At 40.5% G+C, this 130,473-nt stretch overlaps 2 protein-coding genes, 2 non-coding genes and 1 pseudogene across 6 annotated transcripts in view; 1 reads left to right on the top strand and 4 right to left on the bottom strand.

Moving 5' to 3' along the window:
• Positions 1–9,762: 9,762 nt before the first annotated feature.
• On the bottom strand, positions 9,763–89,553 carry OSBPL11 (oxysterol binding protein like 11). The gene is made up of 13 exons (XM_006092837.3): positions 88,631–89,553; positions 67,764–67,832; positions 60,709–60,884; positions 59,559–59,638; positions 56,846–57,022; positions 47,902–48,103; positions 42,765–42,910; positions 36,348–36,488; positions 29,938–30,436; positions 25,387–25,573; positions 19,303–19,485; positions 16,419–16,572; positions 9,763–11,392 (listed from the first exon to the last, which is right to left on the bottom strand). The coding sequence occupies exons 1-13, from the start codon at positions 88,852–88,854 to the stop codon at positions 11,327–11,329; spliced, it is 2,304 nt and encodes a 767-aa protein (XP_006092899.1). The 5' UTR covers positions 88,855–89,553; the 3' UTR covers positions 9,763–11,326.
• Positions 64,442–64,632, bottom strand: LOC111826846. Its single transcript, XR_002830278.1, has one exon. It is a non-coding gene; the product is annotated as a U2 spliceosomal RNA (small nuclear RNA).
• On the top strand, positions 68,006–79,848 carry LOC106697827 (annotated as a pseudogene).
• Positions 89,554–102,543: 12,990 nt separating the features above from the next.
• On the bottom strand, positions 102,544–102,650 carry LOC111826842. The gene has a single exon (XR_002830274.1). It is a non-coding gene; the product is annotated as a U6 spliceosomal RNA (small nuclear RNA).
• Positions 102,651–127,215: 24,565 nt separating this feature from the next.
• The window catches only part of LMLN (leishmanolysin like peptidase), a 62,081-nt gene continuing 58,823 nt past the window's right edge, over positions 127,216–130,473 (bottom strand). For 2 of the 3 annotated variants that reach the window (XM_006092835.3, XM_006092836.3), the window contains one exon: positions 127,216–130,473. This exon is cut by the window's right edge and continues 379 nt beyond it. The gene's annotated coding sequence lies outside the window, so the exon portion shown is untranslated. The other variant, XR_002830264.1, reaches the window with a different exon arrangement.

The following is a 130,473-nucleotide window of genomic DNA, read 5'->3' as shown; positions in this document are numbered from 1 at the left end:
CTGCATTTCGGTCATGGAAAATTTCAACAAAAGAGTGTGTATGTGCCAGAAAAGCCGTGGAGGCCATTTACCCGATATGCTATTCCATACGTAACCCTATACTGTATATTTTATGAATCAATAAAAAATTTACAATTTTTAATTATAAACCTGTGTTTTCTATCAAAATTACTTTTTGCGTGAATTTTGGGACACCCTTTATTATTTTAGTTATTTATGTATCTGTCTGCCCAACTAGAGTTTGGACTTCTTTAATACAATGACACCCCCCCACCCCAACCACACCCCCGCTGCTGTTGCTCAGTGGTTGAGCCTCAACCTATGAACCAGGTCATGGTTCAATTCCCGGTCAGGGCACATGCCCTGGTTCCGGGCTCCATCCCCAATGTGGGGCATGCAGGAGGCAGCCAATCAATTATTCTCTCTTCATTGATGTTTCTTTCTCTCTTCCTCTCCCTTCCTCTCTGAAAGAAATAAAAATACATTTAAAAAGAAGAAGAAGAAGAAGAAGAAGAAGAAGAAGAAGAAGAAGAAGAAGAAGAAAAAGAAAGAAAGAAAGAAAGAAAGAAAAAAAGAAAGAAAGAAAGAAAGAAAGAAAGAAAGAAAGAAAGAAAGAAAGAGAGAAAGAAAGAAAGAAACAGCCCTAACCGGTTTGGCTCAGTGGATAGAGCGTTGGCCTGTGGACGGCTGATCAGTGTTTCTCTCTCATCGATGTATCTAACTCTCTATTCTCTCCCTTCCTCTCAGTAAAAAAATCAATAAAATATATTTTTAAAATAAATATATAAATAAATAAAAGGCTAAGTGACCTACCATACATTCATCTGACCATATGACTGTCTGGTACATATGACGCGCACTAGCAATCCTATATAATCCTATATAATAAAAGCCTAATGTGCTAAGTGTCCGACCATTCGCGTTCAACCAGTTGCTATGACGCACACTGACCACCAGGGGGCAGAAGCTCCAACCAGTAGGTTAGCTTCCTGCTGGGGTCCAGACAATTGGGACTGGACGAGACAGGCCGGACGTGCCCTGGAGCCCTCCCTCGGTCCCTCCCCAGCCCCAATCATGCACTGGTGGGGTCCCTCAGCCTGGCCTGCACCCTCTTGCAATCTGGGAACCCTTGGAGATGTTGGAGAGCCAGTTTCGGCCCAATCCCCACAAGCCAGGCCGAGGGACCCCACTGGTGCACAAATCTGTGCACTGGGCCTCTAGTTTAAAAATAAACCTTGACTCGTGCATGCGCAATACATATAAAGCTCTCGCTGGTGCCAATCACACGCATGTATTTTGATCTGTCATTGTCGATCCTGAATTTGGTTGTTTTTGTTGACATTCTGAAGCTGAAAGAAAGCGGCATCATAGACAGAATATGTCTGAAGACCAACTATTGGCACAATGTACCTCTGTTGTTATAGCATGTTGTTATTGTATATTTATGAATGAATTTATATCTTATTTTCATATACATTTTACTAATTTTCTTTCTTCTCTGACACTTCTATTATAGAGAAAGGGCAAATAGCGATATTAAAGAATTTCTTCTAATTAATTTTTTTTCAATGTGCACGAATCCATGCACCAGGCCACTAGTTGTAAAATAATATAACTGGTTTATTGCAAAATAATGTAATTCTCAAAATTGATATTTGTACCAACTAGATAATGTCTTACCCTTGGGGCTACCTACAAGCTAATAAATTTGTTTTGAGAGAGAGACAATAACTAATGTTTATTTGTAAGACACCACTGCACTCGGACCAGCCAACAATAACTAATGTTTATTTAAAAAGCCTGAGTTCATCTGGCCGGCATGGCTCAGTGGTTGAGTGTCGACCTATGAACCTGGAAGTCACAGGTTCAATTCCTGGTCAGGGCATATGCCCGGGTTGCAGGCTCCATCCTCAGTGTGGGGTGTGCAGGAGGCAGCTGATCAGTTATTCTCTCTCATCATTGATGTTTCTCTCTCTCTCTCCCTCTCCCTTCATGTCTGAAATAAACTCAAAAAAAATATTAAAAAATAAATAAATATAATAAAATAAAAATAAAAAGCCTGAGTTAGAGAGAAGACATGGTATTTTGAAAATTTTAATGGAGCCATCTTTTGGATGCCCCACCCTGTGTTTTGTATGTACTTGTCACTTTATCTACATTTTCATGACATGCCCCTGCAAAACAGGCATTATTTTTCCCTTTTCAGAGGAAGAAGCAGGTTAGGGTAATATTTGACAAGGTTACACAGTCAGCAAATAAGAACAAGACCTTATATTTAAACCCAGATTTATAGGATACTCAGAATCCAAGCTCTTGGGCTGTGCTGCTCTGTATGAAGGAGAGGGAAAAAGAGAGATTCTTCTGGAAAAGGAGGCAAATAATTGACGGAAATCAAGGGTTGGTTTCTCACCTGAACACCCAGAGAGAGAAGCACATTTCCGTAGAATACGCTGGCAAAGTCACTCAAGTCTGGCTACAGCATGGGAGCAACCAAGGCTAATTCCATGGAGATTCCGGGTACAAGTGCTCCCCATTTTTCTGATTCAGACAGGGGAAGGATACCCGTGCTCCCGCATCTCTCTGGGGTAGGGATTGAGGTTAGCTGCTCTGGAATAAGTGGGAAAAGTCTCAGGAGCAAGGATGACTAACCAGGCTGGCTCTAAGGATGAGTCACTTTCTGTGGGGAAACACTCCCCACCTCATCCAGCCAGAGGAACTTCAGTCTCATATCTGAATAGCATGATTTAGGTTTCTTTTTAAAATATAATATACTAGTGGCCCGGTGCACAAAATTTGTACACCGGGGAGGGGGGGTGTCCCTCAGCCAGGCCTGAAACCTCTCCAATCTGGGACCCCTCGGGGTATGTCCTTCTCACAATCCAGGACCGCTGGCTCCTAACTGCTCGCCTGCCTGCCTGCCTGCCTGATCAGCCTCTAACTGCTTCTGCCTGCCAGCCTGATTGCCCTCTAACTGCTCCGCTGCTGGCCCAATTGACGCCTAACTGCTCCCCTGCCGGCCCTATCGCCCCCAATTGCCCTCCCCTGCAGCGACCTGCCTCCTCTGCTGGGACCGGCCTCCTCCACGCCGCATGAAGCTGTGGGACCCCCAGGTCTCACTGCACGGAGTGGCCGCCAGGCCCTGCCTCCACTGTGCACATGGCCATCTTGTGGTGGCCATCTTGTGACGATGTCGCACACGAGGGCCACCTAGGCTTTTATTAGTATAGATATTTTTATTGATTTCAGAGAGGAAGGGAGAGGGAGAGATAGGAACATCAATGATGAAAGAGAATCATTGATTGGCTGCCTCTTGCATGCCTCCCACTGGGGATCGAGCCCCCAACCTGGGTATGCCCCAACTGGGAATCAAACCTTGACCTCCTGGTTCATAGGTCGACACTCAACCACTGAGCCACACGGGCCAAACTAGGTTTTCATTTTGTCATTAATTTAACAAATAATTGAGCTCCTGGGCTAGCCCAGGAGCACCATGAAACCCCTATTCTCTGTTCCTCACCATTCTGGTTCTGTTCTCCCCTCCCCAGGATTCTCCTCCTGCCGTCTGGCTGCCCACCCAGGCTCTGTGAAGTCGTGTTCTCCTTCTGTGTGTGCCTTCTATTGCACCCTCCAATCACAACTGAAGAATTTAAATCCTGCCCTACCTGGTTTGGCTCGGTGGATAGAGCATCAGTCTGAGGACTGAAGGGTCCCAGGTTCGATTCCAGTCAAGGGCACATGCCCGGGTTGCAGGCTCCATCCCCAGTGTGGGGCATGCAGGAGGCAGCCAATCAATGATTCTCTCTCATCATTGATGTTTCTATCTCTCTCCCTCTTCCTCTCTCTCTGAAATCAATAAAATATATATATATATGTGAAAAAAGAATTCAAATCCTTCTTTTACTACCTCTAGGCAAATTATTTCCACTCAGCCACTCAGACCCTGAAACTCCCAGGACTTTGAATCTTGGGTGAGAGGGGATGCCGGTGATTGGAGCCATCATTGGGCCAATGGTGGTGCTAGGGCCAGATGTTTCTAAGTCATGAATTCCTGTGGGTTCTATGCCAAGTCTCCATAACTACCTTGATTCTGTGACTTTCTACTCTCCAAAAATCAGATCCTTAATTTCAGGAGCTCCTGATACTCTTTCAGGATTTCTCTATTGATTGGCTTCATATGGCTAGAGTTGGTTCTGTTCTATGCAGCACAGAGCTGCATCTGAAGCTCCCATCTATTCAACTAAACATGCAACAAATATTTATTAAACACCTGTCCTATCTCAGGCAGTCTCATTGTCTGCCAAAGTGGTTATCCAAACTGATTCATGGCTGTATGCCCTGGAGAAGTCTGAACCATAGAAGTCCAAAATCAGCAGAACCATACCCTAAAACCCTATTGCTTGAGAAACTTCCCCAAAGTCCTACAACCAAGCCAGCAACTGGAATCTGCAGCAGCTAAAAACCATGAAAGCCACCACAAGATAGAAATATTTCCCCCCTCCCAGATGACTTAAATATACTTTGATAGAAGTCTTCTGAAACAAATAGTTTTTTTTACTCTATACTAGGAAACAAACCAGATAGGTTGGGAAGAAGCACTGTGGCCAGGGTATTTTGGGACAAGTGAGTCTGTGGCACTTCTCAAATAACATCGTACATATGAGTAATAGCTTACCTGTAGGGTTACTTTGCAAACAATGCTTGGCAATTGAGTTTCTAGAAATGGAGAATTTTCTTTGATATTCATAAGCTGTCAGACTACCTGATCTTTGTTTGAAAACTAGGACTGTCTAAAAGTTACTGAGGATTTATTACATAACTAGAGGCCCGGTGCATGAAAATTCATGCACTAGAGGGGGGGGTCCCTCAGCTAGGCCTGCCCCCCTCACAGTCCGGGAGCCCTCAGGGGTGGGAGGTGACTCGGCGATCAGGGGAAGGTGACGCCCCATCACACCTCTGCTGCTGCCACTGCTGGCAGCGCAAGCCTCGGCCGGCCCTGGTTACCTGAGCCTCAGGCGGCCCTGGGCGGCTGGGGGGCTGAGGGGACTGGGGGTCTCCGGAGGCAGGCATGCAGAGCAGCCAGGCCTGCCTAGGGGTGGGCCTGGCCTTACCGCGCACCTGCCACCCTGCGGGGCTGAGGGGACTGGGCACTGCCATCTTGTGGCTGTGGGTGCCACCATCTTTGAGGGCATGGCAGTCAATTAGCATATTCCCTCCTTATTGGCTGTGGGTGTCACCATCGTAGAGGGCAGGGCAGTCAATTAGCATATTCTCTCCTTATTGGCTGTGGGTGCTGCCATCTTTAAGGGCAGGGCAGTCAATTCGCATATTCCTTCCTTATTGGCTGTGGGTGCTGCCGTCTTTGTGATGGCATGAGGGTCAATTAGCATATTCCCTCTTTATTAGATAGGATTCTGGTTGGGGGGAGTTGAGAGTTTGAGGTCTGGATTGATTGTAATGTGGGTTTTTTTGTTTTGTTGTTTTTCTTTCTTCTCCAAAATTGTATTAAACACGTTTGGGTGTTTCTTTTTGGGAGGTTTTTTTTTTTTAGGAGTTCAAAGTCAGGTCATACTATTCCTCTCCTCTCCCTACCCCAAACAAATATGTAAAGAATGCTCTGAGAGGAATAAAATAGATCCCAATTTGTGGAAACACTATAGATTATATTTTTGCTGCCAGAACAAAATCACATTCAAATGTATGTTTATGCTGAATGAAGTTAGTAGTAGATCTGGGCACATCACATATATTCACTGTTTTAAGGGTACTCAGGATTTGTTTCCATCAGGAATGGTAAGACACACAGTCACAGAAATGGCTGTTATGAAGGAAGAAGATCCCTAGAAGCAGGAGGCACAGAGTGTCATGAGTGGGGAACACACAGGGAAGCAGAGTGAAAGGGGAAATCATGGGCACAAGCCTTTAGTGTGGTTTCAGTGGGAAGAATGGGTGAGGCAGGGAAAACAGATTTAAGATTGGTTAGTTTGAATGATCTCAGCAACTCTGGTGTATGGGCTGTCCCTAGCTGTCTGGTAGCTGGCCATAGGGTAGTTAGGGAAAGGGAATTTTGGCCCAGAGAGTAAGAGCTCATAAAAGAGGTGGTTGAGAGTTTGGAGTCTGGATTGGTTGGTTTACATATGAAAGGTGCCCATGTAGGCAGTCATTTACTATCTCTAAGAATTGACTAGCTCTGAGAGGGCTAGTGTGTTCAGCAGGCAGCCAATTGATGATTCTCTCTTGACAGAAGCCAATTCCAGCATGTCAGCAGGGCTGAATCATCTGGAGATGGCTGAGGGCATTTCCCCAAACCTTTCTGAAAAGGATGCATAAAATGATTGCTTGCTGCCAGACAGCTAAGGGCATCTTAATTTACATGTTATTGCCTCCTACTGGCCAAATACCTGAACATCTGTAGGCAAATTCCCCAATCTGACAATGGATTGTGTATACAAAACCCTACCCTTTGATGTGTATATCTCCACCTTGCCTTAGGACAAATTGTGTTAATAAAAAGCAAGGGATCCTGAGACAAGAACTTAGTTCCTTTAGCTAAGTCTTCTCTGACTCCCCATAATTACGTTTGGGCTTGGTTGGTTGGAGTATCATCCCTTACACCAAAAAGATTACAGGTTCGATTCCTGGTCAGGGCACATAAATAGGTTGTGGGTTTGATCCCCAATTGGGGTGCTTAAGGAGGCAACTAATCTTTCTCTCTAAAATCAATAAACATATCCTCAGCTGAGAATCTATACATATAAAAGCCTAAGCGACCATTACAACTGAACGACCGGAACGACCGGTTGACCAGTTGCTATAAGGCTCACTGACCACCAGGGGGCAGACGCTCAATGCAGGAGCTGCCCCCTGGTGGTCAGTGTGCTCCCACAGCGGGAGCACCGCTCAGCCAGAAGCCAGGCTCATGGCTGGCGAGTGCAGTGGTGGTGGTGGGAGCCTCTCCCGCCTCCACGGCAGCACTAAGGAGCACCATGTGGCGCCGAGTGATGAGTGGCGAGCATCAAGTGCCCACACCGGGCCCAGCTCAGGCTCCTCCCTTGCCGGCTGCTGCTTTGCGCACTGTGGGAATCAGGCCAAAACTGGCAGTCCGACATCCCCCGAGGGGTCCTGGATTGTGAGAGGGCACAGTCCAGGCTGAGGGACCCCAACAGGTGCACGAATCCGTGCACTTGGCCTCTAGTTAAAATATAATAAACAAATTTATTGAGACCTGTTTTATGGCCCAGCAAGTGACTAAGTTGGTGAATATATCATGCATACTTGAAAAGACTGTATTCTGTAGTTATAGGATACTAGAGGCCCGGTGCATGAAAATTCATGCACTGGAGGGGGGTCCCTCAGCCCGGCCTGCCGCCTCTTACAGTCCAGGAGCCCTCAGGGGCAGGAGGCGACCCGGCGATCAGGGGAAGGCGACGCCCCCATCACACCTCTGCTGCTGCCACTGCCGGCAGCGCAAGCCTCGGCCGGCCCTGGTTACCTGAGCCTCGGGCGGCCCTGGTCACCTGGGCAGCCGCCATCTGAGGCTTGCCTGCGTCTTGGGCTGGCCCTGGGCAGCTGGGGGGCTGAGGGGACTGGGCGCCGCCATCTTGTGGCTGTGGGCACCGCCATCTTTGAGGGCGTAGCAGCCAATTAGCATATTCCCTCCTTATTGGCTGTGGGTGCCTCCATCTTTGTGATGGCGTGAGAGTAAATTAGCATATTCCCTCTTTATGAGATAGTGTTCTATAAATAAGAATTAGGTCAAGGTGATTGATAGTGTTGTTCAGATCATGTGGCTTTGCTGACTTTTTTGTCTAGTTGTCCAATCAGCTACTGTGAGAAGGGTGTTAAATTCCCAACTATAATTGTGGAATTATCTATTTCTCCTTTTAATTATGTCAATCAAAAGCCATAAGGTTGCTTCATGTATTTTGAAGCTTTATATTAGGTACATACACATTTATGATTGTTGTCTTTCTTTTTTTGGCTTTAAATTTTTATTTTTAATTGAATTAGGGTGATATTAATAAAATTATATGGGTTTCAGGTGTACAATTCTATAATACCTCATCTGTATATTATATTGTGTTCACTACCCCAAGTCAAGTCTCTTTCCATCACCATTTATTTCCCATGCCCTCTTCTACCTCCCCTACTCCTGTTTTGTTATGTCTTTCTAATGTAATCAACATTTTTATCATTATGAAGTGTTTATGTCTGCTAATACTCTTTATCTTCACAACTATTTTGCCTGATATTAATATGGCCACACCAGGTATAAATTGGTGTGATGATGACTTTTCTAACTATTTTATCTTTTCATTGACATCTATAGAACAGAGGACTTTCTAAATACTAGAAATAATTTTAAGTAAATAAATTTATATTGAATCTTCTTTGCACCGTGTTTATACTAGTTCTGTTTTCCCGACTTGGGTTTTTCCATGACCTCCTTCCCATACTCTCATTAACCCCCTTCATTGAAGGCTGACTTTTCTCTGTTCTGGCAATTCTCACCTTGGTTACTAACTATGCATCTTTCCTCTTCTAGGCCACTGAACTCAGAGCAGAGTTCGTGACTTAGTCTTTTGTGGCCCCAGTGCTTGGCATATATAGGTGGTCAGCACAGGTCTGCTGACTTAATGATTAGGGGGATGTGGCAAAACAAGCAAACAAATAATAACAAACTGCATTTTTATTTCTTGAAGCCAGTCAGGTGAGAGGCTCCTGGCCTTCTGTCCACTGTAGCTCTTACTAGACCAACCAGGCCAAAGGAAAGCCTTTGCCCCTCCATGCTCTGCAGGTATCTTCTCCTATTTGAACTCTCCCCAGCTGCAGAGCGTAGGGAAGAATGGTTATTCGGGATAGTGGCCAGGGCTGCCTCCTCTGCACTCCTTCCCCAGTCCCAGGATGGGGCCTCCTCCTCTAGCCCCTTTCCTGTGGGCGTGGTCCTGTGAGGAGCCAGCTTGGTTCCTATGTGAACATCAATTCCTCAAGACAAAGGAGGCAGCACCCTTGGGAGAGGCAAGCAGCAGTCACCAAGTCCTTCTCTGCAGAGAGGCTCCTGCTCATCAGTCAGAGCTGGTCTCTCTCCAGGACAGGGATAGCTCTAAGCAGCCCTCAGATAGGAAAAGTGCTGAAGCTGTCTTGGACTTCTTAACATACAATTCCTAGTAGCCAGAAGGAAAGCATACATTTAAAACGTTAGCCCAGAGTTAATGGGGGGGAAAGGAGGACCTATGTAATACTTTCAACAACAAAGATTAAAAGAAAAAAAAAAAAAAAACTTTAGCCCAGCCCTAGCCAGTGTGGCTCAGTTGGTTGGGCGTTGTCCTGTGCACCAAATGGGGGCAGGTTCAATTCCCATCAGAGCACATACCCAGGTTGCAGGTTTGGTACTCCATCCATGTTTCCCGCTATTTCTCTCTCTCTCTCTTCCTTCCTCTTTCTGGAGATACAAATATGTAGCAATTGCTACAAAGACTCATTTCCCTAGCCAAATATTAAAAAGGTGTAGCTAAAAATAAAATAAATAAACAAATAAATAAACAGAAAAAGCCCTAGCTCTTGTCAGGTGGACAAATAACATGGGGAGATTTCACTAATAAATGTACTGTTTTTCAGAAGAATTTTAAACTCATTAAATTTACTCCTTTAAGAGATTCCTGAAGATTTAAAGAGAAAAATTAATGTCTTTCAAATGAACATGGCAATAACTCCACTAAAATATGAAATTCCTATTTCTTTCCATTCATAAAACAGACAAAGGCATTATTGTTCTCTAGTTTTATTATTTTTCAATCTGCCCAACACATGAACTATAACTCGGTTTGAGATTTTTTCAGTGCATTTCACAGCAAAAATGAACAAGGGAATCATTAAAATGGTTGTACATAAACCAATTATTTACAATTTGTTGAAAAAATTATTTTGCTGTTTTTCTCCTATTAACCCCTTCAATAAAACACAATTTATCAGAGCACAAAGCTTAAATTTCTAATGATGATGCAACAGATACAGCCACCTTCAATGGCTGGTGAATAACAGGTATATATTACACACACTGATTGGAAGACCACATCAGAAGAAACAGAATAAGGCACCACTCTTGGAAAATTAAGGTAGCTTGCAGTAACAAGTATTGAGCACCATAAGTAGGTACTCAATAAATACTTGAATGAATGATGAGAGCTATAATTAGCACTATCCTTTTAGTTGCCAGAAATTCTTTAACCTCAATAAAACACTTATTTAAAAAGATTTGTACCTGGATATAATTTCCTGATATCTTTTAATTTCATGCTCTTTCTTCAGCATTTGAGTTTCCTTGAAAAGAAAATAAAACCATACTGTACACGCTCTTAGTCACATATATAACTTCTGAATTACGACAAATAGGAACAGTTGTTTTAAATTTTGAGTGAACAGAGTTAAGATAAAGCATACTCATCCAGAGGGTAACACATAATACTGTATATTAACCTACAAGTGGAAAAAGGTAACAGTTTTATTTCTTAATATCTGCTATGTTCTTTAATGCCTCAGTTCTTGAGAAAGACCAAAATCTCATCATATTGACATGAACACATTTAAAAAATTGTCTCAAGTGAAATATTTAATAAAACTAGGTATTGAAAAATGTTCTGAAATTTTTCAAGTCAATGTTGTTTTCAAGTATATTAAAATGCTCAGAAGAAAAAGTTCTCCATGGTTATAATTTGAATCAAAAGAGAGTTCCGACAGAGGTGGATAATGCATAAGATCCTGACACAAGCACACAGTCTCTTTGAAGGAATAGAATGCCTTGTTAGTACGACCTGGTTGATTTTTTTTTTTTTTAACACTGATTTCAGGCACAATGGCTGAATCCACTTCTGGGTCGTCTTTCTCCTCCTCTTGGTTTATGGGTAGTGAATACTTAAGTTATTGACAGAAAGCAAAGCATAGACTCTGAAAGAGACTTCACTTTTCACTATAAAGAAATGAAAGTCATTGAGTTTTTCATTGTTGTGTTTATCTGCTGCCCCCATGCAAAAACAGGGGATTCAAATTTAGCTTTAGGAACAGGAACTAGATAAAGATCAATCATCTAACAAGTCAGGTGAAAGGTTTTCAGATGATATTGCTCACGTCACATGGACAGGTTGGTGAGAGGTCCATAGTGCTTCTTCAACACTTTGGTCTCGCTGTAGTTCTATGGTGCCCTAATAGATACATTCATGTTTAGCTAGTTTCAGTCTGCAATCAGGAAGTAGGTCACTCAGTGCAATAACTCCATTCTGGGAGGGTTTGGGTAAACAGAGAAGAATTTCATTTGGTCGAGTCTTAGTGTGTGTCACTCTGCTGGTTGTGTTGTTGGAATTATTTTCCAAAGGGGTTTGTGATAAACCCAGCCATCTCCCTGAAACAAGTAGAAGAATAAGTTAAAGAACGATTCCTCTAATATTTTCAGAAGCAGTAACCAGAATTAGAAGCAACACCTTCATTGAAATGGCATTCTGTTCTCACATTTAAAAACTAGTTTCTGTAAAGAAAAAAAACCCCTCTGTGGTTAATTATGACATAAAGCAATGACTGTGGCTTAGCTAGAATTGGGTGAGCATTCTGGTTTAGGGGGATCTAGTTTGTGCCCTACGAACACTTTCTTTTGCAGAAGTCATCTGTAGTAATTCTGCCAATTTTGCCAAAATGTTGCAGACTGAGGCTCACCCAGAGTGATAGACAGCAGGCGGAACATGAATAAATAGTCCTGAAAGTACTACCTGTTCTCTCCATCTCAACTGGCATCTCTAGTATCTAAGTATTGTTTCCTAGTTCTTTCCTGACTCAACCCCATTAGTTTTCCCTTGTTCCTTTGTGAATAGAAGGATACCACAAGGAGATAAAGTCAGAGACTGAACTAAAGACCAAGTGAGGAAAAGAGAGCTGCAGCAAATGCACAATACTAGGGTGGGAGCTTGGCAGAATTGAGGTCCCAAAAGCTATGACTGGAGTTCCGTGTTTATGGGAGTAGGAGAAGTCAGCAGGATCTGAAACTCTGTCCTTAACCCCAACATCTCTTTCAATTTATTTATATTTTAAAAATATTTTTTATATATTTATTCTACCTTATTCCAAAAATGATTTAAGGCCACCAATTATTTGGCTCGTAGTGACAAAGACTCTCTCCTTGACTAAGCCTTATCTTGGCCTGCTGAGCCCAGTTTTAGCAAAAGCACATCCTGATAAACCAGTTTATCAAGAATCACCTCATTCTTAATAGCTAATCAAACTTCTCTCATCCTTAATATCTAATCAAGTGCCTCTTTTCCCTCCCCCCCATCCATGATACCCAAACAAGTTCCTCTTAGTAATTTTCCATCCACTTCCTCACCCTGCCCATTGGCTATAAATTCCCACTTGTTCTATATTCAGAGTTGAGTTCAATCTCTCTATTCTATTGCAATAGTCTTGAGTAAAGTCTTCCTTGCCATTTTTAATGTATCAGAATAATTTTTCTTTAACAACAGCAGCCATTAGGTTGTTTATTACAGCAAATCACCTGGTTGTTAATTCTCAGCACCTATACTTGTCTTTGAAAAAGATGTGGCTACCTAACTACATTACAGAAGGCTGGCTTAGAAATTAAGACATGCCATCTGAACATCCATCTCATTTTACAGATGAAGAAACTGAGGCTCTGAGGAGTGAAACGAGTTGCCCGACTTTACTAAGGAAGGAGCGGAGTACTTTTTAGTGCACCTTCCATATATTTATCCACATTTTACAATGAGGAAACTGCAGTTCTAAGCGTAAATAAACTATCCAAGGTGAGAGCTGGGCTCACACTCAGTCCATCTGACTCCAATATGGTTTACTGTACTATAAAAGCCGTCCTGCTTACATTATATACCACTTAAGAAATGTTAAACATTCACTTAAGAGGACACAAGTAATAGATCCTGCTGGGCATGTATAATAAAAGGGAGTGGAAGACGTCATACATTAAATGTCAGAGAGAAATAGTCAGGAAAAGAAGGTGGGTATAATTAAATGATTCTAGAACCACTTTAAGTTCCTCTATACTCTATCTTCCTCTTATACCAACTGACTCTATTCTTTACTCCTCCACCTAACTAAGATCAACTCCTCCCTGGTCTGTAAGCATGAAGGTACAAAACAAGTGGAAAAGCCTTTGCTTTCAGGCTTTAGAAACGTCTAAATGGTGTGCCTTTTTCCATTTAGGACCACAGGGGAGACAAAATCAACTTTCAATAACATATGATACTTCTTAGCAAAGGGCCATGCACAATGACAATAGCTCCAAATCTGCTATGAACTGTGTGGTACCAACCAACATCAGCTAGTTGCCATCCTCATCAGCCTCATTTATACTCCACAGTGCTGTTCAGATGTGATTGCACACATGGTCCAGCTGCACATAGGATGCAACCTGGCTGCTCCGTGGACTTAGGGAATTAACATATGACACAAATCTAACCTTTCTGCTGAATACTGTGCCATGGCACATCATTTAGGAAGCCCTGCTAATACCATAGTACCCAAGGGGCCCAAACCTGAGTCAGCATCTCTAATCTACAGCAATTTTCAACCTTTTTCATCTCATGGCACACACAAGCGAATTACTAAAATTCTGCAGCACCAAAAATATATTTCTTTGCCGATCTGACAAAAAACAAAACAAAAAACAGTTATAATTTTGATTGATTTACAATGATAATAATAGTAACTACCTACCCTTTTTTGCTCCAAAGTGACTTTTTAAAAAATCAGGTGTCTATGCTTGTATATAAATAGGATTTCTGGTACTAAGAATTAACCAATCAGAGACAACCTTATTATGTGACATAACCAATAAGATGCAACTCTGTTATATGACCTATATATTTATGTTTCAAGACACTGTTTGTGTTGGCTATTGTCATTTTTTTAATTGACAATCTAAAGGAAAAGAGGTCAGCGTTCCTGACTAAATAGGCAGGTACTACATGTTTTAAAAATTCTTGCAGCACACCAATTGAAAATCACTGTCCATACTATCAGGTAGTAACTTATGATTGAAAGAAATTTACTATTTTATTGGATAATCACCATATCTTGCCATCACTTTCTTTTTTTAAAAAAAATATTTTATTGATTTTTTACAGAGAGGAAGGGAGAGGGATAGAGAGTTAGAAACATCGATGAGAAACATGGATCAGCTGCCTCTTGCACACCTCCTACTGGGGATGTGCCCGCAACCAAGGTACATGCCCTTGACCGGAATTGAACCTGGGACAGTCCGCAGGCCAATGCTCTATCCACTGAGCCAAACTGGTTAGGGCTTGCCATCGCTTTCTACATTTGTCTATCCAACACAGCAAAATGTAATAAAAGATTAAGTGGTAGGCTCTTAATTACATCTGTCAAATAAAGAATTGAGCTCTGGCCAATTTGGTACAGTGGTTAGAGTGTTGGCCCATGATCAAGGGCACATACCTTGGTTGCAGGTTCCCCCGTCCCTGCGGGGGTGTTTGCAGGAAGCAACCAACTGATTTGTCTCTCTCACGTCAATGGTTTTCTCTCTTTCCCCCTCCTCCCTCTCTCCGACTCTCTCTGGAAATCAATGGAAAGGATATCCAGAGGATTAAAAAAATTTTTTAAAAGAATTATTTTTTTAAAAAAATATATTTTATTGATTTTTTACAGAGAGGAAGGGAGAGGGATAGAGAGTTAGAAACATCGATGAGAGAGAAACATCGATCAGCTGCCTCCGGCACATCCCCCACTGGGGATGTGCCTGCAACCGAGGTACATGCCCTTGACCGGAATCGAACCCAGGACCCTTGAGTCCGCAGGCTGACGCTCTATCCACTGAGCCAAACTGGTCAGGGCTAAAAGAATTATTGAGAAGAAGCAAGTATACATGCAAGAAACAGGGTGTCTATCTTTTAAAATCCCATTTGTTGTATCTTTCTTTTTAGCCCCAGAGTTCATTCTTAATGATTTACAGAAGTCCTGCCTTATAAATTTTTCTTTCTAGAACCTATTTCTGGTACATCTGCTTTCTTAATGAGCTTGAAATGAAAAAAAAAAAAAACAAAACCCAAAAAACCAAGGTTACCAGACTAGAATTTGAATAGTAATTAAAAGACTTATTCTTTTATATAAAAATGCAGAGATTTATATTAGATATCCAAAGATTAGAAAATGAAAGTAATGAAACTACTATAACAAACTATAAGATTTTAAGACCAATAACTATGTAAAAATCACATTCAAATTACTTTTTCCAGATTCTATCCTGATGGACCAACATTAAAATTCAATGTGTGTCCTTAGACTTGGCTATAGACAAAAAAACTTCTCTTGATATCAGATCTGGTTCATTATACACCTTTCTGAGTCCTACCAGAAAGTAATAAACAAAACAAAACAAAATCTTTAAATTTAGAAAAGACTTCAGAAATCATTTAGTCTAACTGTAAATAGTGCATTATACTCTTCTCTTGTATAGGTCTGGGGGTGGAGATCACATTACCATAAAATCTCCTCTGCTATTACTGTATTTTTTTTTATTGTTATATAATGTCTTATGTTAAACTCAAAATGTGCTTCTTGGTAGTTTGGGCTTAGCTCAAGTCTGCTGTTAGAATTGATTAAAAAGTTCTATGTGAGACCAGCCAAGGTGGTTCAGTGGCTCAGCATCGACCTATGAACCAGGAGGTCACTGGTTCGATTCCTGGTGAGGGCACATGCCTAGGTTGTGGGCTCAATCCCCAGTAGGGGGCGTACAGGAGGCAGCTGATCAATGATTCTCATCATTGATGTTTCTGACTCTCTCCCTCTCCCTTCCTCTATGAAATCAATAAAAATATATTTAAAAAAAAGTTCTATGTGATATATTTGAAGATGATAATGAATATATTTGAAGATGATAATAAATAGCCCTTATTTTCTATTTTTTAGGCTAAATACGCCACTTCATTATTTTTTCCTTAAATGCTGCAAAAATTCTAGTCACTTCACTATCCTTTGTGTAGCCAATTAAGTTTCTCATGTCTCCCTTAAAATGTGATCTCTGAACCCTAGCCGGATTGGCATAGTTGGTTGGGAGTCGTCCGTGCACGAAGGGGTTGCCAGTTCGATCCCAGGTAGGAGGTGTGCTGGAGTCAACACTTTGATGTTTCTCTCTCTCAATCTCTCTCTCTCTCTCCCCCCTTTATACCCCTCCCCCCCCTTTCCTCTCTAGGATCAATTAAAAGAAATAATCTAAATCATTTGAACTGCTGGTTAATTATTTTAACAAATTGTGAGAAGCTCATAAAACAGCTCATGCTTAAGCTGGGCTATTTTCAGAAATGGAGGTGTGTAATGACAAGAAAGCTTAGTAAGCTAAAGTGCCCACTAAGCAGGCGAGTTTTGGTCAGAAGACAGGGAGAACATACCTCTTTAATAAAGTACTTGGTTTTCCAGGGTGTGCCCGTTTCAATGCGATGCCTTTCTTCAGCCCTCTGGCGTTCTTCCAGGGTGCGTTTATGCTCTGTGGCCTTATCAATTTCAGATTCCCTCAGAGAGTCAGTCACATTTTTCCACAATCGCCTGAAATCAGAAAACCACACATTTCACAAACATTCTTTTTTTTTTTTTAATATATTTTATTGATTTTTTACAGAGAGGAAGGGAAATAGATAGAGAGTTAGAAACATGGATGAGAGCCCTAACTGGTTTGGCTCAGTGGATAGAGCATCAGCCTGCAGACTGAAAGGTCCCAGGTTCGATTCCAGTCAAGGGCATGTACCTTGGTTGCGGGCACATCCCCAGTAGGAGGTATGCAGGAGGCAGCTGATCAATGTTTCTCTCTAATCGATGTTTCTCTCTATCCCTCTCCCTTCCTCTCTGTAAAAAATCAATAAAAAAATAAAAAAAAGAAACATGGATGAGAGAGAAACATGGATCAGCTGCCTCCTGCACACCCCCTACTGGGGATGTGCCCGCAACCAAGGTACATGCCCTTGACCGGAATCGAACCTGGGACCCTTCAGTCCGCAGGCCAACGCTCTATCCACTGAGCCAAACCAGTCAGGGCTTCACAAACATTCTTAAACAAAGATAGTAAATAGAACTGATACCCTCAAAATTAACAGCAATTTTTAAAAATTACATTTCCTAAATCACATCTGTAATTTCATGCCTATGAGTTATAAGAACACTGGTATCACATTGCTGATGTTAATGTCCTGTTATCAATTTTTTGCAGAATATCCATACTATTTTCCATGCTGCCTGAACTAATTTATATTCTTACCAACGGTGCAGTGTTCCCCCTCCCCCCCTTGGATTCCACATACAATTGACATCATACAGTGTCTGTCTTTGTCTGGCTTATTTCACGTAGCATAATGCCCTCAAGGTCCATCCATGTTGTTATGTCTGAATACTATTTCCTTATATATGTGTATGTACACACACACACACACACACACACACACACACACACACACACAACTTCTTTATTTATCCATCGATGAACACTTAGGATTTTTCCATTTAAATTTTACTATTTGCAACAAATAGTCTCAATTTTTTTCTTTGAAGTGCTATGTTCGCATTCTTAATTTGTAAGAAAAATCTAATAGTGAAATTAGAACAGCTACAGTTTGTAAATCATTCCTTTAAGAAAAATTGGTGTTTCATAAGGAGTAACTTGCTGGTAACTAAGACAACTGCACAAATGCTTTCCCTCCAGATAACCAACCACCGTGCTTCAGGATTTAGCACAAGTGCTTTATGCCTACTCCCAATGTGTCATGCAAAATATTAAAAAGATTTATTTTGTAAGAAACTGGCATTGTACAAATTGCAAGTACACAGTAGTGAAGACTACAATGACTACTTGGTGTCCAATTTGGTGCCATTGCCTTGATTAGTGTTAAGGCCCAGCAGTGCTACCTACCATTGCTTTGGCACCACCAAAGCAAGGGGCAGCAGAGTGAAATAGGTAAATAACATCTTAGCATTATTATGGAAAAAAAAGAAAAAAGAAAAAAAAAAGAAAGAAAGAAATTGGAGATACTCTGAAAAGATCTCAAGGATACCAAGGATCTGCAGACCAAACCTGGAGAATCTCTTCTTTCAGATAAATACCTAGAAAAAATTTTTACTTCAATCACTACTGTTTTATTTTTTGACCCAACCCCAGTCTTTGGTTAATGGGTATTTAATCCCTTTACTCATCTAAATTGTATGGTTCCATTTATGTGATTTAACTTAATATATTTAACTAGAGGCCAAATGCACGAAATTCATGCAAGGGGATTGGCCCTTACAGCCCCAGCTTTGTCTGGAAGGTCGTTCGGCTGTCCGGTCTAATTAGCATATTATGCTTTTATTATTATAGTGCTTTTCTGTATTTTCTTTATTCCATTTAAAATTGATACAGTAATACTTCCACATGATACAAAATGCAAGCAAGGGTGATCTCTTTCCTATCTCAGATCCCTGTACTCCTTTCCAGAAGTAACCACTGTCAATACATTTTGGAGGCTGTACCTTAAAACATTTAGATCCATTTCACTTACTTTTAAAGGCCTATGACATATATTGCCAAAATACTCTACAGGAAGGCTGTTCTAATTTACCTTCTAACCTGCTGTATGAAAATATCTATTTGCTCACTTTTCCCTCAAAAGGGCATTATTTTAAAAATTTGTCTTATTGTTTAATTCATATTTCTTTGAATTCTCATTACACTGAACATTTTTTTCATTTTCTTAATGGGCATTTTCCTCACTATTTTTGTGAGCTACCTCTTACCTCTTTCTGTCCTTTGCCCGTTTTTCTACTGGGGGTGGTGGTGGTATCTGTCTTTTTATTAATAACTAGAGGTCCGATGTACGAAATTTATGCAGGAGTAGGCCTCCCTTCCCCCGGCTGCTGGTACCGGCTTCCCTCTGGCACCTGGGACCCGGGCTTCCCTCGTAGCCCTGGCTTCATCTGGAAGGACGTCCAGTCTAATTAGCATATTACGCTTTTATTATTATAGATGGGTAAGAGTTTCTATGGTAAGGATAGTAGTAATACTTTCTGTTAAATGTTAATATTTTGCCCAGTTTAGCAATGTTTGACTTTTACTAAAATGTGACTGTGTATCATATAATGCCATAGCTGGTAAGGGGTTTAAGAGCATCCGATCAGACCAAACTCTTTGAATTTACAGATGAGGAAACTGATGCAAACTAGTGAAGTGACTTGTCCAAGATTCTAAGTAAAAAGGCTTAGATTAAGATCCAGAGTTTCTGACTTTCCTGGGTGGATGCACAGATGACATACCTGGATTCAAATGGGTCCTGCTGTTCCAGAGGTCTTACTCTTTTCTTCGTCACTGCCAATTTAGTCAAGTCCACATTCTTTGTCTCTCCATTGCTGTAAGTGAACTCAAGAACACTATTCCATTCCCCTTGCACTTTGCACACCACAGTGTTGCTACCATTGTGCTTTACTTCACCAGTAACCCTAGAAGCAGGCAGAAAAAAAGATTTGCTATAATAAATTGATATTGTGCTTTTTCTTCAGATTCTGAAACCCAAGAACATACTCTGGGAATTCTTTAAATTAATTAGTTATACAGGTCACTTCAATGTCAGTGCCAAAGTCACTCTGTAAATCCATGTTAGCTTCATAGTAATTTTTTCAAATAACATCAACTTTAATCTTTAGATAGAACACTGGGAATCTTTGAGACTTAATTGTCATAAATAATCACCAAGTGTGATCTTTAAAAATGCTTGCTACAAACAAAACTATTATAATATTAAAACTAAATAGGAATATGAAAAATATTAACATTTATTTTTTATCACAGTTGGAAAATGTTATAATAAATAACCTATTTAACTTTTTAAAAACTAGTCCTATTTATGTAAAAGTTTAGAGTCTCTATTTTGAAGTGCTGGCTACATCAATTCTGTATAAAATCACATAAGCCTAATTTTAAATTAAGTATAGAAACCAGAAAAATCAGTAAGAGGTAGAAAAACAGCCCTAGGCGGTGTGGCTCAGTGGACAGAGTGTCAGCCTGTGGACTGAAGGGCCCCGGGTTCGATTACAGTCAAGGGCATATGCCCAGGTTATGGGCTCGATCCCCAGTAGGGGGTGTGCAGGAGGCAGCCAATCAATGATTCTCTCTCATCATTGATGTTTCTAGCTCTTTTTCCCTCTCCCTTCCTCTCTGAAATCAATAAAAATTTATTTTTAAAAAAGAGGTAGAAAAACAGAAGAGTTATATTAAAATTTAAAAATTCTCTTGACAAACAAAATAGAAAAATTAAAAGAGCACTAGTATACAAAAACTATTATCAACACAGAACTCAGAATTCAAACACTAAAATTGTTGAAAGATTAATAAAGATTTAGTTATCTGGCTGGTTTATCAACAGATAGGATGCAGTACAAATGAAGGAATAGGAACAGGTCTAATTATTTTTACTGAAGTATTTTATGTGCACCAATGGACACAAATAACAACAGGGTCAGGTTAGATAGACATTCAGAACTCAGAGAACAGTGGTAGTTTAGGGTCTAATCAGTGTGACAGATTATGGTTTATCTGAATTCACAAGGAATCCAAAAGGCCAAAGCCTGAAGGTGAAGCTCAAGAATCCTAAGTAGCCTTTTTCAGTTACAAGCCAAGGGCCAAGGCATCAGAAGGGCATGTTGGATTCAGAGAGTCCATAGTTCTTTATCAAGAGAAGTAAAGAGTCTACAAACTCAGAGCTCAAGGCAGGGGTGTAGGAGACAATAAGCAAATGATCAGTGAATCAGATTTTAAAGATCAAGGTATACACAGGTTTGGAATCCAAGAGGAAACCAAACATTCAAAATCAAAGTAGGCATAACTATAGCTCAGAGGACACAAAGAACACTATGACTATAAGTCATCTGATTACAGCAGGGGTGGGAACTCTGGGTTATACTTCAAAGCATCTGAACATAAGTAATTACATTGCTAGGGGTTTTGCCTGACTGAATGTTTCTTGTGATATCCATATTTCCTCTTTGATCCCACTTGCCAACATTGTTCCCACCCTTGAAAATTTATCTCTAACCAAACAGAACATGAGTCGATGACATTGAATACTTTATCTCTTCCCTTCTCCGTCCACACATACCCAGAACTATATTCTGAGAACCGAAGAACAATAATCCATTCCTCACTTGATCTCTCTTTTACTGCCACAGCACAATTTCTCAAGTTATCTTATCTCCCTCACAAGCCTTTCCACTTGACAAATAACAAGCCCTAGGTTCCTGTTCATGCATGCTGGGTTACATGGGATCCTTGCTGCTTAGTACAGCTCCACAGCAAGGGCAGCATGAAGAGAACTGGGGAAGGGAAGAAGAATCACACATATTGCCCGGCCAGCGTGGTTCAGTGTCAATCTATGAACCAGGAGGTCATGGTTCGATTCCTGGTCAGGGCACATGTCTGGGTTGTGGGGTCAATCCCCAGTGTGGGCTATGTAGGAAGTAGCCAATCAATGATTCTATCATTGATGTTTCTATCTCTCTTTGTCTCTCCCTTCCTCTCTGAAATCAATAAAAATATATATAAATAAAATACTATCTCTGTAATCAACTGGAAGAGCCTTTAGCTGGAGCTCTGTCCTTCCTCAGTGTACACAAGACAAGACAACTCATATTGGGGAAAAATCCTATACACACAATAAATGCGGAAAAGTCTTTCACAGGAGAAAATCTCTTGTTGAGTACCAGAGAATTCACACAGCAGACATAAGATTAAATGAAATAAATATGGGAAACCCTTTACTCACTGAGCCACACTTACATAATCTGAGAATTCACACTGGAGAACACTTTGAATAAAATGAAAGAAGGAAGTCTTCAGTAACTATTCATTAAAGATCTTAACTAAGATCTCTTCCTGGCCCTAGCTGGTTTGGCTCAGTGGATAGAGTGTTGGCCTGCAGACCAAAGGGTCCCGGGTTTGATTCCGGTCAAGGGCATGTACCTTGGTTGGAGGCTCCTCCCCAGCCTGGGCCCTGGTTGGGGTGCGTGAAGGAGGCAACCAATCGATGTGTTTCTCTCATATAGATGTTTCTCTCTGTCTTCTACTCTCTCCAAAAGATCAATGGAAAAATATCCCCGGGTGAAGATTAACAAAAAAACAAAACAAAAAAAAGGAAAACAGATAAAAAAATAAAAAGATCTCTCCCTGGAGAGATTTCTAGTCACAGAACCAATGTAGAAAAGCTTGTAAATGGAACTCTCAGTTTATTTAACACGAAGAAAGCTTAAACAGCTATTTTCAAACCTCTGAATGGTTATCCTAAAGGAGAAAGGGGATATCACTTGTATGAAGCTCCAAAAAAATCTAATCCAAGGTTTCATATCTAAGTAGTAACCAGTGGTAGGTCAAAGGATCATCGAGAAAGCTATAATTTGATACAGTAGACTGACTCTATCTCAAAGAAGAAACTCACACTTAACCATCTTTCCCAAGAAAAACACACAAATCACATGCTACAATGCCTAGTGGTTCTGTTTGGGTTATCTGTATTTTTTTTTTTTTTAATCTCTGCTTCAGTGTTTTGGAATCCATAAATTAAAGGCTTATTCAATGCCTGGGAGCTAATTAGTCTTTCTTTCCACTTCTAAGATTGTTGAATACTACTCATCCAATGAAAAAGAAGTAAAATAGCTATATGGACCTAAAAGTCTCATATAGTTTGAATCCTGTATAGATGCAATCCTGTATAGATGCAATGAAAGCACTGTACAGATCCCAAACAGTACCAGTCTGTCAAAAGCTTACAGCCACATTGTGGAAAATAATACAAAACAATCAACAGAATAAGTTTGTATATAAATAACATTTAAAAAAATGTTTTTATAGGTAAATCCTGTGGGATTTCAATCTCCATCTCTCTCTTCTCTCCTTCTCTCTCCCTGATTTAATTCCCGGTCAAGGGCACATACCTCGGTTAGGGCAAGTGTGGTAGGGAACCAATCAATATGTCTCTCTCACATTGATGTGGTTTTTATTTTCTCTCTCTCTCCCTCCCCCCTTCCATTCTCTCTAAAAAAAAAAAAAAAAAAAGAAAGAAAAAGAAAGAAAGAAAAAAAACCAATGGAAAATATGTCCTCGGGTGAGAATTAACAAAACAAAACAAAGTGCTGGGTTTGGAAAATTTATCCCTGTATTTGTTTTCCCCTAAGCATTTTATTCAATTCTATACTTTGGAAAATGGTTTCACCAGTGCTAAGCATGTTACAGAGATGTAGATTTCAGCTCTAACTTCATATAAGTAAAGGGAGTCTGAAATGGCATGGGCTGCCCACTGACTTCTGTGCTGATAATGTTCCAACACATACTGAACAATCAGTTGTTAGGCGTGTCGCAAAGGGATTTATGTGCCTAGTAAATGTCAGTCCAGTGACTTCCAAAGTCCCTTCTAATTTTAAGGTTTGAATCCTGTGATTACTATAGAGCCTAAGTAGAAGTACATATAACAAAGTGTGAACCAATTTCTGTAAGGGTTCTGACAATGCCTAGTGGGTCTGTTTGGGTTATCTGTATTTTTTTTTTTAATCTCTGCTTCAGTGTTTTGGAATCCATAAATTAAAGGCTTATTCAATGCCTGGGAGCTAATTAGTCTTTCTTTCCACTTCTAAGATTGTTGAATACTACTCATCCAATGAAAAAGAAGTAAAATAGCTATATGGACCTAAAAGTCTCATATAGGATTGAAGGGAGAGTATTTTGGTATACCCACTTAAGAAAAACTGGCAGTGCCCGGCTGGTGTGGCTCAGTGGTTGAGCACTGACTCATAAACCAGGAGGTGATGGTTGGATTCCCTATAGGGTACATACCCAGGTTGCTGGCTCAATCCCCAGGAGGGGGCATGCAGGAGGCAGCCAACCAATGATTCTCTCTCATCATTGATGTTTCTATCTTACTCTCCCCCTCCCTCTCTCTGAAATCAATAAAAAAAGAAACTGGCAATATCTAATGAAGTTCAACTTCATATCCTACAACCAGAAATTTCACTCCTACATATCTACCTCAGAAATTCATATATATGTTCACCAAACACTGACCTAGCAGCACTATAAATTGTGGCAGTCATACAATAGAAAAAAGGCAGTAAGGAGAATAAACTACGACTTTACATGGATGAATCTCAAAAACATAATATGAGCAAAATGAGTCAGGTATGAAAAAGCACAGAGTATATGATTTAATTTATACAGACTTCAAAAACAGGCAAACTCATCTACAGTGTTAGAAATCAGATAGTGGCTACCTTAAGTGGGAAGAATGTAAGTAGTTAACTTAAGAGTGTGTGAAAAAGAAAAAAAAAGAGTGTGTGTGTGTATGTGTATATCTGTGTAACTGTAACAGGGCAGGAGGAAGGACTCTGGAATGCCAGTAATGTTCCATGTCTAAATCAAAGTGCTCAAATACTCACAAAGTCAAATTAACTTGTATACGTACTTTTGTATATGTGTTATTCTTCAATAAAAACTTTGTTGAAAAAGAGAACTATCCCTTCTTCAGGAATACCTCATAATAGACATCAAAAGCTTAAGGAAAGCCCTAGTCGGTTTGGCTCAGTGGATAGAGCATCAGTGGATAGGCCGGCGGACTGAAGGGTCTTGGGTTCGATTCTGGTCAAGGGCATATGCCCGGGTTGCGGGCTTGACCCCTAGTGGGGTGCATGCAGGGGACAGCCGAAAAATAATTCTCTCTCATTACTGATGTTTCTATCTCTCACTTCCTCTCTGAAATCAATAAAAATATTTTAGAAAAAAAAAAGCTTAAGGAAAGAGTCAGTCTCCTTTTGAGGATCCTATTAGAAGGCTTGTCCTCATATAGTTTGGGTGATCTGGACTAGTGCTAAAGAGACCAACGAGCCATGAAAAAAATATACATAATTGGCCAATTCCTGGATGGAATTAAAGATACAATTCAATACTGGTGCTTAAAGACACTGGCTTCCTTCATTGTACTTCTTGAACCATTTCTAATGGCTAGATGCATTTTTACACTAACCTGTAGCAATAGCTGCCTCCACGGAGATCTGGATCCAAGTTTAAATCCCTTTTAAAGGCAGAAATTGGGCCAGAAGTTGCATATTCATGTTATGAATTCTATTCTACATCTTGTTAGCTATTTAACCAGGAAAATTTTACAAGAGTAGATAGATCTGTCACTATTTGTTAAACCAGGTCATGATTTCCAGAATGCCTTAAAAGATGAAATATATTAAAAAATAAATATGAATAAAAATCCAACCCCATTTCACATAAAACAAAGCAGAAAAACAGTAAGGAGTTATAATAAAAGATCAAACTGATAGAATAAGAGCTAAATATCATTACAATGTTCTTACCGGTGCAGTTTGCCACCATAAAATGGCTTAGTATGAAAAGTGATGCTGGCTGAATAACCAGTTTTTGCACAGTTGACACTGACTTTGCCACCCAGTTCCACCCAAGGAACAGTTAAAATTGACCGGGCATATGCACAAGGTAGAGAAAATGTATATTCTTCTCCATGCTCCAATAGACAAAGGATACCTGAATGTAAAAACATGAAGGTTATTAATATAGTAAAAAAAACAGCTATGAAAAATCCATATTATGTTTTCTCCTGTTTAGTAAATAAACATAATTTTGCTTAATTTTCATTTAGCTTTGGATGAAACTGGCTTCATTTACAATTGTATTTGACACCAATTCCTGCTAATAGTGAATCAAGGTTACTTCCACTATGACCTGTTTCGGTGGGGTCATAAAATCAGAAAATGTTCAGTGGAAATAGTACAAGAGTTCCCTCTAACGATCCTAAAAATAAAAACCCTTAAGTCAGAGTTTAAGGCCATGCTATACTGCATTATACTAAGATCTGATCATTACTAATTACATAAAGTACTTAGTATTAACAACTTTTTCAGCAGTTTGGAAATAACTTAGTTTAATGTCATGGAGTCATAGACCTTAATCTTAGATGGTATGATGAAAAGTGTTCTTCATTCTATTTTATGTATATTAAGAAAAAAATAAAATTTTATGACAAAACTATGGTCACCAAAATTCTGTTTGCCAAATTCTGAAGTATTTATGGTAAAGTTACAAGAGACAGAAGTGGTAGTTTTCAAAAAAATTACTCTAAATGGGCTTTTTACATATTAACTGATGCCATATTGAAGATAGTTTTAAAAAAACATATAAAGAGGGAATTAAATTAATGACTAATCAATCTATCTATATATATAAAAGGACCAGTAGCTATGATGTGCAATGACCACCAGGGGGCAGACACTCAACGCAGGAGCTGCTGAGCTGTGGTGACTTGGCAGCAGTCGTTCTCGGGTGACACACCCCAGAACCAGAGAGGAAGGAGCCTGATTCTGGGGTGCGTCGTCTGAGAACTGCCCTCTTGCAATCCGGGACCCCTCGGGGGATGATGGAGAGCCGGTTTCGGCTGATCCCTGCAAGCCAGGCCGAGGGACCCCACCTGCCAGAGGGACCCCGCTCACTCCGCAGATGCCCTTTGAGCCCCAGCGCCGCCCCAGGTACGGCCGGCTGGGGAGGAACTGAGGGAGGTTGGCTCCAGGGCTTGTCCGGCCTGTCTCGCTCAGTTCCACCCCGCCAGCCACTTTCTAATTAATCTCTTTTCAATGTGCACGAATCCGTGCACCAGGGCACTAGTACTAAATAATTAAGAGACTCTAAGAAGACTTGAGCTCTATTACCAACTTTAGCTTATTACCTAGTTACCATCAAAATAATTACTGAACTGGATATGTACCACTGGTCCGAACAGTTCCAGTATCTCTCTCTTAATGAATGCTCATTAAGTACTCTGTTCTTAATATTCACAAATTAGGGCAAGAGTTATAAAATATTTTAATACAGTTAATTTTTAGGATAAGCAAATAGACAAACTGAGAGTCTACTTTACATGCAGTAACACCAAGTGTTTTTTTTATTGCCCTTAGTAGTTTTTAAAAAAAAGATATTTTTATTGATTTCAGAGAGGAAGGGAGAGGGAGAGAGAAACATCCATAAGTGCCGAAACCGGTTTGGCTCAGTGGATAGAGCGTCGGTCTGCGGACTGAGAGGTCCCAGGTTCGATTCTGGTCAGGGGCATGTACCTGGGTTGCGGGCACATCCCCAGTAGGAGATGTGCAGGAGGCAGCTGATCGATGTTTCTCTCTCATCGATGTTTCTGACTCTCTATCTCTCTCCCTTCCTCTCTGTAAAAAATCAATAAAATATAGTTAAAAAAAGAAAAAAAAAAGAAAAAAAGAAACATCCATAAGAGAGAACCATGGATCAGCTTCCTCCTGCATGCCCCGTACTGGTGATCTGGGGATCGAGTCCGCAACCTGGGCATGTGCCCTGACCGTGAATCGAACCTGTGACCTCCTGGTTCATAGGTCGATGCTCAACCACTGAGTCACGCTGGCCGGGTACCCTTAGTAGTTTTCATAAAGGGCAACAATAAATCAAGAATTATCGCCCTAACCAGTTTTGCTCAGTGGATAGAGCGTCGGCCTGCGGACTGAAGGGTCCCAGGTTCGATTCCAGTCAAGGGCATGTACCTTAGTTGTGGGTGCATCCCCAGTAGGGGGTGTGCAGGAGGCAGCTGATCGATGTTTCTCTCTCATTGATGCTTCTAACTCTCTATCCCTCTCCCTTCCTCTCTGTAAAAAATCAATAAAATATATTTAAAAAAATTATCGAGCCATTTCATAGGGGATATGGTTCTGGCTATATTTATATATAATGGGAGATGTCAGAAGACATAATTTACTTGGGTATACTTCGTGTTTAATGATAAATTGATTAATTCAAAGTTGGAAAAGATATATTTTTATTACTTTTCTAAAAATATATGATCTTATAAACTGGATTTATAATCTTTGATTTCTAGGAATACATTTTACCTAAGTAGCATACAGTGTGGAATTTAAGATCTGAAGAAATAAATACCCAGTTTCAAATGTATGTGATAATACACTAGTAGAAACAACTGAGATCCAAAGAATTCTAAAATCTCATTTATCTAATAAACAGAACTTTCCTCAACTATTAAATAAAAACATGACTTCTGCCTGGCTGGTGTGGCTCAGAGATTGAGCGTCAACCTATGAACCAGGAGGTCACGGTTCGATTTCCAGTCACTGCACTTGCCGGGTTGGGTTACAGGCTCAATCTCTAATGGGGAGGCAGCCAATCAATGATTCTCTCTCATCATTGATGTTTCTATCTCTTTCTCCCTATCCCATTCTCTCTGAAATCAATAAAAATATATTTTAAAAAAATAATAAAATATAAAACATAGCTGCTATAGGAGCAAAATGAATTGTCTTAAGTCCCATTCTATGATTTAATTTACTTTCTTTTGAGGGTAACCAATAACAATTTAATTTCTAAAAGGCGATTCATGAATACTTAATTAGGACTTAAATAATAAAAAATTATCTATTATATACCTCCTCCACAATTAATGCATGGTTAAGATATTAATGTTTTTCCTCATATCTTGAGGTATTTCCTTTCTTGGAGCGGGAGAGGCTACCATTACCAGTTTCCCTCTGTTATATGAGCTGATAAGATAACTGTCCTCAGGAAGAATGTGCCAAAGAATGAGGTTCTATGCCTCCTTCTGGCTATGCCTTTCTTAACCTGAATTACCCAGACACATCCCATCATCTAGACTTCAGTTTTTTAATCTATAAAATAAAATGTATTTATGAAGAGCTCAGGGCTAATGTTAAAAGCTGTAGGTGGCAAAATTTATTTTTAAACTAATAAAATATTTTCTAATGTTATAAAACTCTTGCTTAGTTTGAAACATTATCTGGAAAACGGTTAGATTCACAACAGATGTTAAAAATACTATAGGAAAAACTGAAATGGGGATAAAGTATTTTCTTTGCAGCTACAATAACACAATCTCAAAATGTTAGAGTCACAGGTTTAATTATGTCCTACACTGTTAAGTTTACATTCAGAACAAATTATTCTATGAACAATGGTGTTCTCTTAACATTAAAATGGTAGTTTTTTTCTGCCTTTATACAGGGTAGGACAAAAGTAGGTTTTACAATTTTGAGTATGCAAAGGAGTTTATTCTTGTATTATTATTTATCATTGTATTATTTTCCATACAAACAACTGTAAACTTACTTTTGTCCCACCCTGTATTTGCATTAATTCTGCGATGATTTCTGTGGAGGTTTTTTTTGTTTTGTTTTGTTTTTTGGTATTCTTGGCCAAAAAACACTGTATTTCCTAAATTATTTTTTCATAATCTTTAGCTGAAGTAGAATTAAAGTTTGGCAATGTATTTTAAAATAGTCTGTGAATATCTCCTTACAAATGTGAATATATTTAAAAGAAATAGAAAAGATGAAGATTTACCTACAAGCTATTTCTTGAGTGCTTTTTATAATAATGAAAACATATATTTTAAAGTACTATCAGTGACATGGGAAAATTAATATTTAGTGTAAAAAAAAAGTGGGACAGAAAACTATATGGAGAGAATTACTCCTAAGTTTATAAAACTAAAATAAAAGTATGAACATACACACACACAAAAATACAAAATGTTAGCTAAATTTATTCATTTCTGAATGGAAAGATTAGAGATGCTTTTATTTTCTCCTTGATACTCTTCTAAATTTTCCGAATTTTCTACAATAAAAATATTTTACATTTAAAATCAGGAAAAACTGATGTAAAAGAAGAATTTATATTTTTCCATAAATACGCCCCGTCGCCCCACCAGCATTCTGGAACATACTAGGAAATGGGAAAAAAAAGTAGTATACATAACATTTCAAATTTATAATTAATATTCATCTAGATTCCCAAAATTTAAGATTATAGTTTGATATTAAAAACTGGAGAAGAATTTTTCTACTTACCTTCTCCAACCATCGTCACGCCTATCGACATGCCTAAGAATTTGCTCTTAGTCCAGACATGCGCATTTACGCACATCTTCCTCTCTGCACATTCTGCATAAAATCCTGATACTGGAGGATGATGGGAAACCTGTTCAGCAACAAATCTGACTGTATAGCAGTCTGGTCCGACCTGGCTTAAAGCCTCCTCCGATAGAGGAGCATGATTTGTGACTGCCTGGGTGGAAGAGTTGCTAGTAACACTGGATGCTACCTCGCTTTTTGGCATCTTCCAGGAACAGTGAAATGTTTCTCCAATGATAGGATTGTATGGTTTCTTAGCAATGGCTCCCTTACGGCCTTCATGAAATGAGGTAAGGTAGTACTCAACAAAACGAATCATCCTGTCCTCAGCTGTGGCTCCATTACTGATGGCTATAAATAGATCTGGATGAGACATAAAGTCTGCATACATTTCCAGCAAGGAACGCTTCTCTAGGATAAATGTAGGAAGCACCACCTAAAACAATAAAAACAACAAAAAAGAGAAATTTTAATCCAATGTAGATAACTGTTCTTATCTCTCAAAAAACATTTCAGCCTAAATGGGTATTAACCCTTTGAGTGCCAACCAATATCCTAGGAACTATGCTAAAATTGCCAAGGCATTTTTGCTGATTTTACAGCAGTTTAGGAAAAAAATTATGAATCACATGTAAATGAAGTTACATATTCAATATCTTCCACAAAATTGTCATCATCACAGCAAGAATTGACATATTTAGCAATATCATCATCACTAATAAAAGCAGACTTAGAACTGGACACTGCAGGAGGAGTGCGATAGCGCTCCCAGCACTTTTGGCAAAAGACAGGAGGAGCGCGATCGCGCTCCCCGGCACCCAAGGGGTTAAACACAAAGCCACAAAGCTCATTAAAAAATAAGTATTCATTTTACCAATTATACATAAATAAAAAATTTTTAAAGATTTTTAAAAAGCATGCTTAGCCCTAGCCGGTTTGGCTCCGTGGATAGAGTGTGGGCCTGTGGACTGAAGGGTCCCAGGTTTGATTCCGGTCAAGGGCACATGCCTGGGTTGTGGGCTCAATACCCAGTAGGGGGTGTGCAGGAGGCAGCCGATTAGTGATTCTCTTTCATCACTGATGTTTCTCTCTCTCTTTCTTTCCCTTCCTCTCTGAAATCAATAAAAATATATTTTAAAAAATAAAAGCATGCTTAAAAGGAAACAAAAACCTTCCCAAGTGGAGAGAAAAGAAGAAAAAAAAGAGAGAACCAGGGAGTCCAATAGCCATGTAATGAGTTTCAGAGAGAGAGAGCAGCAAAAAAATGGAGAGAAAATTACCAATGAAATAAGATTTTAGAGAACTGAAAAATATGAGTTTTCATATAGAAAAGGTCCACCAAGTGCCCAAAAACAATAGATAAAAAGAATCCTATACCAAGATATGTTACTGCTGTCTGGATGGGCTGAAGACACTCATTTCACCCATAGACACGTTGTGGCTTCAATCTACTGCTGAGAGTTGGAGGTAAGTCATGGCTGGCTTAGAAGCAGAAAATACTGAGCAGCTTACTCTCACTGCCTACATTCCTTATTCAGCTAAACTTGTGCTGGCTATTCACTTTTTTCTAAGAGAAGTAACTCTGTTAAGGGGTACATATATAGGTGGTAAAACTATAAAGGAAAGTATGAGGATGATTAACACAAAAGTCAAGTAAGTAGTTGCATCTAGGAAAAAGCAGGGGACTAAAACCAGGAGGAGCATTCAGAGAGCTTCCAAGTTCTGACAATCTATATATATAAAAGCCTAAGTGACCAGTCGCTATGATGTACACTGACCACCAGGGGACAGACACTCAAAGCACAGGATCGGGCTCCCTCCTGTCTGGATCAGGCCTGTGGGGATCGGGCCAAAACCGACTATCTGACATCCCCTGAGGGGTCCCAGATTGTGAGAGGGCACAGGCTAGGCCAGTGGTCGGCAAACTCATTAGTCAACAGAGCCAAATATCAACAGTACAACGATTGAAATTTCTTTTGAGAGCCCAATTTTTTAAACTATATAGGTAGGTACATTGTTATTAACTTGATTAGGGTACTCCTAAGGCTTAGGAAGAGCCACACTCAAGGGGCCAAAGGGCCGCATGTGGCTCGCGAGCTGCAGTTTGCCGACCACTGGGCTAGGCCAAGGGATCCCACCGGGCCTCTAGTGTTCTATAACTTAACCTGAGTTGTGGGTACATGGGTAATCATTTCACCATTGCACTTTGAAATGTTTATATGCATTCTATTTAGTCTTCTGTGTGTAGAACACATGTCACCAAAACATCTAAAAAAGGAAATGCAACGAAATTAGATATAAACTATAATTATATGAAGAAAGATTGCAAGGGAATCTCAGAAAGTGAGAGTTAGGTCGTTAAGGTGGTAAAATTATAGAAGATTTTCCCCTTTATTTTCCAAAACCTTCTGTGAAATATTTAATTATACTAAATTCATAATATTATTTAAAAAGGAATAAATGAACAGTGGGGAAAATGTACGTTATTTACTCACAACATGCAGGCTACAAACGTGGTTACCTTCTTTTTCTTGCTGTAGTCCCAGCACCTAGTACAGTGTCTGGACTATAAGAGGGGTTCAATAAATATTTGTTGTGTCAGTGTTATTGTAGATAAGAGGTAGATGTGACTGCAGTTTAGTCACCAGGTTCTTTAATGTTGTTCGAAAAGCACCATTTTAAAAAAAGTCATGTGAATGTTTGTACTCCGTGATTGGTAAATATTAGTGACCTTATATACACACCTTTTGCAAATTTATTTATTTTTACTGACTTTAGAGAGAGGATGAGGGAGAGAGAGATAACATCGATATTAGAGAGAAACATTGATCACTTGCCTCCCATATGTGCCCTGACCAGAGATTGAATCTGCAACCTTTTGGTGTATGGACGACATCCAACCAATTGAACATCAGCCAGGGCTATATATACATCTTTTTCTTTTTTTTAATATATTTTATTGTTTTTTTCAGAGAGGAAGGGAGAGGGATAGAGAGTTAGAAACATTGATGAGAGAGAAACATCGCTCAGCTGCCTCCTGCACGCCCCCTACTGGGGATGTGCCCGCAACCAAGGTACATGCCCTTGACCAGAATTGAACCTGGGACCCTTCAGTCCGCAGGTCGACGCTCTATCCACTGAGCCAAACCAGTTAGGGGTTTCTTTTTTTAAAATACATTTTTTTATTGATTTCAGAGAGGAAGGGAGAGGGAGAAAGAGATAGAAACATCAATGATGAGAATCATTGATCGGCTGCCTCCTGCATGCCACACCCCACACTGGGGATTGAGCCCGCACCCCAGGCATGTGCCCTTGACCGAAATCAAACCCGGGACCCTTCAGTCCGCAGGCTGACACTCTATCCACTGAGCCTAATCAGCCAGGGATATGCATCTTTTAAATTAACAAGGCACAAATGTGGGGAAAGTATATTATATACAGTTATTCATGCCAAGATAGCGCTTAACCATCTGCATTACTATCACAGCACATTTTTTTCAAATGTCTTATGCCTCATAAACCACAACACTGTACTTATGCCTTATGTACCCAAGTCTTCTAAAGGACAGCAAATCCCTTATATAATTACTCGTTATAACTAATTTTAAAACTAACAGTCTTTTCTGAACCACTAATATGAAAATATTTCTAGAATAAAAATGATAGCTCTAACCGGTTTGGCTCAGTGGATAAAGCGTTGGTCTGCGGACTAAAGGGTCCCAGGTTCGATTCAGACAGATCAAGGGCATGTACCTTGGTTACGGGCACATCCCCAGTAGGGGGTGTGCAAGAGGCAGCTGATTGATGTTTCTCTCTCATTGATGTTTCTAACTCTCTATCCCTCTCCCTTCCTCTCTGTAAAAAATCAATAAAATATATTTGAAAAAAAAATGATACCCAATTGAAATGTTAGATGAACATGAAAGGTTAATGGGTTTCTTTATTAATTCCAAAAATGTCTGCTTCTTAGCAGGCTATTAATTCCATTCTTTTTATTCTTTTAAGCTTTAATTGGCTTTATTAAGTGATTCATGAATCGGGCAGTATTCCATCTATCAACTAGAAGTGTACTCCCCACTCCACTTACTTTTAAACTCTCCTATAATGACTGTAAGTTTAAGAGAATAAAAAAATAAAAAGAAAATAAATGTTTTTTTTCAAAATTTGAAATACTTCTAATGAATATAAAAGGCAATATGCTTTCTATTCAAATTGTATCTTCAGATGAATAATTCACTGAATCAAACAACCTTTTAACCTACTTTCACTATTTCAGTGGCATAAAAAACCTCAATTTGAAATACACTTCATAAGTCAATTTTGAAATGCCATACTAATGCAAAGTAATATTAGTAGTAATTCAAAGTACACAATCCACAGTAGTAAATATTTCACATATATAGGTTTTAAACCTGATTGTGTGTGTGTGTGTGTATGTATGTATGTGTGTGTGTGTGTGTGTGTGTATATATATATTTTTTTTTAATTTTTTTTTTAATCCTCACCCGAGGATATTTTTCCATTGATTTTTAGAGAGAGTGGAAGAGAGAGGGAAAGACAGAGGGAACATTGATGTGAGAGAAACATACTGACTGGCTGCCTCCTGCACGAGTCCCGACCAGGGCTGGGGCAGGAGAGGAGCCTGCAACCAAGGTACGTGCCCTTGACTGGAATGGAACCTGGGACCCTTTGGTCTGCAGGCTGATGCTTTATCCACTGAGCCAAACCAGCTAGTGCTAAGCCTGATTATTTTTTTAAATTGACATAGATTAACTGTTAAACACAAATTAAGGCATACTAATTAAATAACCTAAGAATGGAGAAGACTGGCTTAAAATTAAAAACTATAGATCAGTGCTAATAAAACTTGAATGTATACATGAGTCACCTTGGAGTCTTATTAAAATGCAGTACCTGGCCCTAACCGGTTTGGCTCAGTGGATAGAGCGTCGGCCTGCGGACTCAGGGGTCCCGGGTTCGATTCCGGTCAAGGGCATGTACCTTGGTTGCAGGCACATCCCCAGTAGGGAGTGTGCAGGAGGCGGCTGATCGATGTTTCTCTCTTATCGATGTTTCTAACTCTCTGTCCCTCTCCCTTCCTCTCTGTAAAAAATCAATAAAATATATTTTTAAAAAATGCAGTACCTGGTCCTCTGAGTCTGGGATTGGGGGCTAAGATTTTGCATTTCTAACAAATTCTCAGGTAATGGTGATTCTACTAGTCTTCAGACCACATTCCTTGGCCCCCGCACCAGTTTCATTGATGTATAATTGACAAACTGTAAGATATTTTAAGTATACATTGTGGTAATTTGATATACACATATATTGTGAAAGGATTCCTACTATCTAGTTAATTCAGACATAGTCTGCAACCTATGTATGGCCTTTGGGTCAAATCTGGCATCCTGTTTTTATATATAAAGTTTTGTTGAAACATAGCCACGCCCAATTCAACATATTATCTATGGCTACTAAGGCAGAGTTAAGTAGTTCCAACAGAGACCTATGCCCACATAGCCAAAAAATAATTACTTTCTGGTCCTTTACAGAAAATGTTTGTTATAGATAATACCCAAAATGTGCTATCCAACATGGGAAGTAAGAGTAAAGTAGAAGCATCAATACCTTTCATGGTTTTGGGATTATACATGATTGTGGGATTATACATCCTTTTCTTTTTCTTTTTTGTTAATCATCACAGGATATTTTTTCCATTGATTTTCAGAGAGAGAGTGGAAGGGTGAGGGAAAGACACACAGAGAGAGAAACATCAACTGGTTGCCTCCTGCACACTGGGGCCAGGGATGGGGGACTGAGCAAAGCTGGCTAGGACCATCCATTTCTTTAGATTTCAGTTCTGTCTACCAATGGACCTCTTTAATTTTGTACAGAAGCAAGAATGTAAACCCTCATTTGCTATGCAACTTCCTGCTGGTGATATTTTTTAAAATAAGAAATCACTTTAATGGCCGAAATCGGTTTGGCTCAGTGGATAGAGCGTCGGCCTGCGGACTCAAGGGTCCCGGATTCGATTCCGGTCAAGGGCATGTACCTGGGTTGCGGGCACATCCCCAGTGGGGGGTGTGCAGGAGGCAGCTGATCGATGTTTCTCTCTCATCGATGTTTCTAACTCTCTATCTCTCTCCCTTCCTCTCTGTAAAAAATCAATAAAATATATTTAAAAAAAAAAAGAAATCACTTTAATGAAAATAAGAAATGCTGATCAAGAGACTAAGAAACAAACTCATAAAGACTAAAAAGCCCTGACAACGTTAATGAGTACAGGTAGAGCACGTATAGCCCTGACCCAATGATCTCCACAGACAGTTTATCCCATCACTTACTCTTGTTAAATCCATGCCCAGCTTGAGCTGTGACAAGAGATGTAGGATAACACTGCGTTGCTCTTCCACAGCTCCCAGGTCATCCTCCTTGTTGTCACAAGTATCCTCCACCTCATCATCTGTATTTATTTCTTCAGGTTCCTTGATGCAAAACAAGTCTATTGTTACAAATGCTTATTAACATCCTTTAAGAAAAAAGTTTAAACATCAGACTTGAAGGCATTTATGTTGGGCCTAAATCAATCTGAGAATACGCAAAAATATTTTTACAAATGTAACTTCCGTCACCTGGTCATGGAATAGATTTACTTCAATGAAACCATTATTGCTGATGCTCAACTTTTTAAGATCTTGCCATATATATCACATATAAAATACATATATTTTGCAAAAGTAGGGTATTTCAAAGAGTGAAAAATGTCACTTCTGAATCTCAGGCTATGTAGGCATTGACCACCTGCCTGGGAATACCACCACTACCTATAACTTAAGTTCAAGATATTTTGAGACAAATATTTGTCCTATTTTAAGTTAAAACCAAAAAAGTAAACTTTTAAAGTGACTGTGCATATCAAATTTAACTACTGTAATCTATATTCATTCATTCTTGGAGTTGTCAGGAAGAAACCTAGGGTATAGAAATCCTGCAGTTACTCATGCCTTCTTCTTCTTCTTTTTTAAAAATTGATCTTAGGGAGAGGAAGGCAGGGAGAGAGAGGGAAGAGAAACATCAATCAGTTGTCTCCTGTGTGCACCCTGACCAGGTGTACGGGATGATGCCCAACCAACTGAGCCACACCAGCCAGGGCCCTCATGCCATATTAATACCACAAAAAGTTCTTTGCCCAGCTCTTCAATCAGTCCATCAGTCAGTCAATCAAACAGCCCCTTGGAAAATTGAAAATGTTTACCTTTATCTCATTAAGGTCTTAGCTGCAAATAATTGGTTAAAAGAAACTTAATTTCTTATTTATTTCTATTTAAACATCAAATACCAGTTTCAAATCCCAAGTGCCAAAAGCCAATTCCAGCATGTCATAATTGCAAGTTTCATCAAAAGGTTGATGGAACTTGGGGACTCAACAAGGGCTGAGTCACATATGTTATCACCTGTTGGGAATGGCTGAGGGCATTTCCCCAAACCTGAAAAGGATGCATTAAATGATTGCTTGCTGCCAGACAACTCAGGGCATCTTAATCTACATGTTATTGCCTCCTACTGGCCAAACACCTGAACAGCCATAGGCAAATTCTTCCAATCTGACAATGGATTCTATACCTAAACCTACCCTTTGAAGTATATATCTCCACCTTGCCTTAGGACAATTTGTGTTAATAAATAGCAAGGGGTCCTGAGACAAGGAGAACTTAGTTCCTTTAGCTAAGTCTTCTCTGACTCCCTATAATGCCTTTCAAAATTATGTTTCGTCTCTGGACTCTAATTTATGCACAGCGCCTTCTCCAGATTGCTGAACCCTTCTAGAAGCTGGATCAAGACCACTGGCGTTACCCAAGATTCTAAAGAACCTTATCAGATGTCACTTTCCATGTTTATCTCGGGGTGGTGTCCCATCTCTCTCATGGTACCTCTTCTTACTACCTCTATGCAAGACAGTTTCATATATGTATATTGCCTTTAGTACTGTATTAGATTTTAAGTTATGAGGATTTTAAAAAGGAAATAACTTTCCTTTTTTTAAGGCAAGATTTCCTTCTTTTTTAAAAAAAATATATTTTTATTGATTTCAGAGAGAGAGGAAGGGAAAAGGAGAGAAAGAAACATCAATGATGAGAGAGAATCATTCATCGGCTGCCTTCTGCATGCCCCACACTGGGGATAGAGCCCACAACCTGGGCATGTGCCCTGACTGGGAATTGAACAGTGACCTCCTGGTTCATAGGTTGATGCTCAACTACTGAGTCATGCTGGTCAGTCAGGCATAACTTTCCTTTTTAAAGATGTCTCTGCCTTTGGTTTTCTCGTCCCATAACCAAATCCTATCATACAAGAAGTCAATCTATTTTGTGTAGCTAGGCAAAGAAAACCAATCCTAATCAGGCACAAAATCAAGAACTTAATGATCTCTCAAAATACAACAAAATATCAAACACAGTGACAGAGTTAAAGGGTAGTGGGTTTCTGGCCATTCTTCTGCCTCTTTCTCCTTTTTTCCTCTTTTCTTCTACCAAGGAAATCTGTATCTGCTCAAATTCTGATAAATCAATTAATGGCCTAGTTCATTTCCTCATGTCAAGACCACACAATTATTGTTTGTATAAATCAGAATTACTTTTGTTTTTATGAGCTTGAAGAGAAATTCCAAAGGCTTTCTCACTTCCTCCTTTCAATGACTAGGAAGTCTCTCCAGGAAATATTTCCTGTTATCTATCCTAAATCATTTGCACAATATAGTTTAAGTAAGCATTCTTGGGAATGTCTACTCATCATAAAATGGGGGTGGGGGGGCTGATTATCCCCCTCTCTATGTATGGATATTAACTATAATAATTATTCACTTGAGAAAAGTTGAAAAACACACACACACATACACACACAACCTAACAGGTCTTGATTATATAATGTTCTCCAACACTCTGAATAGGTACCACTGCATTGGGGTCATAACCTAGGACACAGATTAATAATGCAAATGTAACCCTAACATGATTATACAAGATAAAGTTTACTTTGCAGTTTCTCCTAATAAAATAGTATTAAATTAAAGAAATAAAGCATAATCTGGCAGAAAACCTATTTAAAGAAATATAGTTTTTATTGTATTTATAAAAATAGTCACCTCACTTATTAGAATAGAAAAAAAAGAAATTCTATTGACTAATACTGATTCTAAAACCTGGTATGAATAAAAAAATTTGGAAGGTCTTCTTTCTTTTTAAAACAGCTCTTCTTACAGGTAACCATGTCTTTCTAAAGAAAAGCTTAAGGTAAAAAAATAAAAAAAATAAAGCATTACCAAATTTCAAATAAATATGAGCAAATGTATAAAATCCCTACAAAACCAGAATGGTTAGCAAATACAGTAGTACAAGGAATTCATACAATTTGGAGATTGCATGGCAAAAACACCCCCCCATTTTTTGTCCTGATTTCTGACTTGGGCACAACAGAACCAGGGGCTTCATTCTAGCCTCAGTGGGGTTTATTTCTTCCATCACCTGACATGCAATCTCCACTGCTATATATATTCCAGCTTGCATCAGCACTCATATTTCAAAAAAAGGCATACGTGAAATTTTTTGATATTCATGTCTATTATGGTATGCTTCAATTAAGTCTAATGTCTTGTAATTTAAATTTAGTAAAATGTGTACTAATTTTTTCTACTTAGATGTGATATACTTGGTCTACTCAACATTTCAAAAAATTTGAAAATATCACAATCTTCTCCTCCCCACCTCTGTGCTGCATCTCCAACATATGTCCCTATCCTGACCTCCAGCACGCTTTGTATTCTCATTTAGGAGGATAAAGATGGAGTATATAATCTATAGTTTATAGTTTTTTGACTTGCAAATTATATCTCAAGTCCTAATCTCTCTCCAAAGCTTTAATTTCATCATTTCCAATTGCTTTTTATATACATTTATAATCATTTAATCCTTTTTTCACATAAAATCCAACCATGTTCATAAATCATACTAAACCTTTTTTTCTCAAAAAGCTTTCTTCCTAACTTTCCTAGCTTGTGACTGGTACCACAATCTTATCTAGTCATTTAGGCTAAAAAACTTGGGATCAACTTTGATCCAACCCTATATCCAGTCAATTATAAGTCCAACTGATTTTTCATTTGAAGTGCATGTTACCTATTCATTTGTCTTCACTTTTACTTCTATAGCTTCTATCCACACTTTAATTACAAGTCATATACAGCAGTCTTCTTAAACATATCCATCCCTCCGCATGCTCATGACCCTATTATCTATCACATTAAGACAAAATTATTCTACATGATTTTTATGTTCCTCTGGGCACAGTTTACATTGTATTCTATGGAGCAATACTCCAGGGATTATCATTCCACACAGAATGCAACATGAATGGTCACTGGATTTGTAAAAGCCAACAACCCTCTGGTCATTTTCCATAAACCAGGTGCCCTGCTAAATTTATTTTATCTTCATAACAATCTTATACGGTATTATTATCATCCCTGCTTTACAAATGAGAAAACTGAAGCTAAGAGAGGTTAATTAATTGGCCCACGTTAATAAAAAACAAGATCTGGATTCAAAACCATCAGGCAAGCATTCTCCACAATAAGTATACATGCCTTAGTATCCCTGCTTGTGTTCCTCTCCCATCTTTGAGATTCCTTCACTACTCCTATTCAAGTCTTGTCTCCTTTCAAAGCCCAAGAACATTTCTCTCCAAAGCATTTCTTATACACTCCATCCAGTACATCTCTTTCTCTGAATACCCATATCCCAGTAGTCTAAACAATATTAATTAAGAAGAAAAAAATACTGCTTCACCTCAATTTTTCAGTATATGTGTCATGATTCCAAATCTCAGTAAAAGAACTGTCGTCTATTTTTGTGTCTCCTCTAATTCTTAACATTGGGCTTGCCATATACAACTACATAGCTTAATATTTACTGATTGACTTCACAAATGACCTTGTCAAAAAGCTGGAAAAAAACCCCAGCATTATATACTTTTTTCTTATATACTTTTTTCTTCTCCCCTGCCCACTCTGCCTGCCTCATTAAGTCAAGGCCTTTGCCAGTTTTATTTTATTTTTTTAAAAAATGTGTTTTTATTGACTTTAGAGAGAGGAGGCGGGAGGGGGGGGGGGAAAGAGAGAGAGAGAAAGAGAGAGAGAGAGAAACATTGATGTGAGAAACATCAATCGGTTGCCTCCTGCACACATCCTGACCGGGTATCAAACCCACAACCTGGGTAATATGCTATGACTGTGAAGTGAATTGATAACCATTTGGTGCATGGGATGATGCTCAACAAACTGAGCCCCACGGGCCAGGGCACCAGCTTTAGAAGTCCCGGTGTCAGCCCTAGTAGGTTTTGCTTGCAGTGGTTCTCAACCTTCTGGCCCTTTAAATACAGTTTCTCATGTTGTGACCCAACCATAAAATTATTTTCGTACTACTTCATAACTGTAATGTTGCTACTGTTATGAATCGTAATGTAAATATCTGATATGCAGGATGGTCTTAGGCGACCCCTGTGAAAGGGTCATTCGACTGCCAAAGGGGTCATGACGCACAGGTTGAGAACCGCTGGCTTAGTGGATAGAGCTTTGGCCCAAGGACTGAAGTGTCATGGGTTCGATTCTGGTCAAGGGCACGTACCTTGGTTGCAGGCTCAATCCCTGGCCCCAGTCGAGTGTTGGAGGCAACCAATTGATGTGTCTCTCTCATATCAATGTTTCTCTCTCTTTGTTTCTCCCCCTTCCTTCCACACTCTAAAAAAATTCAATGGAAAATATATCCTCAGGTGAGGATTAATAACAAAAAAGTCTCTGTGTCATATATTTCTTTTAAGAAGTAATTTGCTAATATACAAATTACCATAAACTGTGCATTACTTTTGACTCAATAATTCTAGTTAGAAATATAGCCTAAAAATATAATCCAAATAAAAAGGAGGGGGGAAAAAAGTACACAAGATGATAGAGTGCTACTATAATAAAAAACAACAACAACAATCTAGATATTCAGTAGCCTATTTCAACCTTTAATTATATAGGCCAAAATAACATAGGAAAAGTGCTTATGAGAAATATCAAGTAAAAAGAGCTTAAAAAAAACCCCACTATCTCTGTAATTACAACCATAAAAATAACAAATGTGAATCCAAAGGCAAAAAAACCAATATGATTTGCTACAGTGGTGGAATTATAAATAGAATAAAATACTCTAGCTTCTGAGAAATGTGGGATAACTAGTACTTTATAAAAATACAAAACCCTAAGACTGAGTGCTATTTTAAGTAGAATAACACTTTCAAAATTTGGTTTGGTAAAGTGCTTACTATAAAAAGACTTAATAGTAAACTTTAAACCTGTAAACATAATAAAATCTAGTAAATAATGTTAAATTAAGAATTGGAAGAGAGAAACATGCAAATAATCTTATATCAGATAAGCTATTTTCTAGAAAAAGAAAAACATGCAATTTCAATCTTTAAATACATTTTTATCAAGCAAAAATAACCAAAATTGAAAAGGGCACATAATTTAACATGAAAACACAGTATGTATAGGTTTTATACAACAGACTACTTTCAAAGTCAAAGCAGGTAGAGTCTGCAAGAATGTTGCTCTGGTGTTAGGTTGACTTGCATACCCTAACAACACACAGAGAACTGACCCCTTTTGAGTGATTTCTAATTTTACACCAAAATCATATTTTCATTAGCAAATTACGTCTTACCCTTGCTAATAGTCCAGATTCCGCAACACACTGCTCTTCTGGGACTGCCATTGGCTTACTCTGCTCAGCTGCAAAGGGCTGGTCAGCTCCATTTTTATAGTGGTTTGATAAAGGTATCTTTGGTTCTAACCACTCGATTGTCGTTCCTGATGAAGTAAGAGAAAACTTTCCCTGAAACTTGCTCATAATCTGGAAAGTTCAGCAGATGTAGATTTTATTAAACAATTTTGTGTTGAGCCTACAAGACTAAAAGCAATTCAACCTGTTAAGAGACTGCCAAGACAGCCATATGTAGCTCATTAGCATGCGCACCATGATTGGTGTTTTACAAAAGAGTAATTTGCAACTTGAAAGCAGATATCACCATTTAAAAGAATCAACCCTGAATAGGACTGAACTTACTTCTTGGGCAAATCTGTGAATCATAAACCACATTCCCATCCTACCAGTTGACTTGTTGACCTTTCCCTATGAACCCTGCCCCTCTAGTAATCACAAAGTGTGCAATTAGGCTTTAGTGAGTCACAATTACAGTAGGAGCCTGAGACTGTGAAACAGTAAAATTTGCTTCAATTGGGTTGAATTTTATTCTCAGTAGCAATTCTCTAACCAAGTAATATAACCAACCCCTTGATCTAATTTAAGAATTGTAAATACATGTCCATTCTTTTTTTCAGTCATATAAAAAAGCTCCATATACTTTTAAATTGAAACTCTTCTACTGAATAAATAATAGCTGACCCAGTGAAAGACAGTAGTCACATTTACAGACCTGTCATCTTCTCAATTAATGACTTAAATGTCTCTTATTACCCTTAACTAGTTTAACAAAGTGGATTCTATGCCTAATCAATAATGGAAAATGTTCCATTTGATTTCAGAGGCTGATCTAGGTTTCACAGAAGCTTGGTTATAGAGTGCTACAATAAGGGATGCTCAGTCTACCAAGCAGAAATTTTAAACAGTGTGGAGTTTACTCAGTCTATAACAAAACCCCAGGCTTCTTGCAGAGAAATAAATTACAGTTATCAGGATGCCAGAGCATTTTGCCCTACCATGCAGTTCAGTTTCACTTGGCAATTGGGGAAATCGATGACTGGGGCAATGCCCTGGGTAAGTTCATGGAGCTTCTTCCAAAATTCCAAAGAAAACACCTGGCCCCTATTTTAAAATGATTATTTTTAATATACTTATCTAGATGTCTTTACTTCTAAAAATAAAAGGCACACAGACACTAAATTTAAGAGATCATTCAACTAATTAAAATCTTAACAAAACTTGTTATTGCCCAGCTGGTGTGGCTCAGTGGTTGAGCATCAACCTATGAACCAGGGGGGTAATGGTTCCATTCCAGTTAGGGCACATGCCCGGGTTGTGGGCTCGATCCCCAGTGTGGGGCGTGCAGGAGGCAGCCGATCAATGATGCTCGCTCATTATTGATGTTTCTATCTCTCTCTCCCTCTCTGAAATCAATAAAAATATATTATAAAAAAAAGTCCGTATAAGATTAAACACTAACTGGAAATTAGATTTCATTTCTTGTGTCATAATAACACTTAAGTGGGAAGATAATTCAGTTTTTCCAGTTGTTACTTTCATTTTCAAATGACTAGAGGTTATATTTCTACAGACCTAAAAGTTTACAATGTTTCATTTTTTTCATTAAAAAGGTAATTTAGCCGAAACCGGTTTGGCTCAGTGGATAGAGCGTCGGCCTGCAGACTTAAAGGTCCCAGGTTCGATTCCGGTCAAGGCCATGTACCTGGGTTGTGGGCACATCCCCAGTAGGAGATGTGCAGGAGGCAGCTGATCGATGTTTCTCTCTCATCGATGTTTCTGACTCTCTATCTCTCTCCCTTCCTCTCTGTGGAAAATCAATAAAATATATATATATTAAAAAAAAAAGGTAATTTATATTGTTGTACATGCTTCATTAATCATAAAGCAATCATTTAAAATAAGACTGTATTCATTTAAACTACACAAATGAAATTTCTAAGAATTTTAAAAACTATATAGATTTAATTAATTAATCAAATATTTGTTAAGCATCTAGTATTTAGCATTATACGCCTTGATGTACTTTAAAAAATTAAGTAGCATAAACTGGAAACATTATTTCATTTAACTGACAAAATTACTACTAAACCAGAGTTAACCCAAATTTCATAACTCAGAGTAATACATCCAATGTTTAACACAGGGGAATAGTTAAGTAAACTAAATTACATCTATCCCCTTAAAAGAATATAATGCAGTCAATAAAACTTACATTACCAAAAGTATATCACATATTGAAAAATTTAAAATACAAACATATATTTTCTAATAATGGGGTGAAACAAACAAAAACTAAAAAGAAAAATAGAAAAAATGGTGGGGAGTATACTAATACATTAACAGTGGAAGTTTCTGGTTGATAAAACAATGCATAATTTTTTTTTTTAAATATATTTTATTGATATTTTTACAGAGAGGAAGGGAGAGGGAGAGGGATAGCGAGTTAGAAACATCGATTCAGCTGCCTCTTGCACGCCCCCTACTGGGGATGTGCCCGCAACCCAGGTACATGCCCTTGACTGGAATCGAACCCGGGACCCTTGAGTCCGCAGGCCGACGCTCTATCCGCTGAGCCAAACCAGCTAGGGCAACAATGCATAATTTTTGTTTCATCTTTCAATTGTATGGCAGCTTATAAGTTCTTTATAATATGTGTGTGTTGCTCTGTAATAGAAGAAAACTTCTATCGGACTTGTTAGAATTCCAAGGTAACAGTTCATGTTCATAACTCACAACTTAGGATTTTCTGTCACTTTGGAATGCTGTTTCTCTTACCCCTCCCATCCCTAAGCTAATTGGTTTTTGTAGCTTTTCTGTGTCTTTCCCAGACCTTTTAATATCAGAAGTAATAGTCCATTTATATATTCTCCCACAGTACTTTGTTCCCATTTAAGTTGCACTTTATATATTATAGTTCACATATTTACATACTGTCCCCAAGTGCACTATTAGTTCCTTAAGGGGACTACACCTAGCTTATTGGCCTCTATAATACTGTCCTGACCTATACCTACAACTGACATTAAAAATAGCTTTTAGCTTCAAATATTGAATTTAGGCACATGTGAGGATGGGATCTATACCTGACTATGGTAAACTTTCCTGAGCAGAGACTCAGTATCTTTCTAAAATACCTTTCTTGCCCTAACCAGTTTGGCTCAGTGGATAGAGCGTCGGTCTGCGGACTGAAAGGTCCCAGGTTCGATTCCAGTCAAGGGCATGTACCTTGGTTGTGGGCACATCCCCGGTAGGGGGTGTGCAGGAGGCAGCTGATCAATGTTTCTGACTCTCTGTTCCTCTCCCTTCCTCTCTGTAAAAAAATCAATAAAATATATTTAAAAATAAAAAATAAAAATAAAAAATAAATAAATAAAATACCTTTCTTTCACGAGTAAGTGGAGTAAGCTGAATAAGAGAACAATGAGTTGTTGTGAAATATTAAGTTACTACTATTAATAAAGTATGATGGGATAGGGGGATTACAGAGATGTTGTTAAAGGTACGAACTCGCAACTAGAAGATGAACAAGTTCCAGAGATTTAATGTACGGCATACTGATTATGGTCAACAATACTGCACTATATATGTCAAAGTTGCTAAGAGACTAGATCCTAAATGTTCTCACCACAAAAAGAAATGAGAATTATGTGACACGACTGAGGTGTTAGCTAATGGTCTGGTGCAGTGGTTCCCAACATGGAGCACATTTCCCATAGGGGGGCAATTTGATATTCAAGGAGGGCAATTCGAGAATGAGTTACTAACAGTGAATTTTTTGCATTTCTTATGGTTCTAGGGGCCTCACTTACAGTATATAAATATATATTGTGACATATTTATGCATTTCAGTCCTCTATTGTTTTGAAACTTTATTTGCTATTTTTTTATATCACTTCACATTATTATTATTTTTTAAACTATTTCTTAGTGATTTCTTCCTCAGTACTTCAACTGTCCTTTCCTTCTTTTATTTTTCTCTTTTATGGATGCCAAATTCCTTGGAAGCTTGTTTAGACCAGGTTAATGGCCTTTTAGGCTTCCTCCATGGGAATAGGAGTTCACTTTTGGAATAATAAGAATTATATGTCATGGGCGGGGGCGGGGGGAGAGAAGGGCATCAGGATTTTAGAGATGCTTAGGTGGCCAAAAAAAGGTTGGGAACCACTGATTTGGTGGTAATCATATATATGTACCTATATGTTGCAATATTTATGTAACAAATGAACAGGTATACCTTAAACTCAGACAATGTTTCATATCAATTATATCTTAATTTAAAAAATGAGTTCATTCATCTCATTTAGTAGAAAAATGCATTTTTTGATCTCTCATGCAATAACAGTCTTTTTTCTAGTAAATGAATTTTAACAAATAGGTGCTCTCAAATACTAGATGTATACCTCATTTTTCAAACTAAAAGGCAACTTAAAGACTTTAATATATATCAGTGATGGCGAGCCTATGAAACGCGTGTCAGAGGTGACACGCGAACTCATTTTTTTGGTTGATTTTTCTTTGTTAAATGGCATTTAAATATATAAAATAAATATCAAAAATATAAGTCTTTGTTTTACTATGGTTGCAAATATCAAAAAATTTCTCTATGTGACATGGCACCAGAGTTAAGTTAGGGTTTTTCAAAATGCTGACACGCCGAGCTCAAAAGGTTCGCCATCACTGATATATATCTCAATATGGAAACAATGAATAGTGGACTAAACCAAAACTCAAGAAATAATTCCAGTGTTTCTACTTTGGTCAACTGGATGAATAGTGATATCACCAATTTTAACACAAATACAGGAGATATGGGTTTTTAGTTCCGTTTTTGATATGTTGAGTTTGAGGTCTCCAAAGAGAGATTAATTATTAGACATTAAACCCCAAATCACTTTAGATTGAAAAAAGGGCACAATAAAACACTTTCTATAACATTAGAGTGATCATTAAAAGAGGCTCGTTGGTTCTCTATTTTTTGTTTTTAATTAAGATTTTCTGAAGTTAGAATTACAACAAACTCACTCCTTTCCAGGTTTTGGACCTTAATGTTAAGTCCTACCTTTAATCTATAACTTACCTGGAGGCAATGAGCCCTTCTGATGTGATGCATGCTGCAACTGGAGAATATGAAAGCAGTCATTTAAGCAGTTCATAGTTGCCATGGAAGTAGCTTTGAGCATTAAGAGATCCTGGTCCAAGGAACTAAGATGGCCGGAAGCAGGAAGGCATTCAATTCGTCTAATCAAGTCTCTTTGTTGTCCTTCAGCATGAGACATCATCTAAGGAAAACAACAGTTCTGTGTGTCCCACTCATGATTTCTGTAAATACTATAATACAGTTGCCATTTTAATGACAATATTCAGCTTTCTAGACACTTTTAGGATATATTAAACTTAGAAACCTATTTTAAGTTTGTTTGGCTAGTCTCAATTAATGAGCATTTAATAATGGTTATCAACTGAGCAAAAGATGGTAAACTTTGGCCCGGCTGACGTGGCTCAGTGGTTGAGCATCAACCTATGAATTCAGTGGTTGAGGGTCAACCTATGAAACAGGAGGTCATGGCTTGATTCCAGTCAAGGGCACATGCCCGGGTTGCAGGCTCCATCCCCAGTGTGGGGTGTGCAGGAGGCAGCTGATCAATGATTCTCTCTCATGATTAATGTTTCTACCTCTCTCTCCCTCTCCCTTCCTCTCTGAAAACAATAAAAAATGTATTGTTTAAAAAGATGGTGACCTTTGGTAGCTGCTTCTTTTCATATTTATATAAATGACTTACAAACAGGGGGTGGGCAAAAGTAGGTTTAGCATGCCAAGAAATTGATAACAATAAAAAATTGTGCTAAAATGAGTATAGCAAGTGAACTACAAGAATGTGTAAATAATGAAGGCCAGCAATTTGAGCACTTATAAGACTGTACTTAAGTGCACTGTGCCACTGTGACTTTTTTTGAGTTAATAAAGCGATTGTAATAGTCATAATCTGCATATCTTTTTCCATCCAAACAACTGTAAAGCTACATTTGCCAACCCCTGTATATGTAGCCCATTCAGGTTTAACACTAAAGGTCAATGACTGTAGAAAACAGTACCTGTTCTTTCTATATCCTGATAAAAATTCACCTCAAGGAGTTTCAAAGCAGTTTATTTCCAGACCCTATGCTCAGACTCTCTGACACCTGGGGGCATGCACGATAACCCAACCTTATCTTCCTTATACATTCCTTCCATTTGATGTAAAACTATTAATCACTGAACTGTACACAACCTAACTGAAACTTCTAAAGCATCAGATGTGATTTTCACTTAGTCCTCTGCCTGTATAAGTACCCCCCACTTTTCCAAAGTTAGAGCACTGTTTTAAGGTTTCTTGGAGGTCTGCTCTCAGACCATAGTCTTCAGATAAACACAAATAAAATTATTTCTAATATTTTCAGGTTCAGGTTCTTTTTGTTGACAGAGTCCTGTCCACTTTTTCTAATAGAGCCAATGGAATAACAATGATAGGTAAGTAACCCAATTTTTAAAAATGAAACATAATTTACTATGCTTACTTACTTTCTCTATTGTGATCAGAAGGTTCTTTGATTACTCATCCTTTGGACACTATTTTAATTCACATAAAAATTTTATAGTGGAGAAATTCTTTTTACTTTCAGAGGCTAGCTGATCCAAGTAAATTTTGATTTTTAAAAATATATTTTTATTGATTTCAGAAAGAGGAAGGGGAAGGGAGAGAGAAAGATAGAAACATCAATGAGAGAGACTCATTAATTGGCTGCCTCCAGTACACCTCCTACTGGGAGCATGTACCCTGACCAGGAATTGAACCATGACCTCCTGGTTCATGGATCAATGCTCAACCACTGAGTCACACCGACAGGGCTCCAGATATATATATATATTTTTTAAAATCCTCACCCGAGGATATTTTCATTGATTTTTAGAGAGAGAGAAAGACAGAGAGAAACATCAATGTGAGAGAAACAAATCAATTGGTTGCCTCCTGAACAAATCCTGACCAGGACCCAAGCCAGGGAGGAGCCTGCAATCGTGGTATGTGCCCGTGGCCAGAATCAAACCTGGGACCCTTCAGTCCACAGGCTGACACTCTATCCACTGAGCCAAACTGGCTAAGCCAAGATAATTTTATAATTTTTAATATAGTACATCAGAGGGCTAGTGAAAGAGACGTAAATTATCCTACCACGCAAATCAAGTGTGTCACACATGAAATAGTCCCTGAAAACATGTCATAGTACTGGATCAAAATATATGTATATTTTTTATTGATTTTAGAGAGGAAGGGAGAGGGAGAGATAGACAGAAACATCAATGAGAATCACTGATCGGCTGCACGCCCCCTATTGGGGATCGAGCCCATAACCGGACACGTGCCCTTGACCGGAATCAAACCTGGGACCCTTCAGTCCGCAGACTGATGCGTTATCTACTAAGCCAAACCAGCTAGGGCAAACTTCTTTTTTTTTTTTAATGGAAGCTACCAGAAAAAAAAGCTCACTCTTACCAGAAAAAAGTTTTTTAATGAAAGTATCTATACATATGCATATATATGGGTGCTTTGTGTGTGTATAATTGTATTTGTATATAAACTATGGAACTAACTTTCAATAATCCAACCTTATGAATTAAGTACGACCACTTGGAAAAACAGCTGGCAATATCTACTAGAGTTAAGTTTATAGAGTTAAATAAATGGAATCCATTATTGAATAATTATACCCTTAGATATACATATATATGTTCATCAATTCAAGTGTCCATCAACATTGGAATAAATAAAATTAAAATATACTCATACATTAAATACTGTACATCAAAGAAAAGAATTGCTACACTCAACATCATAAATCTCAAGCATAATGTTGATTAAAAAGAAGCCATACCCAAAGGAATACACACTATTTAATTCCAGTTTTAGAAATTTCAAAAATACGCAAAATAAACCCATGGTGTTAGAAGTCAGTGTAGTAAGGAAGGGTATAGTGATGGAGAGGTATGAAAGGGTCTTCTAAGGTACTAGTAATATTTTTTTAAATGGAAGCTTATATTGCAGTTTTTCTTTTTAAATATGTTTTTATTGATATTTTTAGAGAGAGAGGAGGGAGAGGGATAGAGAGAAACATAGATGAGAAAGGAACATCATCCATCAGCTGCCTCCTGTATGCCCCCTACTGAGGATCGAGCCTGCAACCCACTTGCCCTGACCAAAAATTAAACCAGCTACTTCTTGGGTCGACGCTTACCTGCTGAGCCACACCAGGTGGGCAATATTTCATTTCTTAATCCAGGATGTGATTACATGCAACTTATATCAAGATGTACACTTATGCCCTAGCTGGTTTGGCTCAGTGGATAGAATGTTGGCCTGCGGACTGAAGGGTCCTTGGTTTGATTCCAGTCAAGGGCACATGCGCGGGTTGTCGGCTCGATCCCCAGTAGGGGGCATACAGGAGGCACCTGATCAATGATTCTCTCTCATCACTGATGTTTCTTTTTTTAAAAAAATATATATTTTATTGATTTTTTACAGAGAGGAAGGGAGAGGATAGAGAACTAGAAACATCGATGAGAGAGAAATATCGATCAGCTGTCTCCTGCACACCCCCCACCAGGGATGTGCCCGCAACCAAAGTACATGCCCTTGACCAGAATCGAACCTGGGACCCTTCAGTCCGCAGGCTGACGCTCTATCCACTGAGCCAAACCGGTTAGGGCTCATCATTGATGTTTCTATCTCTCTCCCTCTCCCTTCCTCTCTGAAATCAATTTAAAAAATTATTTATTTATTTATTTATTTATTTATTTAATATATTTTTATTGATTTCAGAGAGTAAGGGGGAGAGAGAGAAAGAGAGAAACATCAATGATGAGAATCATTAATCAGCTGCACCGAGCCCTGCAACCTGGGCATGTGCTCTTGACCAGAATCGAACCTGGGTCCTGTCAGTCCCCAGGCTGATGCTCTATCCACTGAGCAAAACCGGTTAGGGCTCATCATTGATGTTTCTATCTCTCTCACTCTCCCTTCCTCTCTGAAATCAATAAAAAAAATTTTAAAAAAAGATGTACACTTATAATTTATGTACTTTTCTATATTATAACCTAATAAAAGTTTATAAAGGAAAAATAGTAAGTAGGATATTCGCAACATAATCAATTATCACAATATAACGCTTCAGAGAAAAAATGTTTCTTTGTGCAAATGGCCGCCCAAAGCCACCTCCTAGTGCTGATGTCAGAAGTAAAGAGGCCTAAGAAAGTGATATTCTTGGCTAGAAAAAAATTAACTTTAAAATATAATTAGAGCACAAATGTTAAAATTTGGTAATGGCTCTTTCCAAAGCAAACAAATGAGTTGATCATATATTTACAAAGAATTCAAAAACTGATTTGTAAAGCTATTTTGGTAATTATTCCTATGAAACCAGTTCCTCAAGAAAGAAAACTTCAGGAAAGCTGAAAACTTGGTTAATTGTGTTTTGTAACCAGTTATGGTGAATATGGCGATAATAGAGTTACAGGCGAGTGAGAAGCTAGGAAAATTCCAGGGCAGGAGGAATAGGGAAACTGAGACAAGAAAATTAAACAAGGCCAAACATGCAGCCAGCTTGCTTAAAAAACCTTATCTTGAGAACAAATGGTTAACCAAAGAATGCAGGAAAGAAGGAGGCATTTTAATGCTTCTTCTCCCTCTTCTCCAGAGAATACATAGCATACATCACCCTGAACTGCTAAGGCAGGAGGGGGAAGGAGGAGAGAAAAGGGAGTTTTCATCTCACTGTTTAAACAGAAAAGCAGCAGTCTCGGGACTTGTTAAAGATAAAATCACCAGATGCTTTTCATAAATTCTTGAAAAGCCATAAAGTAAAAGGAAGACCCTGAGAGTTAATCTGTCCCCAAGATATCCAGCAGAGGAATTCGGAAACCTATAGACAGAAGGATATATAACCTCCTGAATCCCCACCAGACTGGCCTCTTGGGCTAGCCGAGAAACCTATCTGCAATCCAGGCCAGATGTAGTCTAATAGATTTGTTTCCCTTGCTTCTTTAATAAAATCACTTGGTTTACTTTTTAATAAATTGCTTTGCCACAATGCAGAGTCACTTGTTTGAATTCCTTCCTATGAGACTGACAAGAACTGAGGAGGGGACAGCTCTCTCCCTTCACCTCAGGCGGCTGTCCAACAACACCTTTTCTGGTGTTTCTGGTGCCTGTAACAGTAACACATCACTTAGGAGGCATCTAGTTGGCCTGAAAACCAAATTAGAATCATGATCTTATCACTTGCATTTTAATTGTCTGACTTTGTTACTAGACTGGTCATTTTAGCTACTCCTAGGGCATACGATAGCACCAGCATGAAGCATGCACTGAATGGAGTGATTTGATAAATAGCACTAACACTAAAAAATAAATACTAACATAAGTCATTTTAATTCTTTAAAATGCTTTAGTAATAAGTTCATGTTCAAGCACAATGACTATTCTCAGTTGCTTTTGCCAGCTGCTACCTAATCTATTGCTAGACTTATCCATGAACTTTGGTTAAAATGTTTCCTGCCCAGCTGGCGTGGCTCAGTGGTTGAGTGTCCACCTGTGAACTGGGAGGTCACCGTTCGATTCCCGGTCAGGGCATATGCCTGGGTTGTGGCGTGTAGGAGGCAGCTGATAAATGATTCTCTCTCACTATTGATGCTTCTATCTCTTCTCTACTTCTCTCTTCCTCTCTGACGTCAATAAAAATATGTTTAGGGAAAAAAAAAGTTTCTTTCAAACTAGGTGTGAGTTATAGCTTTGCATTACATCCTCCTATAACTGGATCACTCTAGAAACTCAAAGTATGAACTAGCTGTTTTTTCCACAGATTACCATTTTGACATGAATGGATGTGTGATATAATAAGAAATATATGTTCGGTTTGTGTCACCCACTCCTTCCTGGCACACGGAAACTAAACCTGGGTAATTTCCTAAATGTTTAGAGCATAGGGGTATCTTTTGTTATATCTGGTTTTGTTCCTGAAATAGTTTCAGAACATAAAGGTGAAATGGGTGCCTTGTTATTCATTACAAACCTATTCAACAGACTAGAATTTATGGCAATGAGGTGAATTTTGGTGAGTCCCACTCTACCTAGGTGCTGGTTGCCAGATAACACTGTGATTAGAGGTTGACATTTTTCAGCCCACACCCCACTTTCTCAGGAAGGGAGGAGCAGGAGCGGGAGGTTAAATTAATCACCAATGGCCAATGATTTAGTCAATCATGACTACATAATGAAGCCTCCATAAGAACCCAAAAGGAAGAGGTTAGGAGAGCTTCTTGTTGATGAACACTTGAAGGTACTGGGAGGGTGGTATGACCAGAGAGAGCATTCATACTCCATACCCCTTACCCCATATCTTGCCCTATACATCTCTTCCATTTGGCTGTTCCTGAGTTATACTCTTTTATAATACACTGATAAAATCTGATATAATAAAAGGCTAATATGCAAATTGACCAAACGACAGAATGACCAATCACTATGATACGCACTGACCACCAGGGAGTAAACGCTCAATGCAGAAGCTGCCCCCTGGTGGTCTGTGTGCTCCCCACAGGGGAAGTGCTGCTCAGCCAGAAGCCCTGAGCCAGGCTCACAGCTGGCGAGCGCAGTGGCAGTGGCAGGAGCCTCTCCCGCCTCCACAGCAGTGCTAAGGATGTCCAACTGCCAGCTTAGGCCCGAGGGCACAGGCCAGGCTGAGGGGACAACCCCTCCCCCTCCCAAGTGCATGAACTGTTCGTGCACCAGGCCTCTAGTAGTAAATAAACTGTTTGCTGAGTTTTATGAGCTGTTCTAGCAAATGATACCTGAGGAAACCTCAGCTGGTTGTCAGAGGCACAGGTGACAACCTGGATTTGTGACTGGCATCTGAAGTGGGGACAGTCTTGTGGGATCTGACACTATTTCAGGTAGATAGTGTCAGAACTGAATTACATTGTAGAATACCCAGCTAGTGTCCACAGACAATTAGAGAACTGCTTAGTGTGGGGGAACCCCACACACATTTGGTGACCAAAGTACAGAAGTGTAGAGTGCTGTAGTAGAGTAGAGGAGAAGCACAGGAGTGTCTTTCCTTTATGGAATGACTGTTAGAATCTACACATATTCAGACCTGGTGGTTTGTGTTAGACATTTTCTCAAAATTAAAAAAATGAGCATGAAACTCGCTTCAAGAAAAACTGACAGTATTTGTTGCCAATTATAATTAGAATAATAAATTTATAATTTCAGGGGCCCATTTTAATCTGAGCTTTAAAATGAAAATTCGAATTTTGGAAAACCTATCTCTCACCGTAAGCATGACAGCTTCCCAATACTGAAAGCTTTTTCTGATGAGATTGGTGCAGATGTTAATGAACATGAATTTTTGATATTATACAATGATAAAATAGATCAACATTTGCAAGACCTGCATGCTTTCCAAATGACTGATGTATAATACTATTACAAAATTATGCATAGTTCAGGATCCATTTCAAGTGCAAAACATACCAACAAACTGTCATATAACAGAATATGAGAAGTTCAGTGACATACATTATATTCCACACTGCATCTAACATTTAAGAGACCACCACTGTCAAATTTCCATGCAGTGCTAAAGAATAGCCACAATTAACTTAAAAGGCTATTAAAGTATTTCTTTAATTTCCAATCACATTATCTGTGTGAGGCCACATACATAGATATCTAAAAGCTCTATCAAATTTAACTCAGCAAACAATACCTGGAATATTTAGAACCTAACAACTTCATCATTTATTATCTAGAACTAGAGGCCCAGTGCACGAATTCATGGATGGGTGGGGTCCGGCTGGCCGGGGGGAGGGGCCGTGGGTGGTTGGCCGGCCGGCCCTGCCCCCTGATCGAACTCCCAGTCAAACTCCCAGTCGAGAGGACAATTTGCATATTAGCCTTTTATTATACAGGATTATTTGGCACTCGGTTTGAAAAAGAAAGAGGCAAATGTTGAGATAAGGCAACATCAAGGACTGAACTATTTTTGTGTATACTTGAAATTTTCTCTCTATATATATTTACATATACATATATATCTTAAAAGAGTCACTTGTGCCTGGCCAGTTTGGGTCAATGGTTAGAGCGTCAGCCCACAGACAAAAGGGTCATGGGTTTGATTGCCATTTAGGTGCATGTACCTGGGTTGCTTTTTTTTTATTAAATATATTTTATTGAGTTTTTACAGAGAGGAAGGGAGAGAGATAGAGAGTTCTCTCTCACTTCGATGTTTATCTCCCTCTCTTCCACTCTCTCTAAAAAAAATCAATGAAAAAATACCCTCAGGTAAGGCCCTTGGCCGGAATCGAACCCGGGACCTTTCAGTCCGCAGGCCAACGCTCTAGCCACTGAGCCAAACCGGTTTCGGCTAGACTTAAATTTTACATTAAAGGAGTCTGTACCTTTACTTGAGAAATAAAAGACTTGAAAAATGAGAGTTTAGCTATTACATAGTTGACAGACTTGAGGAAACTTTAGACACCATATATAATCAGGAAATGTTTTGTTTTTTAAAAAATTTCAATCACAGTCCACCTTCAATATCATTCTGTACCAGTTTCAGACTTATAGCATGATGGCCAGACAACCACACACTCCACAAAGTGGACACCCCTCATACTTCAAGCACCTACCCCAGCCCCACATACAGCGATCATAACACTGCTGACTATATTCCCCATGCTGCAGTCCACATTCCTGGGACTATTCTGTAACTATCAATCTGTACTTCTCAATCCCTTCAATTTTTCACCCAGCCCCCCAACTCCCTTCCCTAATCAGGGAATTGTTAAGACTTAAAAATTATCTCAGCATACTAGATGGGAAACATTGAAGGCCCAGAAGACACAAACAGAATTTTAAACAATTTTAGTGATAAAACCAAGTAGGTAAGATTATTTTGTGCATTTTAACTTGACTTCAATTCATACTTACTTCTCTGACTTCTACAAGATGGTCTGGAGGTAAGTGAGCTCTTTTGCTCATTGATTGTAGTTTGGAATGTCCAACATTAAAAAAAGAAATGGCATTTTGACTTGGCCTCCTTTGGGATATAGGAGAATTACCACTAGAAGCAAGTGAGAAGCTCCGTGATTTCAGAGGAGGGTTATTCTATTAGACAAACAAAGAAAATCATTCCTTTTAAAAACAATTTAGGCTCTCTAACCCCGAACCTATGAGTTTTAAAAATTAATCTCAGAATTGACTATAAGAACATTTCTGAAAATGATAAATTTTAAGGCACACAAAATATAAGCATTTCACATACCCATAGTAAACTAATGCATTTAGAAACTTAATTCCTGGTGTGCTATCAAGAATGCTTTTTCACATTTTATAAATATTAGAATAATAACTTTCTAATTTCAGATTTTTAAACATCATGATTGAAGCAAAAAATATACTTAGCAATATTCAACATAAAATTTCTAAATGTAACATGCAAGTATCTTTGGAACAAACTGGTACTTTCTGATCACTGCCAATGATTGTAATCTTGCAGTATGAGTAAAGTATTTATATCAAATTTCCTACAGACTGTGCAATAGGCCTAAATCACAAACAACTTTTTAAAACTCACTTATGGGAAAAAAACACTAGAGGGAGAAAAAAATTTTTTAAGTGAAACTATCACCTAGGTATAGAATCCTTTATTCTTCCCAGATCCTAGTTTTTAGATATCTCTAAACTCAGATGTCAAGTACTGAGACTCTTCTTTTCAACTTAAAAACAAAAAACAAAACAAAACAAAACAAACCCTCCAAAGATATACAAATGACCAATAAGCCTATGAGAAGACTTTCAACATTAGTCATTAGGAAATGAAATAAAAACTACACTGACATTCCATTTCATACCCACTAGGATGGCTATGACAATAAGAAAAAAACCCAGATTACAATAACAAGCATTGGCGAGAATGTGTAAAACTGAAGACCTCATACATTGCTGGTAGGAATGTGAAATGGCTCAGCCTCTTTGGAAAGCAGTTTGGCAATTCTTCAAAAAATTAAACAGAGAACTACCACAAGACCCAGTAATTTAACTCTTAAATATATATATACCCTAAGAACTGAGATCATGTGTTCACCCAAACTTAAACACAAATGTTCACTGTAGTATTATTGATAATAGCCACACCAGGAAATGCAAATGTCCATCAACTGACGGATGCCTAAATAAAACATGGTATAGCCACACAATGGAACATTGTTCACCCATTAAAAAGGAATAAAATGAGATACATGCAATGACACAGATGAACTTCGAGAACATCATGCTGAGTGTAAAAAGCCAGATACACACATAAAAACCACACGTTGCATGATTCCATTTATATGAATACCCAGAATAGAAAATTCATAGAAATAAAAAATAAATCCATGTTTTCCAGTGGCTAGGAAAGGCGAGAACAAGGAGTGACTGCTAATGGATATAAGTTTTTTGGAGGATGATGAAAATGTTCTAGAATTAGATAGTTGCAATGGTAGCACAATCCTGCAAATATACAATGGAACCTTGGTTCTTGAACTTAATTCATTCTGGAAAGCTGTTTCAGAAGTGATTTGTTCAAAAACCGAATTAATTTTTCCCATCAGAAATAATGTAAATTGAATTAATTCATTCCAGACCCCCAAATGATTCCCTATTTTAACCTTTCTTACAAAATACTGAAATACTGATACAGTACATGTCTAAGATACTGCTTAATCTATAAACAAACACTTCTTTTCTTAAATTTATGAAACCACCCCCTACTATAGCCTTAAATCAAGCATGTCAAACTCTCAGCCCATGCTTGCCTTAAATGAATCACTTTCAGCACTCATGCAGCATCTTTCGCTGTCTCTGAAATGCTGTCACTGGCTAGCTACTTTTTGTATATCCAAGTCAGTAACAGTTTTTCTTCCTCTTCAGTTGCCTGTGATCAGTTTTTTTCACACCCATAGCAACATTAGCACTTGATAGCCTCTTTATGTTTTAAAATTGTGCTAATTGTCCATTTTGCTAGCAACAAAAGAAAAAAAAACCCAAACAAAAAATATTCACATCAGGATTTCCTGAGATGTTAAATACCCAAGGTTTAGCAGTAAACTAACTTGCATTCCCTCCTTTGTTTGTGGCATGAGAGATGCCTTTTGTTATGCTGATGTATCAGCAAGAAAGGACTGATAGGATCCAGAACTGAAATTTTGTTCAAAGACTGAGACATTTTTTCCATGAACACCTTGGTCGAGAACCAAACTGTTAGAGCAGTGGTTCTCAACCTTCCTAATGCCGCGACCCTTTAATACAGTTCCTCATGTTGTGGTGACCCCCAATTTCATTGTTACAAATTGAACATAATTAAAGCATAGTGATTAATCACAAAAACAATATGTAATTATATATGTGCTTTCTGATGGTCTTAGGCGACCCCTGTGAAAGGGTCCTTCAACCCCCAAAGGGGTCGCGACCCACAGGTTGAGAACCACTGTGTTAGAGACTAGAGACATCCGGGAGCTGAGGTTTGACTGTACTAAAATACCATGGAATTACACACTTAAAGGAGTATATGAATAGCATCTCAATTTAAAAATGTAAAAAGAAATTTTAAAAAATTCTTTCCCCATTTCTGTGCATTAATATTGTACATGAATCCACATACCTTGCCAATAGCTTCAGTGTGATGTTGTGTACATATTTGAAGTCTGCTAACCCAATGCTGTCGCTCTTTAGCATCTGTGGCTGATAAAAACAATCTACAAGTTACTCACTATTGTAATTATTTTTGGAATACAATTGTCTACAGCAGGAAGAAAAGATCACTGAAAACCAGGGACTGGTACTACTCTCCCTAGAGCAAATGTCCCTGACTGCAGGGAAGCAGAAAAGAGACCAAGCATCAACCTTGTTAGGTAACACAGTAGCTGGATGTGGCTATTTCATGAGGAGGATAAATTACATGCAGCTAGATGGGGATATGACTCTTGAGATAGCGTAAGTTTCTCATAAAAATATGCTCTTATTTAGTCCTAGCCAGTTCTGCTCAGCGGACAGAGCGTCGGCCTGTGGACCAAAGGGTCCCAGGTTCGATTCCATAACTTGGTTGAAGCTCCTCCCTGGCCTGGGCCCTTGGTCAGGGCTCATGCAGGAGGCAACCAATCGATGTGTTTCTCTCACATCGATGTTTCTCTCTTTCCCTCCCTCTTCCACTCTCCCTAAAAATCAATGGAAAAATATTCTCTGGTGACAATAAAAAAAAAAAGCTCTTATTTAAAGAAATAAAATTTATTAAGCATTTAATGTGTACTGAATACTTTCAGATCTTCATTATACTTTATGTATATTAGAAAAAAATCATAAACTTCTACACAAATTAAATTTATCTAAACAAATATAACTATTTTATTTTAATGAGAATGAACATCTTAAAAAATCCCAACTATGTACATTACTTCCTGAAAACCACAAAATACAAATTAAATCAAGAAAAGGGGTAAACTACCTAACCAATGCAGACATTAAAAAGTATCATTTAAAGAAACCTGTATTTTTAGATTTTTCAGTAATTAGGGTTTCATCTCCACAAATATTTTAGAGGGTTCAATCTTTAACAGACCTGTTCATTGTCCCATCTAAAAAAATTATTTATTTTTTTCATAAATTCTTAAAGCAATTCCAAGGTTTAGAATATTGTATCTACATCATTAATGACAGTAGTTCTATTTCTAAAACCCAAATGAAAGCAGGGAAGTATACCAACTTCTCAAGGGAAAAAGACGATCACACTATTAATTTTCGTATCTCAATCATACCTCTGAGTTTATACTGTTCCCCACTGGCAGCATTTACAGTGAAGGTGTGGGAGTCTTCATCACTGGGTGATATTACAGCTCCTGCAAGCTGCAAAGTACCTCTGGGTTTTTGATTTCTAGACTGTTCATTCACAAAGTATTCCAATAACCCAGCTTCATTGTTTAAAACAAAAAATCTGTAATGAGTTTAAAAAGAAAAGGTCATAATTTTTAAACATTTTCCTTAGTCAAACTAAAGCAAACCAAGTTTTTTTAAAAATTAATTTTGAGAGAGAGAGAGAGAAAAAAACATCAATGTGAGAGTGAATATCAATCTGCTGCCTCCTACATGCCCCCTACTAGGGGTACAGCCTGCAGCACAGGCATGTGCCCTGACCTGGAATAGAACCAGCAACCTTCGGTGCACAGGATGCTGTTCAGCCAACTGAGCCATAGCAGCCAGGGCAAACAAACCAAGTTTTAACCACTTACACACTTTGGAGGTTTTGCCATTAAAAAAACTAAAATTCAAAAGTATTTCAAGAAGTACTTGTAAACACTAGGTTGAATTTCCTAGCAGTGAAGATTATTGACAAATTGAATGAGTTTTATAAAAGATATAAAACAGCCAGCTGAGAGAGAGGCATTTAATAGGAAAGAAGCATATCAGATACTACAAAAAGGAAACAAAGATATAGTATCCTTTCAGAGGAAGATTTCTCTCCAGAATTCATTAACAGGGAAGGTAAACTGCCCAAGGACAAATGGTAATGAGAATTTTTATTTAAAATTCATTGCAAAAAAATCAAAACATGAGTTTTGAGGTTAACTAAATGCTAAGTAAGAAATGAATCTAGGTTAAAATTTAATCAATAAAATATACAATGAGAATAATGTCAGGGTAGAAAGATTTTGTGACTGTATCATTAAATAGGTCACAACTAAAGATTACTTATCCTGTTTAAAAATGAAAAAGCTGCAACTGGAGATGCAGAAACATAAGAAACTTGAAACTAAATGATGAAATACTGATACACTTTGGAAAAGAATTTGATGTTCTGATTTGCTTCTAGATTAAATACTTTAGGAAATATATTAATTCAAATTCTAATTTAATGAATATAACAGCTGTTTTCTTTAAAAAATACAAAAAGTTCCAATTTCAAAAAATTAACCTTTGGACTTGGAGCAGTTTGGCATTCTATATGTTAATGTGCTCTATAACAGTAAACAATATGACCCAGTTCAAGGTCCTAGAAGATATTATCTTAAGCAATGCGGCAACCATATCAAACTGGGAGATAATGGAATCAGCCTTTTATTCAGGAAAAGGAAGAAAAAAACAACAATAAGAAGCAAGCAAAAGGAGTTGAAAGTAGTGGCCTGAGAAGGGACATGGAAAAGCAAAGGACTATTGTTTTTCTTGTTCATCTTTTAGCATGCTTCTCATTTTAAAAATTATGTTAAAAAGTAAAATAAAATATGTTCACATATTTTGGTAAAAAATATAAATTAACAATAAAACAATTAACGCCCTGACCGGTTTGGCTCAGTGGATAGAGCGTTGGCCTGTGGACTGAAGGGTCCCAGGTTCGATTCGGGTCAAGGGCATGTACCTTGGTTGCAGGCACATCCCCAGTGGGGGGTGTGCAGGAGGCAGCTGATCGATGTTTCTCTCTCATCGATGTTTCTAACTCTCTATCCCTCTCCCTTCCTCTCTGTAAAAAATCAATAAAAATATATTTAAAAAATAAATAAATAAAACAATTAAAAAATATATATGTAAATTAATTTTAATATTTATGAAAGTTTTAAAACTTCCATATCATTAATTACTACAGGAGTTAAATACCTTTTCATGTGTTTTATTGACCATCCACAGTTCTACTTACAGTGAATTGCCGGTCAAGTTTTGCCCATTTGTAATAAGGTTATATTATTTCCCCAAAGATTTAAGGGATTATTTAAATTAACATAAAATGGTCACTGACACCATCTTAAATTTCTGAAACATAAGACCTGTCCTAAGTAAAATGCACATATGAATCTGCTATGGTCTGAGTGTGTCCCCACAAAATTCCTATGATGAAATCCTGACCTCTAACGCCTTGCCCTAACCGGTTTGGCTCAGTGGATAGAGCAGTGGTTCTCAACCTTCCTAATGCCACGACCCTTTAATACAGTTCCTCATGTTGTGGTGACCCCCAATTTCATTGTTACAAATTGAACATAATTAAAGCATAGTGATTAATCACAAAAACAATATGTAATTATATATGTTTTCCAATGGTCTTAGGTGACCCCTGTGAAAGGGTCGTTCGACCCCCAAAGGGGTCGTGACCCACAGGTTGAGAACCACTGGGATAGAGCATCGGCCTGCGGACTCAAGGGTCCCAGGTTTGATTCCGGTCAAGGACATGTACCTTGGTTGTGGGCACATCCCTAGTAGGAGGTGTGTAGGAGGCAGCTGATCGATGTTTCTCTCTAACCCTCTCCCTTCCTCTCTGTAAAAAATTAATAAAATATATTTATTAAAAAAAAGAGAGAGAGACTGAGCCTTTGGAAAGTGATTAGGTCACGAGGGCAGAACCTTTATGAATGAGATTAGCAACCTTATAAAAGAGATACAAGAGCACTCCCTTGTCTCTTTTCTGGAAGAGGGTCCTTACCCGACTATGCTGGCACCCACATCTTGGAATTCCAAACTCCAAGAGAAATACATTTGTTGTTGATAAGCTACCCACTCTGTGGTATTTTGTTATAGGAGCCCAAATGGACAAAGACATGAAAGCAATCTATTCAATATACTAAAAACCATTAAGTTGTACATTTAAATGGGGAAATTGTATGGTATGTGTATTATATCTTAACAAGACCGTTAACAGAATGAACAAACAAAAAAGAACAGAAGGAAAGAAATGTCTTCCCACTGCTCTAAGCAGTAAGTTCAATTTATTTCAACAGGCAAAGAAAAATGGTCTCTTCTTCTAAAAGTAGTCAATTCAAGGAGTACAATATGTTTGGAAATGTAAACTTTGTTATGAACACATATTTCTTATCCCAAAAGCATTACCACTTTTTTAACAACATTGGAGGCACTCACCTAGATATACAGAAAGTAATACTAAGAAGAAACTGGAGATTCCAGTTAATACTGTATTATATATTTTAAAGATACGAAGACAGTAGGTCTTAAAAGTTCTTATCACAAGAAAAGAAAGTGTAACTATGTATGGGACGAATGTTAACTAGACTTACTATGGTGATCATTTCCTAATACAAGCATACCTCAGAGATATTAAGGGTTTGGGTCCATACTACCGCAATAAAGTGAATATTGTAATAAAGCAAGTCACAAACTTTTTTGGTTTCCCAGTGCACATAAAAGTTACGGTTATACTATACTGCAGTCTACTAAGTATGCAATAGCATTATGTCTAAAAAATGTAAATACTTAATTTAAAATACTTTATTTCTGGAAAATGATAACCATTTATCAAATTAAGCCAATAACTGATTATCTAACACCAAGCTGATGCTATGAACCCACTTGCAATAATAGAGCACTTTGGGCTATCTTTCATTATACATGGATTAATCCAAATATTCTCCCTTCATCCTTTCTACGGAGAGATATTTTACAAGATATCAAAATAGGGGATAAAGAGGCAATCTGCATAGTGAGGAACTTAACAAAGCTATTTTCCCAGAAGAGTACTAGACTCTTGATTGAGGCATTTTAATTTATTTTTATTTTTTGTGCACCGTTTCTGGAGGTACTGCAATACCAGGTCGATGTGTGGAGTGGACGGAGCAAGCTCCTATTCCATCTCCTAATTCCAAAAATCCATTTAATATATTGTCCTCAGATAGAGGACGTAACAGATATTAAACTGATAAGAACAGATACTACACTTGATCTTAGCTAAAAGGCGGAGAAGCATTTTTAGCCAGTTGGCCTAACCAATTAGCTAAGGAAATATGAAACAAAGGCTAAGTGTGACAGGGAAATTTAAGATTCAGCTTTTTGCCCTAGCTGGTTGGGCTCAGTGGATAGAGCATCGGCCTGTGGACTGAAGGGTCCCAGTTTCGATTCCGGTCAAGGGCACATGCCTGGGTTGCAGGCTCAATCCCCAATAGGGGGTGTGCAGGAGGCAGCCAATCAATGATTCTCTCTCATCATTGATGTTTCTATCTCTCTCTCCCTCTCCTTTCCTCTCTGAAATCAATAAAAATGTATTTTAAAAAAAGATTCAGCTTTTTATAAATCTTCACCTGCAGAAAATTCACCTAAGTTGTTAAAAGAAAATACTGTTAAGATTGGTAATTAAGTAAACTGTCCTTTTTCTGCATTTTCAAAATAACAAAGACTGCCAGTTTGGGGAAAATAACTAAACTTTAGCCCACAACTTACGTGAAGTATTCTGAAAAGCAACTTTAATCCAAAAATATTCTGACTCAGAAGTATATCTTATAATGATAAGAACAAACGTTAGTCAAGATTTTGGAAGGAAAGGTAACCATGTGCTTTGTTCCAACCATCCCAGAGCTGTACTGTTCAGTGTATGTACAGACTTCTAAGCCAAATGGGAAGTTATCTCATCTTCAGGAATTTTAATTGAAGGTGGAAGGAGGTGGGTTCAGAAGAGGATCTTGTTGCTCTGTACTTTCCTAGGGCAATACATTACAGAGCAAGCAGTTATAAGTATGCCCATGCCAGATTTCTCCACACTGCTCTAAGTCAAGTTCTAAATTGCTCTAAATTGCCCTTAGTCAAAATAACATGGACTGCAGGGAAACCGTCTTGAATATCTGACACAGGTGCAGTGCTTTTGTTAGAGGCTTCACATGTAGCACAAGGACAAAAGTGGCTAGACATGCCGGAGAAACTGAGCTACTAAGCCCTTAACGTGGGGTCCCTTAACATGGTCTTAACCTTTCTGTTCCTCTTTGATCCTTCAATCTACATGTTCCATGCTGAGGACCCGGTATATCTCTGCTGTACCAGGGTGACCGAAAATGGAAGAGGCAAATGTTTTCTAAAGTTGGCCTACAGCAGCCAAATTAACAAGGTGAGATCTCTCTCTGATGGGGAAGTTGGTAATAGATTCTGTGTTCTTAGTAGCAAATAGGAATTTGTCATCATCATCCCCACACTTTCTGGTGCTACTAAAATGGGCCTCTTACACAGCTGGAGGGATTACACTGGTAGAGTCAATGCCTCTCCTATCCTAGAATGTTTACTTGGATCAGGAGGCTAACTCCCAGGCAACCAGTGGCCAATAAATCTTTATAACAGGCTCCCTTGTACAATGATACAAACACCTGCCCCTTCTTCCCACATTCTCAAGTTGTCACTGACCAGAAATGCCATCTTGAACATATACTAAACCAAGCATGTTAAATAAATGAAGCATGTAGCCCGATGGCCGCGAGTTTGACATGCTTGTACTAAACCTTATATACTTGGGTATGTTTTGGAGCTTTCTTACTATGTTCCACTCTGAGACTTTCTCAATAATATTCTATGATATTATATGAATGAAAGTTGTTGAATATTTGGGGAGAAAGTTAACTTATTCTCCTTATAACAAAGAGGACAAAGAGCCAGGGCTTTATAGCTCAGTTCGCTGAGCATCATCCCATGTACCAGGAGGTCGCAGTTTAATTCCCAGTCAGGACACATGCCCAGGTTGCAAGCTCAATCCCCAGTATGGGGTATGAGCTTAAAAGGTATTAAATCAAAGTTTCTATCTCATAAATGTTTCTATCTCTCTCTTCCTCGCCTTTCCTCTCCCTTAAATCAATAAAAAATATATTTAAGAAAAAAGAAAGAGAACCAAGAATAGAGCTAAGAGCAAAGTGACAAAATTTTAAAAAATTAATATTTGTATGTCATTTGAATATGTAAGCCTTCAACAAATTACCAAAAACCGAGGTGGAAAAATACAAAATAAAAAGTCTCCCTTGACTTTTTTTTTTAATAAAAGATGAGAACCCTGGAGAACTGCCCTTTTCACTTCAATAAGAACAATCCCCTTCTAATTGTTCATCTCCAGTTTTGACCTTTCATATGACCTCCAAGTTCCTGCACATTACTCCTATTTGGACGCCCTAATATTATTTCAAACTAAGCATAGCCCAAACTGCCGTCTCTTTTAAACAATCACATTTTTATCAGTGCTTCTACTATTCTTTACAATGTCTGAAAATCATTTTTCATATAACTCATTTTATAGTTGTTTAAGGTAAGAAGGAAAATTCAGCTTCTGATATTCTATCATGATTAAACTGTTATTCTATCATAGCCCAAAGCAGAAGTCTCCAAATGACACACGAATTAGAAGCAATATGATATAATATAAAAACACAGACTTTGGATTTAGAACTGTTTGAGTTCAAATTCTAGCATTATCATTTTTTAAAAGTTTAAAGTCCACAAAGAGATACCACTTCACACCCACTAAAATGACTATTAAAAAAAATAAGTGTATAAGTGTTGGTGAGGATGTAGAGAAACTGGAACCCTTGTGCATTGCTGGTGGAAATGTAAAATGGTGTAGCCACTAGGGGAAATGGTATGGAGATTCCCCAAAAAGTTAAATACAGAATTAGCATATGATCCAGCAATTCCATTTCTGGATAATACACAAAAGAAGTGAAATCCAGGACTCAAATATTTGTACAGCAATATTCATAGCAGCATTATTTACAATAGTCAAAAGATAAAAGCAACCCAAAAGTCCACTGACAGATAAATAAGTAAATAAAATGTGGTATATACATGCAATGGAATATTAACAAGTGATTCTAATCCTAAGATAATAGTAAACAAGTGATTCTAATTCTAAGATAATAGTAACTTCTGAGGCATTTGGAGGCTGTCATTTGGAAGATGTCAACTCCTCCACCCTCTAAAAAAGAGAAGAAAGCCATCAGACTTTTAGAAAACATGATAAACCTTTCCCTAAAAGCTTTCCCAGACATGTTTATACTTTAGTAATAGCAGAATAAAATTACCATCCCTAATTCTGGTCTCTTAGGAGAATGGTATGTCATAGAATAATCACACTTACCTGTACTGCCACCCAGTGACAAGGTTGGTGTACTTCATCAAGTAGCCGCATACATTTTCCATGTGATCACTGTTTCAAAAAATCAGAGTGCCAAAGTCAGTGAAAATTACAAGAAATATCAGGAAGTTAACTGTATAGTTTTAAAAATAACTATAGGATTGCAGTACATTGAGCTCCATAGAGACAGCACCGGGCAAGTGTGAGCTGCACTGCGTGACTGTGTGCTCACTGAGGAAAAGTAATTAAACACGGGCAAAGGAGATCCTAAGAAGCCGAGAGGCAAAATGTCATCGTATGCTTTCTTTGTGCAAACTTGCCGGGAGGAACACAAGAAGAAGCACCCAGATGCTTCAGTCAACTTGAAGTGCTCAGAGAGGTGGAAGACCATGTCGCTAAGGAGAAAGGAAAATTTGAAGACAAGGCAAAAGTGGACAAGGCCCGTTATATAGGAGAGAAATGAAAATTTATATTCCTCCTAAAGGGGAAACAAAAAAGAAGTTCAAGGATCCCAATGCACCCAAGAGGCCGCCTTCAGCCTTTTTCTTGATTTGTTCTGAATATCACCCCAAAATCAAAGGAAAGCATCCTGGCCTATCCACTGGTGACATTGCAAAGAAGCTGGGAGAGATGTGGAATAACACTGCTGCAGATGACAAGCAGCCTCATGAAAAGAAGGCTGCTAAGCTGAAGGAGAAATATGAAAAGGATATTGCTGCAGATCAAGCTAAAGGAAAGCCTGATGCTGCCAAAAACAGAGTTGTCAAGGCTGAAAAAAAACAAGAAAAAGAAGGAAGAGGAAGAAGACGAGGAAGATGATGAGGAGGCAGAGGAGGAGCAAAATGAAAATGAAGATGATGATGATGATGATGAGTAAGTTGGTTCTAGCGCAGTTTTTTTCTTGTCTATAAAGCATTTACCGCCCCCCCCCTCCCCGTACACAACTCACTCCTTTTAAAGAAAAAAATTGAAATGTAAGGCTATGTAAGATTTGTACAGTGTCTTTTTTTTGTATAGTTAACACACTACCAAATGTGTCTTTAGCTAGCCCTGTCCTGGTGGCATTTTCAATAGCCACTAACCTTGCCTGGTACCGTATGGGGGTTGTAAATTGGCATGAAAATTTAAAGTAGGTTCTTGTTGGTGCACAGCACAAATTAGTTATGTATGGGGATGGTAGTTTTCCATCTTCAGTTGTCTCTAATGCAGCTTATACGAAATCATTGTTGTTCTGCTGAATACCACTGTAATTGTAAAAAAAAAGTTGCAGCTATTTTGTTGACATTCTGAATGCTTCTAATACAATTTTTTATTTAAAAAAATAGCTATAGACATATATGTTCTACAAATGCCTCAAACTTTCTTCAAAAGTAAAATTTATAGGTTAACAAATAGAGGTATTTAAATCCTCAAATTTCATATGCTTGGGACTTTATTTTACCAGATTTCTTCAAAACAAGTATGATTTAACATAAATTATTATCCTATATAATAAAGAGCTAATATGCAAATGGTTGCAATGCCCTCACACCATCATGCCGTGATGCCCTCACAATCCATCACCAGGAGGTTGTGTGCACAGTAGATACGCGTGGGTGGTCGGGGACTTGATGCTGCATGTGTGGCACAGAGGAGGCAGGACCTGGCGGATCCGCACAGCAAGCTGCGCAGCGTGGAGGCAGGACCCCCGGCTCCAGCCTACCTCTTTGGGGCAATCCATCGAGGAACCTTGGATGGGTGGGCAGGGCCTACCTCTTTGGGGCGATTGATCGCGGGGCTCCCGCACTGTAAGAGGGCACAGGCCAGGCTGGGGGACCCCCCCCCCCCCCGTGCACAAATTTCGTGCACCGGGCCTCTAGTATATTGTAATATTTCAAATATAAAACCATTATATAAATATAAAACTATGTAAGTATAAACAGATATACTGTAAATATAAAAATATTTTATAACAATTCAGTGCTGAAGAAAAAAAAAAAGTAGTTTTACGGGTTCTAGAATAAACTAAAAAAGGTCTCTATATCCAATAGTGCTTCCTCACTCTGATAAGACACACAAGAGGCCAATACATACTGCTTCTGATTGTTTGGGCTCCCACAATGGAGATCCTGTTTTGGATAAAAGTGTGACAGCTAATTCCCACTCCCTCACCGTGTACAGGCGTGAGGCAAAATGCTCACTACAAGTCTTGCCACTGGGAAGATTTTATTTGGGACCTGTATCATTAGCCTTACTACAACTGAATTTCTTTACTTACTGCCCTCTTTTTCATTTATTGCAGGTAAGTTCTGTTTTAGTGGTTCATAGAAAATATCTCACTGATATTTCTTTTCCAACATTTTAAGTTTCCTCTACTTAGGAAAATATATTGTCATATCTTTTTTATATATGGGCTTTTTATTTTATAAATTACATTAAGAACTCCTTTTAAAGGTACCTACTCTACTCTAAAGTTTTAACTTTACACTATAAAATGCAATGGATATTAAACACTTATTTTCTCTACTATCCCTGAGTCACACAGCATATTTAGTAAAATTTCAGCTAACCAGCATCCAGGAAATTGAAAGTGCCAAGCAATCGGTCACCTTTGAAACATCAAAGGCAAAAGAGCAAGGGAGAGTTGACACATCCAATAGAATAAAGTCCAAAAAAGATTTAGATTGATCTGAATGACAGATGAAAAGGGTTGAAGATAAGGACATTCTCAGGCAAACAAAATAACCAAACTGACTATAAGATTCTAGCAGTTATTATTGGAGAGCGAGTAGGGGGGTGTTTCAGGAATAAACTCAATGTGGGGTGCCTTTCAAATCTCATTTCTTCAAAGTGCTTGAAAATAAAGATCAAATCTGAAAATAGAGAACTGATCCCATGATTAAATATGTGGGGGGTTTTCTGTATCTTTCTTCCATTGAAAGGCGAGCTAGACACTATTTATTTATGTTAAGTAAAATGGCTCAGGTCCTTTTGGTTTCATAAGGTCATTAATCTCAAGAAGATAAAGCTTTGTCTACTTCTAAAATGCCAGCCTGATGTTCTGATAATTACATATGTATTCTGACATGTTAAAACTGCTGCCCCAGCTGAGGAGCAGAAAGTGGAGGCAGCCGAAACCGGTTTAGCTCAGTGGATAGAGCGTTGGCCTGCGGACTGAAAGGTCCCGGGTTCGATTCTGGTCAGGGGCATGTACCAGGGTTGCAGGCACATCCCCAGTAGGAGATGTGCAGGAGGCAGCTGATCGATGTTTCTCTCTCATCGATGTTTCTAACTCTCTATCCCTCTCCCTTCCTCTCTGTAAAAAATCAATAAAATATATTTTAAAAAAAAAAAAAAAGAAAAAGAAAGTGGAGGCAAAGAAAGAAGAATCTGAGGAGTCTGATGATGACATGGGCTTTGGTCTTTTTGACCAAACCTCTTTTGTAACACATCCAATAAAAAGCTACACTTTGTTCAAACAAACAAACAAAAAACAGCCCCTTGGGTTTTTACTAGAGTTCCTCTACTCCCAGTCCCAGGTCATAGCAAAGTTAATTCTTTCAGTTCCACCAGTACTTGAAAAGGCAGAGATACTTAAATTGCTGGCTCACACATCTTTCCCCGTCTTCAGGCTTAAACAGTTCTTTGGGGCCACAGGAATCCCAATGCCCCTAGACTCTGCCCAAAAGTAATTTCCCTTCCTGTTTCAGATATTTAATGCATAGCTCAGAGTCCCTCAACTGTTCTTGTCCTCAAAACATTCCTTCACTTATATGTGGAAAGAGGAGGATGAGGAGGAGGGAGAGGAGAAGAAGTGAGAAGGGGAGGAGAAGAACTCCAATACAAAGAAGAGATTGATGTCCAGCCCACATGGCTCAGTGGTTGATCATCAACCTATGAACCAGGAGATCACAGTTCGATTCCGTATTGTTGTGGGCTCGATTCCCCATGGGGGGCGTGCAGGACGCAGCCAATCCATGATTCTCATCATTGATGTTTCTAACTCTCTCTCCCTCTCCCTTCCTCTCTGAAATCAATTTAAAAATACACACACACACACACACACACACACACCAAAAAAAAGAGATTGGTAGGTTGGGGGATGGATGGGTAAAAGATACAAACTTCCAGTTATAAAATAATTAAGTCCTGGGGATGTAAGATACAGCATGGTGACTATAGTTAATAATACTGTATTGTATATTTAAAAGTTACCAAAATAGAACTTGAAAGTTCTCATCACAAGAAAAAAAATGTGATACTATGTGTAGTGATGGATGTTAACTGCACTTATTGTGGTGATCATTTCACAATACTGTATATACAAACATCAAATCATTATGTTGTGTACCCAAAACTACTATAATGTAATATGTCAATTATACCTCAATTTAACAATATATTCTTTGTCCACTCTGTCCTATAGCTCCATAACCTGAATAATATTTATTTATTTAGGCTCTGTAAATCTCTACATCAAGCCTCATTACGTAGCTATTAGTGTGTAATAAAAACATTACAACTCAATTATGGTTCAATTTCTCTGGTTCTAGGACTATATGTATTCTTCAAATGCACATGTGCAATGTGGAGAAAATGCAAAGTATACCCAGAAAAAGGAAGACGGAGAAAAAACAATTCAAAGTACACTATCTACAACTGAGAAAAACAAAATTTGCATCTGAAAGCAATCAAAGATAATGCCTCATCTCCTTTACCTTTGTTCAGTTTCTCATATTACTAAAGGTATTCCTCATATCTAAGTTATTTAACATCTATCAATAAATTTTTAAAAGTACAATTTCAGTAGCATCATTCACTAAATAAAATCAAAGTAGCCCCAGCTGGGTGGCTCACTTGGTTGGAGCATTGTCCTGTACACCAAAAGGTCGAGGGTTTGATTCCCGGTCAGAGCACATACTTAGGTTGCAGGTTCGATCCCCAGTCAGGGTGCACAGGAGGCAACCGATAAATGTTTCTCTCTCACATCATTGATGTTTCTCTCTCTCTCTCTCTCTCTCTCTCTCTCTCTCTCCTCACTCTCTCTCTCTCTCTCTCTCTCTCTCTCTCCCCCCGCCCTCTTTCTCTACCTTCCTCTCTCTCTCTCTCAAATCAATAAAATCATATCCTTGGGTGAGGATTAAAAAATAAATATAAGTATATTTTCATATTTCACAGTATAGTAATGTTCAGTTTTTAATGTTATTAATATTTTGTTGATGGTTATATCTAAAAAGAGTTAACTTTCTCACAAAAGTTATGAGATGATATACTTTATTTGACAGTAACATAAAGCCAGCCTCTAAAGAATTAGAGATTTGAACATGTGATTATAAACTGCTGCCTGCTTTTACTATATAAAACATTCACTATCTGAGGTTACAAAGCACCAACTTAAGAGCATCCTGTTCTTTAGAACAGCAGGTTATGCAGTCCCTCCTCTCTCATCCTTCCCCTTCTGTATTCAGTGCAACGAGCTGATGTGGAACAACTGTGCCATCTGGTGGCCAGAATAAAGAGCATTGTAGGCTTGTATCTTTTGTTCACTCTTTTCCTTTCTTTTACTTCTTTATAATTGAGTTATCATGGAATACCTTTAATCCTCAAGCTTTGCTCCCATTTAAAATGTGCTAATTTTTATATTTTAAATATACCTGTTAATATGAATTAAATCTAGTTGTTAAAGTGGAAATACACCCCATATCTGATTATACCATACTCCTATTTTGTGTTCTATGAAGTAAAAGATGATGGTCCAAAAGACTAATACACTAAAAAAGAAGTCATGAAAAGGTTAATTTCTTCATCAGTCCTTCCTCAACTCTACCACTCAACAAATTGTGTATATTCTGATCTTTTAAATTTGTTAACATTTAATTGGGATTAGCTCTAGAAGCTGACAGTCTAGAAAAATAGTTGATTAACTGAATTATGCCAAGTGGCATTATTATATTTAGTCTGAGGCTCATCTCCTTCAATAAGCCTTAACAATTACTGCTTCAATTCCTAAATCTCCATTGCTATAACACATTTATTTCTTAGTTTCCCCTTCTTTATCAGACTTAAGGAAGATACATAGCTTTAAAATAAGTCTCAGGTATACCACATTATAATTTGAATCAGTATATACCACAAAATAACCCCCAAAAGTCTAGTTACCATCTATCACTGTACAATTGACCCCTTAACCCCTGTCACATATCCCCTAACCCCCTTCCCCTCTGATAACCACTAATCTATTCTCTTTATCTATGAGCTTGTTTTTGTTTTTTAGATTCCATATATGAGTGAAATCATATAGTATGTGCCTTTCTCCATCTCTCTTATCTCCCTTAGCATTATACCCTCAAGGCACTATCCAGTATTCCATCACACCATCACACACACACACACACACACACACACACACACACACACACCACACTCATTCACTCACCTTTACCCTATTTTTGAACAGCTTTGAATCCTTTTATTTCAGTTCAACACAATTACCAGTACCTTTTAAATGCAAAGCACTCTGAAAATCCACTGAAAAGAATGGGAAAATTTTTTAAAAAGGTGATTCTCCAACCCCAATCCATAATCTAAAGAATTATGTCTCCTGAAGAAAAAGACAGTAAGAAGGGCTCCTACTGGAAAGGAGACACACCGAGACTGTTTTTAGCTGTCATAGTAATGAAAGGAATTTAGTTGAAGATACAAGGTTCACTAAAAAAAGACAGGATTAAAAAGTGATTGAGGTTGAAGTTATTGGTCTTGATTGATTAGATGTAAAGTGAGAAAGAGAACAAAAGTGAGAATAAGGGTGCGAGAGAAGGAACAAAGGCAACATCCAGATTTCCAGATGGAACACTGTGTAGATAGTAATGCTTCAGAGAAATTAGGATCATAGAGGAAATTTTGGATTTGTTCCAACTTATGCTGAATTTAAGGGACCTGTGGGACATACATGCTACCCAATAATAAGGAAGCATGGTGTCGGGAGCACTCGCTCCTGAGTCTGCATATACTCCTGAACCCTGCTCGCTGTGCCAATTGTTGGAGTACTCACTCCTTGAATCCTGCTCCACTATGCCAATCGTTGGGTCCGAGTCCCTCTGCCAGGGACTGGACCTCCTTGGATGTAGGGTATTGGACAGAGAAGACATAAGAAGTCATCTATAATAATAAAAGTGTAATATGCTAATTAGACTGGACAGCTGAACGACCTTCCAGATGAAGCCGGGGCTGCGAGGGCCGAGCCCCTTGCACGAATTTCGTGCATCGGGCCTCTAGTATAGGATAAGCTCAAACAAAAGAGGCTTTATGCCAAATAGTGACCTCAGTATGTGGGCTACAGAAAGGTACGCCTGTGCTTGCTGCGTCCTTGCTTTTGCACCTGCATATAGTAAACTAGCCTTGAACACGTTGATTAGGATTCCCACAGTCAGATTGGCCTTGAACATCTGGCATACTCTGGACAGGGCCCCTACAATCAAATTAGCCTTGAACATCTAGCGTATTCTCAACAGCGTTCCCACACATGGTTTGGGTTGGACACATAGACTTATTTTTTGTTTTATTTGTGTGCTTTTTAAAATATTTTTATTGATTTCAGAGAGGAAAGCAGAGGGAGAGATAGAAACATCAGTGATGAGTCCAGCTGGCATGGCTCAGTGGTTGAGCATTGACCTATGAACCAGGAGGTCACGGTTCAATTACTGGTCAGGACATGTGGGGTATGTGTCCAGGTTGTGGTCTCAATCCCCAGTGTGGGGTGTGCAGGAGGCAGCCTATCAATGATTCTCTCTCTTCATTGATGTTTCTCTCTCTTCACTGATGTTTCTCTCTCTCTCTCTCCCTCTCCCTTCCTCTCTAAAATCAATAAAAATATATTTTAAAAAAACAAAGAATGTTCAGTGCTGCCCAGCCGGTATGGCCCAGTTGACTGTGTTGTCCCGTGCCATAGGAGGTCACCAGTTCAATTCCAGGTCAGGACACATACCAGGGTTGCAGGCTCGATCCCCAGTAGGGGGTATGCAGGAGGCAGTCAATTAATCTCTCCTCTGTTTCTCTCTCTGCATAGTCAATTGGAAAAAGACTATAAAACTAAGCAACCTGGCCCTAGACGTTTTGCTCAATGGTTAGAGCATCGGCCTGCTAACTGAAAGGTCCCAGGTTTGATTCCAGTCAAGGGCACATGCCCGGGTTATGGGCTCGATCCGCAGTGGGGGGCGTGCAGGAGGCAGCCGATCCACCATGATTCTCTCTCATCATGGATGTTTCTATCTCTCTCTCCCTCTTCCTTCCTCTCTGAAATCAATAAAAATATATTTAAAAAATTTTTAAAAATAAAAATAAGCAATATGAATGGGAAGCATATTTTAATTGGCATTCTGAAGCCTCCAAACACATAAGTGACTCAAAAATTGTTTCCCTCCAAGACACAAATTATTTATTAACCAAAGCAAACTGAGTTATCTCAGAGGCTTATTAAGTTTGAAAAAAACTTCTAAATGTTCGAAGATAGCTCAAAACCATCCTACTGGCATGTTTCTGGCCTGAGTAGAAGCGAGTTTATGGAACTTTACACGAGTCTCATTATCTACACCTTTTGCTCTTTGCTGCTAGCCGGTCCTTCCCCCTCTTAACCCTTCACTGAATGACTTCCCTGTCCACAACAATGAACCCGAGGCTCTTACTGCCCCATTTAAAGTCAAACCATAGGATGGGTCTGGCCCAGGATGACAACCCCTTATTTCTTATAAGCCCATGGACTAAAACTGAGCTCCATGCCAGTATTAAAGATTTCCCTAGTGCCAAAGAGGACCCCATTATTGTGTTTGCCAGAGTATTTCTGCTCATATCCAAACATGAGCCAGGGTTCTCTGACCTCTATTAGCTAATCTGGGCTCATAGAGAAAGTCATCTAATTATCAATTGCCCTTTTTCCTTTTCATCCATGAAAGAGAAGGAAATGCATTAGGTGTTTTGGCCCAATGACATGGAAACCAACATGGACCCACTGGATACTGTAGCCAACAATTAGATCTGGTAGCCAAAGGTCTCCTACTCTATATGAGAGCTACTTGTAGCCACTGCCAATTCAACATGTAGAAAAGATAATAATAGGCTCTCCACTAAGTCTTTATGTGCCTCATGGAGCCTATCTGCTAGCATGCTATAAATTTCTTTTATTGTCTCCATCTAATGTGACTACTGCTCACTGTAATATTCTGAAACCTGATACTCTCCTCCTCTGATGAAAGCCCTTATGACTGCCTGACATTAAGAAGACTGACTACTAGCTCCTTGAATTGATTTACAGAAAACATCTCTTGAAAATGCTGAATTAGTTTGGTTTACTGATGGTTCTTACCTAAAGGATGAAATAGGCCACTATCAAGCAAGCTATGCAATCATCTCTCTAAATAAAACCACTGAAGCCAGTCCAATGCCTCAGGCAACTTCTGTTCTATACATTAATTTGAACTTGCAATTTGGCCAAAGATGGCTAACATTTATACTGACAGCAGGTATGTCTTTGGTGTTGCCCAGGACTTTGGTATGCTCTGGAAATGAGAGGATTCCTGACTTCTTCTGGACAAAGGATAAAATACAGTTATGTTTTAGAACTCTTAGAGGCTATCCAATTACCTACATCTTTAGCAATCATAAAAATCCCTGGACATTTAATGGCAAACACTGACGAAAGTGGAGGTAATCATTTGGCTGCTGTTGCTGAATTAGCAGCATTAGAACAATCTCAGCCCCTAACAAAAGAACCTATGCTACCAGCTGAAATAACTGGAGATTTAAAGAAAACATTATGGCCCGGCCAGTGTGGCTCCGTGGTTGAGTATCGATCCATGAACCAGGAGGTCACAGTTCGATTCCCGGTCAGGGCACCTGCCCCAGTTTCAGGCTCCATCCCTGGTGGGAGTTGTGCAGAAGGCAGCCAGTCAATGATACTTTCTTATCATTAATGTTTCTATCTTTCCCTCCCCCTCTCTCTGAAATCAATAAAAACATTTTTTTAAAAAAAATGGAAGCACAGGATCTAGCTGTTTGACAAAATATAGAAAGAAATGGTTAGAACAAGGCTATAAATTTGACCCCCAAAGAAACATATCAGTAGGTCAAAAATGTCTGACCACTCCTCCAATTGCATACAACATCACATATTACAATATGAACATGACTTAACTCATTCCAACACTTACAAAATGGTTTTATGGGGAACACAATACTACTGCAAGCCACCTCCAAAGATAACTTCCCTGGTATACTATTAATGCTGTCCCAAGCACAACCCTGGAAAACTCATTCACACCTGCATGGGGCATTTCACCTTGCCTTTGGGATTCTTTGAGGTCTGACAAATGGACTTACTTAGTTGCCCCCTTCTCAAGGATAACTATGTGTTAGGAAAGATTTGTATGATTTCTCATTGGGTGGAAGCATTCCCTTGTGGCAGAGCCACAGCCTCAGCAGTAAGTAAAATGCTCTTAGAGAAGAGCTTTCCAACTTGGGGAATCCCACAGAGCTCCACTTCACAGGACAAATTACATAATCTGTTTGTAAGATCTGGCTGATTTAACATTTCCATTCTGTTTATCATTCCCAGTCCTCTGGTCTTGGAGAACAAACTAACCAGGTAATCGAAACTCAACTGGCAAAGCCCTAACCAGTTTCTCAGTGGTTAGAGCATTGGCCCTCAGACGGAAGGGTCGAGATTCAATTCTGGTAAAGAGCACATACCTCATACCTCAGTTGCAGGCTCAATCAATCCCCAGCCCTGGTCTGGGCGAGTGCAGGGAGGCAACCAATCGATGTGTCTCTCTCACGCAGATGTTTCTCTGTCTCTCCCCACTCCCTTCCACTATCTCTTAAAAAAAAAAAAAAAAAAAATCAATGGCAACAAACTCAATTGGCAAAACCCATAGTCTTTTTTTTTTTTTTTAAACCCATAGTCTTTAATCTGCCTTGGCCTAAGGCTCAACCTAAGATCTACTCCCTTCGCCCAAAACAGACGGTCTCCTCTTGAAATTATTATCAGCAGACCCATGAGATGAAATCAAGTAATGTATAAATCTGCACTACTGAAAGGAGACCTGATTCACTGTTAAGGAATGGTAGCCCAATGTCTAAAGATGTTAAAATGAATGAGTTTGACTAAGACCACCTCTACCAAGGAACTTCTGATTCGAGGACTATGTCTTAGCTCTGCTCCCAGCAAGCTTTACTGGTCAAATGTGGCCATAAGCTCTCTTCCTGTACACTCAGGAGATTACTTTCCCTTCTACCTGGGACATGACAAACCGGTGTGAGCCTTCCAGCGATGAAGGATCAATGTAGCTTTTTTAAAGATGGACCAATTCTAGTTACTAATGGTTGACCACTGATGTTTTCTAAGGAAAGACCTTGATCAAAACGAGAAAATGTGAAAGAAAACTCACAAAATGAAATTGATATTGTCAAGAGAACAATCTAAAATAGAGCCTGGAGGCCTCTGGGAAGCTGAGCTAACTCACCCTCCTCATGTGAAACAATTTAAACTGGGTTAAACCAAATGGCAACATACTGATACAGTTCCTGGAACTGGCTCTGCAGTATTGAACTTTCTATTAAAAAATAAATTTTCACCTAGCAACAGACATAAGCAATTAATCATGTATAGCATAGTGGAAGTGTGCTTGCCAGCACCAATCACAGCTCTTTCAGAGTAATTTATGTAATCCCTTTGAAAGCCCCTGCCCCTTTTCTGTCTTTATAGACTCTTGTCTCTTTCTTTCCCTCTCAGAACACAGTTGGGTTTCTCCCCAAATCTGACTCTCCTGAATTCGCAGATCACATTCTCATTTCATTCCATTCCCTTCCCTCCTTCGCTCCCTCCCTTCCTCCTTCTACCTCTTTGCTGTCCTTGTTCTTTCCTTGTTTTCCCTCTTGTTCATCTGGTTTTCTCTCCTTTCTATCCCTCAGACTAGGGTTTCCAGCTACAGCCAGTAGCAGCCACAGACTTCAGTTTATCCCCTCCGGGGACCTTCTAGCCAACCTCAAGAATAGCAATGGAAGTAAACCAGCCAAAACTCAAGTTCAGGGAGACACCATACTTTGTTACAACACGTAATAAACCAAAAGGAAAATCCCTTCTTTCACCAGCAAACTAAATTGCTCTATAAACTGTCCTAAAACCCGGAAATGGTAATGCCAAAGCAATAATGTAACTATTAATCAGGCTATTTTGTTTTAAGTTTAATCTGAATAAGTATGGACACAAAACATTTTATTAAGCAAAATCAGTACAGGAGACGTTTCAGTACAGAGAAGATGTTCCTTCAAAGGGAACAAAAATGTTCCCTCTCTTCAAGGTAGTATGATTTACATCAAGAATATTTTCCAGCCCTGACCGGTTTGGCTCAATGGATGGAGTGTTGGCCTGCGGACTCAGGGGTCCCGGGTTCAATTCTGGTCAAGGGCATGTGCCTTGGTTGCGGGCGCATGCCCAGTGGGGAGTGTGCAGGGGGCAGCTGATCGATGTTTCTAGCTCTCTATCCCTCTCCCTTCCTCTCTGTAAAAAATCAATAAAATATATATATTTTTAAAAAGAATATTTTCCAGCCTGGTCAGTGTGGCTGTGGTTGAGCATCGACCCATGAACCAGGAAGTTGGGTTCGAATTCCCAATTCCTGGTCAGGGGATGTGCCTGCGTTTCAGGCTCAATCCCCAGTCAGGGGAGCATGCAGGAGGCAGCTGATCAATGATTCTCTCTCATCACTGATGCTTTTATCCCTGTCTCCTTCTCCCTTCCTCTCTCGGATATCAATAAAAACTTCTTTAAAAAATAAGAACATTTTCCACTGTTTTCAAAAGCAAAAACAAGAGTTTAAAAAGCATGGCTCAGTGGTTGAGTGTTGATATATGAACCTGGAGATCATGGTTTGATTCCCAGTCAGGGCACATGCCTGTGTTGTGGGTTTGATCCCCAGTGTGGGGAGTGCAGAAGGCAGCCAATTAGTGGTTCTCATAATTGATGTTTCTATCTCTCTCCTCTCCCTCTCCCTTTCTCCCTCTTTGAAAATCAATAAAAACATTTTAATAAAAAAATAAATAAATAAAAATAAATAAAAAGACCTAATTTCCCACAAATTTACTTGATGAACAATTTTCTCTGGGACCTAAACTATGTGATTTTTTTTGAAAAGGACTAAAAAGACTAATTTGCATAGTCTAACGTTAACCTGTTTGTATAGTTCTGATACAGTATAACTTCTATGGAAAATATTAACTCAAATAGACTGTATTGAGACCTGTAAAGCAAAAATATATGGATATTAAGAAATTAAAGAATATCATAATACACCAAATCTTATTCCTCAAGGCTTGGTACAACTCTCACTAGATTTTTGGAACAATGTTTTATAGTTCTCAGTTATATGTCTACAAGTAGTCCTTCTCTTGTTTTTACTAGCATCTATAGCAGATTCCAATAAAGAAAACAAAAAGTAGGGTACAGAAAAATAGATTCAACTTTTCTTTAACCCCTACAGAGAAAAAAAGCAAACATTTATGACTTTTTCTTTAAATCATCCTCAAGAAAAGTGGCAAAAACTAGAAGACAGTAAACATTAGGTTACATTTAGGAGATCTCCTTTCCTATTGGTAAATAAGTACCTTTGCTTGTAATAGAGTATTTAGAGTGGAAGACATAATGTTTGACCACAAAAATTATTTCTATACTATACATTTGTAGACTATTACCCATTTACTGAAACATACAACTATCTGCTAATGAAGAAAAAAGATCTGCCTGTTTGTGAATGGTGGTTAGCCAAAACAGAGCCTAAATAAGAAAAAGCAGGCCCATCGTATACCCCAATTTGCTTTTCAGTTCCTCCTCTGGATAGTTCTCTTCTGTCCACTTTGACAAACAAGTGGCAGATCTGCAGATCTGTAAATTTTCCTGACAGCTGACATGCAGAATATAAAAATGGAAACATGCACATTTTATAAACTTTGAACATTTACTTTGAAAAAGGAAGAAAGAATTCAGAATTACATTTTCTTTCCTCTTAAATGGTGATCAAAGACCACATCATAATGTTAGGGTCGCCAAAGGAGGAACGCAAGAGGCCAAAAGGGGCCCTCCTTTAGCGACCCTAACACATAATGAGTATCAATTACTCTGGAAAGACAAAAATTTAAGGCTAACCTACTAAATTCACTTCTCAGCTTTGGTTTAAAAAACGATCATCATGATAAATTTTGCAATTGAAGCTGAGGTTTTATCCTTTTCTGATTCTTTTTCATGATCTTCCCCAAATAAGCCTTGGGGTCCCTACTTTCATTGCTCTAAGTGTACACATTAATTTAGGCTTCAGAGGGCTTCACACATGATAGAGGCTCAAAAATACTTGCTGCATGAGTTAGAACACTAGTAAATGATAAAACCACCATGGCCTAAACTAATTATTTATCAATAATTATTCATTCCTTTAGAGAGCTTATGTACTTTTAATACCTAGGAATAAAAGTTCTATTCACTGGCTATGTAACTTTGGCCAACTCATTTGATTTCCGTTTTCTTCAACTGTAAAATGGGAATAACAATGCCTTAAAGAACTTTTGTGAGGTTTAAATGTGATAACAGAAGTGAAAATATTCTAATATTATGAAGGCAATTATCCACATTTCTAATGCCTTATATGTCTAAGGTACGGATGAGTATGCCACTTTCCCATTACAGCAAGTTAAGCTCAACATACCTAAAACCAAATGCATCACACGACTCCCAAATCATTTTCTCCTGTAGACTTTCCAAAGTTTCAAATCTGGATGAGTGAAGTCAATTTTACTTCTTTGTCTCACTACCACTCTCCACCCAATCCATCACCAAGGTCTAACAATCTTCCTCTAATGTAGTGATTTTCAACCTTTTTCATCTCATGGCACTCATTACTATAATTCTGCAGAACACCAAAAAATATATTACATCTGAAAGGGCGAGGGCTAGGCCCTCCACCTTGCCCCAGGGTAAAGGCTACGCCCTCCATCTTGCCCCAGGGTAAGGGCTACGTCCTCCATCTTACCTTGGCCACGTGCTTGGCAAGGAGCTTCTTCCCGGAAGTCTAAGACTCTGCTAGCCACACCCAGGAACAAGACATTGACTTGCGCCTGGCCAATCGGCAGAGCACAGTCCTTTCTCCTCCCCTTACTCCAACCCCCCCTTTAAAACCCGTCTCTACGCGGGGTTCTGTCTCTCAGCCACTTGGTTTGCCGTTGTGTCGGTGAGTCTGGTGGACGGGGAGCTCAAGCTAGCTTGAAATACAGACTCTTATGCTTTTGCATCGGATTGGCTGGCTCCCTGATGTGGTTTCTTGGGAATCTTGAAATCTGGGCATAACAACATCTTTTGCCAATCTGACACACACACAAAATTAGATATAATTTCGATTCACTCACACCAGACGGCTATTGTTGTGTGGGCTGCTGCTATTTTTTCACTTGACAATCTAAGGGAAAAGAGGTCAGCGCCCGCGACTAAATACCAGGTATTGCATGTTCTTAAAAATTCTTGCGGCACACCAGTTGAAAATCACTGCTCTAACAGTTTCCTTCTTTTCCAGCATTATTAACACCTTCCCTTTACAATCTTGTGTCTAGGTCAATGCAACTGATCTCCCAATACTTCTCTTATTCTCCAACAATCAAATTCAGTCCCAAACTTCCGACTTTAGAAACAAATTTCCAACTGCCTAGTTGCCAAATCTATCTCAGTAGATGATGATCTAGGGTACCTTTATATTAACATCTGAAATAGGCACCTTCTTGCATGGCTCTCAGTGATTTCAGCCTGCTGTTTTTTACACCCTTTGTGTGGACTGAACCTCATCACTTTGTTCTAATGAACAGTGAAAAGTGATGTGACTTCACTTCCACGCTTAGGTTACAAAACACTATGACTTCCATCTTGCTAGTGCTTTCTTGCCTTCTTCTCACTTCCTCTCTCTCTCTGAGGAATCAGGCTGCCAAGTAGTAAACTGCTCTATGAGGTGGCCCATGTGGTCAGGAACCAAAGGAGGCCACCAACAGTCAGCCATGAGGAACTACGGTCTTTGTCCAAAAGGCAAAAATAATTGAATTGTGCCAAGACCCATAAGAGTGAGCCAGGAAGTGGCTCCTTCCTAGTTGAGCCTCAAGATGACTGCAGCCTTGTGAAAGACCCAAAGCCAGAGAACCCAGCTAAGCTGCACTGAGATTCCTGACCCACAGACACTGAGATAAAAAATGGTGCCCTAGCGGGTTTGGCTCAGTGAATAGTCGACCTGCAGACTGAAAGGTCCCAGGTTCAATTCTGGTCAAGGGCACATTCCTGGGTTGCTGGCTGCAGGAGGCAGCCAATCAATGATTCTCTTCCGTCGTTGATGTTTCTATCTCTCTCCCTCTCCCTTCCTCTCTGAAATTAATAAAAATATATTTTTTTAAAAATGGTGCTTTTTCAATACGCTAAATTTGGGAATACATGGTTGCGGGAAGCCGCCCATTGTCTTCACTAGCAGAGAGGTGCAGACAAGGAGCCGGAATGCTGGTGACCCTTGAGCCCTGGCAAAGGTCAGAGCTATGCACCCACTGTTTAGTCCAGACAATGGTAGCTGAAGCAACTTCCCCACCAGATAGTCATGTAAATCCTTAGTGATAAAATAGTCTGCCCGTTACTGGAACTTGCCTTCCTAAGGGGTATAGGTGTATCCCAAACGGAATAAAAGGATGGCAAGGCCTGAGCCAAAGCGGAGTACTTCCTCTTGGGATGGGCTCCCGCCTGGCCCCCCAATTTCCAAATTATTATTTCTTGTCTCGTCTCTTTCATTTGCGTGCGGCCCCTTCTCCAGAACCCAAACCCTGAACCACACAGGACATGGGGGTCTTCACACATCGTAGCACAATAATAGATAACACACTACCTAACAGGTTTTTAAATAAGTTCCAGATAGATTAAAAATTAAATGTAAAATGACCAAATCATTTTAAAACTATATGAAAACAAGTATTTATAAAAATAACTTTCTATACTAGAAGTGAAAGGAAAAAGAGTAAGAGTTCTGACTTATAAGTTTTCTCTGTGCCTGAAAATATGTAATAAATCAAAATACAAAGACTAGAAAAATCTTTGCAGCAAGTTTAGCAAAGAACTAACCATACAAAATTAAAATATATTCTATGCAGTTATATAGTTATTATATAAAGGTTTAGTATAAATTTTCTGGAACTATAATGAAGAAATCAATAAAAAAAAGTGTTTCCAGGGAAGGAAACTCAGTGGCTAAGACAAGTATGTAAGGTAAACACTTAACTCTTTTACCTATTCAGGAAAAAAAAATCCAACAAAATATTTTAAAGGAAATACTGATACTAAAATATTAATATGTAAATTTGAAAAATAACATCGGGTATATTAACAAGAAAAATAACAAAAATAAAAAACGGCAGATATTTCACAAAAGAAAAAATAAAATTAATCATAAAGAAAAATTAACTCAAGCCCTGCCAATATGGCTCAGTGGATTGAGCATCCTCTCATGCTCCAAAAGGTTGCTGGTTTGATTCCCAGTCAGGGCACATGCCAGGGTTTTGCACTTGAGCCCCCAGAGGGGGTGTGCAGGAGGCAGCCAATCTATGTTTGTATCTCTCTCTCCCTCTTTCTTCCTCTCTTAAAAAAATCAATAAGAAGATATCTATTTTAAAAAGAAAGAAAAATTAACTCAAAATGGATCAGAGATCTAAATGTAAGTGCTGAAATAAATAATTCTTAAATTAAAACATTTGCATAAGTCTTTGTGATCTTGGACTTGGCAATGATTTCTGAGATATGATACCAAGTATAAGCAAAAGAAGAAAAAATGGATTAGGCTTCATAAAAATTAAAAGCTTTTGTGCTACAGACAATAACATCAAGAAAGTGGCAAGGGTGGAGTGGGAGAAATCAATGAGGGAAAAAGGGGACATATGTAATACCTTCAACAATAAAGATTTAAAAATAAATAAGTGATGATTTAAAAAAAAAAAAAGAACCTGGAGAGCATTATGCTAAGTGAAATAAGCCAGTTAGAGAAAGATAAATATCACATGATCTCACTCATTTGTGGAATATGACGAACATAAACTGATGAACAAAATTAGATCCAGAGATACAGAAGCATCAAACAGACTGTCCAACCTCAGAGATCCACCAAAGGGCTTGTATGCATGCATATAAGCATAACCCATGAACACAGACAGTAGGGGGTGAGGGCATGTGCTTGGGGGTGGGAATGGCCAATGGGGGAAAAAGGAGACATATGTAATATTTTAAACAATAAAGAATTTAAATTAAAAAAAAAAAAAGTGAAAAGAGCCCTAGCTGGTTTGGCTCAGTGGATAGAGCACTGGCCAACACACTGAAGGGTCCTGGGTTCGATTGCTATTTTCTTTGAAACTGTTCACCATTGTGTCAGACAGTTCTCTACCTTCTTTTTTTTTTTAATATATATTTTATTGATTTTTTTACAGAAGAAGGGAGAGGGATAGAGAGCTAGAAACATCGATGAGAGAGAAGCATCGACCAGCTGCCTCCTGCACACCCCCCACTGGGGATGTGCCTGCAACCAAGGTACATGCCCTTGACCGGAATCAAACTCGGGACCCTTCAGTCCCCAGGCCAATGCTCTATCCAGTGAGCCAAACCGGCTAGGGCAAGTTCTCTACCTTCTTAAACAGAGTGTCATACAGTTCTCTACCTTCTTAAACACAATGACTTAAGGTCATTGTGACCATGATTATTGTACTAGGAAGTAATATAGCTGAGCCTGCATGTTAATTTTTCAAATCTTCCTTGTCTTACACTGTCAATTGCCATTTCCTCTGTTACATTTCCCATGATAACCTTTTCCATTTGAGATTCCAATGGATTCTAGTTTGAAAATTATATAACTATTAAATAATACCCTAAATAAGGGATAATAGGGTTCTGAATGAAAGTACAGCATGGCTTTATGAGAATTCTCTGCAGTGCTTCTAAGAAACTTGTTTAACTTTTCCATTCAATTAAGACTGGATTTCAAAAAAAGATTTGAGGGTGTCAGAAAATTGACCTCCGACTACATGGAATATTACCTTACCTTGCTTTCTTTTTCTTTTCCCCTTAAATCCTTACCTGAGGCTATGTTGCTGTTGTTTTTTTATTATTTTTAGAAAGAGAGGGATAAGAGTGGAAAAAGAAGGAGGGAGGGAGAGAGAGATGGAGGGAGGGAAGGAAAGAGTGAAAAAGGAAGGGAGGGAAGGGGGGAGGGAGGGAGAAAAATATTGATGTGATGATCAGTTGCCTCCCTTGCATGCCCCAACTGGGGATCGAACCTGAAACCTAGGTATGTGCCCTGATGGAAACTGAACCTGTAACCATTGGACAATTCTCCAATCAACTGAGCCACACCAGCCATGGTTCTTTCTTTCTTAAGTCATATAAAAATATCCCTGCCAAGTAATTAATTTTATATGGTTAGTTTTAAGCCACATACAAAAATGCATCATGATGATTCCAAAAGTGGGCCTAGACACCTCACAGTAACTATATATATTTTTCCGTCATACAGTCAATAAAAGTTATAATCTACACTTTTTTTCTGTATGTTAATATAGTCATATATGTTCACATATATGGGTACTAGAGGCCCAGTACATGGATTTGTGCACCGGTGGGGTCCCTCGGCCTGGCCTTCGGACATGTCCAGAGAGGCCCCGGATTGCGAGAGGGTGCAGGCCAGGCTGAGGGGCACGATCAGGGCCTGGGAGGGACCATGGGAGGGCTCCAGGGCATGTCTGGCAGGGCCAGACCCCTGCAGCAAGCTAACCTACTGGTCAGAGCATCTGTCCCCTGATGGTCAGTGAGCGTCATAGCTACCAGTCGAACAGTCAGTTGCTTAGGCTTTTATGTATATAGATTATTCATGATAAATGTATATCCTTCACAAAATCTTGACTTTAATCTAAAGTTTCACACAAATTTCACAACTACAAGCATCACAAGGGCTAAAAAGGACTAGAGTCAGGCAAAATTTCCTTTTCCTAAAGAATTCATCCCTCTAGTTCCATTAACATGAGATATCCTAATTTTATCCATTCTTAAGATTCTGGAAGGGTATTTTCCTCTATACTTTACATATCAAAAAAAAAAACAACAACAAAAAACAACAACAACAACAAACTGTTGCTTGTCCAGGATTCTTTTCCTGTTCCTTAAGTTTTTCATTTGTATTAAGGAAAATTAACAAATGTAGAATTTCTCACCAAGACAGAGCGCTAGTAAGTGGCCTGGTCAACTCAAACTGAAACTCTAGTATAACTGGTTTAGAGTATCAGAGGCACCAGCTTATGTACCTCTGCCTTTGTATTCAAACCATTTATGTACCTCTCCCCTTTTAAGTCACAAACACCCGGAGGGCAAGAATCCTTCTGATTCATTAATTTCATCCAGTCACTCGACAAATACCTTCTGAGCACCTAATGTTTGCGAGCTTCTGGAGAGAAGCTCACAGTCAAGCAGAGAAGGCAGGCTTGTAAACAAATTGCAACACGACAAAAAAAAGAGAAGCGGGTACGGAATTAAATCAGAGGAAAGAGTTACTCTAGGGTTGCAGAGGAAGTTCAAGGATACATGTAGGTATTCTCCAATGGGCCTCCATACATACCTGTTGAGCGGACAAATGAATGGATTAAATTTCGCTAAGGAAAGATGTGATCCCAGGTCCAAAGGAAATCAGTTGCTTCGGGAAGTCAGTGGAAAAGCTTTACTTTTCAACAGCGGCAGGAACGCAGATTCCAGCACCCTCACCTCACCCTCACCGCCACCCCAGGAGATCACCTTGGAGAAAGGGCCATACCTGTACTGCCAGCTTTTTGCATTGCCTCCGCGGCCGCCGCCGCCACCGCCGCTGCTGCTGCCGCTGCTGCTGCTGCTGATTCCACCCCCACCGCTGCTGTTGCTGCTGTTCTTGTTCGGGGTCACCGCCGGGGCCGGGGCCGGGCCCTCCAGCTTTCCCTCGCTCTCTGAGACTTTCATGGTTGACACGGGGTCAACCCCCTGCATCTTAACTCCAAAGTCCATTTGCCCTTCTTGGGCGCGGAGAACGACTCTGCCCTTGTGTGGGTGAGGGTTCCCAAGATCTGACCTCAGGGGATCCCACGAGCTAAGTCAGACGGTGGCCGGAGTGGGACCCATCAGAGGGTCCCGGGAAGGAAGACAAGCGTTCCACTGGAGGGGAACTTTCCAGCGGGCGAGGGGAGCCCGGACAGGAGCCTTTCCACATGGATCTCCTTCCCGGCAGCGCCGCGAAGAACAATCACCCCGCCAGAGGGCTTGGTGGCATGCTCGGAGCAGAGGCAACGCGGGCAAGTCGGGGGCTGGTGCCAAGAGGGCCGGGCGAAGGCCGGAGGACCACGGACGGGGACCGGCGGCCTGACCTCGGGGCGGACGGACGGACCGCCGCGCGCCCTCTTCTAAGGCACGTCCTCCGGGGGAGGGTCCGGTCTGGCCGGCTAGGCGGTTCCCGCCGCAGCCCTCGAGCCCGAGCGGGCGCCGCCCGCGCAGCCCAGGAGGAGGGTCGGGGAAGGAGACCGCCGGGGGCGGGACGCCGGCTCCCGGGGCCGCCTCTCCTTCCGCCAGAGGCGAGCCGCTCGGGGTGCCTTCCTCCAACCGGCCCGGTGCTGGGCCCTCGACCGGGTTCGAGAGGCGAGAGAGTCCCACGCCCTCGCTCCAGCCCTCAAAGTGAACACCACAGCCAGGGCCGCCGCCCCACCCACAGCCCCACGGGGGGTCATCCACCCGCGGGCTTGCGCCCCGCCTTCCCTTCCGGAATGGTGTGAGCTCACTTCCCCCAGAGCTGAAGCCCCTGGCGCCATCTTGGAGCCGGGCAGGCGCCCGAAAGGGGGCGGGGCCTCCGGGGGTAGCGGGGCCGGAGTGGCTGAGGGGGGACCGCGAGAGGGAGGAACCGCGAGGGGCGGGAGGAGGGGCGGGGCAGAGGGAGGGCCTTGTGGAGTGTGGCTTCCGGCGATCCTAACCGGGTCTGTCCTTCTGTTCCAGGGCCCATGGCAGGCATTTTAGGAAGAAAGCTTAGGGAAATCATGTCATGTCTATCAGAAATTATTAAAAAAAAAACACACACACACCCAACCCTCATTTTAGTAATTCTGCAACAAATGCATGACACTGAAATAAGGCAAGTAAGTGTTATAAGTGAAAAAGGAACTGTTGTGAGAATATTACAGTTCTCAGAATGAAAGCTAGGTACGCCTCCTGACCCAAGCATATCTTTCACCCTCTTTAGATACTGGATTTTGCTTCTGTAAAGTAACAGTGGTTGACTAGGTGATTTCTAAAATCCTTTCTAATTGTAAATTCTCCTTTCTAACATCTTGTGAGTTGAATATATACCCTATGCAAAACAGTATGGTAGATGCAAAGAAGTATTACTCAAAGTGAAAAAACAAAGCAGCAAAATAAATACAAGTATACCGATAATTAAGGCTTGGAGAAAATAAAAGGGGATCATATAGCCCTAGCCGGTTTGGCTCAGTGGATAGAGCATTGGCCTGCAGACTGAAGGGTCTTGGGTTCAATTCCAGTCAAGGGCACATGCCCAGATTGTGGGCTTGATCCCCAGTAGGGGGCATGCTGATCAATTATTCTCTCTCATCATTGAGTCTCTTTCCCCCTCTCCCTTCCTCTCTGAAATCAATAAAAAAATCTTTAAAAAATAATAAAGGGATCATATATAAGAAAATAAATGGGATGAGATGGAGAACCTACTTTACAAGAGTAGTGGAGGAAAGTCATCCATGAGGAGACAACATGAAAAGTTAGAGATGAAGAAAGATGAGGAAGCTAAGGAAAAGGCAACCTTTACTTATTCTGAGAAATGAGTCATCTGGGAGCCTGGAGTATGGTAAGCAAGAGAGAGTGGTGTGAAATGAGAGTGAAGTGATAGGCAGAGAAATTTATATTTTATTGTAACTGTAATAGAAAATCACTGAAAGTTTTATCAGAGGAGAGTTGTGATCCAATCTACATATTTTTAAAATATCTCTCTAGTCTTTTCAACAAATGGTGCAGAGACAACTGGATATCCACATGCAAAAGAATAAAACTGGACCATTTACCATATAGAAAAATTAACTCAAAATGGATCAAAGACATAAATGTAAGAGCCAAAACTAAGAAAAACTGTTGTGAGAAAAGTATAGTCTCACAATGAAAAACAGAGAAGTAAATCCCCATGATCTGGGGTTAGGCAAAGCCTTCTTAAACACAACATCAAAGTATAAGTGACAAAAGAAAAAATAGATAAGTTGGACTTCATGAAAATTAAAAATTGTGCTCCAAACAATACCATCAAGAAAGTGAAAAAACAACCCAACAGAGAGAAAGAAAAATATTTGCAAACATATATTTGACAAGGGACTTACAGCCAGAATATGTGAAGAGCTCTAATGGCTCATTAATAAAAAGATAAGTAAGCCTGTCAACCAATATCACCCCAATAAATTCAATTTTAAAAAAAGATAAGTAAGCCAATTTAAACATGGGGACAGGAGCTACACAGACATTTCTCCAAAGAAGATATACAAGGGAAGCAGATGCAGTGGTGGCCAGAGGAAGCAGAGAGCAGGGCCACGCCCATGACAGTGCTGACTGTGGGGCCATAGTGACCACCTGGAGGGGCACCGGCAGAAGTTTGTGGAGAACATCTGGCAGCTCAGCAGCATCATCAGCCCAGCAACCAGGCTGAGCTCAACCAAAACCTGAATTTATTGTGACTGCCTTACAGGACATTGATAGTGCAGACAGTAACTTCATGATACTACTGAACCTTTAGAAGTTTTTGAATATATTGATTAAGGTCCAAATCTGCAACTCTATACCAAAGAGTGCCTGGAGAAGGCTCTGGTATGATGAACAAGTTAAAGGCAAGATTACATGATGAAAGGTTGTGGTCCATTCATGTTCTGTCCGGTCTTGGCTATTCTCTGCAACACAGCCACAGGCTGAAGGCAGACAAGGCTCGCCAGAAGCTTCTGGCTGACCAGGCCAAGGCCCGCAGGTCTGAGACCAAGGAGGCCACAAGCACCCTGAAGAGCGGCTCCAGGCCAAGGAGGAGGAGATCATCCGGACGCTGTCCAAGGAGGAAGAGACCAAGAAACAAAACTCCCCCTCTCTTCCCTGTACACAGTGGCCTCAGCAACTACATGTTTCAGTCATTCAATAAAGTAGCCTTCATCTTTTGAAAAAATAAAAAGGAAATATATAGAAAGTACATAGCGTAGTACCTAGCTATCTAGTCAGTGCTAAACAAATGCTATTTTCATTTTCTTTTAAGATTTTTTTTTTTTACAGAGAGAGGGATGGAAAGGGAGAGGGAGAGAGAAACATCCAATGTGAGAGTGAAACATCAATAGGCTGCAGGAAATTAAACCAGCAACCTCTGGGTGCACTGGATGACACCCAACCCATTGAGTGACATGGGTCAGGGCTCATTTTCACTTTCTAAGCCTAATAGAGAACGGGAAGGTGATTTATTTTCCCGAAGCACAAGAGACCTGCTTTCTCTATGAGCCCGCAGCTATGGCAGCTGCAATGAAGAGGACAGGCCACAGAGAAGCTGGGGGCAAGGTGGAGGGGAGCAGTACAGAGACACGGTGAGAATAAAGCTGTGGACCCACAATTTATATTTTTTTAAAAAATGAAAGAAGGAAAAAGGAAGAAAGGAATTTTTAGAAGGAAATAGGTTCACATTCACAATAGATGTTACTTTTGTGGTGAAACAGTTTCAATTAGCCAGGAGCCCCTCCTCCTGACTCCAGCTTAGGCAAGGATCCTTAGGTGATTCAGCAACAGGGAGCAAGCATTTCACCGGAAACACTCCTCTGCCAAGCTCAAAGCTCGTTGTGGGAGTAAAATAAATAGGCACACTCAGAGCTTTTGTTGGGAAAGAGAGAATGGACTAGCTGCTGTGCTCAGATTTGGATAAAATAATTTTTTTCTCCCATTCTTTGCTTCTCCCAGTACCTCTCTTCCGAATCCCTATTGAACCTGTCTGTGGACGAAAGAGGCCACATGCTAACCTGACAAGCTCAGGGAAGGCCTGCATGGCAGTCTTGTGAACTCAAAGACCTAAAGTAACCACAAAGGATGGTCTGAAATTTAACTAACAGCAGTTATGATGGGTAGTCACCTCCTCAGCTGGTATCTTCCCTGACAAGGTCAACCTTTACCTTACTTGAGCCTATCTGTCGTTTTGCATCTACAATAACATATCCTTGAAATGTCAGGGTAATGTGTAACTTCCCTTTTTTCCAGACTCCTCAGGCCACAACCAAATGCCCTGGGCACCAGGACAGGAGACCATAAATTCCTTCATTGTTACTGTTATCATGTTACTTGTTGACTGTTAACTATCTGGCACCCACCTAAGTATGTGTCTATCATTTTACTTTTTATCCGATCCCAGAGGTCCCCCCACCTTTGCTTTCTCCCGCCTCTCTAACCTATCACCAATGGATTTCATGTAACCCACCTATGTCTCCCCCTATGTATAAAAATAGATGAAAAACCGCCATTCTCCAGAGCATTATCCCAATACATTGAGATTCTGCTTCCTGGCAATTGTGGACAGTTCGGCTCAAATAAACTCACAAAAATTCTTTACAGGTTTGAAGTATCCATAAAGTTTATAGTGTTAACAGTGTCCGTAAAGTTTATAGGCTGGGATACCATTAAAAAGTAAGTGAACTCTTATAAGGAAACCATCCAGATTAAATTCACCTTATTTTTCAAGTTTTAGCATCATTTCCCTCCCTAACATACCCCTGCTTCTGTGTGGCTTGGAATCCCTCTCCTGAGAATAACTCCCCTGGGTGGTGGTTGGGCAGAGGTCTCAGATGTGCCCATAAAACCACTGGCAGGGAAAGAATTACATCTTTGGGGCCTTAAGCATTGAAAGATGATGTTTCTCATATATGTTCAAAATAGTAATAATAATCTACATATATATAAAAGCCTAATATGCAAAGTGTCCCCACGGGAGTTTGACCGACAACCGGGAGTTCGATCGCTTGCTATGACATGCGCTGACCACCAAGGGGTGGCGAAGAACGAAGGAAGGCCCTGGCCGGCAGCTGGCAGCTGGGGAAGGGAGGTCCCGGCCAGCAGCCAGCAGCCTCTAGGGACCCTACCCATGCACAAATTTCATGCACTGGGCCTCTAGTAATAATGACAACCTGTGAAACAAATGAAAAATGCCCAACGAAGTTTGGATTTCCCTCATAAAAAACTGTTTTGAAATGTCATGTTTCAAACTTGAGACACTTGGGAGAGGCAGGGCTTTCCTGGTGTGCTTATTGGGTAACAGCACTGGATCGGGAGAAATGCCTTCTGCCTGGTGGTGGTGGTATGGGTTGGGGGCGGAGTTCCTAACCCCCTGGCTGCTCTACCCTGGAACAAATGGACTTAGTTCAGTCTCTTCTCCATCTGTGAGAGCCTACTTGGAATGGCGAAGTAGTAGAAAACTGTGCCACAGGAAGGGACTCAGGGGTACCAGCCATTGAGGACAGGCTCATGGCAACTGGGAATTTGGGGTGGTTTGGCTACATCGATGGTGAGGTGCCTATTTTATGGCTTTGCCTTGGGCCCTCTTTTTAGTTTTCCCCCAGGATACTGGATAACTGCTTTGTGTTCTATGTTTAAGATCTCTGTGTAAAAAAAAACAAAAAACAAAACAACTAAAAAAAGATCTCTGTGGGACTATATTTGCATTAACATGAAGTCTTTAATGTCAATCTCTCTCATATAGAACTCCTCCCTCCTCACCCTCACCCAAGGCTGTGAGCGACTTAGAAGGCAGATTCCTAGGTCCTGAGCAATTAACGCAGCCTGGTGCAGGGCAGGCCTCTGTAAATGCTTGTGGAATGAAGGAATGATGGGAACCTTTCAGATGACAAAACGCCTTATCCCTTCCTGGTCTGGCATCTCCTCACAGCACTCAGGCCAAGACTCTGCATCATGGGCCTCAGCTACACGGAATGTTCTGGGCTTGCTCTTGGCACCCTTTTGTCCTCAGTGCCAGCAGCCTCAGTGTCAGTAGTGATGATGGCATTTGTGATGTTACACGAGCCAGAGGACGAGATCCTCTCATCTTTCCATACATTAGCCACCAGGGGAATTGTTATTAATTTTCTAGATACTGAACTCATAGAGTACAATGTCTAAATGAAAACAAACCTCTTTTGTCCTGTGGAAGCTGGAAGATGGCTGAGTCTGTTAGAGCAGGGAACAAAGAGGCAAGGTCAAGTGATTAATGATGTGGGAAGTAACTTTCTATTGTAAGTTTATTGGCAAAGAACTAGAGGTTTGGTAACGTGCATAGTCAGAAAGAGAACAGTAAGATCTTGCAGTCGAATGGACTTAAGTCAGATTTATCCAAAGGTTCCCCATATGGGGCCCAAAGATGAACTATCAAGAGTGTTATGCTCGGCCAGTGTTGCTCAGTGGTTGAGTGTCAACCCATGAACCAGGAGGTCATGGTTCTATTCCTGGTCAGGGCACATGCCCAGGTTGTAGGCTCAATCCCCAGTAGGGGGCCTGCAGGAGGCAGCCAATCGATAATTCGCTCTCATCATTGATGTTTCTATCTCTCTCTCTCTCCCGCTCTCTTCCTCTCTGAAATCAATAAAAAAATATATTTTTTTAAAAGAGTGGTATGGTTTCTCTTTTTCTATGGGAGTTTAGGATGAAGAAAGACCCCCATCTTCTTGAACTGAAATGAGATCTGGCTAAAGGAAAAGAGAGAAAGTGGTCTCAGATTTTCAAAAATCACAAATGTTATTTCTTATTTCTTCTCCAAAAACCTTTACTGTAGTCATTAACTGAAGATACATATTGCACATGGATTATATGCCAGGCACTCTGCTAAATTGCAAAGGATACTACAATAAACAAGATACAGTCTCTGCCCTCAAAGCCCACACAGAGAGCTGGGAAACCAGTTATTAAACAAGAAATTTAAAATAAATGTGAGAAGGGTCAAGATATATGTAAGTATGGAGCTGGAGGAGAAATGGGTGGGTGAGTGAGTGGGCGGTTGTTTACCTAATGTAGCAATCAGAGAAGGCCTTCTTGAGAAAACTGATATTTAACCTGATAACTGCAAAGATGAGTTGAAGGCAGAGTATGGCAATGATCTAGGTCGAGGGAAAAACAATGAGAGAAGAGGTATAAGAGGAAATTAAAGAAGGCTGGGGTGACCAGCGCTTGAAAGGATATAACAGAAGATGAGTCTAGGGATGTTGTCAAGGATCAGATGGCAGGCCAAGAAATTTGGAGTTTTTTCTAAGCACAAGGGGAGCCATTGAATGAATCTAACCAAAATAATTGCATGATGAGATTAAGGTTGTTTAATATAGAATGACATTATCTTTAGCCCTAGCTTCTTCCTGGATCTAAGTACAGCCTTGCCCTAAATTAGGTTGTTAAGAAAATATTTCCCACACACGTTGCTGGATTTCAAGGAGAAAGACCTCCACTGCCAGTCTTGCAAGCCATCAGATGGGCACAGAAACTTCCAGCAAGATTCTGTAAGAGAGTGAAGTAATGGATCTTCATCCTACCTGTTTACATTTCTCAATGTCCTGACTCATTTGACCATAAAGACATGTCAATTCTCTCCTAATTGTTCTTTTCTTCTCCTCCTACAGCTTTTAAAGTGGTATTGGGGGCACCATACGGCCTTGTGAAAAGTTGCTTAATACAATGGCCATGGCATAGAGAGACATTCTTCTGACTTTTGAGGCAATTTGCTTTCATCATAAGCTCTTCTTTTTATGGCAATTATAGTTGTTCATAGCTCTTTTGCTTGTGATAAAACCTATTTTACTCTTTTGAACCATTCCAAATTTTTTAGAATTTAATTGATCAGATCTTTAAAGCAGTTTCTCATATGTTCTAGGAGAGAATGGATGAAGACATTTCACGTAGACCACAGCCCAATGGTATCAATTCATCTCAAAAAAAGCATAGCCCTGACCGGTTTGGCTCAGTGGGTTCGGCCTGCGGACTGAGGGGGTCCAGGGTTCGATTCCAGTTAAGGGCATGTACCTTGGTTGCAGGCACATTCCCAGTAGGGGGCGTGCAGGAAGCAACTGATCGATGTTTCTAACTCTCTATCCCTCTCCCTTTCTCTTTGTAAAAAATCAATAATATATATATTTAAAAAAAAGCATAACAGAGACAGTTTTCCTCATTCAGCCACACAAGGTGTGATTCTACCTTCTTTCAATTCTGGAGAGTCTGAGGCAACGATTTCCTCATTGTTCTTGGCAATTTAAGTTGTTCTTTGCAGATGCAGTACTGTTGGGAAACCAAGCTACGAATTATGTGGAGCATTTGGTCAGGCTGCCGGAGGCCAAGGTCAGCTAGTCCTCCGACCTTCTACCTCCAGTCTTCCCTAAGCTCAGGCTTTCCATTTTGCTGTGATCCTTTCTCATGGCAGTATGCTCCTAGTTTCCGGTTCAACTTTTAATCAAGATCCAAAGTCTCTGTTATCGACTTTGCTAGTTGAACAAAAGGCAAAGAAAATATCAGGCTTCTATTGTACATATCTTGCTATTGAGGAGGACTCTGTGATGACCCTTGCAGGGCAGAGTGTAACAGACTTGTGGCCTTTTTAGCTGACAGGAGTCACAGATGCAAATGCTGAGGAGAGTCAGCTGAATGAATGCAGGAGGCCAGGCGGGAAGTGGAGGGTGCCTGCCCCACCTAAAGAGAGGACCACCGCTCACTCCAACAGACTGTTGCCAGGAGGGCCCAGTGAAGCCACATCTTCTAATTTGCTAAGAGAAGCCAGAAATATGGGCTTTAATGTGATAGATCCTCAAGTTTTAAATGTTTCCCCCAAAGAAGTTTAATATGTAGAAGCCAAAACAAAGCATGTTTCATGACCAGATTCAACCCAAGTTCATCCGACATCTGCATGTCAGAGCTCCAGCTATTTCAAGACAGATCATGTCCCCACAAATATTTGTTCTTTTAGGTAAAAATCTTCAATTCTCAGTAAAATGCTCAATTCCTTTTAAGACATGATTTCAAGTGTCGTTATTGTCCTGCATGCTCCCAGGTATGCCCAAAGTAGAAAGAAGCAAACTTGTACAAGTGTCCAGACTTGTATAAAGTGGATCAGGTCAATTACCTCCCTTACTCTTGACAGTATGCCTCTATAAATACAGCCTTTAGTCATCTTAGCACGTCTCTGCCTGTGTGCATTAACCTCGTCTCAAATCCTTCATGTGTTCACTATGAAAGCCCATCTCCCCACCTAGTGCCTGGTACGTGGCTTTTCTCCTGTTAACTTATATCTTGGCAAATTCTCCTCATTGCTCCAGCCTGACGACCTCTCTTTGGATTCTGATCCTGACATCCTCTCCATTCACGGACTCCTCTGGCTTCAGATCGGCTGCAGAATCATCAGATGGTCTTCTGTCCTCATCCAAGTCATGGACAACATTTTCACCAGGACAGAGTCTAAGGAGAGTCTTTCCCCTGGATTCACATGATCCCATCAATCAGAACTCTTTGGTGAGGTGCATTGTCTCCATCCTCACCCAGCTTGTGTGTCTCCACCTAATTCGAAAGAATGTAGTAAGAGATCTGGCTGAAATCCTGTGGTTACAGCATTTCCCTACCCTATGGTCTAGCAGCCTTCATTTTTAATAATCACCCAACAAGTTAGTGGCTGAGCTAAAGCAGTGTGATAGCTGCTGTCCTAAATCTCCCAACCTACTTGGAGACGTGAGACACATACAACCGAAACAGTCCAGAGGATGGGCTCTTCTCTCCTCCATCAGCAGAGAGGAAAGGGATATGAGAAAAGAGGGCTTTAGAGTAACCTGTCCGTGATCCAAACGTCAGAACAGAGCTGCAGGTAGAATTAAAACCTCTGGCTGAATCTGAACATGCCAGGTCCTTTCCCATGTTTCTTTCCTACAACTTGGAAAAAAATGATATTTTCTTTTCAGTGTGGGCTGTTGATCATTTGAAACAGTTCTCCTGCGGAAACAGTCCCTGTGGAATCTCCTTCCTAGAAATGCTGTTAGAGCCGGCAGGTCTGGCAGGAGATCTGGGCCAGATAACTATTCAGTCGCTACAGCCGTGTTCCTTTAGCAACGAGGGCCAAGAAAGAGGCATTTGTTTCAAGCATTCATGGCAAGGGAGATTTTCCATAGCCAAGTGCTGCTCGCTTGCGGGTCAAGGAGGGTCAGGCTGTATTCCCTGCACCGTGCTTATGTCAAAAGTGGGCCCAGCACTACAGTCTAAAGACACTTCTTAGGAATACTCTGTTCTCTCAAGTAAAAGAATGTTTTTGTTGTGTGACTAGTTAAGGGAACTATGCGGACAGTTCTGGTCTAGTCCAGTGCTGAAAAGTGTCTAGGCCTGTCTCGAGTCCCATCCTCCTATGCTATCACCACTCTAATGCCACAACGTACCTCCTGTCCTCAACTTTGTTTCTAAAATATGAACAAAGAAAGTTAAGCTTAGCTTAGGTGGGAGACATAAGGGTATCTCCTGACTATGAAAGCATGGGAGACCTGAGACCAGTCTACGAGGAGGATACAGGGAGTTGCTGGTCCCTGCAGGGCTTGAGGCAGAGGATTAATGCCAGTTTGTCAGAGAAGGGGTTGGTACAGAACCTAAGGAAGGCGTCACCCGCAGCAAACCTGAGCCCAGACTTTGGAAGGTTTTCGGTTGTTTCAAGGATTAGGCCACTTGTAAGAGAATTGCCACAGAGAGGGGAAAGTGGAAGGCGCCGTGTCTTAACCTCCTGTGTTTTCAGCCTCAGGTATCCAGGTGACCTTCCTCCTGGATGCCCCCTGGACCTTCAGCTTCAGGCGCCGCATTGCTCAGAAAGCCTCTTCCCCTCAGCCTGACTTTTCCTCTTTGCCCCTGGTTTCCTCGTTAGGTCCAGGCCTTCACAGGAAAATACATCGTATCTCCATCAGGTTCACCTTTCCTTCCCAAGCGTACATGCATGAGAGCTGTCTTAGTGCTTCCGGGCTGCTGTAACAAAAGTACCGTAGACTGGTGGCTTAAACAACAAACGTTTCTTCCTCATAGTTCTGGGGGCTGGAAATCCTAGATCAAGACTGGCAGATTGTCTGATGAGGGCCCACTTCCTGGTTCATAGATGGCCTTCTTCTTGCTGTGTTCTTGTGTACATGGTGGAAGGCTCAAGAAACACTCTGAGCCCTCACCAGTTTGGCTCAGTGGATAGAGCATCGGCCTGCAGACTGAAAGGTCCCAGGTTCGATTCCGGTCAAGGGCATGTACCTGGGTTGTGGGCACATCCCCAGTAGGAGGTGTGCAGGAGGCAGCTGATGGATGTTTCTCTCTCATTGATGTTTCTAACTCTCTATCCCTCTCCGTAAAAAATCAGTAAAATATATATTTTTTAAAAAAGAAACACTCTGAGGTTCCTTGTATAAGGGCACTATTCGTGAGGGTTCCATCCTGATGACCTAAGCACTTCCCAAAGACCCAACCTTCAAATACCATCATACTGAGGGTTAGGATCTCAGCATTTGAATTTTGTTGGGAAATAAAACATTCAGTCCAGAATAAGAGCTCTGAGAGTTCTTCCTCACCTCAGACTGGACTCTGAGTATATTCTCTGTGGTCCTGGTCTCAGTCACATTTTGGCTGATATTAACTGGGTCTTAAGCAATCTTAAAGAGTTATCGTATTGACCAGTTGACATGGCTCAGTGGTTGAGCGTTGATCTATGAACCAGGAGGTCAGGGCACATGCATGGGTTGTGGGCTTGATCCCCAGCTGGGTATATGCAAGAGGCAGCCAATCAATGATTCTCTCATCACTGATGTTTCTATCTCTCCCTCTCCCTTCCTCTCTGAAATCAATAAAAAGATATTTTTAAAAAAGAGTTATCATTCCATTGTATACATTCTTTAACTCCCAGAAAAATCTATTTAGCCATGCCAAGAAGATGGGCATCTAGCTTTTTTAAAGTACAGTACAGGGAATAGAGTCAATAATATTGTAATAACTATGTATAGTATCATGTGGGTAATACAATTATCGGGGAACACAATGTAAAGTATACGATTGTCTAACCACTATGTGGTACACCTGAAACTAATGCAAACTGTAACTGAAAAAAATGAAATAAATGCTCTTGACTGAGAGAGAAAAAAAGGTGGTCACTTTGGCCAGTGTGGTTCAGTTGGTTGGGTGTCATCCCATGCCCCAAAGGGTTGCCAGTTTGATTCCTGGTCAAAGCACATGCCCAGGTTGCAGGTTTGATCCCTGGTGGGGGGTGTGCAGGAGGCAGCCAATCGATGTTGGGCTTTCACATTAATGTTTCTCTCTCCTTTTCTCTTTCCCTCTCTCTAAAAATCAATAAAAAATATTTTTAAAAAGGTGATCATCTGGTTTTTAAAGACCATTTTAAGAAGTAATATTTTTCATAAGCAATTTATTGAACACCTATACAAGCATGTTCATAGTTTATCCTAAGAAAATTAGAAATTACCTAAATATCCATGAGTAAGATAATGTGTCGTTCCTTATAGCTTCTGTACTATTTAAAAAAAAATTTTAATCCTCACCTGGGGATATATATATATATATATATGAACCAGAAAGACAAGCATCACCCAGATAAAATACTCATCAGGTAGCTAAAGGTATCTGAACTCCCGTACCAAATGTATGGGAACCAAATTTCATTCTTCTTTCCAGACTGGTTGTTTTCCTGTCTACCTTGTGGAAGTGCAGTAGTGTGGCTCTTTCATAAAGCTGCATAGTGGAGACGACATGGTGTGGGTGAATGACGCTGGACAAAAGTCAGACCATCCTGGCTCCACCATTTGATAATTGTGTGACTTGGACAAACTACAAATCATTCCTAAGAATCAGTTCTCTAATCTTATTAATACTTACATGCTGGAGTTACAGGGAACAAAAGTGAAATAACATCTGATGTTAGTTACCTTCTCACATTCTTTCAGGTAAAGAAGCTTGATCTAAATATTTCCAGGCAGAATTCACCCAATCTCTGCCATTGATGACATACTGGAAAGTTGATTACAGCTATATTTGCAAAGGATTTTCGTCAGCTTGCAGGTTTCCCTCTTGAACTCATGTGCCAGATAAAAACTTCCTCCTGATAACTTTTCAGCTGAATCTTTCGTTGGTAGCTTTATATTGCTTTTTACCCTCTATGGCAGCTAATTCCTACACATGGCATCCATGGAGTCCTCTTCACACACACTTTTTTTAAAAATCCTACTTAATTATATGTTTTTCTTGATTTTTAGGGAGAGAGAGAAAGAGATACATCAATGTGAGAGAGAAACATCTATAGGTTGTGCCCTGACCTGGGATTGAACCTGCAATCTAGGTATGTGCCCTAACGGGGAATCGAACCTGTAACCGTTGGGTGTATGGGCCTCTGTTTTCCCCCTTGATTTAATTCTAGAGACAAATCACTAGGTAACTATGGCTCTTTCCCAAACAGTAAAGAAAATTTTTAAAAAGGAAAAGAAAAGGAACTTCCCCATGGGGTAATATCCAGTAGTTTATAGTAATGTGAAGGCTTTGTATTCTTTTCTAAAGTACCTACCATACTTCAAGCAGTTTGATTTCCTTCTGTACAAACAGTCCCCACTTCTGAAATAGGCTATGGGTTCCAAAGTGTATTTACAAAGCCGTTAATATGGAACGCTTAATTAATTAATTAATATGGAACGCTTCACAAATCTGCGCGTCATTCTTGCGCAGGGGCCAGGCTAATCTTCTCTGTATCGTTCCAGTTTTAGTAGATGTGCTGCCGAAACGAGCACCAACGCCTGTTATTTAAAACAATGCCGGTGCCCATGAAAATGAGGTTACCTTGGGTCGTCAGGTGCTTAGGGCAGTCCACAAAGTCTATCTAATCCTGAATGTTGCCAACCGGGCACACTGGATGCACTGTTCATTTACTCCCAGGAACTCTGCACAGCCTTGATTTTGTAAGAGAGGGAGAAAGAGCACTCTGTGTTCCAACTTCGGGTGCCAGGGACACAGCTCTCCCCTCCTCCCTACTCGGCTGGGCCAGCAGCTAGGGGTGGGCTGGAGAGAAGGGCAGATAATCCTGGCGGATAATCCCACCAGCGCCGGAAATTTGATTCTCTGCCTCAGGACATCTTTCTAGTCCTTTCGCTCACAGGAATTCTGAATAAGAAGCAATAGTAATAGTAATGACATTTGTAAAGTGCTTTATAGTTTCCAAATAACGTATTTTCATCTTTCATCCTTAATATCTCATTTGGTACTTCTAAGAACCCTCTTGAGTTAGTGATTGCATGATTTTTGTTTCACGGGCAAGAAAACTGAGGTTTAAAAATGACATGATTTTTCTAAGGTCAGGGAGATATGAGAGTGTAAAAAAAAGCTCAATTGCCACCCAAGGGTGGGTGTTTCTAACTAGGTCTCCTCCCACACCCACGTGTCAACACTTTATTTGTTTGTGAAATACACAACTAGTGTTCACTGGGTGCCTGGAGCTGTTCTTTTTTAAAAAAAATATATTTTATTGAATTTTTACAGAGAGGAAGGGAGAGGGATAGAGAGTTAGAAACATCAATGCGAGAGAAACATCGATCAGCTGCCTCCTGCACACTCCCTACTGGGGATATGCCCGCAACCAAGGTACATGCCCTTGACCAGAATCGAACCTGGAACACTTGAGTCTGCAGGCCGACACTCTATCCACTGAGCCAAACTGGTTAGAGCACCTGGGGCTGTTCTAAGGGTTCTACAAATATTAGCCCACTTATTGTGGCTCACTCCTAAATTAAGGTTTGCCTTCTTTTCTGCTTTTACTTTTTAATATTTTTATTGATTTTTAGAGAAAGAGAAAGGGAGGGGGAGAGAGAGAGAAACATCAATGTGAGAACAAAACATCCATTGGCTGCCCCTGCACGCCACCTACTGGGGATTGAGCCCACAACCCAGGCATGTGCTCTGACGGGGAATCTAACCAGTAACCTTTTAGTGCACAGGACGATACCCAACCAACTGAGCCACACCAGCCAGGGCTCTGCTTCTACTTTTTAAGCCCAGGCCTCCATCACTGTGAAGTCATCTTGGAAATGGATAGTGACTTTAACAATGTTCCCCTGTGGTAGATTTTTTAAGTCAGAGAGGCTTGGGCTGTGTAGTCAAGTGATCTCTGACTCTCATATTTCAGCTATCAGATGAGTTGTTTTCAAGAGTCAGACTCTTTGCCAAATACAGTGGAACCTCGGTTCTCAAACTCAGTTTGTTCCGGAAGGCTATTTGAGAAGCGATTTGTTTGAAAACGGAATCATTTTTCCCCATTAGAAATAATTCAATAATTGAATTGAATCCGTTCCAGACCCACAAATGGTTCATTTTAACCTTTCTGATATACAGTGCATGTCCAATTCATTTCAGAGATCACCTCCAAACACTTCTGAAACAGTGCCTTTGGGTAGAGTTTCTTAACATTAGAAATGACCTGCTGGTCCATGGGCTGGATGAGAGGAGTTGGAGTGACAAGAGCCTCACGGTGATGGAGCTGTGCTCCTGCACCAACTCGGCCTCCACGACTGGGGGTGGGCAGCAGCCTGTGCCTTACAGGAAGTGCCCTGAGTGGCAATTGTGTTTCCTGGAGCTATTTCTTCACACTTGGGACAAACACTTCATGAACCCACTCAATAAAAAATTGCCTGGTTACCCAAGCTTTGCTATTAGCCCTCCATATTATCACATTCCATTTGTTTTTCATGACATTCTTTTTTTTGAAAACTCGAAGTTTTTCAGAATGGTAGATAGATAGATGCTTCAATTTAAAGTCCCTGCTCACATTCCCACACAACAATACTGTCAGCCTGTCCTTCATTGGCTTGAGTCCTGGCAATGACTTCTCCTCCTGTGTGATGTAGGTCCTCTGGCATTTTCTTCCAGAAGAGGCCTGTCTCCTCACAACTGAACACTTGTTAGGGAACAAATCCCTCAGCCTCTACGTATTCTTGAAATTCTGTCACAAAATTATCAGGAGCTACTTTGTTAGAACTGGTAGCCTCTGCATGCCTCACTGCACTATAAATTCTTCTCCTTCTCCTCCTCCTCCTCCTCCTCCTCCTCCTCCTCCTCCTCCTCCTCCTTCTTCTTCTTCTTTTTCTTCTTCTTCTTCTTCCCCTTCCCCTTCCCCTTCCCCTTCTTCTTCCCCTTCCCCTTCCCCTTCCCCTTCCCCTTCCCCTTCTTCTTCTTCTTCTTTAGAAAGAAAGGAAGGGAGAAGAAGAGGGAGAGATAGATATATCAATGAAGAGAGATGATCATTGATCGGCTGCCTCTTGCACGCCCTCCACTGGGGACCAAGCCTGCAACCCACAACCCGGGCATGTGCCCTGACTGGGAATCCAACCCTGACCTCCTAGTTGTTCTAGCTTCCGCCTCTGCTCCCCTTTTCCAGGCCTAACTTTTCACTCTCTCCCTCCTTAGTACCTTTAACTTTGCCTTGTGGTACATACTCTGTCATTGCATCTATCACAGTTCTCACTCTTTTAAATACTTGTTCCCCTACTAGACTGTGATATCCTTGAGGGCAAGGACCTAGGACACAATCAATGCATATTCATAAAGGCTGACCAGCCCTAAACCTCAGATATGCTCAGATAGGCCCTGCATGTCAGAGAGGAGCTGACCATTAGCCCTTGTCCTCCCCACCTCCCCCTCCCCCACCACACACACTTCTGCTTTTTGAGATGCAGAGTTTACTGCTGATCTTCAGAATGACTGATGTTTACCATTGGTGACTACCCTGGGTCTCAGCATCACTGTTGTATAGTGTGGATTGTAAGGATTGCGTTAGGTCGTTTTTGTGTGTAGCACTGATAGTAACAGCATGGTATAGGGCAGTGTTTCCTAAACTGTTAAGAGAAATCCTCCAATCCTTTTCTGGAGAATGCATACAGACACTGTATTAAAAAGTAGTCTGGTCAAAACAGCTTGGGAAAGTCTGAAAACCATATTCTAAGAAGAAAGACAGTGCAAGTTAGCATATTAAAGGCTCAGAAATCTGGTGATAAAGAAGATGGCTTCATCTTGTTTCTCCCAACATTTCCAAAGCATAGTATCAAGGAACAAGCACTGAAATTAGAAGTCAGGAGACTGGAGTTCTCATTTCTCCTCTACCAACAATGCAAATGTGTGATCTTGAGCCAGATATTTCCCCTTTTGGAGCCTCAGATTTCTCATTCGTAAATGGAAAGAATGGAAAATAAAACTCTAAAGTGGCATGGCTGTATCCTAATGGCCCTTCTAATCCCCACTTTCTATCCTGCTGGAAGAGATGAACAGCTCTGGCCTTTGCTGGGGCTAAATGGCTCACACATGGTGCTTAGCAGCAGGTCTCAGCTCTGCCCTGCCCCACCCTACCCCGGGAACAGCTGGGCAGTAGCTTGGTTGTTCTCCTAATGCAGCTGTTTCCTTCCACTGGCCGGATCAGAATGGGACTTATCTGGTGATTCTGAGCTGACTGTGCAACTCCAGGACAACCTTCAACACTGTAAAAATCAGCTGTTCACTTTTCCTTTCCTCCTTTGCAAGGGATTCATCATGGCAAGAATCATTGCTCAGAATGTCCCCAAACCAATAAATTTGACAGTAAAGTAAAACTCTGGGTTATGGAAGAGCTGGTGAGTAGGAGAAACTTGATAGTGATCATCAACTAGGACCATGAAAACCCCAAGTATCTGCCAGGAGACCAGATCCCCAAAAATGTAGTGAGGGGAGTTAGGCTGAAAGTTCCCCTGGTCTCGGGAAAAAAATACAGCCAGTCCTGTTCCCTTTAAAGTGAGCTGTGGAAAGGAAAGTACATCTGGGTTGTGGGTTGAAAGTACAAGTCAGATTTTGGAATCACGGTGTTTGTGTGGACAGTGGTCTGCCCACTGGTACTTTCTGCTGATGGAGGCCCTATTAGCATGAACCCATGTTCAGAACAGAAAGCCCATAATTTCTGCCCTGAAAGGCAGCCCCCAAATGACCACTGTTTAAGGTCCACATTCTATATAATAAAAGGCTAATATGCAAATTGTCCCCTCGACCAGACCGGGAGTTTGACCAGGGGATGGGGCCAGCCAGCCAACAGCCCATGGCCCCTCCCTGCAGCTGGCCTGGCCTGATCAACCGCGATCCGGGGCAGGCCAGCCGGACCCCACCCATGCACAAATTCATGCACCGGGCCTCTAGTTATACATAAGCAGAGTGGTGGTTCCCTCTGAATATCTTCTCAGCAAAGTCAGAAATACCATTACTCCAAATACTCTGTAGCCAGGACTTCCTTCCTTTGTAAGCTACACCCACTCCATGGTCCTTCCTTCTTTCCTTTCCTCTGTCCTGAAACATTACAGAGCATTCCTACTGTCAAAGTACAAAAGGAAAACAATTTAGGAAGGAGTTTGACGTCCTTTACTCAAGGGGAAACAATTCGTGCACTGGGGGAGTACAGTGCCTCACAAGCGGTGGAGCACTCTTCTCAATATATTGTGCGCAAGAGCGAGAATATTCGATGTGGCAATGCAGACACAGGGCGTGCTGGGCTAGGAGGGCAGGAATTTCCGGAGGAGGCTTGCAGTCCCTATTTTCTAGGGTCAGGTAAGCTGGCTAAAGATGAGTTGGAGGATTGCGATTGGTGTTAGGTTTCCTTGACAGTGAGGCGTCTCCGGAAGTAAATGCAGGCTGACTAAGGTTTTGATTTATGAGCTGGGCCACTGGGGCCGCCTCTGTTTTGTGGATCCCGATATATGAATTAACTTTATCACTGTATTTCAGGTCTTGCCCTGGGTAACATGTTACTTCATGGATCCCGAGTGGGTATATACAGTGCAACTATGATAGGGGTTGGGTTAAAAAGTTAATGTTTTAAGTGAAAAATCAAGTATTGTCAGTATTACCCTTGAAAATAAAATCATGCCCACGGGGGGTAAAACGGTCACATTCTGAGAAGCACAGGACAGCTGAGAGACCTGGGGTATTTTTGTTGGTTTGTTTTCCAAGTTTTTATTGTTGGTGGTGTTAATCCTCACTCGAGGATATTTTTCCATTGACTTTTAGAGAGAGTGGAAGGAAGGGGGAGAGACAGAGAGAAAGGAACATTGATGTAAGAGAGACACATCAATTGGTTGCCTCCCACATGGCCGGAGGTGGAACCTGCAACCAAGCAAGTGATGTGCTCTTGACTCTTGACAGGAATTGAACCCACAACCCTTCAGTTTGCAGGCTGAAGCTCTATCCACTGAGCCAAACTGGCTAGGGTGATTTTTTGCTTCTTTAAAAAAATTATTTTTAATGTATTAATTTTAGACAGAGAGAGAAGGAGAGACATTGGTTTGTTGTCCCACTTATTTATGCATTCATTGGTTGGTTCTTGTATGTGCCCTGACTAGGGATTGAACCCACAACCTTGGCTTACCACAACACTCTAACCAACTGAGCTACCCGGCCAGAGCTTTATTTTTCTTTAGCAAAAAAAAACTTATTCATGTTTTTCTTGCAAAATATAAAAAGGTCCCTAACTACAAGTTGCTCACAATCTCAGGGGGGCAGGCATGAAAATAAAGACAAGGTAGTGTCATAAGTGCTGTAATAGCAGCGTGCTATGGGAGGCCACAGGTTGGCAGAGCAATTAATTTTGTCTTTTTTGCCTTGCTACTTAATCTCATCCCTCTCCTATTGTTCTGTGCTCAGGGAAACAGGGTTGGATGAAGCCCTGCTTACTTAGCTTCCAGGTAACCTAGATAAGGATTGGGCAGTTTGGCTGGTCTTGCCAGGCTCCTCCCCTGCCTCAGGGAAGGGCAGCTCTTAGGTGTGTAAAGCTATGTGAGGTGCATTGATATCAGGAGGAGCATCTGCTGGAGTTCCAATCTGTCACATTTTTCTGCCATGACAGGGATGTTGCTAAGGGTGAGAGGGGACCTTGGATCCCTGTGTTGTGCTGGCTCACTGGTTGTTGCTAACACTCACTCAAGGATATTTTCACCCTCGAAGTGCCTTCTCCTCCACCTTGTCCTTTGTTAGGTGAAATAGACAAGAATTACTATTCTTGTTATGGGTTTGAAGACCAAGACACATTGCCCTGGTGGAGTAGTTCAGTTGGTTAGAGCATTGTCCTTGTTACTGGCGAGATGAGGAGACTCAGTTCTTGTTTTCTTGAGGGAAAGATTTCAATCAAGAGACAAAGTATAGAATACAAAACAAGAATTTATTGACCGCAGCAAAAATATACTTAGGACAGTGAAACAAGGAAGGTCATAGAAGTAGTCACAGGAGAGCCTGGGCTGACCTGCTTTGCTCGCTAGGAAGTCAGAGAAAAGGGGCCTTGGAGACAGGTTCAGGGGGTTAGCCCAGGATGAGCTGCCACTGCCCATTGCTCCCCTAGTTGCAAGTCTCATGGGGTCTCTTAGAGGTTAGGGGACACGTGCCTGTGGGGGAAGGAGAGGAGAAGGAAATGGCATGCGTGTGCTCCTTGGAGGGAGAGTGCCCTGGGACTGAGCTTATGGACCAACTCTGAGCTCAGAATTCTGAATCCATAGCAACAGAATCACAGGAAGGCCTTTGGATGACTGTTTGGATCATTTCAGACATAGGCTAGAATGTGAGCTGTCCAAGGCCTAATAGAAAAACTATATATTTTTTTTTCTAGAAATAAGGTCCCTCTCAACTGAAGGTTGTGCTTGGTATAGTAAAAGTTGCAGGCTCTAAACTGAGATGGAATCAACCACTTTTCACCTGTGAGATGTTAGACTGTGAACATCAGCACTTTATCTGTCAAATGGGGAAAAGACCACTTGCCTCATTGGATGAGGAATGACTAGAAGCCAGGTTGCTGGCCCAAAGCAGGCGCTCAGCATATTATCAGTCTCCATCCATTCTCCTATGGGAGTTCTGTCTGTGCAAATGCCTGCAGGACATGCCTGGTTTGATGAGTTAGCCTAATGGGGTAATAAAACCCACCAGTGATTTGGAATACAGTGGGGCCTTGACTTACGAGTTTAATTCGTTCCGTGACGGAGCTCGTAACTCAAATTACTTGTATGTCAAATCAATTGTGAACGAGTGAGACACGTGACGCTGGGCTGATGTTGTGGCGTTCACTGTGGCGTTCGCTGTGCCAACTAGCGGTGGGGTATCTGAAGCTGGCTCATAACCCAAATTTTAGCTCGCAACTCAAAGCAAAGAATCGGGCCGAGAGATGGCTCGTATCTTGAAATACTCGTTAGTTGGGACACTTGTAAGTCAAGTCCCCACTGTATCAATGTCTGTGCTGATTGAGGTGATCTTCACTCAAAAGTGCCTCTTTTCGCCGAAACCGGTTTGGCTCAGTGGATAGAGCGTTGGCCTGCGGACTGAAGGGTCCCAGGTTCGATTCTGGTCAAGGGCATGTACCTTGGTTGTGGGCACATCCCCAGTGGGAGGTGTGCAGGAGGCAGCTGATCGATGTTTCTCTCTCATCGATGTTTCTAACTCTCTATCTCTCTCTCTTCCTCTCTGTAAAAAAATCAATAAAATATATTAGAAAAAAAAAAGTGCCTCTTTTCAAGCTAACTTAGACCTGTGAGGAAAGGAGAAGCAGAAGAGAGAGAAAAAAAGGAAGGAAGGAAGGAAGGAAGGAAGGAAGGAAGGAAGTAAGTAAGTAAGTAAGTAAGGAAGGAAGGAAGGAAGGAAGGAAGGAAAAGAGTAAGAAATGAAAGAGAGAAAAGCCCTTCTAAGTGGGCATCATTGTTATTGTTTTCTTTTTTCCACACAAAGAAATTGATATCGCCCTAGTTGGCTTGGCTCAGTGGATAGAATGTCGGCCTGCACACTGAAAAGTTGTGGGTTCAATTTCGGTCAAGGGCACATGCCCGGGTTGCAGGCCGATCCCCGAGGGGGGTGTGCAGGAGGCAGCCGATCAATGGTTCTCTCTCATCATTGATGTTTCTATCTCTCTCCTCCTCTCCCTTCCTCTCTGAAATCAATAAAAATATATTTTTAAAAAAAGAAAGAAATTGATAAATGTTGGCCAGGGCTGTGGACATCCTGAACTCATCTTTTTGGGGGTACATTTCAAGAAAGGATCTGTGTCAGTGCTCAGTGTTGGTAATGACCACACTGTGTGGTTTCCCATAGACTTTCTCCTAGAAGAGGTGTTTGATGATGAAGGACATTGGTCATTAAGCTCTTCAGGCCTCTGGCTGAGCAATAAAATGAGATGAGGGTACAAAGCAGCATTCATATTTATTGTTTTCCCTGTAGAGTTACTACTAGGCAGAGGGCAGGAAACTTGTAGGATAAAGACTAAAGAACAAAGAGAAAAATAGAAAATACCTAATTGGCTAGAGTCACATAGTCAACCTTGTTTGGGGTAAAAGGAACAAGGAAATAAGTGTAGAGCCCAGAGTTGGCTTGGTGTATGGGGATGACTGTGAGGTTGGCTGCATTGACCCACAGTTGACCCTTGAACAACACAGGTTGAAATGCACAGTCCCACTTATACACAGATGTTTTGAACAAACCCATTGTCAGTCCTCCATATCCTCAGGTTTTACATCCACAGATTCAACCAATCATGGCAATCGGAGTATGCAGAGGGCCGACTATAGTTATACACAGATTTTCAACTGTGCGGGGGTTGGCACCCCGAGCCCCCACATTGTTCCAGAGGCAACTGTGCTGTGTTTCTGGTCAAGTGGAGAACTTATAAGGACAGGAAAGCTCTCTAAATTTCATTTTGCTGCCCTAGCTGGTTTTGCTCAATGGATAGAGCGTCGGTCTGCAGACTGAAGGGTCCCAGGTTCGATTCCGGCCAAGGGCACATGCCTGGGTTGCAGGCTCGATCCCCAGTAGGGGGCATGCAGGAGGCAGCCAATCAATGATTCTCTCTCATCATTGATATTTCTATCTCTCTCTCCCTCTCTCTTCCTCTCTAAAAATCAATAAAATGTATTTAAAAAAATAAATTTCATTTTGCTGACATCTTGGGCCTAAAAATGTATTTTGACATGTCTATGTATATGCATAGTTATGCATCTGTATATTCTGGATATGTACATTATTTTATGTGTAAGGATATGTAGAGGGCATTCTCATGAGATCCGAGGACAGGGATACAGTAAAGCTGCAGGAAGGGGCTGCAACAGGGAACAGAAAGCCTTTGGCACATTTCCCTGCACGTCTGTTGGGCTCTTCTCTCTCCCTCTCACCCTCCACTGTTAGCCACTCTCCTGAGACAGTGATTGATGGCTGTGGTTCCTACCAGTTCTGTGTCAGGGCTGTCTAGATCACAAATCCCAATTCCCGGCTTGGGTAAGGTATCCATCGTGGGCCAATGAGCTACTTAGAGCCAAGGGAAGAGATATACTGTGCAGGCACGGCTACTGGAGCCTGTCCACTGCGAGCAAGGAAGACACACTCATCACAGTGTGTGACCAAGAACTGGAGACCAATCCAGAGTGGGTATGGGCAACACACAAAGAAAGAAAAAACGACCAAATATGAGCAAATATAAGCAAAGTGATCGGAATCCTGACTAAGAAAGATAAAACAGGGGCCTGGCTTCTGGGTAGGTGGAGAAAAAGAAGCTGAGCTTAATGAGGGTAAACAAGAGGGACGAAGAGAATACTTGAGTGTGATGCCTGGAGGGTAAGGAGCAGGATACTGTCACTAAAAGAGAGGAGAAGGGAGAGAAGGAGCAGCCAGGGCCACTGCTTTGCTCTCTAGAATAGAACCTCCCCCAATTACTCCCACCTAAACATTTTATAATCTATTCCCCTTCAATATCCTGACGCTAAATGGGACCTGTGTCTCTGGGCTCTCATCTTCTTCCCTAATTAAAGGAAAGCGCTTTAAAAAATAAGTAGTGATAGCAAAAATAACAGCTTCCACTTACTAAGAGCCTACTACATCCCAGCTGTTTTACATAGTTTATCTCTAATTCTCACAACAGCTCTGTGAGGCAAACATTGATATCCCCATTAAAAAATATTTTTTGTATAGTTTGCCTTTTACTTATTATTGTTTTTAACTATATTTTTTATTGATTTCAAAGAGGAAGGGAGAGGGAAAGAGAGATAGAAACATCAATGATGAGAATCATTGATCCGCTGCCTCCTGCACGCCTCCCACCGGGAATCGAGCCCACAACCTGGGCATGTGCTCTTGACCAGAATCGAACCTAGGACCCTTCAGTCTACAGGCCGATGCTCTATCCACTGAGCCAAACCAGCTAGGGGGATATCCCCGTTTTATAGACATGGAAAATGAGACTCAGAGTGATAAAGTAACTTGCCCCCAAGTCACACAGCTACAGGGCGCTGAGCACAGAGTCAGACCCAGGCCTGCTGACTGCTGCCCACCAGGCCACAATGTCCTTTGTGGGGGAGAAGGGACTGTGTTTGTTTCCTATTGCTGCTGTAACAAATCACCACAGATTTAGTGCCTAGAACAATGTAAACCTAAACCTATTATCTTAAAGTTCTGGAAGTCAGAGGTCCTAAAAGCAGGGAGTGGGCAGGGCGGTGTTCCTTCTAGAGGTTCTAGGGGAGAATCTGTTTCCTGGTCTTTTGCAGCCTCAAGGCTGCATGCATTCCTTGGCTCATGGCTTCTTTCTCCATCTTCAAAGCCAAAAGCATAGCATCTTCAATTCTCTATCTGACTCTGCTTCCATCTTCACATCTTCTCTCAGTCAGGTCCTCCGGACTTCCTCTTATAAGGACTCTTGTAAGTACCTTGAGCCACCAGATAATCCAGAATAACCTCCCCATCTCAATATCCTTAACCATACATGCAAAGTCCCTTTTGGCCTATAAGGTAACATAGTCACAGTTTCTGGGATTAGGACATGGACATCTTTGGGGACTATTATTCTGTCTCCTACATGAACCACATCCATCTCATTGGCTGCTGTATCCCCAGCACCTAGTACAGTGCTTGTTGCATATAAAATGCTCAAAAAATGTTTGTTAAATTGATGAGCAAGGAATAGTAACCTAGATTAACTTCAAATCTTATCCTCTTTTTTTGTTTCATTTTCACTTCAGTTTTTGGTTCATCTAGAGCAGTGGTTCTCAACCTTCTTAATGCCACGACCCTTTAATACAGTTCCTCATATTGTGGTGATCCCCAACCATAAAATTATTTTCGTTGCTACTTCATAACTGTAATTTTGCTACTGTTATAAATCGTAATGTAAATATCTGATATGCAGGATATATTTTCATTGTTTGCGACCCACAGGTTGAGAACCGCTGATCTAGAGATATGATAGGACCAGAAAGACCAACTCTATGCTGAGCAACCTGTTCTTCCAATTGACCCTGAATTTAAAAATGGACAGCCCTGAACACAGAATCTATTAGCTATGGTTGTTAATAAAGTCTAGGAGCTCTAGGCTGTTAATAAACTCTGCAAGTGCAGACGGAATGCCTGCAAGCTACAGTAGTTAGGCCTTCAAAACTCTAAGATAAAAATAAACCACAAACAACACAATTTAAAAAAGGGCAAATGACTTAAATAGACATTTCTCCAAAGAAGATAGACGAAGAGCCAATAAATATCTGAAAAGATGCTCACCATCATTAGTCATCAGAGAAATACAAATCAGAACCACAGTGTGATTTTTTTTCACACTTACTAGGATGATTATAATAAAATTTTTTCAAAAAGGAAAATAAGTGTTGGTGAGGACGTGGAGAAACTGGAACCTACATACATTGCAGGTGGCTAATGTAAAATGGCACAACTGCTGTGGAAAACAGTTTGGTGGTTCCTCAAAAAGTTAAAAATAAATTTACCACGAACTAGAAATTCCACTCCTAAGTATATATCCAAAAGAATTGAAACTAGATTTTTGTACACCAGTGTTCATAGCAACATTATTCACAATAGCCAAAAGGTGGAAACAACCCAAATATCCATCATTAAATGAATGAATAAACAAAATATGATCTATAAATACAATTGGATATTATCTACACTAATAAAAGAGAAAGATGCAAATTGACCATACCTTTGTGATGCCCAACAGCCAATTAGGAGTGAGTATGCAAATTAACCTCACTGTCTCCATGGAGACTGACAGCAGGGAGGAGGCAGCTCCCAGCACTGCACGGCCTGCTTGGCCGTCGCTGCAGCAACCTGGGAGCAGGCAAGCTTCTCTCCTGCAGGCAGCACCCAGCATGGCCTGCTTGGCAGTCGCTGTAGTGTGGAGCAGTCAGGCCCCGCAGAGAGCAGAGAACCACGGGGAGCGGGCCTAAGCCATCAGTAGGACTTCCCCTGAGGGCTCCCGGATTGGAGAGGGTGCAGATCAGGCTGAGGGACACACACACACACACACACACACACACACACACACACACACATGTATTTTGTGCACCGGACCTCTAGTCTACACTAATAAAAGAGAAAGATGCAAATTGACCATACCTTCACGATGCACAGCTAATCAGGAGTGAGTATGCAAATTAACCTCATTGCCTCCGTGGAGACTGAAAGCAAACCCACAGGCAGCTCCAGCATGGCCTGCTTGGCAGTCACTGTGGTGTGGAGCAGGCAGACCCCACAGAGAGCAGAGAACCACGGGGAGCAGGCCTAAGCATCAGTAGGACATCACCTGAGGGCTCCCGGATTGGAGAGGGTGCAGGTCAGGCTGAGGGACACACACACACACACACACACACACACACACACACCCATGCACGAGTTTCATGCACCGGGCCTCTAGTATAGCCATAAAAAGGAATGAAGTTCTGGTACATGCTACAACATAGATGAACCTTGAAATCAGTATGCTAAGTGAAATAAGTCAGATGTGAAAGGACAAATATTGTCTGATTCCACTTACATGAAATATCTAGAATAGACAAATTCATAGAGACAGGAAGCAGATTAGAGGTTATGGAGATGGGGAAGTGGGAATGGGGAATTATTGCTTAATGGGTATGGAATTTCTTTTGGGGGTGATGAAAAATTTTGTTAACAGATAGTGGTGATGGTTGCACAACACTGTGAATATACTTAATGCCACTGAATTGCACATGTAAAAATAGTTAAAATGACAAAATTGAGGTAATTGTAAAAAATAAATAAATGAATAAACCATGAACTTTTTTGCCAGGAAAAGACTAGCTTTCAGTGAATCTACCCTGCCACAGGGTAAAAAGCGTAGGTCCTGTGAATCCCAAGATTCATAAAGAACAAAGTGTTTAATTATAGGGCCTTGGTGGAGACATATACCCTGGGCCTTTGTAGTGTAACACAGGGAACAGCTAAACTAGTTTTATTAACTCTTATCAGCCTTCGGGGAAGACCTGGGACGGATGCATATGAAAGTATCTCACAACATGCTGATTTTAGGGTTTAATGAAACAAAGCAGCAAGACAAACATTGAGAGGTCTTATTCTTCCATCTGCTCAGAATTTCAGAGATGAAGGGGAACAGAGCGTATGTGTGATGATAAGACACATTAGAAAGTACAGAGGGGGAATATTGATGAGGATGTGGTGAGACACATTTCAACAGAGGTCTTTAAGGGAAACAATAGGACAAGTTATATACTGAATATTTTAATATATCATCAAAAAAGAGAGTTCGAAGCCATATAGCTCCAGATATATTTGGTCTGCACATGGTTTGAATTAGTTGATAATCTTTAAAAATCAAAAGATTGGCATCAAATTCTGTTTCATGACTTCTTTTAAAAAATTGGAAGGCCCAGGGACACCGAGTGCACGGTCTTGCCTGGAAACAGTCACTGGAGCCGCGAGACGACTGCCCCCTGGGAAGGGAGAGGTGGCCTCCAGTTTGTCCCCTGCCCTGTGGGCATTGAAAGGGCTGCTGCCCCCAGACCCAGGCCCTCCTGAAACATCTGGCTCTTTAAAATAGAAACCGTGCCCTAGCCAGTTTGTCTCAGTGGATAGAGCATTGGCCCTGGGACTGAAGGGTCCCAGGTTCGATTCCTGTCAAGGGCATGTCCCATGGTTGCAGGCTCAATCCCCAGCCCTGGTCAGGGTGTGTGTGGGAGGCAACGAATCAATGTCTCTCTCACATCAATGTTTCTCTCTCTGTCTCTCCCTCTCCCTTCCACTCTCTCTAAAAGTCAATGGAAAAATATCCTTAGGTGAGCATTAACAACAACAACAAATAGAAACTGCTTGGTGAGTTAATACATTTTCTCTGACCCTGTGTAAGGACAAAATGTGTTTACTAAGTTTACGTTTTGGTATACTGTATTTTTGTAGAAAATGAAGGTGAAATAAAGGGTAGGAGCCGTGTCTGTGTGTTTACACCCGAGTCCCCATGTCTGGAACATCACGACAGGAAGTCCATGAACAGGAGGAAGGGATGAAGGTACAATGTGCCATGTACCAACTAACCAAAGCATTCCCTGGGAGACAGCGCATGAAGAAAGAAAAACGCAGAAACACAAGACTGTCCAACAGATGCCACTGACTGGGGGCAAGAGCACGCAGGGGTGAGAGAACCCAGCAGCGACCGCGACAGAGAACATGTGGGGGAAGATGGGCTTTCCCTGTGGAAACAGGGCGGATGCAGAACTGTGGCACTCTGACCCAGAGATGAAGTTCTCGGAGAAGCGGGGTAAAAAGGAAAAGGAAAAACTGGAACTCTGAGCTGGTGACTAAGGAACGGTGTCAAATAATAACATTTAGTACTTCTGATACCATTGTAATTAGCTAGTTATTAACAGCAGGAAGGGAGCACAGGAGAGGCCAGGCATTATAGGCATGTTCCCTGCAAAACAGGGGAAGAGGGACTGGACAGGGTGAAATAGACACATGCCCAGTGAAGTTGGGGTGACCTAGGGAAGTCACCATTGGAAACAAGGTCACTGGCCAGGTATGCATGGCCACTGCAAGCCCGTGAAGATTTGGGATGTTTAACCCCTAAACAAAGAAGTTGGCTCTCTCGCCCTAGCCGGTTTGGCTCACTGGATGGAGCGTCGGCCTAGGGACTGAGCGGTCCCGGGTTCGATTCCGGTCAAGGGCATGTACCTTGGTTGCGGGCACATCCCCAGTGGGGGGCGTGCAGGGGTCGGCTGGTCGATGCTTCTCTCTCATCGATGTTTCTAGCTCTCTGTCCCTCTCCCTTCCTCTCTGTAAAAAATCAATAAAATATATATTAAAAAAAAAAAAAGAAGTTGGCTCTCTTGTGATCTTATGCTCTTGGCTCTATTGGAACTTGTGTGACTGGGCTTGTGGGCTCTTTTGCTCCTGCTCCCCACACACTGCACTGATGGTCTGCAGGTAGCCTGACGCTGCACTGGGTCCACTCCAACATGGATAGGCACTCTGACACTGGCTTTGCTTCTAGCTCTACTGAAACCCCAGCTACACTTCTTCTGTGACTGGACTGAGGGAAATGGGACTTCGGAAACACAGGTAAGGCCTGGTAAACAATAAAGGACCATGAGGTTTGGGGGACTGCCCTCAGCTGTTTAGCAGCAGGCAATAATATATGCAGATTATCAGCCCTGCTGAATATAGAAGCCCAGGGGTCCAGAGATTCAGAGAGCTTAGTCACTAGAACTAAGTTTCCGTCTGGCACCCCAAAATGCTTTCCAAATTCATAATTCTTCTCTAGTCACTTCATTCATTTATGCACAGCCCTTCTACAGATTCCTGAACCCTAGTAAATGCGGAAAAGACCCTGGCACCACCCCCACCCCCAAGACTGAACTAGGGGAATAGATCAATTCTAGAAGGTATTGGCCTTTGAGAACAGGCATCATAAAACAAAGTTGGTGGTGTGTATTGGTTTAATATGATTTTAAATCCACTTATTTATGACTTAAGTGAAGCTGTTTTAATCCACTTGCTTACAACAAATACAAAAAAAAAAAGGTTGATTTGATATAAGAATAAAGTAAGTCAGGCCAGGATCACTCTATATCTATTGTCCTTGAGAAGCAGTGAGCAGCCTAGGTGCTTAGGGCCCTGCTAGAGACTCATGAATAAGAACATGTAGGAGAAACCAAGATGGTGGCATAAGTAAACACCGGAAACTGCTGCCTCCCACAACTACTTCAAAAATACAACTAAAAGCCAAAACGGACATCATCCAGAACCACAGGAAGGCTGGCTGAGTGGAAATTCTACAACTAGAAGGAAAGAGAAAAGCACACTGAGACTCAGAGGAGGTGTGGAAGTAAAGTGCAGAGGTACGGAGGCGCACGCGGCAAGGGCTGGCAACTGAGGACACAGTTGTCTTTTTCAATCAGGAAGGAAACAAACGCTCCCAATTGCTCTAAACTCCAGTTCCGGGAGAGTCTCTGGGGACCCAGACTCATACGGGGAGAAACTGGACTGTCTGGCATCTGTCGGAATTCGAGGGCGGCTTTCTCTCAGAGGAGCTTGCAGTGATTACTGGGACACTGAGACCTGGGGCCTCTTAGGACAGGGCTGAGGATCAGCCATAGCTGTTTGCTCCACCCTGTTGATTCCCTGAGACCCCACCGCACCCAAGCTGTGCCCAGAGGCTTTTGCATATGAAAGGCCTGGCCCTTTGCAATCTGAAAATTACCTAACAAACTGCAGCTGGGTCAGAGAGACCCAGAACTTCCAAAAGAAGGCCCAAGGCCCCACAGCAGCTTGCATTGCTTCACAGCTGGGCCTCTTCTGGGCACCTCCAAACCCCAAACAAAGAAGAGGAATCTGCAGATCTCTCCGTAGCTCCTGCTGTGTAGCCTCGGGCAGAGGCTAAATTAGCACCTCCTTAGAGATCCAAGTGCCAGTGTACCCAGTGGTCAGAGTGGGACCATCCAGATTACAACTCCTCAGATCCATAAGGGACACACTCAGGGGGCACACTCAGTGAGCACCAAAGCCCCACTGAAGCAAGTCTTGCCCCAGAAGGGTGTCTCCAGCACAGAAGTTCTCCCACTGCAGACACAGCTGGTTCTCACAGCCAATTGCCTGGAGGTCAATTCCTCCCAGTGATACCTACAACAATCAAGGCTTAACTACAACAAGACTGGGCACAAAGCCCACAAAGGGGTGCACCAAGAGTGTCCACCTCAGGTAATTGGGGAGGCTGGGCCACTGGGCCCTATAGGACACCTAGCACAGAAAGCCACTCTATCAACACAGGGAAGCATAAAAAATGTGGAGACAAAGAAACAGGTCACAAATGACAGAAATGGAGGAAAGCAAACTACAGGATATAGAGTTCAAAACCACACTTATAAGGTTTTTCAAGAATTTTCTAGAAACCGCCGATAAATTTAGTGAGACCCTCAAGAAATCTATTGAGAACCTCGAGGATATGAAAAAGGACCAAATAGAAATTAAGCATACACTGACTGAAATAAAGATTATTATACAGAGTTCCAACAGCAGACTAGAGGATCGCAAGACTCAAGTCAAAGATTTGAAATACGAAGAAGCAAAAAAACCCAACCGGAAAAACAGAAAGAAAAAAGAATCCAAAAATGTGAAGATAGTGTAAGGAGCCTCTGGGACAACTTCAAGCATACCAACATCCGAATTATGGGGGTGCCAGAAGAAGAGAGAGAGCAATATATTGAAAACCTATTTGAAGAAATAATGACAGAAAACTTCCCCTACCTGGTGAAAGAAATAGACTTACAAGTCCAGGAAGCGCAGCGAACCCCAAACAAAAGGAATCCAAAGAGAACCACACCAAGACACATCATAATTAAAATGCCAAGAGCAAAAGACAGAGAGAGAATCTTAAAAGCAGCAAGAGAAAAACAGTCAGTTACCTACAAGGGAGTACCCATACGACTGTCAGCTGATTTCTCATCAGAAACTTTGCAGGCCAGAAGGGAGTTCCAAGAAATATTCAAAGTGATTAATACCAAGAACCTACAACCAAGATTAGTTTACCCAGCAAAGCTATCATTCAGAAAAGAAGGTCAGATAAAGAGCTTCACAGATAAGAAAAAGCTAAAGGAGTTATCACCACAAAACCAGTATTATATGAAATGCTGAAAGGTATCCTTTAAGAAGAGGAAGAAGAAGAAAAAGGTAAAGATAGAAATTATGAACAACAAATACACATCTATCAACAAGTGAACCTAAAAATTAAGTGAATAAATAATCTGATGAACAGAATAAACTGGTGAATCAGGGGCATAGAAAGGGAGTGGACTGACTATTATTGGGGTGGAAAGGGGTGTGGGGGATGCGGGAAGAGACTGGACAAAAATCGTACACCTATGGATGAGGACAGTGGGGGGGTGGTAAGGGCAGAGGGTGGGGTGGGAACCGGGTGGAGGGGAGCTATGGGGGAAAAAAGAGGAACAACTGTAATAATCTGAACAATAAAGATTTAATTAAAAAAAAAAAGAACATGTAGAAAAACAACATGGCAAGGGGGCATCTATATATATAATCTATATATATAAAAGCCTAAGCAACTGAATAACCTAACGACCAAATGACCGGTCAACCGGTTGCTGTGATGCGCACTGACCACCAGGGGACAGACGCTCAACACACGAGCTTTCCCCTGGTGGACAGTGCGCTCCCACAGTGGGAGTGCCACTCAGCTGACCAACCCGACCCGGCAGCCCAGCCCAGTGGCAGCCACTCACTCCCTCAGTAGTCCTGCAGGTTCAATTTCTGGAGAATGGGCCAGGCACCGACGGACCAGCACTGCTTGCAGGATCCCAACAGCACTGCTGGCCTCCTGGAAGTCAGCCTTAGGCACCAGGGCCGCTTCCCCTCCCTAGACGCTCTGTAATGAAGAAATTATATAAAAGCGGCTGCCAGGTGGCTCCCAACTGGCACAAATGTCAGTTGGATGGATTCAGATCTCAGGCCGGCAATGGCATTTCACCGCCTGCCCTGAACACCGATCACATGCCCCCCGCTCCCTCCTTGGGACAGGTGCCAGATGCAGGGCTCATAGCTGATGAGCACCACTGCGGCACCAGGAGCCTCTCCCAATCAGGACTGACTGGGCGTGAGCCCGCCGCAGGCACAGTGGGGCAGGCAGGAGTGTCAGGTGGTGTTGGACTGCCAGTTTCGGCCCAATCTCTGCAGGCCACTCTGAGGGACACCACCCATGCATGAATTTGTGCACTGGGCCTCTAGTTTAGATCATAAATACTGAGTCTGTGAGGACTATTTGAGAGTTTCGGTTTAGGAGAGGCAACTCTTCCTAAACCTAAAAAGTTTCCAAAGACCCTTGGGGCATTAGCTTCTGTCTTGGTGAGTTACTCCTCACAGGCAGTGGTGAGAAATTGCAGCTCCCGTGAAAGAGATCAGCTGCTTAATTACCAACACTGGTCTTCTTTCTAGCAACAGGGGACTGTCACTTTTTGCTCTGGCAGCTGCAAATCAGTTCTTGGTTGGTCACCCTCTCTCCCAAGTGCCTTTAAGTATAACAAGGTACACCTCCTCTTAAATGTGGACTTTATTCCTTCATCTTTCCTTGCCTGGAACAAGTGTGTGATTCATCTGTCTTTTTAATTTTTAAAATATATTTTTATTGATTTCTGAGAGAGGGGGAGAGAGATAGAAACGCCAATGATGAGAGAGAATCCCTTATTGGCTGCATCCTGCACAACCCACACAGGGGATCAAGCCTGCAACCTGGCCATGTGCCCTGACCTGGAATTGAACCATGAATGCCTGGTTCATAGGTTGATGCTCAACCACTGAGCCATGCCAGCGGGGCTGTCTTTTATTTGGAGTATGTTATTTCATTTCTTTTTTTAAAAAAATATTTTTATTGACTTTTTACAGAGAGGAAGGGAGAGGGATAGAGAGTTAGAAACAATGATGAGAAACATCGATCAGCTGCCTCCTGCACACCCCCTACTGGGGATCGAGCCTGCAACCAAGGTACATGCCCTCGATTGGAATCGAACCTGGGAACTTTCAGTCCACGGCCCGACGCTCTATCCACTGAGCCAAACTGGTCAGGGCTGAAGTATGTTACTTCTTTATTTGGCTCATTAAAAGATATTGTCCTGTATGCTATTGGCCTCTCTCAAACAAAAACAAAACAGGTGTCTTGCTCGTTTTTCTTCAAACTTCAAGAAATATTTATCGAGCACCTACTATGTGACAGGAAATGTTCTGGGCTCTGGGACACATCAATGAACTAAAGAGGCAGAAATATCTGCCCTGTAGAACTTACACTCCTGTGGATGAAGGAGCCCCATGGAAAATGTTCACAACTTCTTTGTTTTTGCTTGTCCTGGCATGTCATCTCTTTCAGAGATAACCTGGAAAAAACAGGAAATGAGACTTTTAAAAAATATATATTTTTATTGATTTCAGAGAGGAAGGGAGAGGAAGAGAGAGAGAGAAACATCAATGATGAGAGAGAATCGTTGATTGGCTGCCTCCTGCACGCCCCCTACTGGGGATTGAGCCCGCAATCCTGGGCATGTGCCCTTGACCAGAATCGATCCTGGGACCTTTTGGTCTGCAGGCCAACACTCTATCCACTGAGCCAAACGAGACTCACATTTTTAAGAGCAGAAGGGCCATCCTATAAAAGGCTAATATGCAAATTGACCAAACGGCAGAATGACTGGTTGCTATGATGCACACTAACCACCAGGGGGCAGATGCTCAACGCAGGAGTGTCCATTGACTTTTAGAGAGAGAGGAAGGGAGAGGGAGAGACAGAGAGAGAAACATTGATGTGAGAGAGACATCGATTCGTTGCCTCCCACACACACCCTGACCAGGGCTGGGGATTGAGCCTGCAACCATGGGACATGCCCTAGTCCTGCTGGAATCATAAGCTACTGTTGACCTTACACAAATAGATAGCCAAATATTTCTCCAGCAAAATGGGTTTATTCAGAACAACAAAGAATTGCAAGGACATGAGGTCTAATAACAAACCATGTGACAGGAATCGAACCTGGGACCCTTCAGTCCCAGGGCCAATGCTCTATCCACTGATATACCCGCAGGAGCTTCCCCTGGTGGTCAGCGCAGCGGCGGCGGTGGGAGCCTCTCCCACTTCCGTGGCAGCACTAAGGATGTCTAACTGATGGCTTGGGGAGCAGGCCTAAGCCATCAGTTGGATATACCCTGAGGGCTCCCGGACTATGAGAGGGCATAGGCTGGACCAGCCATGGACAAACTACGGCCCGCGGGCCGGATCCGGCCTGTTTGAAATGAATAAAACTAAAAAAAAAAAAGACCGTACCTTTTTATGTAATGATGTTTACTTTGAATTTATATTAGTTCACACAAACACTCCATCCATGCTTTTGTTTCGGCCCTCCGGTCCAGTTTAAGAACCCATTGTGGCCCTCGAGTCAAAAAGTTTGCCCACCCCTGGGCTGGACTGAGGGACCCCCCCCCACAAGTGCATGAATTTCGGGCACCAGGCCTTTAGGCTAAAAGATAAGCCTCTGTCTGGATATTTGTTGACCAAAGTGATGCCAATTTATAAATTAAAGTATCATCTAGTGGCTGTTTTTCTTATGTGTTTTTTTTTAATTTTATCACAGTTTATTTCAGCCAAAATAAGTACATATATCTGGGAGCAAGATCTCAAATGCTCCCTTATGTGTTTTTTTATATAAGAAAGTTTCTGTTGCCCTGACCTATGGGCTCAATGGTTAGAGCGTCGTTCTGTGAACCAAAGGGTGGAGGGTTTGATTCCTGGTCAAGGGCATGTACCTGGGCTACACATTCAATCCCAGGCCCTGTTTGGGGCACGTGCACGAGGCAACCAATTGATGTGTCTTATATCGATGTTTCTCTTTCTTTCTCTTTCTTTCTCTCTTCTCTCTCTCTCTCTCTCTCTCTCTCTCTCTCTCTCTCTCCCCCCCCCCCCCTTTCCCTTTCCCTTTCTCTAACACCAATGGAAAAAATATCCTCAGGTGAGGATTAACAAAACAAAAAAAAAAAGAAAAGGTTTTGTGAAATACCTTCCATTGTTTAAGCTTTAAAAGAAATAAAAGATAAAAGACAAGTCACTGACTTGCTAATATTATCTACCTAAATTAGAAGGAAAATATATAATGACCCAAATAACAGTCTGAAACTGAGGTTCTCTAAGCTGAAGGTGAAACTGCTAGCTACACCAAAGAAGTACATTATTATTTAAGGCAATATTGCCCGGCCAGTGTGGCTCAGTGGTAGAGCATCAACCCATCAACCAAAAGGTCACTGCTTTGATTCCCAAACAGGGCACATGCCCAGGTTGTGGGCTCAATCCCCAGTAAAAGGGCATGCAGGAGGCAGCCAATCGATGATGTTTCTCATCGATGTTTCTATCTATCCCTCTCCCTTCCTTTCTTTCTAAAATCAATAAAAACGTATTTTTTAAAAAGGCAATGTTATAGCCCTAGCTTGTTTGGCTCAGTGGATAGAGCATTGGCCTGTGGACTGAAGGGTCCCAGGTTCAATTCCAGTCAAAGGCATATACTTGGGCTGCAGGCTTGATCCCCAGTAGGGGGCATGCAGGAAGCAGTTGATCCATGATTTTCTTTCATCATTGATGTTTCTTTCTCTCTCTCTCTCTCTCTCTCTCTCTCTCTCTCTCTCTCTCTCTCCTCTCTCTCTCTCTCTCTCTCTCTCTCTCTCTCTCTCTCTCTCTCCTTTCCTCTCTGAACTCAATAAAAAAAAATGTTTTTAAAAAAGATATTTAAGAAAGGCAATATTATAAGTTCAGGTCTCTCATTGGCTCAGAGAAGGATTATAAACTCTTCTTTGCCATCAGTAGCCTTTAGGTTTCATGTCACTGGTGCTAGAAAGCCAGGTTTCAAACAGATCCAAAATGGGTAGTGTAAAAATTAAACAGAAACCTAATTTTAAAAAATGAAGTTGCAAGGCCAGAAGGGGGAGCCCTTACCAGGAAAAACTGTTTAGAATAGCATTACCAACTTCTTATTTTTAAATTTTATATATATATTTTTAATTTATTTCAGAGAGGAAGGGCGAGGAAGAGAGAGATAGAAACATCAATAATGGGAGGGAATCATTGATTGGCTGCCTCCTGCACGTTGGACCAAGCCCGCAACCCAGGCATGTTCCATTAACTGGAATCAAACCTGGGACCCTTTGGTCTGCATGCCTACCGACACTCTATCCACTGAGCCAAACCAACTAGGGCTATTCTTTTCTATAAAAGAGTCTCCTCTCCTTTGTTTCTTGGAACTTGCACATGGTTTGTTATTAGACCTCATGTCCTTGCAATTCTTTGTTGTTCTGAATAAACCCAATTTGCTGGAGAAATATTTGGTTATCTATTTGTGTAAGGTCAACAGTAGCTTATGATTCCAGCAGGTCTAGGGTCATTCAACAGAGGTGTTGTATGCATGTGCTTGAAGCTTAGCAAGTTGTTTCCTTACGATTCTTACATCAGAAGGTAAACATGACTTTTGGCTAAACTCTTCCTCCATGCAGGAACAAGAATGAAATGAGTAAGGAGGTGAAATAGCCACCTCAGTGGCTACCTCCATCTTATTGACAGAGACCCACAAAGTCCTTATGTTGTGCAGCAATCCACTTCCTGTGGATCAGGTCTGCACTTTGAAGGACACAGAGAAAGGACTTCCTCTTCCCAATGGCAACCCTCAGGCTTCTGTTCTATGGGAGAAAAATCCCTATTGACTTGATATATTCATCCTAGTATGCCAGTTTCCAGGTCCCCCTCATCCTGACCACTCTGTTCTGATTTACTCAGGCCTGCCAGTATACTTTTTGTTTTTAAAATATATTTTATTGATTTTTTTTACAGAGAGGAAGGGAGAGGGATAGAGAGTTAGAAACATCTATGAGAGAGAAACATCGATCAGCTGCCTCCTGCACACCCCCTACTGGGGATGTGCCCGCAACCAAGGTACATGCCCTTGACCGGAATCGAACCTGGGACCCTTCAGTCCGCAGGCCGATGCTCTATCCACTGAGCCAAACCGGTTATGGCTTGCCAGTATACTTTTGTTCTGTATGAGTTTTTATTGAGGTATAATTGACATATACCATTATATTAGTTTCAGATGTGTACAATGATTCGATGTCTGTATATATTGCAAATTGATCACCGCAAAAATTTAGTTAATATCTGACACTATATATAGTTACAAAAACAGGTTTTTAAAAACTGAGTGTTGGCTTGGCTGGTGTTCCCAGTGGTTAGAGCATCAGCCCTGGACCAGAGGGTCGCAGGTTTGATTTCTGGTCAGGGGCACGTACCTGGGTTGCAGGTTTGAACCCCTCCCCGACTCAGGGCGTGTGTGGGAGGCAACCAGTCAATGTGTCTCTGTCACATTGATGTTTCTCTCTCCCTCCTCCCTCCTTTCTACTCTAAAAATCAATGGAAAAAATATCTTCACTCCTCGGCTGAGGATTTAAAAACAAAACAAAACAACCACCTGGCAGTGTTAAAGACCAGATGCAGTTTAGTTTCCATTTTTATTAAAGTTGTTTTTTTTAAGGAATATATTACACTTAAAGTTCAATACCATAAATAAAGATTAGTTTTTAAATCTATTTTACTTATTTAAAATATAAACATAAAAGAAAAAAATTCACCACTCCTTCCCCAACTCTGTCTAAATGTATTAAAAAAACCACAAAGTCACCCCTCAGGTAAGGTCTTTCTTCAGAATGAGTAGCACAGTCTTTACTGACGTTAGTCCTCCCGGGCTGCGAGGATGCGGCACGATGACTGGAGTCCACGATACATGGGCCTGAGGGGCTGCGATCGAGTCCACCTCCTCCTGCCAGGACTGCGCAAATGCCCTCAGGGACAGGCTCTTCTCTGTCCATTCAGTGTCCAAGGCCATGGACTGTGCGAAGCCTTCAAGCACAAGACGCTGTGGCGAACATGACGTGGAAGCTGGCATGCTCTCAGAGGCGGCTCAGACCCAGCAGGAACCTAGCAATTCTGGATCAGTATTCGTCATGGACTATCAGCGCTGGCAAGATCCTGAGAAAGCACCTAGTCATTTTACAGTGAGTCTTCTAACACTGAAGAGAATATTGATATTAAATTTTAAAGAATACTGATATACTTATTTACACTTCTTCCTAAAGTTATTTAAACTTCATTTATTCATGTTTCATCTTCACATAATCATAAACTCTAAGCCAACATATTAGGCTGAAACTAACTTTAAGCACAATTTATAACATTTTTAGAATGTCTATTTGATCTTAACAAAAATAGGTATCCTAAGAAATCGGTAAGGAAAAAGGATGTTTTTCAGGAGACTATTAGAGGGGTTTATATGAAGACTTCCTAACTGCTTGCCAGTTTCTCTAAAGCTGTCAGCTCAAATCTACTGACATGGCTTTTGCTTCCTTCCTGTAAATTCTGTTCTTGAAAACCTGAGAAACAAATTCACTTGATACAATTGGGACCTTAATCCTATCAAAATGAACCTAAGTCTGAACGGAAACTGAGGTAGTCGGAATTTATAAGCACTTGACACTTTCTGAGTCAGAAAGGACTCCTGTCTGCCACCCCCAAATCAGCTCTTCCCCACTCTCCTTCCCTACCCCACTCTCTTTCACCACGGCTGCAGTCTGCTCCATCTTTCTCAGGGAACTGGTTTTGCTAATATGAAGGGTATAACCTGCCACAGAATATTGACACTTACGCCATTTCAAATTCTTCAGTTCAAAGCTGAATTCTAGCCCACTAATGCTGCATTGAAACCTCAGATTTTAAAAGTCTTCGTTTTTTAGAATATTGTCATAATCTGAGTGACTAAAATGTGCCTCTTAAAATTTTTTACAGGCTCAATGGCCTTCTAAGTCTTCACTGAGTAAACTATGCAGAATCAGTGATAAGCAACCACTTTCAAGTCTTGAAGAGGAAGGAAGACAACAGCACATTTAGTTATCCTCAGAAACTCAAGATTTGTTGACATTATACTTTATCAAGTTTCACATTTGTGCAGGGAAAACACTGGGCTACCAGATTCCAATCTTAATAAATATATGTAGAAAAATGTCATCTATAATATTTTCTCCAGAAAGTCATTAGTGCAAATATAATTATATCAATAAAAATAAAGCAAAAATATCTTTCAAGTATAAAAAGCACCATGCTCAGAAACAATACTATCTAAATGGCATCACTGCACAACAGTCAAAATATAATCAAACCTATCATGGTAAATCTCAAATATATTCTTAGTCCATAGTATTTTTGGTGAAATTCTTTATACAACTTTGCAGGATGATCCATAATCACAATCAGAATGTAAGTTTAGATTTTCATAGCTTTCTTTAAAAATATACTCTATACTTTTCTCGGATGTTGCACAATTTAAGAGATACATGACACAGGCAGAAAATAGAGCACTGACCTGACACCTTTACGATTAGCTTCTCTTTAGCTGAAGGTGGATATGCTAGAGACCCAGCTTTCACAATGACAAATACCTTCAATTCAAAACTGCACATTTAAATACATATTTAAAATTTATGCATTAAAAAAGGCAACTTTCCTTTGCTGGGGTTGCTGTTTGGACCCAGGTCCAACTAATCAGCTGGAATTACTCCTTAGTAATTATGTTGCTTGCTTACTTAGCACAATTTCTTACACGGAGTGCTCAATAGTTATATGCTGAATTAAAGGGCTAACCAATGAATGAATGTTATGTATATATGAATGTATGAATGAATGAATGCTTGTCCAAGGGCTGTGTTTATAATGTCACAGGACTTTGTTAGCTTTAGAGAGAAAAAGTGGGAATCATTTATCATTAAAGAATTTAATTAGTAAAGTGGGGTTGATAAGCTCCAGAGTAGACTTGCTTCTGTGGACCAGAATCTACGTGGTAACAGAAGTGCCAAAAGCAGGAGGTAAAGGATATCACCTCCTTTTAAAGTAAAGGCTATCTTATAACTTCTGAGGATTGAGCCATATGTTGTGCAGTAAAGTGGACCCTATTGGCTGGGCCGTACACCAACCCTACACTTTGCTATTAGTAAACAATTCAGATTATCTTGTTTTGACTTATATTTTTCTTCTTGTATATAAAATAATTTTCAGAAGTTCTTCTGAAACAATTCGTAAGCCCACATGAAGACAACTGCATACCTGTCTATCCCAGAATTTCTTTTTATCTTCATTGTTAAAAAAGGAATAGTTCTATTTTTTGGTTGGATTATAGTTGTCATATCTATTATCTGAAAAACATACATTTATATTTTCTTCTGTTTGCTTGTCTTCAATGTTTTTACAGAGCACATTACTTTTCTCTCTCTGCTTCTATCGTTTTTCAGGTCATTATTAAATGAATGGAGGATACAACAGGACACTGAGCTACAGAGATCTGGGAGTAACAGATGCAGTTGTAAGAGGGCTATCAACACACCATGATTCCATAGTAAACTATCACACAGCTAGTTTGAAAAGGCAAGCATGGTTAAATCATAACATTTAGCAAAACATAATTTTATAAAAGACTTTTAAGAACAATGATTTAATTGTACCATGTACACTCATTAAATTCAAAATAGGTGTAACAATGATGTACAAACCTCAACTCAATTATTTTCTGTAAGTCAAAGGATAATTTATACTTGTGGGTACAGGATCCACAACTTATAATCTGCAGTAATTAGCAGTTCTTTATTATTGCAGTATTGATGAACTTTCCCATCATTTTAGGTTAATGAGAATGCTGAGGTATGTAATCTGAAAAT

This window comes from Myotis lucifugus, unplaced genomic scaffold (assembly GCF_000147115.1).
Source record: "Myotis lucifugus unplaced genomic scaffold, Myoluc2.0 scaffold_105, whole genome shotgun sequence".
NCBI classification, from domain to species: Eukaryota; Metazoa; Chordata; class Mammalia; order Chiroptera; family Vespertilionidae; genus Myotis; species Myotis lucifugus.
This window is presented reverse-complemented; position numbering and strand designations above follow the sequence as displayed.

Bases quoted from the DNA above. Each gene is read 5' to 3' on its own strand.
- OSBPL11 (XM_006092837.3), bottom strand. From the start codon at position 88,854: ATGGACTTTGGAGTTAAGATGCAGGGGGTTGACCCCGTGTCAACCATG. The intron at 67,833-88,630 runs GTATGGCCCTTT...TTTTTGAAACAG, and splicing joins GCAAAAAGCTGGCAGTACAG to TGATCACATGGAAAATGTAT. The intron at 59,639-60,708 runs GTATGATTGAGA...TGTTTTTATCAG, and splicing joins GGAACAGTATAAACTCAGAG to CCACAGATGCTAAAGAGCGA.